Raw genomic sequence first — 122067 nt, forward strand, 5'->3', positions numbered from 1 at the left:
CGACACAGAAAAGATACAGTGTTTGTGCCAAAGCTGGGCAGCTACTGACAATGTTTTGGGCAGTCTCATTACATTCATTGCATAATCTACATTTCATATTTACATTTTGGTGCAAAATCACACACTGACGGTTTCGAGAGGGAAGTACTGAATAACAAACACAAAGCCTTCTGTTTCCCTTTTAAAACCAGTCGATCTCAAACAAGCGAATGACTCTGCAGGGTTCCTGTTCTTTTCAACACACTGCAATAAACTCAATGCAATGGTCGTTCAGATAGCCTCTCCGTGAAAAACTGAGTCTGGGCCGATTTGATAGTGCACTTTACTTGGTTGACACTCATTTCTGTACCGTCCAACATTGATTTTTGATGCGGTAAATATAAGCGACTGAGGGAAGAACGAGGGTGGTGAGATCTTATTTCTTTCATGATTCTTCGTGTAAGGATGTCAATACCCTGAATTTCTTGTGTCATCCAATCAACGACATCAACAGAATATAAAAGGACGGGTACGGCATAAGTATTTGTATTGTAGCTGTAACTTTATTGTGAGCGTTCACCTCTGAACTCAGATTTTTTTAGCCTACTGTAATGTAATAGACAAGGTCACCCATGTAAAGAAGGTGATGGGGATCTGTGCTGCTGAGGAGGTCCAGGATGATAACCTCCCCCTTTGCTTAGCAAAACGCTTGAAGGAATTAGTGCCGGACAGAAAAGCAAAGGACGAAAAGAATCGCCCTGAAATATTCATTTTCTCGTAGAAATGGGTTCCGAAGGCACCACTTATCCCTGCAAATACATCTCAAGTTGATTTGATCAGCAGTTAATTAAAGGCATGAGTATAACAATAAGTCGCTCTGTATATATATATATATATATATATATATATATATATATATATATATATATAGTTTTGACACACAGAAAAAGAACAACATCCCCCATATGTGTTCCATCAGTTGAACACCATACTCAAGATTCAATCTTGAAAGAACCAGTCCAACACCCTCCATACGCGTTCCATCAGTTTGCAATACTCTGTGTGCTATTTCGACAGAAACAGCCAAACATCAAACATCAAAGAAATCTGTTTAAAATAGACCATCACAGTCATATCCGCAAAAAGTGTTTCTTAAATTGTCTCAGTTCTTCAGGAAAGTAGAACCCCCTGTAAACCCAACTGATATTTGAAATGTAGAACGCCATATTCTATGACATGGTTAAATATAGAACAATCTTCTCTTTCCACTCCCACCCTGAAGTAAATAGTACAGTAACGTGTAAACCAAGCCCAAAGGCAATTACCTTTCACACAGACAGCTTTTCCAGATCGACCCTGCAAACATCTAGAACCGAGACTGCAAGACATGCCGGCGCAGGGACCAGGGGGTATCTTTCAACAGAAGCAAAACCTGAACATGTATGAAGCCAAATGTGAACGGCTATTTGCATGTCCGTGGATGTGCAGGGGCCAAGGAGTGTCTTTAAATAGAAGCCACATGTGAACGGGTATGTGTGTCCGTGGATGTGCAGGGGCCATGGAGTGTCTTTAAATAGAAGCCAAATGTGAACGGGTATGTGTGTCCGTGGATGTGCAGGGGCCATGGAGTGTCTTTAAATAGAAGCCACATGTGAACGGGTATGTGTGTCCGTGGATGTGCAGGGGCCATGGAGCGTCTTTAAATAGAAGCCACATGTGAACGGGTATGTGTGTCCGTGGATGTGCAGGGGCCATGGAGTGTCTTTAAATAGAAGCCACATGTGAACGGGTATGTGTGTCCGTGGATGTGCAGGGGCCATGGAGTGTCTTTAAATAGAAGCCAAATGTGAACGGGTATGTGTGTCCGTGGATGTGCAGGGGTCATGGAGTGTCTTTAACAAGAAGCCACATGTGAACGGGTATGTGTGTCCGTGGATGTGCAGGGGCCATGGAGTGTCTTTAAATAGAAGCCACATGTGAACGGGTATGTGTGTCCGTGGATGTGCAGGGGCCATGGAGTGTCTTTAAATAGAAGCCAAATGTGAACGGGTATGTGTGTCCGTGGATGTGCAGGGGTCATGTAGTGTCTTTAACAAGAAGCCACATGTGAACGGGTATGTGTGTCCGTGGATGTGCAGGGGCCATGGAGTGTCTTTAAATAGAAGCCAAATGTGAACGGGTATGTGTGTCCGTGGATGTGCAGGGGCCATGGAGTGTCTTTAACAAGAAGCCACATGTGAACGGGTATGTGTGTCCGTGGATGTGCAGGGGCCATGGTGTGTCTTTAAATAGAAGCCAAATGTGAACGGGTATGTGTGTCCGTGGATGTGCAGGGGCCATGGAGTGTCTTTAAATAGAAGCCACATGTGAACGGGTATGTGTGTCCGTGGATGTGCAGGGGCCATGGAATGTCTTTAAATAGAAGCCAAATGTGAACGGGTATGTGTGTCCGTGGATGTGCAGGGGCCATGGAATGTCTTTAAATAGAAGCCACATGTGAACGGGTATGTGTGTCCGTGGATGTGCAGGGGCCATGGAGTGTCTTTAAATAGAAGCCACATGTGAACGGGTATGTGTGCCCGTGGATGTGCAGGGGCCACGGAGTGTCTTTAACAAGAAGCAACATGTGAACATGTAAGTGGGCCCTTGGATGTGAAGGGACCATGGAATGCCTTTGAGCAGAAGCAAAATGTGAACATGTATGTGTGTGCCCATGGATGTGTATTGTGGAAGAATGAAAGAAAATGTCATCTGAGGTTTACTGAGAAAACAATATGTGAAATGCTGAACATGCTGCGTGAAGTTTGGGGATAAAACCCCCTCTCAGGCATATTATTGTGAATCCTCTCCGACCAGTCCTTGTTTTTGCACCTTAATGCAGAACGCCAGACAGGGTATAAAACAAATACTATCTTTTAACGTCTTTTACAAGACAAAATACGAACGGGTATGTGTGTGTAAGTGTATGTGCAGGGGACATGGTGTGCCTTTAAACAAAAGCGAAATACGAACGGGTATGTGTGTGTAAGTGTATGTGCAGGGGACATGGTGTGCCTTTAAACAAAAGCAAAATACGAACGGGTATGTGCCTGTCAGTGGATGTGCAGGGGACATGGTATGCCTTTAAACAGAAGCGAAATACGAACGGGTATGTGCGTGTCAGTGGATGTGCAGGGGACATGGTGTGCCTTTAAATAGAAGCGAAATACGAACGGGTATGTGCGTGTCAGTGGATGTGCAGGGGACATGGTGTGCCTTTAAACAGAGGAACAAATACGAACATGTATGTGCGTGTCAGTGGATGTGCAGGGGACATGGTGTGCCTTTAAACAGAAGCAAAATACGAACGGGTATGTGCGTGTCAGTGGATGTGCAGGGGACATGGTGTGCCTTTAAACAGAGGAACAAATACGAACGGGTATGTGCGTGTAAGTGGATGTGCAGGGGACATTGTGTGCCTTTAAACAGAGGAACAAATACGAACGGGTATGTGCGTGTCAGGGGATGTGCAGGGGACATGGTGTGCCTTTAAACAGACGCAAAATACGAATGGGTATGTGCGTGTCAGTGGATGTGCAGGGGACATGGTGTGCCTTTAAACAGAGGCGAAATACGAACGGGTATGTGCGTGTCAGCGGATGTGCAGGGGACATGGTGTGCCTTTAAACAGAGGCAAAATACGAACGGGTATGTGCGTGTCAGTGGATGTGCAGGGGACATGGTGTCCCTTTAAACAGAGGCAAAATACGAACGGGTATGTGCGTGTCAGTGGATGTGCAAGGGACATGGTGTGCCTTTAAACAGAGGCAAAATACGAACGGGTATGTGCGTGTCAGTGGATGTGCAGGGGACATGGTGTGCCTTTAAACAGAGGCGAAATACGAACGGGTATGTGCGTGTCAGCGGATGTGCAGGGGACATGGTATGCCTTTAAACAGAGGCAAAATACGAACGGGTATGTGCGTGTCAGTGGATGTGCAGGGGACATGGTGTCCCTTTAAACAGAGGCAAAATACGAACGGGTATGTGCGTGTCAGTGGATGTGCAAGGGACATGGTGTGCCTTTAAACAGAGGCAAAATACGAACGGGTATGTGCGTGTCAGTGGATGTGCAGGGGACATGGTGTCCCTTTAAACAGAGGCAAAATACGAACGGGTATGTGCGTGTCAGTGGATGTGCAGGGGACATGGTGTGCCTTTAAACAGAGGCAAAATACGAACGGGTATGTGCGTGTCAGTGGATTTGCAGGGGACATGGTGTGCCTTTAAACAGAGGCAAAATACGAACGGGTATGTGCGTGTCAGGGGATGTGCAGGGGACATGGTGTGCCTTTAAACAGAGGCAAAATACGAACGGGTATGTGCGTGTCAGTGGATGTGCAGGGGACATGGTGTGCCTTTAAACAGAGGCAAAATACGAACGGGTATGTGCGTGTCAGTGGATGTGCAGGGGACATGGTGTGCCTTTAAACAGACGCAAAATACGAATGATAAAATACAACCCACTCACTCTTTATATTCGACAGATGACATATACATGTAGGAATATAAAGTTAAAGACATAAGTAAATTGCACATCATTGTACCTAGTTCTAAATTCAGCTGGGTTAAAGGTGGAAACCAAATAATACAAATTGTATACACTATAACCATCTAAATGTTCTTGAATTGAATGAAACAAAATAAAAGCAACCGCTAATGATTTTGATAGGACAAACGTATGCACAGATATATTCAACTTACGTCTAAATGACTCTTTTGAAGTACAATGAATCCTTCAATCTCTTCAACTCGATTTGATTCACCAAGTGGTAGACGACAGGTTAACGTTTTGTAATTGTATACGAATCTCAAACAGCCGCCAGTTTCAATACATCTTGCTTGGCACAGACTGATGCCAATGTCCCTGATAGTGACGGAACTCTCCGTCTCTTTCTCTGTTTGTTGAACTCCAGATTGTTTCCGACCGACCGCGGAACATAAAAGCATTGAGTGAACAACTACTGATACAAGAAGCAGTTCCTGACAGATCCCTGAACACAGTGGTGTCATCTTCAAGTGTTCACAGAGGATCGCGGGATACACCAACCACATCCGAGTGCTGATCGTGTGTGGACTATGCCTTTTACAAGCTGTAATATAGACGTCATGTAACAGAACACGTAATTGCTCTACATGTTAAATGCGAGATCAATACAGCAAAGATCATTGTGGAACAATGAAAGAAAATGTCATTTGAAGTTTCCTGATAAAACAATATGTGAAAAGCTGAACTTCTTCATAATGGTCCAGTGTTGTCTTTCAGAGAAAGAAGCGATAGTCTGTCCTTTAGAGAGCGTCAGTTTCGTGACACAAGGGTCTTCAATACCACAACTAACCATGTCCCTTAAATAGCGACGTGCATACACGTGTGTGTGTGTGTATGGTTGCTTGTATTAGTCCGGGCTAATGCCGATTTTATAGTGCTAGCCCACTGCGACACCATGCCGCAGTTTAACATGGATACCCCACTCAGACACAGTCTAATGACTCCGAGCCGACCAGGCCTTGTTTTAGCTCCTTAATGCCGAGCGCCAGACATGGTAACAACAAATACCATCTTTTAACGTCTGTAACAAAAGACACAACATATGGCACCTATACTACCTTTAGTCCATGGGCCAAACCCCGCAAATAACGGTTGTCCGTACCACATGGAGGGACCAAACAATATTATGTTTTTATTGTAGCATGATATCATAAGTCTTGCTTGCAATATGACTGACATCTGTATTAGGCATTAGTATTAGGCAGCTTCTAAAAATGTAGTCGGAATATATAGGTACCCTAATTCTTCCCAAAGCTGGAATATTAACGCAAGCTGTATTCATTATATTCAAATTAAATATCTGAATATTACTATGCTTTGAACCACAGTGGAAAACAATGGATTACGACGTGGCCATACTTAAAATTCGGATTCGAATCCGATGAACACATTTCAATCAACGACAAAAGTCATCCTACGATCCTTCAACGAAATTGCCTGCTTATGGCTGCAACCCCTGAAGATCTGGTTAGAATTGGTCTTCAGCAGCCAATGCTTATCGTAAGAGGCGACTAACGGGATCGGATGGTCAGGCTCGGGAGTTGGTTGACGGATTGTCCGGTGCCGACTCAATTATGTTCTCGATTATGCAAATACTAGATTATTGCCGAGTGAGGATATAAACAAGAATCAAACTTATGCCTGAAAATGGATGTTTCCATTTGGTTGGCACTATGACGGTATTTCTTTATTCTTTCTATGCGACGTATTTCGATACAGGTTCCCGTAGATATATTACTTGCTTTACTTTGACTTGCTCAGTCTTCATTCCAATATATGAATACCATAAATTATGTTATTTGGAACCTTTACAATTTTCTGGGGTTAACCTGACCTACCTCATTTGAATAGGGTGTATTTGGACGTTCCTGTGTTTATTTATGTGACAACGCATAGTCATTTACCATCTTCGTCGGTTGAACTGACCCGCCTCATTTCAATATGATGTATTAGAACGTTGTTGTTTGGTTTCATGGAAGTTTAAATAGCATTTCAAAAGGAAGAAGTTAAGTTTGTGAGAAACAAAAACGTGGAAATTCAATCCTCATACTAGGTAATGTTTTTTTTATATTTAAAGTAATGATGTCGTTTGCTCATAAAGGAACTTTATGGCTATTTCGACATTGACGGTATAAACTCCTATATCCATTCACAATCAATGTCGCAATGACGATAATTGATAAAGGACAAACACTAACGCATTACCTCCAGCATAAACCGTCTACTTGCCATAATTATTCAGTCATTACGTAATACGTAGAGGTGGTGATTTAACACCACTGTTGGCAACAACATTAGTCATCCTATGATCCGTCAATAAAATGGTTTACAGGTTAGAATTGTTCTTGAGCAACCTATACTTGAGCATGAAATAGGACTATTCATAACAATACATAATTAATGCAGGTTATAGATCGGCAACAACTGAAGAGAGATCGCCATAATGAGGACAATATCGACTTATAGTACCTCTGCTACCTTCACGAGCCCCATGGGCGCAATCCACGGTAAATAGGCTGCCCAATTCGTTTGTCATTTGTGACCAGCAATGGGATACTTGGGACACATTCTACCCGGGTCCCCGCGGGTGCCTTCTTCAAAGACACAGACACGATTCTCTTCTTGTTGAGAAACATGGACTCTCCAACATGCACGGATACATATCCAAAGATAAAGATTCAGTTTACTTGCAAGTACAATGAATAAAATATGAAACAGCACCTCGTGAAGCAATCACGATTGCCAAGCAAGACGAAAATAGCTTCCCATTAATGATAAATACATGCAAATCGTTTTGGGGACAATAGAAACTGTTGAGTAGGACCTGAATAACCAGAAAATATAGCCCGATAGGTGTTTTATTGCCACAGTCGAAACGACGCAAAAAACACAATCGTTTTTTCCCTTTTTTTATAAATGAAGTTTGTATCAGTTTCCCGTGTTGTATGTTTAACAATGATGTTGTATTAGCACCATGTGGGGACGAGGGGTAGATTTTGACCCAAGCTCCCCACTGCTGGTCGTAGGAGGCTTTGGTAACTTTGGCAACCTGTTAACCATGGATGGAGCCATTGTGTCGATGGAAGATGGAGATCTGGACCAGGAATAGCGTTACTTCGCCCAATACACCACTACTACCCTTACGTCACACAGAAGAGTTATGTAACTTTCCCTGTTCTATTTATTGTCTGGCAATGCCAAGCCCCTTGTCAAGCCGTATTACTTCATGAATGACGCTCCCCTTGAGACAACTTTACGTGCTACGAGGGGTGTTCAATAAGTTTTGCAACTTCAATATAAGACCAAGTCGCAGAATATCTTTTGCACTTTTATTTTTCAATATAATCTCCATTCACCTCAGTACACTTATTCCATTTGTCCTTCAAGCTTTTAATACCACTTTTATAGAAATCCGTAGATTGGCCCTCCAACCACGCCTCTGTGGCAGCCTTTATGTCCTCGTCATCCTGGAAGCGTCTTCCACGTTGGGCAGATTTCATTTGCCGGAACAGGAAATAGTCACTGGGGGCTAAGTCTGGGCTGTAGGGTGGGTGATTTAACTCTACAGCCCAGACTTATTGAACGCTCCTCGTACATGGCTTCAGTTGGTACATTAACGCGGGTTGGGGATTTGCCTATCGCCAAGATCAGAGTACACAATCGTTTACTTGACTCTCCCACTTGTTTATATATTTGCTTTGTTTGACTTATCCGATCTGTATATTTTTTTATAGTTTTTATAAAGTGCAATATATGATATAGCTGGGGAAGTTTGTCAATCACCTCAATCTCACTCAACCATTAGCAAACAATAGCTCAAGTCAACAGGGACCTTCCTCGACATCTTCACATTCTGCGCCCGTTTAATGAGTAATTGTATCCTTTATGTGATTGTATAAAGGTAGATCCGTATGTCTTGGGGTTGTCCGGCCGCCTGTGTGTGAAAGAACGCGTGTAGGAGTGCAATTCAGAGGAAATGCCCAGTGGGGTGATCTGGACCCTACCTCGTGTATGTCTGACCTGGATCTCCGCTGACCTCATATGTATGTCTGAGCTGCGGCGATGCTATCTCATGTATGCCATAGCTGGTGCTGAACTGGAACTCTGCCTACCTCGCGAATGACTGAGCTGAAACTTCGCTCACCTCATGTACGTCTGAGTTAGATCTCCGCTAAATTCGTGAATGTCTGAGCTGGAGCTCCGCTATCTCACGTATACATCAGCAGGATTCCCTATCACCTCACAAATGTCTGAGCTGGATCTCTCTTACCTCGTGTATGTCTAGGCTGGATCTCCACTCACCTTGTTTATGTCTGGCCGGGATCTCCACTATCTCATGTACTTCTGAGCTGGATCTCTGCTCACCTCATGTATTTCTCCGCTCATCATGGTTATTGTGATGTGGAGCTGTTATTCTTCTCATTGTGACTTAATGTTTTTATTAAATGCCCTGGGGTGGTGGTTTAGCCTAGTGGGTAAAGCATCTGTTTGTTACACCGATGACCCGAGTTCGATTACCCACATGGGTACAATGTGGGAAGCCCAGTTCTGGTGTCAATCGCCGTTTTATTGCTGGAAAATTGCTAAAAGTGGCGGAAACAGTACTCACTCATTACGTCCTGGAAACGTGATGTCAATGTTCTTCTTCATTCCTCCTAAGAGCTAATGCCCTCGAGAGAGCAACCTGAATATCGTTCTAGCAAGAAATCTTGTGAACACTCCATTAACCGCCTGGATACCATTTGGACATATATATCTCAACACAAAACGTAGTTGCTGTGCGACCTCAATGGTGTCAATCCAACAGAGTATGACCACAACAGCGATGGAGACAAGTTTGTTTTAGTGACGAGGTACGTTTTACGCTACGTCATGTGGATGGTAGACGTCGTGTTTACAGGCGTCGCGGGAAACGTTATGCACGAAACTGCAAACAGGAAGTGGGCAGATTTAGTGGTGGTAGTGTGATGATGTGGGCGGCAATCTCCCCCACTGTTTGAAAAGCCTTAGTGCGTCTTCTGGGGCATTTAACAGCACAACGTCACGTGGATGAGATTCTTCGGCACACGTCCTTCCCATTATGCAAAAGGTGAACGTTTTTTCCCAATAAGACAACACCCGACCTCACACGTCAAGACAGACAACAGTCTTGTTTTCAGCAATCACAACATCTAGGTCCTATCATGGCCATCCAAGTCTCCAGATTTAAACCCACTCGAACATTTATCGCACCGGATCAACGACCGGATCAACGACCGGATCAACGACCGGACCAACGACCGGACCAACGACTGCGAGCACGTCAGCAACAACCATATATCCCCCGACAATTGGCACAAGCACTGCATGCAGATTTGGTGAGCATTCCCAGGGCCACAATTCGGGATCTGACAGCTTCCATAGGACGACGATGCCAGGTAGTTTTGGACTGACTAGTACCACACGATATTGAGATCAAACGACCTTTATCTGGAAAATCTACAGTTCCATGTGGGCCTTGTGGACCTGGGTCAATTACAATGATGTGTGCACATTTCTAACAATCAATTACCAACTGTTGATTATTTATATGATATATACTTTACACATCTAAAATCACTTCTGTGTTTCTTTTTAGAGAGTATACGTCACCATTCTGTGTGTTTAGTGAGATGTGACAAAGGCATATCTACAATGGTAAATATATTATTTATTGTTTATGTCAATACAATAACAAACTAAATGTGAATTATGAACGTGTAGGTCTAAATGTGAGTTAGAATTACAATAAACTTGTTTCCCATCATTTCGGATATGAATATATATTTTACTTCAGCCTAAAGGTGCTCGTGTGTGGCAAGCGAGTGCTATGGCAGACACAGTGATTATTTGCATATAAATCTACTGCAGAGTGTACATTTGACATGTATACTGGCTGTTTGTTTTGTAAAATATTCTCTGTTATTATTGCAGAAATAGGGTATAGTTTATTTCCATGAATAGAACTGGAGCTATTGTTATCGACACACAGTGTCTTCGATCGTCAACCGTTTTCACGTTGGCAAGATAGTGGTCGCATTGCGATTGTTCATATGGAACAAAATACCGTTACGTCACTAAGTGAGTGAGTTCGGTTAAACGCCGCTTTTAACAGTATTCCAGTATAACAGTATTTCATGGCGTGTAAGCGTAATGCGGGAGGAAAGCCCGAAGTAATGTAGGTCTCAGACGTTTACTACTTCGGTGACACCCACAAGCACGGGTATGGTGTGACAAACCTAGAAACATAATCGAGGCGAACCGTGATTCTAACCCAAAATCATAGGTTTTTGGCGTGCCCAAGGGACGCAACTCTGCACAGAGAATCGCGGCGCCTTAGACGTGTCATTGTGAGATGTCAGGTTAACTCCGCCAATAATCGCCAACACTTGAAGGGATGACGTAAATGAAATATGCCACCTCCCTTTGTTTGGGTTATTGCTAATTGGCCTATTAGATGACCTAATAGAGCATCCTAGTTAGCTAGGACTTCAGAATAGTTTAGTTTAAGACAAGCATAATCAACAAAGCCATCAAACTGAACAAAGTCACGGTTCTGTACAGATACGGTATCAATAATAATATAAGTGCATTTATAATGCGCCAGATTCCATTCACCAAGTGGATGCTCATAACGCTACACTTTTTCTTTCATGATACTTTCTAATCCCATTGACATGGCAAATCTGTGTCTTTTTATGATGGTGTTTGAAAAACATAGTCAGTATCTTTAGTCATAGACAGACGTTTCTGTCAATAACATATGGACCGTGGTAGCTAGCACGTTATGGTCGACCAGGACTGAACTTTCTCTCTTTAGACTTTTTCTCATAATGCACTTATATTTTGTCATGGGATTCCTTCAAGTTGCCCTTACCAACTTCATAAGCTTTTGAAAGGCTTAACCGATATGACGACATATACTCAACAAACTCTCTGCGATAATGCAATTGAGAGAGTGAGTGAGTTGGGTTTCATGCTGCTTTTAAAAGCCAGAGAAGATGCAGGTCTCATACGTTCACCATTTTGGTGAGACCCTCGAGCACAGGGATGGTGCTGACAAATCTAGAAACATAATTGGAGCGAACTGGGGCCTGAACTCACAATCATACGTTTCTGGCAAGCCCAAAGAAAGTGTTCAAATTGTAATCCGTTTGAAGTTACGTAAAATAATTGTTCCCCTGCGAGGATACGGAAGTTTCCAAATCATTCAAAGTAGTTTCCAGCCCCCATGGTTTTAATCGTAGTATACGTGTTGATTTTAACTATTTCGTTAAGCACATTCTACAAATCGCTAGTAGCCAGACAGATGGTGTAAATCCTGTAGGTGTGCAGAAGTCCTTTTAATCTTCATGGTCCCTAGTATGGTGGCCTAAATTTGGTTGTTGGTGATCTGTAGCTAATTTTATAATGTAGTGTTGTGAACAGTCATATTTCAATGGTTATATGCTAGTTTTAAATCTATATATGTGATAGTCCTGTTAGTGTACTGTTATTTGTCAACAGGTTTTATATAATCTAAATTTATGAATTATTAATGAATCCATTTCCCTCATCATGATGTAACTGAAATATTACCAACGTGAAGATAAATTTTAACTCACTTACTCACTCACTCACCCACTAGTGTACGTGCTGTATTGCCTCACGGTGAAATATTCGTTGATTGTTCAAGAAAGATAACTTTAAGATGTTTGGTGTGTGGTAAAAAAAGTTTAAATGTCGGTGTAATTACCTGGGTGTCCCACAACTTCTGCATTAAATCGCTGACCAGAGGGTTGATATATCTCCGTATGGATCAAGAAGTGGTGTCACAGATTTGTTGAGTGGTGCTTTAGCTGTAGCATCAGACATTGTGTTCCCACTGATTTCAACACGGCCTTGTAACCAACAAAAGACCATGTGGTATTGGCCAGTAGCAAGTTCATATGCAATTCAACAATATCATTTAAAAGTGGATGTTCATATGATATGTTAATAGCCTGGATACCTGAAAGAAAATTTGAAAATTGTGTAATCTGCTTGTTCTTTGACTGTTTACTGATATATTGTACAGCTGTTGAATGGCATTTGCTTCTGCTGAGAAAATGGGACTTACCAAGTAATCTGGAAGAGATAGTCCTGGATCCAAGGACGGTGGCACAGGCAACTGCATCACCATCCTTGGATCCATCTGTAAATATTGATTTGTAAGTATTAAACGTGTTTCTTAATTCAACTTATTCCTTTTGATAAGTTAATTGATTTGTATAGATCAGTTAATGTTAGGTCATCAACATGTCTGCCGCAACTGTCATGCTGGAGAAGACAAGAGCTGAGCTGGATCTATATTTTCAAGATTGATTTTATCAGCAGAAATGTCAGATGTATTCTTATTCCAAATGACGGAATACGAGACGATTCTTCAATGTATACTTCTTTATAAAGTGAGTGAGTATGGCTTTACTATTCCAGCAATATCACGGCGGGGGACATCAGAAATGGCCTTCACACAATGTACCCATGTCGGGAATCGAACCCGGGTCTTCGGCGTGACGAGCGAACACTTTAACCACCAGGTTACCAGACCATCCCCTTCTTTATAGAGATAGTGTTTATTGATAGTGATTCATAAACACATGCTCATGACATAGTCGGAATCGTAATATCGCCTCTGCTTTATGGTTCTATTTTCTGGTTCTTGGTCGGCCTGTGAAACTCACGTTGAGATACGTGGTCACGGGTTATCTGGCAACACGTTGAAACTAATAACTTTGTTAACAGGAGCAGAATTTGTTTGGGCAGCAGCAGTTTCGGATGGAGGCTGAACTAGTTTTTTTGCTTCTTGATAAGATATATTGTGTGTATATTTTATTTTGAGAATTAGGGATTCATAGGCATATACTGTGCAGACTTTTGAAGAGCATGGTCACCAACGCAGTTTGCACATTTAATGGCTTCATTCCTGCAGTCGGTACACTAGTGAGCTCCACAACAACAGACGCACACACTGCATAGTCACCAATGATAGGTTGACAGGAGTTCAGTGTCTTGTGCACCGAGACAACAACCTCGTTGTTAACGAACTGCTTCATAGGAAGTTAACATATTGTTGCCTCTGTGTATATTCAACCAGGAGTGAACCTTTTCAAAGGCGTGTCCATTATGTTGTTACAGTATTATCCTTCGTTTGTCTTGTCGGAAAAGGCGACTAACGGGATCGGGTGGTCAGGCTCGCTGACTTGGTTGATGCATGTCATCAATCCCAATTGCGTGGGTCGATGCTTATGATATCAATCACTGGATTGTCTAGTCCAGACTCGATTATTTACAGACCGCCATCATATAGCTGGAATATTGCAGAGTGCGGCGTTAAACAACCAACCAACCAACCTTCTGTTGTCATTACTTAACCTACTCATGTTGTCCCACCCGTGTATGTAATTGTTGTTACTGTAATCCTCTCCTGTTAATCCTCAACCTACTATATAGATTCTGTACGTTGTTCAGCATTCAGTGAGTGAGTGAGTGAGTGAGGTACTGCTTTACGTCACATCGGCAATATTTCAGCCATATCGTGACGAGAAATTAGACATGAAATACACAAATATTTAGACTTTATAAAAATCTGTCATCAAAGGACAGTATGAGAACTAGAATATCACAAATAAGATGTAAAACTAGTTGCAGAACAGTTAAAAGCATTAAGTAGTAAGGAACAACACAATATAAAAATGGGCTAGAGATCGTCAGTAACTAAAGGGAGATCACCACACCAGGGACCATGGGGACTTACAGTGCCTTTGCTTCCTGCATGGATCCCGGTAGGATTTACACCATCCCTCCAGTCGCTGGCGATTATATGCAAGTTTAGCCATTGAATAAAACTAACAAATATACTACGATTTAAAAGTTTGGTATGCATAAAAATACTACGAATGGTTGGGGACTTACATACCTCAGCATTCAGTCTTGCTTGACAACGGTATAAGGGAATCTATAGCGAAACGTTGCCTTCCCAGTCTTTATCGATATATTGTGTCTACGTTACCATGTTGTTACTTCTCCACAGACACTTTCAATGTCCTTGGAGATAACAAACGGGTTTAATTTCAATGAAATGCCATATGCAGATGCAGTAACAATAAACCGAGGCCCAAAACAATATTTGGAGGAGCTAAAATCACTCAGAAATGCAGTGTCTGTGTATACGTTTGTAATACTTACATGAACATGATAGAGTGTGTTGAGACATAGTGTAATAATAGAATTCAGGACCCTTGCTCCCCACCAGCTATCGAATGTCAACAAGGACGATGTTGGAGCGAAATCCTGACTGCAGCACCACGGCTACAGAGGTTCCACACAAACATGAACAGCCACGATACCTTAATGAATAAGTTCCAGGCTGGTTCGGTCCATGCCACATTTCTAGAGAACACACCCTTTAGAGGTTTATACAACCCGATTGGCCCACGAGCTACTGCCTTCTGGCTTAGGCAAAATGTATAATATCAAAATTGATATTTCATAAATAAAAGCAATTGTTATGATAATACTGTTTTGAAATTCAAATGTCGATGTACAGGGCATGGCTCGACCAGCTGATTGATAGAATCTGGCCATTCTACAACCCGTCTAGGTGAAGTAAGTGGTGTGTTGGGTAATAGGCACACCTGTAACTGGCTCCAGCGCCCTCAACCACGAGACTCCCATCCTCCACCGACACAGGTTCGCAACCCACGTTAAACAGATTGCCTAATTTACTCGCCTTTTACGGCAAGGAATGGGGTGTTGGTGACACATTCCACCGCATGTCCCCATGCGGTTTTTCCAGGTGATAAAGTTACTGGGGTATCTGCGGTTGTAGTAAGGCAAGGTGCCTGTTCCTCTAAATGTTCCTCTTCAGGCTGTTGCAAAACGTATAACATTGCATATTGTTCTTACATCGCATTCTCGTCGGCAGCCTGATCTTCAGGAACTGCATGATCAGTTCCCTATGCCATGTGTGTACACAATGCAAACAAGCTATGAGAGCAAAGGAAAAGACTGAACAGTATTCCCGACGCCATCCAATGGTACATAATCTAAATACATTGAAAATTGTCAATGATAAAGCCCAGCGTACATTTAAACAAAACAAATGCGTCTTGGCAAAACTATGTATCGAAAATACATCCACGTACGCCAACGTCGATGGCATGAAACAAATGGTATGACTCAGGAAATTAAGGGTAAGTGTTCGACATGTAGCACACACAACCTCACAAATAGGGATCAATTGTAACCTGATAAATCGAATATTGCAAATATACTTGGTGAAACTCTGGTTAAACATTCTTTTACATATGACTATTTATCTCAGTTATAAAAAATGCTCAAAACAGTAGGACCCCCCCCAAAAAAAACAAAAAACAAAAACAAACAACAACAACAACAAAAACAAACAAAAAACCCAAACAAACAACAACATAGATTGCTGAAGACTGTCACTTGCAGTCTGGGCGAGAATCGAGTGATACAATAGTTTGGATGTGCATTGCTTCATTTTCTTCACCAGGATGTGTCATAGCGAGGGTATTTGTGCACGTTCAAGCAGTCAAACTGACCTGCTTTTCTCAATGTATGCTAAAATGCATCGTTCAAGATAAAAGGGTCAAAATGCTCAGAAACTGCATGTGTGCAAAGGAATTCCCAGAGGTTTCCCCAGGAATATGTAAGTAGTTTGTCAGTGTTTACGTCATTTAAAGAATGCAGTCTTGTGAAAAACGCATGAACGTCAAAATGTGTCGTTACACACTTATAAACGTCAGTTTGTCGGTCATGTGTCGTCCAGTGGAAAAGTCGTATATTGTGTAAAACTTCACATTAAGAGGTTTTAATTAAAATCGCAGTACCACTAACCATTTAGGAGGAATGCCGTCATAAACAAGCACTGTGCAGTGTTTATCTTTTTCGATCTGGAGTGAGTGAGTGAGTATTGTTTTACGCCGCTTTTAGCAATATTCCAGCAATATCACGGCGGGGGACACAGGAAATGGGCTTCACACATTGTACCCATGTCGGGAATCGAACCCGGGTTTTCGGCATGACGAGCGAACGCTTTAACCACTAGGCTACCCGACCGCCCCTTCGATCTGGAAAAAGCATGTGACACTGCATGGAAGCTATATATTTCAAAAGATTTTCATGACTTTGGATTGCGAGGCCTTTTGGCTCAGTTTTTATCCATGGTTTTAACTGACAGGCACTTCAGGTCCGCATGGGTTCTACCCTGTTTGCTCATGATAATCAGGTCCACGATGTCAGCCAGAGCAGGGCTTGTAAAACCAATATGAAAAAAAGGCTTTGACTTGGAGCCTCCAGTTTTGAAGTGTGTATGGTCAGGCTGGTAAGTAGTCCCTTAAACAACATTGCGTTAAATTATCTTCGCAGTATGGATCACACGAGATCAATATTTCAAAATATCATCTGTTAATGATCATTTAGTTGTTTTTTTTAAAGAAAACAGATATTTTTGCAAAATTTTGATTAATATATTTTGTCATAAAATAGATGTAATAAAATTGCTAGATGAAATATGCAACTGAAATTGTCAGTGGATGTTTCCTCAAAAGGGGTAAATGCACTGTCAAGTTATTGTCCCCCTGAGAGAGAACCTAAGTTCCACATCGTTCAAAGAGAAATTTAGGCCTACCACATTTGTGATCATTGTATATTGATAATTTTATTTGATGGCCAAAATTGACAACAATCGCCGGCAGCTGATCAGGAAGGGATAGTGTGAATGCTGCTGCGAATCCGTGCAGGTTGCAGAGATCCTGTATGTCCCCTCGGTGCATAGTATTGTTGGTTGCTGGAGATTTCTAGCTCGTTTTTATTGTGTATTGTGACGTATACTGATTCATGTTTATGGTTTCATGCTAGTTTAAATGTGTCTGTGATACTCTAGTAATTGTACAGTCCTTTGTTCACAGGGGCGGTCGGGTAGCCCAGTGGTTAAAGCGTTCACTCGTCACGCTGAAACGCAGGTTCGATTTCCGACATGGGTACAATGTGTGAAACCCATTTCTGGTGTCCCCCGCCGTGATATTGCTGGAATATTACTAAAAGCGGCGTAAAACCATACTCACTCACTCACTCCTTTGTTCACAGGTTTCGTTGAAAGTCTAAACGTATTTCGTATTGTCTATCTTTTTCGTAGAACTACAAGTTTCAGATAAATATGACTTGAAATGAGGTTTAGTCATGTGTGCGGCCTGTTATCTGTATGACGTACGTGTTTTCGTACACTTGACCCGTGTCATTTGGCGACAAAGCTCCCACCAATGATACAGTTACTTTTATTAAATTGTGGCTTCGTTAATTTGGCGCTCCAACAAGAAACATTGGCGATATGATAGCACATATACTTATATTATATTAATATATAAATATCAATTGTTTCAATATATGACCTTCCCAATAGCTGGCTACGCAGCTGTGGTGCAATTAAAAGTCTGTTGCGCGTCGTGGAGTGAAACACAAGTGTCTCGTGACAGATAAAGCAAATGTGACTGATTCTGTAAAATTACACACGTAAATGTATGAACGCTCTGTCATTCCAGCATGAAGCTCAAAGAAAGGAATAAGCTGACCATCGTGGCTAAATTTCTTGGAGTTGTCTTTCTTGTGTCCTGCATTAGGAACATCGTGATGGAAATGCTGCACCCTTTCAAACTGGAACAGGCTCAAGTGATACACCGACAAATGTTACAGTTAGTCTCACACATGCAGAGAGCTGAACACAGAGTGCCGTCACACCTGCAGAACAGACCCAACAACTCCGGCCGTCCATGGGGATACCATGCAAGGGATGATGCTTTCCTGGCTGCGGTGAGGTACCTGACACACGCTCGCTACAACATGACCTTGTGGCGTGACCTTGACCTCATGAAACTGGTGTGTAGTAGTCTTCATATGAGTGTTACGTGAAATGTTCTTAAGATGAAACTTGAAACTTAGATGAGTCATTTGACATTAATCTAGTCTTTATTTGCAAAAGACATCACATATAACGTGTGTCATGATAAGTCAAGATGGCAACAATTCCCTGTACAAATCAACCAGTCACCTACTTCATTTAGTTCTATCTTACCTTAGAAACCTACTACCACTTGTTTATATTACTGCATATATCTTGCATCACTTCGGGCTTTCCTCCCACATTAAGCTGACACGCCGTGATATAACTGGAATACTGTTAAATGCGGCGTTAAACCCAACTCACTCACTCACTCACTCACTAACTGTAACCTTGTGAGACGCAATACTTGAGAGGCATGCTGAGAGTTGTACATTAGCATTGTATAAACATCCTTTAAATTTGCATCTAATATTTGTTTATGCCATGGATTTCCATGACGAGAATCGATCCTGCAACCTCACTGTTTTTACGCTGATCCACTGATCGTCTGCATGCTGCTAGGTCTTTCTCCCGCCCGCTGTCTTCGAATTAGGTCAGGTGAGGTGAAATGGGGTTTAACGTCGCGTCCAAGATTATTGCACTTATATAGCGACGTGCATGCACGTGTATGTGTGTGAGGCTACTTGTACTAGTCCGGACTGATGCCGATTTATAGTGCTAGCCCACTGAGATACCATGCCGCAGTTTAACATGAATACCCCACCCAGACACAGTATACTGACTCCGTCTTTTGGTATGACGCGGCCGGGGATAGAACCCCGGACCTTCCGCTCTCCGGGCGGACAATCTACCATTAGATCACGGAGGCGGTTCTTCGAATTTGGAGATGACCCTACTGTTTTTAGAAATTTGGAACCAAGCGCTTCACATGTCACGGAACCTGACCACCAGATCTGTTTGGTGGCTTCTCAGGACTAGCCAGGCTGCTAGAGAACTATTCTAACCTGGAATCCCAACAGGGAAAATCTGCAAAGAAACGCAATTGAAAAGTTTTCAATATCAAACAAGAAAGACAACCAGAAAGATCTACATTTTAAAACAAAAGCCAATTGTTATGAAAAAATGTATCCTTTCATATAAAGTAAACTATGGCCATATATAGCAACCATCATCGTTTACTTGGAACCGGGGGGCACGGGTGGCCCAGTCATCTAAGGCGCCGCGATTCGCTGTGCAGAGTTGGGGCCCCTCGGCACCCCAGAAACCTATGGTTGTGAGTTCGAATCCCGGTTCGCCCCGATTATGTTTCTAGGTTTGTCAGCACCATACCCGTGCTCGTGGGTTTCACCGAAGTGGTAAAACGTCTGAGACCTACATCACTTCGGGCTTTCCTCCCACATTTAGCTGACACGCCGCGATTTAACTGGTAAAAGCGATTTACTGTTAAAAGCGGCGTTAAACCCAACTCACTCACTTGGAACCGGCCTGAAAAAGAAGCACTGGTAGCGAATGGATCCATAAGTCACCACAAACGAATGTAACATAATTAAATGATAATCGATTCGCATTTGTCTCTCAGAGGTTTCAAATTACGATAACAAACCCAGATTAAAAAGTCAATTAACATGAGACAGATGTTGTCGCACTGTCGTATTTTAATAAATTATATATAAATTATCAATATTGTAGAACTTTGCCTACAATAATAATGATGAAATAGTATCTGTTTGATTCAAACTCAACACAAGTTCTCGGAGGGTCTAACATGACCACTGTCAATGTCACATTAGAAACACACGGTAATTATTGTTACTAACAAACTCGGCGATAAGCTGAAAATCGTAGACAACTGAACCTTTCAAAATAGCCGATACACATGTGTAGGTTCCCAGCAATCTATGCTTACCAGAGGCAACAAAACAGATCGTGTCAGTGGTGGTTGATTGGGATTTGTTTGTTTGTTTGTTGTGTAACGCCGCACTCAGCAATATTCCAGCTATATGACGGCGGTCCGTAAATAATCGAGTCTGGACCAGAAAGTCGAGTGATTGACATCCTGAGCATCTATCTACGTAATGGGGATACGATGACATGCACCAACCAATTAAGCGAGCCTGATCACCCGATCCCGTTAGTCGCGACAAGCAACGGTAGCTGAAGACCAATTCTAAACTGGAATCTTCAAGGGACCGTTGATTGGGATTTTCTTGGTCCAGACTCGATCAGTTACAGGTCGCCATCATATGGCTGGAATTCAGACGACTGCGGAGCTAAACAACATGCTCTCACTCACCCACTTCCGTGGTATTTCTCTTTTTCTATTCTTCTGGTTTAATGGTAATGTCGTTGGTCTCATCGTCATAACTTAGTTGTGTTGTGTTAAACTGTTAAAAAAAAGTCACCCTTACCTGGTAACGTTTGTTCCAATTTCTAAAAATATGCTTATTTCGTAAATTATGCAAATATATTTGGCCAAAGGGATCGTCGTTGACAGCGGACCCGTGAAGATCCGGGGTAGAATAGATCTTCAGCAACCCAATCTTGCCTTAAAAGGCGACTATGCTTGTCGTCAAAGGCGACTAGCGGTATCGGGTGGTCAGGCTCGCTGACTTGGTTGATACATGTCATCGATCCCAATTTAGTGGATCGATGCTCATGATATTAATCACTGGATTGTCTGGTCCAGACTCGATCATTACAGACCGCCATCATATAGCTGGAATATTGCTGAGTGCGGCGTTAAACAACCAACCAACCAATTAACCAACGTTGACAGCGATGTTGGTGAGTATGGACAACACAATGTTCCTGAGATCACGATGAGGGTTCTACCGTGTACAATGTGTGACGTTATTATCCACAGCAAGTACCACAGCCTCTGTCAGAGTTTACCAGCCCCTGTTGGTGGGTTCACAACGTCAGACAGAACCACTGCCCTTGGGGCATGGAACCAAGCAGGGCCCCCCTGGCGGAGTTAGCCAGCAGGAAGGGATCGGGGGAGACGAGGGTGCTGCGTTGCCTGCCCTACTTCTACATCATAGGGCAGGGCAAGAGTGGGACCACCGACCTGTTCAACAGACTGACAAAACATCCCGACGTTGCGCCCCACGCTATGAAGGAGACTCAGTGGGTGTGTCGAGCAAGACTAAGTATGTATACGTGTGTATTGACCGGAGGAGTTTGGCTGTGTTCCAGTCACATCACGGCTGGTTATGTCTAAATGTGTATTATCCAAAGCGAGTTTGACTGTGTTCCTTTCATATCACGACTAAGTATATCCATGTGTGTTAACCAGAGCGAGTTTGACTGTGTTCCCTTCATATCACGACTAGGTATATCCATGTGTGTTTTGACGAGAGCGAGGTGGGCTGTGTTCCCTTCATATGACGACTAGGTATATCCATGTGTGTTTTGACGAGAGCGAGGTGGGCTGTGTTCCCCTCATATCACGACTAGGTATATCCATGTGTGTTTTGACGAGTGCGGGGTGGGCTGTGTTCCCTTCATATCACGACTAGGTATATCCATGTGTGTTTTGACGAGAGCGAGATGGGCTGTGTTCCCCTCATATCACGACTAGGTATATCCATGTGTGTTTTGACGAGAGCGAGGTGGGCTGTGTTCCCCTCATATCACGACTAGGTATATCCATGTGTGTTTTGACGAGAGCGAGATGGGCTGTGTTCCCCTCATATCACGACTAGGTATATCCATGTGTGTTTTGACGAGAGCGAGGTGGGCTGTGTTCCCCTCATATCACGACTAGGTATATCCATGTGTGTTTTGACGAGAGCGAGGTGGGCTGTGTTCCCTTCATATTACGACTAGGTATATCCATGTGTGTTTTGACGAGAGCGAGGTGGGCTGTGTTCCCCTCATATCACGACTAGGTATGTCTATGGTTGTTTGGTTTATTGTTTAACGCCGCACTCACCAATATTCCAGCTATATGACGGCGGTCTGTAAATAATCGAGTCTGGACCAGACAATCTAGTTATCAATATCATGAGCATCGATCCACGCAATCGGGATCGATGACATGCATCAACCAAGTCAGCAAGCTTGACCATCCGAGTCCGTCAGTCGCCTCTTACGACAAGCGAAGTCGTCTTTTACGGCAAGCATGGGTTGCTGAAGACCTATTCTACCCTGGATCTTCACGGGTCGGGTATGTCTTGACTAGAGCTAGTTTGGCTATGTTCAAGGCTGTGTCAAGGCAGTGCATGGCTATGTGTGTCTTGACCATAGCGAGTTTGGCCCACTCATTCATTGTTTGGGGTAAAAAGATCGTCAGAAGGGATGTACCTACAGTAAACTTTTTAAATATGTTACTTTGAAATATTCAAATATTCAATGGTTGTGATTACAAACTAGATGTTCGTTTTTTGTGGTAGGTAATTGATGATTGTTATTCTTTTCATGTTTGTCGTAAATGTAGAATTCTATTATTGGCTTTAACTGTAACTGTCGTATAGGCCACGTAGATCTGTTGTCAATTCATGTCGTCTTTTATCTCAGGGGAATCATGTTCTTCCTTCGAGACGTATCTGAATCTGCTGCAGAAGAGCGCCAACTTCATACAGAAAAAGCACAAACACGACACTGTGAATCCTTATATCACAAGTGAGTTTGTTGCTTGTACCTTATATCTTGTATCGCGAGTGAAATACGTGGTTTTATGCGACTCACGTCAGATGTTATACCGCGGGGGCGGAGGGGTAGCCTAGTGGTAAAAGCGTTCGCTCGCCACGCCGATGACCTGGGTTCGATTCCCCACATTGGTACAATGTGTGAAGCCCATTTATGGGGATATTGCTGGAATATTGATAAAAAGCCGTGTAAAACCAGACTCCCTCACTCACTGTTTTATACAGCGACCGTTATTACAATTGGCAACATTCCCGTACGCAACATTCCCGCGGCGCGTAGACGTTGTCGTAGACGGCGCCGTACCACTGCATGAGCGTTATACAAAACTGATTTTGCATGAGCATTATAGTAACAAATGATAGATGTTTGTTGTTCATATTTAAAAAAAACACGTGTGTTATACAGCGAGCATGAATTATCTTGCTTATTCTCAAAAAAATATTGTTGTGGTTTATCATCGTCTATAACTATCGTTTCTTTATGATTGCAGTCAGTTTTGTATAGCCTGTATAAGTTACGGTCGTTATCCATGTCAACAAGCTAAGTGCAATTCTTAGAGTGGTACAAGGCAAGGTAACTGCTTTTGTAGCTAAACTGAGCAAAAGGGCAGCTATACATTGGTATATCGCCTATGCCCGTATATATACTAACGGAGTGAGTGAGTGAGTGGGGTGTTACGTCGCTTTTAGCAATATTCCAGCAATATCACGGCGGGGGACACCAGAAATGGGCTTCACACATTGTACCCATGTCGGGAATCTAACCCGGGTCTCCGGCGTGACGAGCGAACACTTTAACCACTAGACTACCCGACCGCCCCTATACTAACGGAAAAACATAACGGTGCTCCATCAGAGCTCTCCAGTTGATTCCTGGACTCATCTGTGAACAGCATCCTGTTCCGATCTTGTCTTCAGAACCTCAGATGCTGTCTACACTAGCTAGGCGTGCATGACGTTGACGTAGAAACAGATTTGGCGTATCGCCAGACTACGGTTCAGCGACTAATTAGTCTCAACCCAGGAATTGTCGATGTTTTGATTTACATCAAAATGTCTGGCAACAATCCAGTACGCAGCCTTCCCACGGCCCGTAGACGTTGCTTTAGAAGCCGTACCACTGCGAGCGTTATTACATTTATACAAAAATGTTTTTGTGACAGCATAATAGTTACAGATGTGAGCTGTTTCCTTTTCATATTCAAAAACCACGTGTGTCAGTGTCATGCTTCCAGCAAACACGCACACATCTCAACTGTTGTGTACAACTTTTGTACAATTATCGGGCCACTAAGACGTCACAATCGCATCACTCGTACGCCACTAATGCCCAGTGTATGCGCCAATAACTCGATACATCGTGCAATTTACGAGCCATTTTTACCGCATTTCTTTCGCTGTACTTTCACGGCCCTATCGCTAATGTATCGTCTCACTATAATGGCATTTAGTGTAGTTCACAACAATTCTTATATTGATAAATACATAGTTCACAAGAACTATTATATTGATAGATACATAGTTCACAACAACTCTTATATTGATAGATCCATCGTTCACAAGATCTCTTATAGTGATAGATACATAGTTCACAACAACTCTTATATTGATAGATCCATCGTTCACAAGATCTCTTATATTGATAGATCCATAGTTCACAACAACTCTTATATTGATAGATCCATAGTTCACAACAACTCTTATATTGATAGATCCATAGTTCACAACAACTCTTATATTGATAGATACATAGTTTATAACATATCATATCATATAAACAGTTCATTACAATTTATATATTGCTAGATACACAGGTTATTACAACTCTTATAGTGATAGATACACAGTTCGTTAGAACTGTCACACTGATATAGATTCAATATATATGTTGATAGATACATTGTAACCTTTCATTGCCGTTTACAACACTCAGTTTTAATAGAAATATTTTTGAAACTGTATACATATACATATGTTTGTACAGGTGATGCCACCCCGGGATATTTCTCCTACATTGACTTTTGGGATATGTTGCCTGGCAACGAAGGGTGTACCGAGCCTTGTGTGACCAATGCTGACATCATTCACCATTTGAACCCTCGGGCCAAGATCATCCTGTCACTCAGGAACCCTACAGACAGGTACGGTCTGGTAAAATATACACACACCAAGCAAGTCATGAGCCCTGCAGACAGGTACAGTCCAGTATATATACACACACCAGACAAGTCACGAACCCTGCAGACAGGTACAGTCCAGTATATACACACACCAGGCAAGTCACGAACCCTACAGACATGTACCGTCTGGTAAAATATACACACACCAAGCAAGTCACGAACCCTACAGACAGGTACCGTCTGGTAAAATATACACACACCAAGCAAGTCACGAACCCTACAGACAGGTACAGACTGGTAAAATATACACACACCAAGCAAGTCACGAACCCTACAGACAGGTACAGTCTGGTAAAATATACACACACCAAGCAAGTCACGAACCCTACAGACAGGTACCGTCTGGTAAAATATACACATACCAAGCAAGTCACGAACCCTACAGACAGGTACCGTCTGGTAAAATATACACACACCAAGCAAGTCACGAACCCTGCAGACAGGTACAGACTGGTAAAATATACACACACCAAGCAAGTCACGAACCCTACAGACAGGTACAGACTGGTAAAATATGCACACACCAAGCAAGTCACGAACCCTACAGACAGGTACCGTCTGGTAAAATATACACATACCAAGCAAGTCACGAGCCCTGCAGACAGGTACAGTCCAGTGTATACATACACCAAGCAAGTCACGAACCCTGTAGACATGTACCGTCTGGTAAAATATACACACACCAAGCAAGTCACGAATCCTACAGACATGTACCGTCTGGTAAAATATACACACACCAAGCAAGTCACGAATCCTACAGACAGGTACCGTCTGGGAAAATATACACATACCAAGCAAGTCACGAGCCCTGCAGACAGGTACAGTCCAGTGTATACATACACCAAGCAAGTCACGAACCCTGCAGACAGGTACAGTCCAGTGTATACATACACCAAGCAAGTCACGAGCCCTGCAGACAGGTACAGTCCAGTGTATACATACACCAGGCAAGTCACGAACCCTACAGACAGGTACAGTCCAGTATATACACACACCAGGCAAGTCACGAATCCTACAGACATGTACCGTCTGGTAAAATATACACACACCAAGCAAGTCACGAATCCTACAGACAGGTACCGTCTGGGAAAATATACACATACCAAGCAAGTCACGAGCCCTGCAGACAGGTACAGTCCAGTGTATACATACACCAAGCAAGTCACGAACCCTGCAGACAGGTACAGTCCAGTATATATACACACCAACAAGTCACGAACCCTGTAGACATGTACCGTCTGGTAAAATATACACACACCAAGCAAGTCACGAATCCTACAGACAGGTACCGTCTGGGAAAATATACACATACCAAGCAAGTCATGAGCCCTGCAGACAGGTACAGACCAGTAAAATATCCACACACACCAAGCAAGTCACGAACCCTGCAGACAGGTACAGTCTAGTAACATATCGACATACACCAGGCAAGTCACGAACCCTGCAGACACGTAGAATTCAGTAACAAGAGATAGTTCACACTGTAGACGATGAAACTCTGGGCGAGATACTGAAATACAATGCGAGTTTATGATAGACGATGATAGAAAGACTATGCAAGACAGAGAAAATATGAGTGAGAAACACCTAAAGACTATGCAAGACAATAAGCGACTCTGAGAGAAACACCTAGAGACTATGCAAAACCATAAGCGACTCTGAGAGAAACACGTAGAGACTATGCAAGACAATAAGCGACTCTGAGAGAAACACCCAAAGACTATGCAAGTCAATAAGCGACTCTGAGAGAAACACCTAAAGACTATGCAAGACCATAAGCGACTCCGAGAGAAAAACCTAGAGACTATGCAAGACAATAAGCGACTCTGAGAGAAACACCTAGAGACTATACAAGACAATAAGCGACTCTGAGAGAAACACCTAGATTATCTGCAAGACAATAAGCGACTCTGTGCGAAACACCTAGAGACTATGCAAGTCAATAAGCGACTCTGAGAGAAACACGTAGAGACTATGCAAGACAATAAGCGACTCTGAGAGAAACAACAAGAGACTACGAGAGAAAAAATGAGAGACTCTGAGAGAGACAATATGAACATCTGTGTTTCAGACTCTACTCCTACTACTTTTTTAAGTCGGCTATATTAGGAAGGATGGTGTCAAAACAAGACTTCCACGACCTGGTCAACAGAGAAATCGGTAAATTCAACAACTGTCTGGCGTCGCAGTCCCTCCGGGGATGTTGTTACAACTACACCATCGCTGATTCCCTGACGGAAGAGGTACGAGAGGGTGTTTAGACATTATCGTCCCATAAAACCAGTGGCAGTGGTACATAGGTAGTTGTAATACAATACTTATCAGAGGAGTACCTAGATAGTTGCAATACAAGACTTCTCAGAGGAGTACATAGGTAGTTGTAATACAATACTCATCAGAGGAGTACCTAGATAGTTGTAATACAAGACTTCTCAGAGGAGTACATAGGTAGTTGTAATACAAGACTTCTCAGTGGAGTACATAGGTAGCTGTAATACAATACTCATCAGAGGAGTACATAGGTAGTTGTAATACAATACTCATCAGAGGAGTACCTAGATAGTTGTAATACAAGACTTCTCAGAGGAGTACATAGGTAGTTGTAATACAAGACTTCTCAGAGGAGTACATAGATAGTTGTAATACAAGACTTCTCAGTGGAGTACATAGGTAGCAGTAATACAATACTCATCAGAGGAGTACATAGGTAGTTGTAATACAATGCTTCTCAGAGGAGTACATAGATAGTTGTAATACAACACTTCTCAGAGGAGTACATAGATAGTTGTAATACAGCTTTTCTCAGAGGAGTACATAGATAGCTGTAATACAACACTTCTCAGAGGAGTACATAGATAGTTGTAATACAAGACTTCTCAGAGGAGTACCTAGGTAGTTGTAATACAATACTCATCAGAGGAGTACGTAGATAGTTGCAATACAAGACTTCTCAGAGGAGTACATAGGTAGTTGTAATACAATACTTATCAGAGGAGTACCTAGATAGTTGCAATACAAGACTTCTCAGAGGAGTACATAGGTAGTTGTAATACAATACTCATCAGAGGAGTACATAGATAGTTGTAATACAAGACTTCTCAGAGGAGTACATAGGTAGTTGTAATACAATACTCAGCAGAGGAGTACATAGATAGTTGTAATACAAGACTTCTCAGAGGAGTACATAGGTAGTTGTAATACAATACTCATCAGAGGAGTACATAGATAGTTGTAATACAAGACTTCTCAGAGGAGTACATAGATAGTTGTAATACAACACTTCTCAGAGGAGTACATAGATAGTTGTAATACAAGACTTCTCAGAGGACTACATAGGTAGTTGTAATACAATACTCATCAGAGGAGTACCTAGATAGTTGCAATACAATACTTCTCAGATGATTACATAGATAGTTGTAATACAATACTTCTCAGAGGAGTACATAGATAGTTGTAATACAAGACTTCTCAGAGGAGTACATAGATAGTTGTAATACAGCTTTTCTCAGAGGAGTACATAGATAGCTGTAATACAAGACTTCTCAGAGGAGTACCTAGATAGTTGTAATACAATACTTCTCAGAGGAGTACATAGATAGCTGTAATACAAGACTTCTCAGAGGAGTACATAGATAGCTGTAATACAACACTTCTCAGAGGAGTACATAGATAGTTGTAATACAGCATTTCTCAGAGGAGTACATAGATAGCCGTAATACAACACTTTTCAGAGGAGTACATAGATAGTTGTAATACAATACTCATCAGAGGAGTACATAGACAGTTGTAATACAAGACTTCTCAGAGGAGTACATAGATAGTTGCAATACGAGACTTCTCAGAGGAGTACATAGATAGTTGTAATACAATACTTCTCAGAGGAGTACATAGATAGTTGTAATACAAGACTTCTCAGAGGGGTACATAGATAGCTGTAATACAACACTTCTCAGAGGAGTACATAGATAGTTGTAATACAGAATTTCTCAGAGGAATAGACAGATAGCTATAATACAGCATTTCTCAGAGGAATAGACAGATAGCTATAATACAACACTTTTCAGAGGAGTACATAAACAGTTGTAATACAAGACTTCTCAGAGGAAAACATAGACAGTTGTAATACAAGACTTCTCAGAGGAGTACAAAGATAGTTGAAATAGAAGACCAATCACAGTGGTACAGGGTTCATATATCGTGGTGGTCAAATTCGCTTTTGAGAATATCTGGTATATGTGAAGCAAACACCTGCCTCGCCCTGCTCATTAGAGGGTTCTGTGAAAGTGCGATCCCGCATTCTTTGAGACGTCTTTGCACGTCACCTGTTGTCAGATACGATGCGTGTTATGCTGCCTATGTATTTTTATTCGTTGTCAAACGTGACCCTTAATTCAAGTTACCATCAACCTGTGTACGCTGTGAAGAATACTCGATGCCCCATACAGTCAATCCGCACCCGTGTACACAACCAATCCCATCAGTCCACACAAACAAACATGTGTACAATGTGTACGATATGTACACTGTTTCCGTTAGTTTGATTATGTGACCACTCATCACAGGACGCGATGCACACGGATAGCCACAATCACTCTGTGACATATTTTTTCCACCAGTGCCAGTAATTTACCTTTGTTGTCTTGTCTGTAAACACGTGCACAGGCACGCATGCAGACACGCACGCGCAAGTAACATAAGACCGCCCACGTTTCCACCAATGTGTCGACTTTGTGTAAGCTGCAAATATGTTAAACTATGCTGAATGATTAAAACTGACTTTGTTTCGCCAGCTTGATCTACGGCGCGGGATCTACCTTGTGTTTCTGATGGATTGGATGAAAGTGTTCCCTAGCAACCAGATCCACGTTCAAACGTTCGAGGACTACACGAGTAATGAAACAAAACATCTAGCAGAAATCTTCAAATTTCTGAATCTCAGTGAGTATTTTGCTATCTACTTTCGTTGCAGGAATTAAATAGACACCCACATGCCTGTGGAACCTGTGGGGACCAATGATAGAATAGAACTGGATGGCCGACCCCGTGGAGACCCAGGATAGAATAAAATCTAAATCTATATCGCAACACTGATCTGATAGCTTGTGGACCCAGTGTGGACCTAGGTTAGAACAGGTCGCTATCTGACCGACCCAATGGGAACTCCGGTTAGAACGTGTCCCCAACATGCATTAACCTGTAACATGAGACGAAACTAGATGGATGGTCAGGCTATGTGAATTTCTTGTTTGCATGTCATTGTACCCCGAGTGGAAGGCACGTTGCTCATAGTGTCAACCAATGGTCCAATGGTCTAGTCCAGACTCGATTGTTACAAGCCGCAGTGAGTGAGTGAGTGTGGGTTTACGCCTCTTTTAGCAATATTCCAGCAATATCACGGCGGGGGACACCAGAAACGGGCTTCACACATTGTACCCATGTCGGGAGTCGAACCCGGGTCTCCGGCGTGACGAGCGAACGCTTTAACCACTAGGCTACCCGACAGCCCCTACAAGCCGCAGTGCTATAGATTAATTGTTTCGTACAGAATGATGCGGATGTCTATGACTTGAGTGAGTGACACGATAAAAACAATGGCCATAACCAGTACAAATGCCATTAGATGTAAATAGCCCCTAACATTACCTTAATCAACATTTATCTTTATCGGAGTCATAAAATACAGCGATCTGGTAGGCTGGTCAGTGTTCAGCATGGCGGGCGAACGCTTCATCCATAGAGCTACCGAACCGCTCCTTGTCATGATACCGATAATGCATATACTTTGTTATGCCTCCCTGTAACTATTTACTTCCAGAACCACCCGTCGGTCTTCGTCATGACTCGCTGTAACTATTTACTTCCAGAACCTCCTGTCAGCCTGCGTCATGACTCGCTGTAACTGTATGCTTGCAGATCCTCATGTCTGTATCATGACACGCTCTAAATATTTACTTCCAGAACCTCCTGTCGGTCTTCGTCATGACTTGCTGTAACTATACTGAACCGCAAAAGAAACGACACACCAAGTAACATTGCATGGAAAATTGTCATTGAAATATCATGGTAATTTTTGTCAAAGTTTCAATTACCCCAAATTGATGATAAAAAGACAAAGTAGATGACAATAAAACCGATGGCAACGGCCATGGTTACCCAATACACGTGAGTTCCGTGCAAACTGAAATGCACATGCGTTCCCCCATTTTCTGCCCTGTAAAAACCCACCCAGATTGGAAAACATTCATTCGTTATTGAATTGCTACCACAAGCCAAGATTGACAAGAAATTAACGACACCAAACCCTTAGACGATTGCACGCTGGACAAACCGCTCCAGCATAGGTGCCGGACCACCAACACTACAGATGACAGACCACGTAGTGGAATACCAAGGGTCACCACCCGACGTCAGGATCGTCAGATTGTGCGACACCATCTTCAAGATCGCTTTGTTACTGCTGCGGAAACTGCTCGACAGACCAAGGGGACACACCAGCGACACATTAGTGAAGAAACCGTGCGTCGACGATTGACGAGCAGACACCTCCACTGTCAACGGCCACACCGAGGACCCATTCTGACACCAAGTCATCGCCGGGACCGTCTTCACTGGGCAACACAGCACCAGCATTGGCTCCACCAGCAGTGGAAAGGGGTCCTCTTCTCAGACGACAGCAGATGGCAGAGAGAGAGAGAGAGAGAGTCTGGCGACGCCGTGGGGAATGTTATTCGAATGATTGTGTTCCTGAGAGAATCTCGTGGGGTGGTCCGAGCATCATGGTGTGGGGTGGAATTGGTCATGCACAGAGGGTCGGCCCTGTGGTCTTCCAGAACATCGGTCCAGGGAGAGGCAATGGTGTCACAGTAGCTCGGTACATTGATCAAGTCTTGAGACCACACGCCATACCTCATTTGGCAAGTCGCCGCAACCACGAGTTTCAGCATGATAACGCCCGTGCCCACACTGTGAGAGCAAAAAGAGATTTCCTCCAGCAGAATGACATCAGAACCATTCAGTGGCCTGCCCTCAGTCCCGATTTAAATCCCATTGAGCACCTGTCTGCTGAATGACGTCCGATCAAGGCCGACAACTGCAGCTGAACTGCGTCAGGCGTTCCTCAGAGTGTGGGCTCAAGTGCCTATGCCCTTCATCAACCGCCTCATCCATTCCATGTATCGACGTTGCACGGCTGTCATCAATGCACATGGCGGACACACGAGATAGTGACTTGTGATACCATTTTCTCAGACTAGTGTTGTGTTTCACTTTAAAATCATTTGACACTTTAATCTTAACCTTGATGATCAGTTTTGCCAAGTTTCATCTGTTGTATGTTTACAGTGTTTGGACAAATAAGGTTTCTCATATATCTATCCGCGGTGACGTTTCTTTTGCGGTTCAGTATATTCATTTCCAGACCCTCCTATCGGTCTTCGTCATGACTCGCTGTATTCTAGAACCTCATGAATGACAGGCTCTGTCATGACTCCCTGTAACTATGTACTTCCAGAATCTCTGCCTGATGCGGCTCTGAGCAAGATCACGACACTGAAAACAGCGGGTCCGAGGAAGTATGGACGGACAGTTGGGGACATGATGGCAGAGACACGTGTCACCCTGGACAGGTTCTATAAACCACATAACGAGGAACTTGCAACATTGATGGGCAAAGATTATTGGTGATTTGTAAAACGGCAATAGTTATACTGACGGACATGAAACGGTACACACTCGTACCTTGGATATATGACCCAATAATTCGCATGTGACAATGTTACTAGGATGAACACAGTCGCCGATATACTGCAAACATAAGGCCCAAAAGGCCCAAAAGGCCCAAAAGACAACTATGATACCAGTATAGCATCATCGAATCACATTTCTTCGTGTCATTATTAGCCTCCATCAAATATGGGTATATACTTCATATTGCCTAGCAGCGCAACGAAACGTCGGACTAATTGTAATAAAGAAGTTGTTCATCCATAGAACTCGTCTTACTTCATCACACCAACTTCTAAATGCCACTGAAAGAACCTCACTACTGCTAACATTAAATAGTACTACATTTCTGACAACTAATCATTGTCCAAATACAATGCAATGAACTTCTACTGAATCTCAACAGAAACGAATAATGCAGTTACAATCATTGTCTAACAATAAATCACACTGGCATACTGCACTTTCTAGATATCAGGCATGATGATAGTTGGTTTGTTGTCTAAACTTGCGCTTTCTTCTCACATGAAGCTGTCGCGACCTATTACAACTGCAACATGCTCAAAGCAGTGTAAAACACAACTCTCTGTAAAAGGTTCTCTTGACCAATGACTTATGCAAATCGATCACTACTCTCACACTCTTTGTATTACAAAAATACATCAGACCGCCTCCGTGGTCTAGAGGCAGAGCGTCAGCCCGGAGAGCGGAAGGTCCGGGGTTCGATCCCCAGCCGCGTCATACCAATTGCAACCTTTCGAGTTGAGTTATATTAATTGGTTCAACAGTGTCATATGGCCCTGTGACTCAGGGGTAGCAAAATGCAGATGGCTGTTACAATGAATGCTCGTTCCACCTGCGACGAACAGGTCTGTTTGTTGATGAACTATAGTGATAGCTAAATAGACAGATTTTTTATTCATGCACCGATTGTCTTTAAATATAATATCCAATTATGTATGACTGTTTGATAATCTCATACCAACTTTGACTGGAGTAGGTCCAATAGTTTTTCAGATATTGTAGTAAACGTCGGTACTTTAAATTAACGTCCAGATAGATATATGTGTGACATGCGCTTCATGTAACCCCAATGTAACTCTTCAGTTTTATTTGTTGTTGACACACATTTGCAGCTTTATCATTACTGTGTTTACATAATCGTGTTGGACCAGACACACCAATGTTTAATTGCATAAATAACATCTCAAGCTGTCTCGATTCATGTAAAATGACAGTCATCCAAATCACAAAACCTTACCATCAGATTCAGTTAGTTGCCTCTTATGATAACATCTGTGGCTTGGGACACATTCACACCAGGATTGTCTGATTGAGTTCACTCAAGCTGAAAGTACTGCAGTACTAATGTAGCGGCCATCATGCATTGTTTAGACAATATTATATTTTCGTAACCCTTTGAATCAAAGAGTGTAGTTCCAGACTAATAATGATAATCATCATCAACATCAATCCACGAAATCGGGATACGATGACATGCAATCAACGATGTAACCGAGCTTGTCCACCGATCCATTTTATCACCTCTTACGGGAAGTATAGCTTCCTTGGGCCGTTTGTTTTTACCCAGAATTCCCACAGATATGTTGAATGATACTTAGTAGCATTTTTGCATGGCTATATAAAAATGACATACAGATTGTCAACATAAAGAATAAAATCAGTCCTATATATGATAGGTCCTTTTTAGTTTGGGAATTGTGATTTTGTACAATTTGTCTCGTAACGGTCTATCAAGCTCGGTTTTCTATTTCAGGTTATTTCTTCAAGTTTAATCTGTGAAATGGGTTTTAACGTCGCTTTCAAGATTACTGCATAGCGACGTGCGTGCGTGCCTCCGTGCATGTCTCGTTGTGTGAGGGTTTGTGTGATTGCACAATCAGGCTGGTTTAGGCTCGACATCAGGTCAGTGCCCTCTACACGCAGCCCAGACAGGGCCTTCTCCAAGGAAGAGCTGCTCTGGCACCGAGAAATGGGAGTCGGACAAGTTGTTTCTTGGGATGACATTTCAGAATCAAGGTCTGCATATTTGCCTGTATTTCCTGATCCTTGTCAATCACATTGGTGTCAAAAGGGACAGAAAATACAATGACACAAATGCTTTCATTAGATTTATAAAAAAAAATAAGATCAGGTTTGTTGGCCTGAATAGGCCTGAAGCTGTGTACGAGCCTTTCGAAAAGAATTTTGTATTTATCATTTCCCATGACGCCCTCTACATATTCTGGGTCGTTACATGTGTCAAAACCACAATCATGGCGTAGACGGTATAAAGAATCAAGCCATTCAATCATGTCGCTTAAGAATCTGTGTTTGTGCCAAAGCTGAGCATCCACTGGACAGTAACGTTACATTGATTGCATAATCTACATATTACATTTCCATTTTGATGCAAAATCACATATTGTCGGTTTCGAGTGGGAAGTGACTGGTCCTGAGCAGCAAACAAAAAACCTTGAAGTTCTGTTTCACGTTTCAAGCCAGCCGACTTCATTTAATCAAAGGACTCTTCAGGGTTGCTGATCCTCTCAACACCCTGTACATATAGTCGATAGCATCTCCTTGACAAACCCAACTCTGCACAACTAACACAATCAGGCTGGTTAGGTTCGAACAACTGACTAATCTCCTAAATGCTGACCAACAACAGAAACGTTCCAAACCCCAACGGTTTACCTTGACGTCATGGGAACAATATTGGGTTGAATACAGACTTGCTAATCTAAATTGTAGATTTTTTTTATTAATATTGAAAGACTTTTGCCACTTTTACTTACATTTGATAAATATCTTTTTAATAACGTATTTAAAAACGCTTTTTAATTTCATACTTCCCAACCAATTTTCCCACCCATCAACAGAACCAACGACAGCCTTCAGATCAGTAAATGCACAGACTGCCTTAAACAGTGCTACGTATTTATTTCTTGGATATGACACGACCCCTCGGTTATGCTTGCGATTGTAAGACCTGGGAAAAAAGGCAAGGGAAAGTATGACTTAGGGTGACCCTTTCCCCTGGTCTCACAGTCCCAAGCATCCCCGAGGAGGAGCGATTTATCTGACTTAGATACCGCCAAACAAGGATAACAAATGTCAGAACAAATCAAGAATAAATTTTAAATATCGAGCAAAAGCAACAACAACAGTATTACATATTCTAAGGAAATATGTCTAATATTTGCAAAGGATGACATCAAAATGTTCGAGTCACTAACGAAGGGTTTGACTGACATTCTTGAATACGGTGAGTAAATCAGAAAACGTACAACTGTAAGGATAAGAACTATCAGGCTTATAACAACAACGTAACCCTTAATTCTTAATGTACATCTTGCCTCTTCCAAATATCACTGTGTTATTTGTTATCAAGTACCTGTTGTTGTTATTATTAATCTGCCGCTTATCACAACATTTCATGCATGTATACCTCTTATGACTTGGTTGTACTGGAGCTTGAGAAGGGTGTAAGAATATACATCAAAACGTCGCTAATGCAATGAAACATTAGTTGTTATCCAAAAGCTTGTACATTTTCCTACACACTAACGAAATGACACGCGGTATGTGGGTTCGAATCCAACGATCTGGAACTATATTAGGTAAAGTTTATCCAGGTATGACATGTTATGCCATGGAGGTACAATGCAGATGCTTTTAAGAGGTTATCAGAGAACAAATAGTTCACAAATTACGGTTATTACATTGTTTGTAAAGACATACTTCAGTGGAGGTACATGTTACTATTAAACCTATAATACCTATGTCAGCAGGGGTACAGATTGTTATGAAGCATATAATACCCATGTCAGTAGGGGTACAGGTTGTTATGAAGTGTATGATACCCATGTCAGTAGGGGCACAGGTTGTTATGAAGTATATAATGCTCATGTCAGTAGGGGCACAGATTGTTACGAAGTATATAATACCCATGTCAATAGGGGTCCAGGTTGTTATGAAGTATACAATGCCCATGTCAGTAGGGGCACAGGTTGTTACGAAGTATATAATACCCATGTCAGTAGGGGCACAGGTTGTTATGAAGTATATAACACCCATGTCAGTAGGGGTACAGGTTGTTATGAAGTATATAATACCCATGTCAGTAGGGGTACAAGTTGTTATGAAGTATATAATACCTATGTCTGTAGGGGTACAGGTTGTTATGAAGTATAAAATACCCATGTCAGTAGGGGCAAAAGTTGTTATGAAGTATATAACACCCATGTCAGTAGGGGCACAGGTTGTTATGAAGTATACAATACCCATGTCAGTAGGGGCACAGGTTGTTACGAAGTATATAATACCCATGTCAGTAGGGGCACAGGTTGTTATGAAGTACGGGCGGTCGGGTAGCCTAGTGGTTAAAGCGTTCGCTCGTCGCGCCGAAGACCTGGGTTCGATTCCCGACATGGGTAAAATGTGTGAAGCCCATTTCTGGTGTCCCCCGCCGTGATATTGCTGGAATATTGCTAAAAGCGGCGTAACACCATACTCACTCACTCACTCACTCACTGTTATGAAGTTTATAATACCCATGTCAGTAGGGGCACAGTTTGTAATGAAGTATATGATACCCATGTCAGTAGGGGTACAGGTTGTTATGAAGTATATAATACCCATGTCAGTAGGGGTACAGGTTGTTATGAAGTATATAATACCCATGTCAGTAGGGGTACAGGTTGTTATGAAGTATATAATACCCATGTCAGTAGGGGCACAGGTTGTTATGAAGGACATTATACCCATGTCAGTAGGGGTACAGATTGTTATGAAGTATATAATACCCATGTCAGTAGGGGTACAGGTTGTTATGAAGTATATAATACCCATGTCAGTAGGGGCACAGGTTGTTATGAAGGACATTATACCCATGTCAGTAGGGGCACAGATTGTTATGAAGTATATAATACCCATGTCAGTAGGGCTACAGATTGTTACGAGGTATATAATACCCATGTCAGTAGGGGCACAGATTGTTATGAAGTATATAATACCCATGTCAGTAGGGGTACAGGTTGTTATGAAGTATATAATACCCATGTCAGTAGGGGTACAAGTTGTTATGAAGTATATAATACCCATGTCAGTAGGGGCACAGGTTGTTATGAAGGACATTATACCCATGTCAGTAGGGGCACAGGTTGTTATGAAGGACATTATACCCATGTCAGCAGGGGCACAGGTTGTTATGAAGTATATAATGCCCATGTCAGTAGGGGGTACAGGTTGTTATGAAGTATGTAATACCCATGTCAGTAGGGGCACAGTTTATTATAAAGATTAAAAAAGAAAAATAAGTGCTGACGTGAACTTTATTCTGTCATTGAGCATTGAGTATTCAGTACAAAAGATTAGCAGAGTTCATTCAGGTCAATACCAATAACCCCCCAAAAACGAAAGAGGACGTCACAAAATTGGAGCATACAAATCTTTACTTTAAAATCCAGATCTGATTCCTGCTTGCTCCTGTTTAATCAATTGTTTTCTATGAGCACAAAGAGCACGATAGAAATCTCTGCATAAAGCAGAGTCAATTGTACGATTCCGACCATGTCATGAGCATGTGTTCATAAATCACTATCGAATAGTAACCTTTTTCACCCAAACTTGCTCCCACAGGAGATATCGCTTGGGTGATGCAGACCATTGCAGACCATTGTGACGTCATTGGTTAAATGACGTCACAATCAAATGACATCACTAATGGCTCTGCTACTGAAGATGTTAGCAGTACTTTTACACTTAAGACACTGCATATTGACCTTTTTCACTCTTCGCTACTTCCGGTTGGAAAGCGAGGCTTGGAGAGCAGAAGGTGAAGGCCAGATAGCACATGAAACACATGGAGATGTCAACAAGGCGCGCAATCCGGACAAACTGTAACAATTTCACCATCTCGGTACATTTATCGTAAGTATTGAACATTATTCTTATTCTTATCATTGACAAACTATTCTACTGTTATCTGGTCTCCTTACCGATATAAATTTGAGTCTGGACGTTTTGTTGTGATTTCAATTTAAAATATCCATGACCACCTGGTAACTCCCAGTGCAGTTTATGGTAGCTGAACAGACGGGAAGGGTGTGTAGAATATTTGAAGTAAAGTACAGTTTGATCTGCAATTTTGGTAACAATTAATATTTCTACCAAAATGATATTTACTTTACTGTACCAATTTAATCATGTCATGAAATGAACAAAAACCCAACTAATTTATGTCCAGTAAATGTTCAATCTACATGTGATCTTTATATAATTTACAGAAACAGATAACTCTTCAACAGTTTGTATTGAAATATTTCAAATGAATAAATTGATATTGACATTACTAAAAACTTAAAGTATAAACATAATTATTTTTAATTCCCATGCGTATTGCAATCATAACTTATTTATTCCCTTTGTTTAATTGTGAAACCCATCTGGTTTTATGTCCACAAACATGTTTTGACACTTTTAAAACAAAAAGATTTCTTTTGTGCAAGCAATTATCATGTATTATTGATTATTAATCATATCAATTTATATGTAAGAATACAGTTGTGCTTCCTGTGTCATTTTGCAATAATTATATTGTTATGATGTAATATTTTACTATTGATAACAATCTTTAGAACTTTAGTTTAGTCAAGTGGTGTGATCATTTTGATATTTTTTATAATTCAATCAAAACGAGAAAAATAAAAAAATATAAATACATAGATGAAATTTGTTTTCCATGTCAAATAACGATGATAGCATGAATTTATCTCATGCTCCGTGTATAGCATGCTCCTTGTGAAAATTCATTCCATTTCTTCTTCGAATGTACCTTATATGATGATTTTAGGGAGATATTACTGACAGCTATTGATAATCTTGGAGGACAAAAAACTCTACACAGTATTCTTTTTGGTGATCCAAACGTAGATGTTTTTCTGAATACAAAAATATTCTTGTCTGTACACAAATTTATAGAAACGACTAACAGATTCAGTAGCTAGCATATTATTGTTTCCAAACTGTTAATCATTAATATTGTTAAATATATATTCAACACTAAAATGTATAATATTAGGATATATATGAGATGCACACTGTCTTCACTTTCCATCACATTGTACATATCCTTCATATGAGCACTGTATATATATTGCGCACTATGTTTCCACAATGTGAAGCTTCAACTGTAAATTGTTTATTTACATAATGCAATATTATGTATAACTGTATATAGGGAGAAGGCGGTAATAAGTGCCCAATCCCTTTGTCTTTTTGGACAATATAATATCTCATCTTATGATCTGACAAAGTTAATATTTTCAAGTCAAGATATCAACTTAAGTAAACCACATGAAGAGATAAACATTGCATTTGACAAAATAAATTCAAGTCTTATATTTTCTTTGTCAACACAATGAAGTACTTGTATCCGGTGATGGATGTCTGGAGGACCTTTCTGGGTTGGTTACAATGTGCGTCCTGTCAAAGGACGAGGAAGCGGAAAGCCATATTCATTTAATCAACAAATGTGCTTCCTGTCACATTTTACTTAAATAGGACGAGGAAGTGAAAAGCCTTATTCACTCACAAAACAACATGGCCAATATTTATCAGACACTGAAAAAGCACATTGTACCATTTGTTAACAAGCAAGAAAATTATTTTCTCCTGGAATTTAATCAAGTGCTTTTGACTGACAAAGACACCCAGTCCATGTTAAGTTTTGAAAATTTTGTTTTGTTTTTCTTTGTTAAATATGAGAAATCCAGATTGTTCCATCAACATAATTTGTACCGATACATATATTTTATCTTGGCTTGATTACCAATTGAAGTTGATTCCTTTTAATCTTTTGTTATTTTATTTGTACTCGTATCTGATCAAGACATTTTCAAACTATTCAGGATAAATGTATTAGTAGCTTCCTTTTGATATACAATTACCTATCATCATACAGGATTAGGTGAGGGTGTTCAAGAAGTTGGTAGTTGTATCAATTCTTATATTTCTTCAATTTCATGCATTATTTACATATATCAATTTTTAGTTTCCTTTTAACTTATTTTAAACAGTTCACACATTATTACTTTTGTCGTGCACGGTGCAATCTCAATCGGCAATAATCAGTTAAGTAAGTGATGTTTGAAGAACAAGTAAAGTATCATCTGTCATTGTACACACTGAATAGAGTTATCGCCCCTTCTGAATATTTATTTTGACATACGAATTATTTTCATAATTAACATTGTAAAATTATATCAGAAAAAGTGTCTGCTGGACACATGGCAAAACGATAGTGCGTTGTGCAGCAAACACCACTATGAAACGTGAAATAAACATGATCTCGATCTTGATCTAGACTTCGCCAGGCCATGCATTGACTGAGCAATTTTGCAAAAGCACACTGACGTGTTTTATGTTATGCAGTTTATTTACGATACAAAACTTCTGTCATTGAATGTACTGTCAAATTGTACCTATATGCCGACGAGGTTATGATAAAACAATCTATTTCTGAAATACGTATCTCGAAATGCACCTTTCGATTCACTTCCGGAATCCTGACAGCAAAATGCTAATTCCAGTGTATTACAGGCATATTTTAGTTGGACCTCATGATTTAATGTGAAATATCTTCTGTATTAGATACAGAAGATACCATTTTTTGTTTGTTTGAAATGTCCATCGGTGAAATGCACAACATGCTGTCTGTTCCCTATGAGCTGATGCGACTCACACTGCATGGAGCTATGCTCTCCAAGCCTCGTTTTAGATCCAAGATGGCGAAAGTATGAAAAAGGTCAATTACTGTCTACAAACTGAAAAGGTTGGAAGAATGATGTTGGGTGATAAATATAATCTCACCCTCGTGTCTTTTGATATGAAATATATCAAAACTCGTTGATATATTTGATATCAAAAGACACTCGGGTGAGATTCTCCATATGCACGACATAAACCCTCAGTAAACACCGGAAGTTGCATGACAAAGGCCAGGATGGTGTATTATCTTCCTGAACGAACTGAAATGTATTCATTATCTGAATGCTACTAACTACATGCAGAGAAGTCATGCACTAATTCACCATAGGACATCCTGATTTTACTTGGCCCCGGTCATGTCACAGCCAACATGGCGAAGGGGATGTGGTCTCGTTTGGTGTGTCTGGCTGCACTCCTTGTCTGTGGTATGTTACGTTTGTTTTTATTCATCAGAACAAACTTAGTATCATGCTTTCGTAATAGACTTGCACTTTATAATGTGAGAAACAAATTCACATGACCTTGTCTTAAATATATATGTCTGTTGAGTCACACCTATTTACATATTACTTTTAGGCATGTGTGACATATAATATGATTGACCTATGTTTGTTGAGTCATCTTTCACAATTCGACGTGCTTCGGTCCAATTACTTAAAGTCTTGGTTGCTTGGGACATATTCTAACCCAGAATCCCACGGGGCTATTGAACACATTGTTTATCACACATCAGTGGTGTCAGTATTCCTACCAGATATAGTTAATCACATCAGCGGTATCAGGATACATACAATGCTTCGATAATCACACAGCAGTGGTGTCAGTATTCATACCATATATGGTTAATCACACATCAGCAGTATCAGTATTCGTGTCATATATTGTTATACACACATCAGGGATGTCAGTATTTATGCCATGTATTGTTTATCACACATCAGCTGTCTTAGTATTAACACCAGGCATGGTTCAGACATGTGTAGATGCAATGACAGTGTGCAATAACATTTTCCTTTTAAACCAGAATCGTTTAGCAAATGAGTATTAGGATCTCCAGATATGAAGGTTTGAATATTGCGTCTTATATTGAGAGTGACACAATCACATCCCATTACAGTGTATATCCTTGTGGACTACTTTAACTGGTTTAACTGTAGACGCCTCTACCAGGAAGTGTCAACAACAGCAGCATAATAACATGTACATCCCAAGTAGACATCCATAACGGCGAGTACTCAGTCGATATATACACACACTTCTCCAATAATGATGTATAACTGTTATCTACCCGAAAGCTCTCAGGTCAACCCTACGGATTATTAATGACGCCAGCTGTCATTGCTGTGCATGTTTCCTGTTTATGATGGGTGTTACTAAAAACTAAACATTTACTTAACAATACGGAATTTAGCCATCAATTAATATAACAAAGATACTGCGTGCAAAACTGTGGCATAAATAAAGGTACATTTAAGGATGTGCTCTTACATATCCTCTTATGGGGACAATAATTAAACAGTACTACAACCCCCTTTGAGGACACAGCCACTAACCATCAAAGTTACAAATTAAAGATTACCCATATTATAAAAAGAACTATCTACACATTTCAAAACTTATCAAGTTACTTAAGTTCAATATATTTATTAAAACAACGATAATTAAATGAGAACTTATTCCAACAAAAAGGTCATAATGATTTGAAATAAGTATCCCTTGTGATGGAAAAATCAACATGCTTGACTGTGATTCTCCAATCACAAGGGATGCAGAACGGAGGATCCTCACCTTTCAACAAATAATTATAAGTGTAACGAGAATGGCCAATACGACATCGACGTAAAATGACATCTTCAAATCTGGACTGATAACCCTAGTAGGTGTAACGAATATTTGGTTTAATGTAATGTAATTTATTAATACTTACTTGGATGTCCCACTTCTTTTGCATCAGATCTCGGATATGTGATCCAATATCGGGCTTGCAAGTGGTGTCACAGATTTGTTGAGTGCTGCTTTAGCTGCAGCATCAGCCATTATATTACCAATGATGCCAACATGGGCTTGGTAATCAGGAAAATAACGATGACCTATTGGCCAGTAGCAATTTCATTACATAATTCAAGAATTTTGATTAAAAGTGGATGCTTGTAAGACTGATTTGCAATTGCTTGAAGACATGAAAAAGCGTCGGAAGATATTGTTTATGCCTTGGTTGTTCTAGTGCTGTTAATATGGCTTCTTATTCGGCTGTAAAAATGGATCAGTTATCTGGTATTCTGGATGATATAGTCCTGGATCCAATGACAGTGTCGCTGGCAACTGCATCACCATCCTTGGATCCATCTGTAAAGATATATTTGTAGATAAGTAAAAAATGTAAAATCCACCTCTGGTTTTTAGAGAATGTCATATAGAGGCAAGTTAGCTTTAATAAAGTTCCATCGAGATGTTGGAGAAACATGAGATGGGGTAATGGGGTTTAGAATGGTTGAAAAGTTGTTACTTCCACAGAGGTCATCGTGGACGGACCACTTATATTCATTCAGCAGGTTGGAATTAGTAACAGACAAATCCAAAGAAGAGTATGTGCCTGTACCAGGATGTAAATATGTTTTTGAATCGTCATTAAAAAGGCATAAAGCATTGTTGGAAATAAAATCCTTTAGAATCTTGCCTTTACTGCTGGTATGATCACCAGCGATCACCAGTGGATAATGGCCATTTATATCGGCCATGCTGGTTCAGGGCTTAGGAAGCTGATCAAAGAGCTTGAAGATAGGTTTGCTGAACATATGAAGATGGAGGAATGCAAAGAGAGCACAGAGTACACACAATGTGCATGGTGAATACGAACTGCAATAGCTTGTAGAGGGGCATTGGCCCCTGGAGGTGAAAAAAATATGACAGGAATCATATTTTCTAATGTTGAGGAGATCTGTATTTCTAAAGTATGTTTCTTGTAAACAAGAGGCTGATGGCTTTAAATCATGTGTCGATACCTGCAAATCATTAGAATTGTTCTTTAGTCATCTGCAATTCCACTACATGATGAACTGGTCATGGTGGTTATATTCGGGATCTTGACCGGGAGGGAGGTCTTCTCCCATGTCTCAACCCAAGAGATGGTTGTTTGGCGTCCTACAGATACTTTGTCTGCTTTGACAACAGGAGTGACAGTTATTGCTGCTGCGTAATATTTAGCTGGGGTATCTGGAGATTGTGACTGAACTAATTGTTTACCTTCATGAAAAGACATGTGTGTTTGATGTCTAATATTTGTGATTGAAGAAGAAATGCTGGCCAAAGTTCAGTTGAGGCCAAGTGCTCCCCCTTGAAATTGGCATAATTTATGACATGTTATGGAGGGTGTGCGCTCAGTACTCTCATGTGACCCATTGCAGCGGACACAGATTGTACTGAAAGTGCAGATCTTAGCACCGTGTTTAAATTGTTGACATTTGTAGCATCAATGTAGGTTTGGTACATAAACCTCCATTTCGATGTGAAGATACCCAGCTGTGACAGATGTTGAATTGTTTTATAGGCATTACTTAGAAGTTGACGGATGACAAAGTAGACACAATTTATGAATAACAACTTCTTTAATACCGTAAAGGCGACGTTTCGGTATAGATCCTTATACCGTTGTCAAGCAAGACTGTCAGTCCATAAATTGTGTCTACTTTGGTTCATATTTTTTTAAAGGGAAAAGGTAACGAGATAAGTGTTAGTCTTGATGATATGGTCATCTTGTTTTCTTGTGAAACGCTTGACAGCTGTTACACCTTGTTTTGCCAGTTCAGTCACAATCTCGTCTTCACTAATGTCATACAGACATCAGGCTCTGTCTCTCACGATGCCTCGACACGAGTTCAGTGTTCTGTGTGCCGACCTCGACCTCCACATTTGCAAAGTGGCTGATTGATAACAAGTTTAGAGATTGCTGTCTCCTGCACACTCCACTAGTATGGAGCCATAAAGGAGGCGGGAGACATTTTCTCCTTTGCTACAACCATTGATGGCCCTTGGAATGGCAAACGGGTTTAATTTTAAGGGTTGGTGATCTGAAGGGCTTGTATCTTAGTATTTTCTTTTTGAACTAGAGTATTTCATAGACATAATGAGATAAAATGGAATCTGCACCTCTTCTCCCCACCCACAACCGAGTGTCTACAAGGATGGTGTTTTATTGCATTGGATATCCAAAATGCAAAACTCCAGGGCTACAGGGGTGTCATACTCCAGCAAATGTGACATGAATATTCGTCTACTAAATTTACTGCCAAGCTGGTTCTGCCCCTAACAATAATTTAGAGTCAGAACTAAGCGGTCAGCATTACCAGATTGGCCCATGAGCCGTCGCCTTGTGGCATAGGACTCTCGGCAATATAATATTTCAATAATTGTGTTATACATACTAAGCAATACATTTGTGAAAAGTAAAATACATGTATGTGCAAAAGTAAGAATTAGAATGGTAACGCACAGGGCTCAGTCTGATCATGACCAGCCGATTGATTGAAACCGGCCCATGCTTCCACCCTTTCGGTAAAGTTTGGGTCAAAGTAGTGTGTTTAACAAAGACACAGTTCCTGGAACCAGTGCCCTCAACAACCAGACTCCCCTCCTCCACCGACACAGGGCTCAACCCACGGCAAATGGGTTGCCCAATTTGGTCGCCTTTTACGACCAGCAATGGATCTTCACGGGGACACTTTTTTTTAAAATAGCGTCACTGTTTCGAAAGTTTTTTAAAAGTTCCCTATCACTGTATAAGTCAGCCATCTCGAAATATGGTAATTGTTCTAGTATTGATAATTTGTCCAGCATTACAAACATATGAACAGTTGTGATTGAAAATGCTAACATACCTTGAAACAATGTTTCTACTGTGCAGTAAAGTAACAACTACTATAAGTGCATGAATATGACAGTCAGTCTTACTAATAATTTCAGTAACAGTACTGGTGTTATTACATAAGTTCAGAAATGTATTTAAAAATGTTCTTATTAATACAAGGCGAATGAAAAGTATATTGAATCATTTAAGAACAACGAAGCATAGTTATTCGAGGAGCACCAAATCAAATATACATCATCAAAATACAGGTAGTTCATGGTGTATCCACTGTTCCCAGCCCAACACCCTCACTCACTCTGGTTCACACCTGGCTCTGTCGTTCTCGGTCTCTCTCAATTCGATCGATCTAATTTGGCCCAACAATGAACGATCTCACTTCGCAAATGGAAAATGCGCTTGTTCCGTCCACATGACCTAAGACTATTTTACATAACGTTTAAGTTTTCCTCAGAAACATACACAGGCGAGAAATAAGGGTACAATATAATAAGATTTTCAACAAGAAATTAAGATATAATGGAACTAGTTTACACTGTCACTTATGACATACATGTAGTAAATCCAGAAGACATAACCTTTAGTATTGATGAAGTACTCTTCGCGACTAATTCAAGTAAGGCTTATAATTCATGTCCTGTCTTTGTTTTCGTAGCTGTGGGCCTTAGTATCCGACTGGTATCGCCGCTGAATAACGGTGTTGGCAGACTTGAGGTGTACTATAACGGTTCATGGGGAACAGTTTGTGATGATGACTTTGGGCGACAGGACGCTATCGTGGCCTGCAGACAACTGGGACGATAGTAAGGCCTTTGCGATCGATATATGCAAAGATATTATTTTGTCTTTGTGCTGTGTAAACTTGATTGTGTGCTTGATATATGTTTTGCATCTTTTGTTGTGATACTATCAATCTATTACTTCCTTAACAAAGTAAGGTATGCATTAATTTTCTTTTCAAATGTTCCATGTAAAGTTTTACATGAGAGTTTAATTTTTGTTAAAAAAGAATATTTGTATTTTAAATGTTAAAGTAATCTTCAGTACAAGTATCTGTAAATCAAGCATAACATGTGTTGAAAGACCGCGTCATATATCCTTTTGGATGAAACCTACTTATTCATCAATAACAAGAAAGTGACAAAACCAATAGAAATCTCTGCAAGTCGATTGTACATTTCCGACTATATCATGGGCAAGAAAGGGATGGTACTCTCTGTTGTGTTTGCGGTTGCCAAAAAATAGTTTCATAATATACATGCGTTGTCTTTGGTGACAATAACTGTAACTGACTTTTTTCACGTACAGTAAACAGTATTCTCAATCATATGCTTAACCGTATCGTGTTTCCGTGGATACACGCAACATGATGAAAACAATTGCCAAAGAAATGAGACAAGTCAGTTTTAGTTTCTGCAGTCGTTTCAGTCTATTGTACTTGATAGTGACGGCTCAAAGTTAATAGGGTCAGTATAGCTAATATGTTATTCGATATGACTTTGAAATATATAACACATTCAGCGAAACCTTCCATTTCCATTGACAGTGAAACTGGAATGACACCGAAGTGGATTTCCAGCTTTGGATTTGGAAGTGGGAATATCCGGCTTGATAACCTGAACTGCAATGGTACTGAATCATCTCTGAATCATTGTTCACACAGGGGCTGGGGAACCCACGACTGTGAACACCATGAAGATGTTGGTATCATATGTGATGAAAGTGAGTTGGCATGAATACATTAAAGCTTCCCTAAAGTTCATTGTTCGATGTGTAGTCATTCAAAACTAAGGTACCTAACATTTGCAATCATCGTTTCCAAAGTTTGCTTTATACACTAATATGGACACGTGCGTTACGTTTCACAACTTTTGAGTCACGATCGAGATTCTCTCTAGAAAATTTCAAGTAGCGTCATGTGACGCTTGCTGAAAGGTTGCTTGATCAAAGTTACATCTTTCAAGGCCTCCTTAAAGCTTTCGAAACGTTTTATGATGGACAGGCGGAGGGCGCCTCAATGACAAATATAATGGACTTAGCTATTTTGATACCATATGCTCCCCGTGTCTTTCAGGTGAACAAATGACTTGTCATTGCATGTGTTTGTGACAGTTGCCACCAGTGGGGCAGCATACGCTTACATTTGTGTTTATAAATCACTATCAGGTTTTGATGATAAAAGGTGTTCGACTTGTTATAATCAAAATCTGATAGTGATTTATAAACACATGCTCATTATATCGTACATCAACTGGGCTTTCAGCAGAGATTTCCTGTGGCAAGGTGAAGGGTTTTGTTGCTTTTATTGAATCTTTCAATGACAGGTTATTTCCTTCTTATCTGGGGATGCAATTCATTATACTACTTAGGTAGTGTTATATGAGTGTACCTGGTTCAGATGCAGTGAGAAGGTAAACCGAATAATGGTGACACTGTTAAATACTATTGCTCTCTTGACTTTATCATTAGATATTGAAAAGTGGGAACGAAGCTTGGCGGGTAACTTTCCCAGAATAATACCTTTCAAACAAAACTTAACTTGTCTGCCCACTCAAATTTCATTTTGTGGATACATATGTCAGACGACGATTCCCTAATTACACCAATATCATTAAAATCAGACCTTAGTTCTCGCTACTGCTAAACAAAGATCTGAGGACATCCCATTACGAGTCACGTCAGACCGACCAATCGAATGACCAATCAGAAGGCAGCTTTCTCATGCTTTACTCCACTAATTTCAAATTGGCGATTACGCTTCGAAACATATTTTGACAAATTCTCGATTACAAATTTGAAACCTGAACAAAAACATTGTATGGATTCAGTCGTTAAACGCGAAACTATCGTTCGGAATACCCCATGTTAAAGTTTTCGAGGTTGCATGATTAGAAATCACATTCCGACTGTCACTTTCCTAATCTGGTAAGCGACGCTCTAATTGATCGGTTGAAAGGTCGTTCTGACGTGACCCCTAATTGGATGTCTTCAGATCTTTGTTTAGCGGTAGCGAGAACTTAGATCTGATTTTAATGAGATTGTAATTGTACTGAGTTGCCTGGCGATTAGAACGAAAGTATACATCAGACACAAGTACCTCTTTCAGTGCGTGCTAAATACAAACTGTTTGTCAAATCCTTACATATCTCGAATATCTTTTTCCTGTATTGTTGTACACATGTGAGTTATGTTGTTTAGTTCTGACAAAAAGTGTCACTTATATTATCCAGATCCAGAACTGATGGTCGTGTTATGTCTACATATTATTTGGATGAAAGCCGACCTAATTTGCACTTTAATTTCAAACGACTCAAATAGTGTAATTCAGACCTTCCTGTTCCTTGAAGCAATGTTCTATTCTTAATGGTCCCAGGTGAGGCTGCTGCAACAATACACTCTGCAGAGTTGCGCCTCTTTGGGCATGCCAGAATCTATGATTGTGAGTTCGAATACCTGTTCGCTCGCTTAGGTTAATAGGTTTGTTAGCACCACACCCTTGCTCATGGGTTTCACCAGAGTGGTAAACGTCTAAGACTTGCATCACTTTGGGCTTTCCTCTCACATCAAGCTGACATGATTATATAATTGGAATACAAAGCAGATTTTAACCTCAGTCACAAGCAACACACTAAAACATCTACATATGTTTTTTTTATATTAAAAGTGAGTAAGATTATACTCAACGTTGCACTGGTAATTTTTTTTTAAATACAATTATATGTAATGATAAATTATGAAACAATCGGCCTTGTTTTATCGCCATGTGAATCTTTTGTGAAGATATGAAAATGCCGACGTTTCACTGATAATGATAAATGTTTGTGAGTAAAAGTGAATATTACACTCTGTGTAGATGAGGTGACGGTAAAGTTGACACCAGCGTACCGAAAAGGACTTCTACAGGTGTACCACTCCGGTAGATGGGGCACGGTGTGTGATGACAGTTTCGGCCAAGTAGAAGCTTCAGTTGTGTGCAGGGCTCTGGGGTACCAGTAAGTTGTAGTTCAAAAGTTTCAACAGGCACAGACGCACGCACGCACGCACGCACGCACGCACATACAAAATAATAACATTCGCATCCTTTGACCTTAAGAAAACATATATATATGGAAAAGGAGAAGGCCTTCCATGAGGAGATTTTTCAAATATTATTAAATTATTCATCGCACTACACCATTATTAATATTAACATTTAGTTCATACACTTGTTTTCTGTAATACACAAGTCTTCTTGTGATGCTTCATTTACAGAGCTGGAAAGGTAATCGATACAAAAAGTTCCATATCAATGTGGTTGGATGACGTGAAGTGCACGATGCTGAATACAGATCTGAAAGACTGCGAGCACAGACCATGGGGGATTGATGACTGTGGTGATTCTGAAGCTGTTGGTGTCCAGTGTTTTTCATTTCCTGAAGGTATGCTTTGGATAATTGCTCATGATACTGATCGTTGGATTGGATTTTTAGTGATCCATCTATATACTTTACATCACTGTTTTGTCTTTTACGCCCAATGGTATCTCTCTCTACAGCTAGGTTGCGTTGACGTTTTGAATTGTAATCTCATGGTCTTTATTTACTGGTTCCATGTGATGGGGCCGGCACAACTGTAACCCCAGTGCAAGCTGTTGGTGTCGAATGTTTTTCATTTGCTGAGGGTATGTTTGCAACCAGAGATAATGATGACCCTTTTTAAACAGACAAAACGTCACAGGTAGCAGAAGTTACATGTCTAGAGCCAGACAGGGAAATGGACACCGGGCCATGGATCGTAGTCTCGGTTTAACGCCATCTTCTCATCAAATATAGATGTATAACAACTTACTGTATTTTGTTCTATGTGTCACTTACTTTATATTATTAACATTGCGTGCAATTAAAAAATAAGATTGTTAAGTCAGATATTGTGTAAGTTTGGTTTCGTATGATGACAGAGTCTACAGCGACAAGACTTGTCTCCACCAATAACACGGCAGGGGAGGGAGTGCTGGAGCTGTACTATGACGGGCAGTGGGGTAGAGTCTGCTCTACAGGGTTCGGAGTGGAAGAGGCAACAGTTGCCTGCAGAATGTTGGGACACAACACGTAATATGACTAACTTCCACATCACATATTGTATTGTATCTGGAGAAGACGTATGTGTAACGTGAAAAATGTTAACTTTTAGTTAATGGAGCTTTATTTTGTTATTCGCCCCAAATGGATCACTCACATTGTCCATACTTTTTATTTTATGCAAACATACACAAACAATTACAGGCATCAAGCTAGTGGTATTTAACTTAAATTTGCCACAGAAATGAAGATAAGATCGTTTGAATTAATGAAGTAATCAGAAGTGCATGTAAAGTCATAAGGTTGATGGGTGCATGCCAAGTTTCCCCCAATCTGACAAGAGGTGACAGAATTTTCAGTCGTTTTACCTTCCAATGTCGCTTGAAGGCACTCGTAGTATCACAACCGGTGTATACATGCAGTGCCATCAATGTAGTACAGTCTTGCTGAGCATGAGACAGAGCGAGTTCCCCGACATCAATCAACCTTTTCTTGTAACCAGTTCTGGTGTCAAAGAAATGTTCATGTTCTTAATCTACTGTGCACAATGGAGGATGATGAACAAAATGGCAGTATCTGGGCTCTTTACTCTGATATACTTGTAGTTCTGGTTCCTGGCGCATTCACAAGAAAAGATAGAATCTGTCTCTTCATGGGAGGATTTGAGGATTGGTCTTTCTGTATTCCGTGTTCTCAGAACATCATCAGAGGTGAGTATGTGTGCAAGGTTTCACATAGGACTGTCACTTGTTTACTTTGAAGTTTGTTGTCACAAGAATCTTGGCTCCAGAGTTGCTAAAGAAGAATGATCAGCTTGTTCATATCATTAGTTAGGAACTGTTTCCCATCAGAAGGTTTCTCCCTTGACAATGAAGTTTATCCCCACGACTTAACAACATAGTTGTCTGTGCTGAACACAACATCGCCGGTTTTCGACATTTTATCGAACACTTTCTGGCTAATGTGGCTGAAGTTACTGGGAATGTCATTCAAGTAGTAAAGTAAAATAAAACAGGTTATTGCCTTCATGGATCACAAGAGATGCATTGGCAAGAGGGACATTCGCATCCTTGAGATCCTTGGTCAGGTCTTTGACTCGTCTGTCTTTGCTGGGAAAACGTCTGCAGTCCCGATACTGTAAGGCACAGGAGTGAAAGGATATTTCAGCAGTTCCTTCAGATTCAGTTATATTCCTTGACCTTGGGATGTGTCACATGTCTGCTTTATGGTCCGAATCTTCATCAGGATATGTCAGCTGCTTAATCACTTTCTTTTGTTTTTGTTTGTTTGTTGTTTAACGCCGCATCAGCTATATGGCGGCGGTCTACACATAATCAAGCCTGGACCAGACAATCCAGTGATTGATGTCATGAGCATCGATCCAAGTAATAGGGATAAGATGACATGCATTGATCACTATCTGTGGGCTGCTACTCTGGGTGACATAGCAGTCTGGCAGATTATCAGCTTGATTATGGTTCATCGAACGTTGTTTGGTAGTATTATCCTTCGGAATTGAAGCGATGTTTACCCGGGTGCCACCATGATCTTCTGGTTTGTCTACTATATCCTGTAGCATGATACCATGGGCAGTATGAACTGAACTAATTCCAGTTAGATTGTTCAGCAATTGATCAAACTTATCAAATCCGAATTATGTGTGTTGACAATAGAGTTGATGTTTCCTGTGCCAACGCTGTTTCCAGTGAAAACGTGTAGTTCTCACAATGGCCCATTCGGTTGAGCATTGTGATCAATCGCTCACTTCTCAAAAGGTTGTGAAGTGTCATGCATATCAACACATGCTTTGGAAGTTTCTACTCTCCGTTTGTTACTGCATTACAGGTATCTTGTCCTATCGAATGTACGTGTCAATATGATTTAGATGTGTGAGTGGCTGTTCTATCTGTTATGATATACTTTATGAACTTCTCCAGCTGAGATTGACATCACTATTGGTTCAAAGATCCTCATCAGATGTTGGCTATTTCAATTCGTTTGATTGTGCGAAGGTGTCTTGTGCAGATAACTTCCAGCTTCTTTGGTCATATCTGAATAAGCGAGTTCATAACAACATTTCTGACGTCAATTTCGGAAGAGAACACAGTATAGGTTTGAAAGGTTCCACAGCTGTTCAACATACAGAAAGACAACCTGCCCTTGTATGTATAGTGTTTCTCAAGCTTTCCTTTGAGGTTCTCACCATGGACGTTTGGATTGTGGAACTCAGTTAGTTGCAAACTATCAATATATATCTTACACAGATCAGTCAGTTTCAACATCGTCTTCTGCTGTAAGATATCCATGTCAATTACTTTACTCAACTTTACATCAAAAGCTATATTACGGGCCTCTGTGATTTTCATTTGTCTCGATTTGTCCAGAAGTCGGTGTGTACTTCACTCTACACGACTCGTGGTACTTCGCTTCACAGGCGAACAAGTTTTGGCCTCGAATCCTTGTGAGAAGGTTTTCGTCACCACTTTTCTAGGCCGTCTCCAGTAGGGTTCTCCATCAATCATATTGAAACTGTCCATGTTCCCTTGACCCTGAGTTTCTTCCACCCTTCTGAATCGAAGCATATGTAGTCAGGAGTAAACAATACATGGTCTCCTGAACTTCTCCTGCTTGGTGTGGAACTTGATGGCCAGTAGGGATCAGAGTGTGACGAGAGGCGATTGAGATTCAAAGTCAATCGTTGGTAACACTCTCTGTGGTGTCCATGGTATTCTGCTGTAGCATCTAGTATAAGTTCAGATGTCTTTGTCCTTTGATGAACACAGCCTGGGGTTGAGATAGTAGTCTCTTCTCGCAAATCTCCTTCAATTCGGTCAGTCTGTTTTTAACATCCTTCATGGCAGATACTGGTTGGAATGTTCCATATTGCAATCTTGGGACGTGGACAATGCATACTGGCTTTGGATTCACCTCCTCTTCACCACTTTGGCCACCCTCCAAAGTTTGGGTGGTGGCCCAACTTCCTCACCCATCTCCAATGCGTCTCTCGTTTCAGACATCACTCACATCACATGACATCACACTAGTTGACATCAATCTAAATGATAAGAACAATATTTTACATTATCTAGGCATACAAATGTGTAATTGTATGAATATTCTTCATCCACTTATTAAATTTTGTCAAGGTTCAATCGAGACTGTAATATTAAACAAGATATGGTTGGTGATTACAGCTGAAGAATATAGTAATCTTAACTAACCTGTTGTGTTGAGTTGCGCTATGAAAAACAACACTTAAATAAAGAATATAGTGAATAGCTTGGACAATATGAAATCTGAAACATGCACAAGAATAGTAACGATTGGCTTTTTGATAAGCTTCTACCAATCAGCATGATTTCATGTAATATAAGCATACATAGAAACATACTTACAGATACATTTCTATTCTGAATGGGGATATTTGGGGGTGGGGTATTTGTGAGGAATTTGAATTCCGATTACTTCATTTATTCAAATGATATTATCTTAATTTTTGTTGCCAATTAAAGTTATTACCATTAGGTTGTTGCTTGTAATTGTTCGTGTTAATATCTCCCAGGTATATTTGCTTTAAATGAAATTGTCGTAACTTTTACTGATTCACGCGGAGCGAAGAAACACAACTATGCTATATTAACTAAACATTTAATAATCAATACAATTTCCATGCTATCCAAATGGAAATGGCATCAATACAACCAGAATAACTTCAACGGTCTTTTGCTTTGATACATATAAAGCCTTCTGTGGACCTGTTTTGCTTGGGTCCGAAAATGAAGCTCGACACGGATCGCGAAATCGCGACACGAGAGTACCTGATAAAAACAGGTAGTGCATCGAAACACGAAGTTACAGACCATGGTTCTATCTGTTTTTGAGCAGTCACCTGGGGTACTTGCGTGCATAAGAGAAACTGTGGCAATAAAGAAAACTGAGAAATGAGCTGTGATTAAGTATTTATGAAGGGTATGTCACCAAAGGAAATACACGAAGCTATGAAAAGCGAGCTTGTGTCTTCAAGCAACCATATGTTGACACCATATCAGCACCTGACCCGGCAGACAATATCCATGGATCTTTGTGATCAGTGTCAAAGAGGGTGTTGTCAGTTGACAACGTCACGGCTTCCTGTGACAGTAAGAGCACAATCTTGATTGACTCTCTGTGAAGAGAGTCAGGCTATTGATGAACAATAATATGGCAATACAATACTATACATCGGTTGTATCTTTAAAAGACACACATGCGTGTCCTCTGATATGTGAAACACATGTACTTATTATTAACGTGGCATCGCCTAATCCGTAATTTTTGTCATCAATGTGTGAGCTGCTTTTGATTTCCTAATTTACAATAAGAGAAATGAGATTCGAATCTTAAATATACCACAAGCAATTTCAATTTTTAGGAACGAAGTGTATATTTGCATATATGAACATTTTATCAATTGCCTATCTAATATTTGAAAATCTAATATTCAGTATTGAGGCGAGTTACATCGCCTACACAAAGACATCAACACCTCCAGTTATCTTAGACAAGGTTCACTGTCTTGGCACAGAACTCTCCTTCAATGAATGTCTGCATTATCCTTGGGTTAATGTAACCTGTTCTTCATCGACTGTAGCTGGAATACGTTGTCCCTCTGGTAGGTTTCAATATGATTTAATAATATCATAGCAATTAATTACTAAAACGTCATAACAAGGTGAGTGTGTTGTCTCAGGATTGTGACCTTCGTTCCATATTGTCACAATGTTTCGTGAAAGCTGTGACGTCTTTACACGGTGAGTGTTGCCTGCATTTTGGCCCAGTGTAAATTATCATTCAAAGATATGGAATAGTGTTGAATATTCCTTAACAGTAGTTTCAATAAGGTGTTCCTCTAGTAAGTCTAACATTGTTGCAAAATTGACAAAGGTAATGTTATGTGATATTTTTATAATGTTTGGTACATTATGTGTTCAAGCATATTCTCAAATACGCTTGAATTCGACAACTCGTGGACGTGGTCGGGTGGAAGTACTTCACAACAATGTCTGGGGAACAGTTTGTAGAGGGTCGTCGTTTTCCACACAGGAGGCACAAGTAGTGTGCAAAATGGCAAATTTGCCTTGGTAAGTAGGTTTTTTGACATCTCTCAGGGGGAAGATTTACCTAACCATTTTAGGAAAACATAAATTCTGCTTTTGAAACTTTACCAGGTGGTAAAGAAACCAAAATTGTAAACTGTCTGATTCACAGAAATACATCTATTTAGCTATTTGTGTTCAATGTTTTGTCTTTGTTTGCATTGTTAATGTCATCTGCATAAACTCAGTCCTTAGTATGACATTCTACACATATTTCGCTTAAGAAGTTTAGACAAAATAAATCTAAATATGACAAACACTATTCAAATGGGTATAGGAATCATCATGCAACCTGTAGAGTTTTTTTTATAGGACAAGCGCCGATGTGACAACATCTTACGGGCCAGGTGAAGGGCTTGTTTGGCTGAGTAACGTCAACTGTGCGGGGACCGAGACCTCCCTAGACGAGTGTTCCCACACTCGTTGGGGAACAGCGACAGGCTGTTCTCACAGTAGTGATGTTGGCGTGGTGTGTAGTGGAGGTGGGTTTGACACATTAGTGACGTGGGGTGGTATTTTGTGGAAGAAGTTTTAACACAATAGGAACGTTTGGTGATATGTCGTGGAGGTGGGTTTGACACATTAGTGATGTCGGGTGGTATTTTGTGGAAGAAGTTTTAACACAATAGGGACGTTTGGTGATATGTCGTATAGAAATGGGTTTGATACATTAGTAGTTAGGTGGTGGTGGTGGTATTCTATTGAGTTCTACATAACATAACTTTTTTCATGAGAAATATCTAAACTGACTAAAAGGAACATGATGTATTTGAATAAATAAGTAGACTCATAATTAGATTGTTTGCATGTTGTATATGTGGTCACATGTTTCAGCCACCCTGCAAATCCACCTGGAACCAACAGGAAGTGTCCTTAACGTCCTCCTTGGTCAGGTGATCAGTGTCGTGTGTGTGGTCGACTACTCCAACTCTCCGGTCATTTCGTTCAGATGGACACACAACGGACGTTCCTACAATGGACAAACCTTCAGTAAAACAGTAACATCCAAGTCGAACTCTGGCAGTTTAGAATGCAGTGTAGGGAATATGCTAGCCTCTACTCAAATCAACGTTCTGTGTAAGTCCTTTACGATTTTGAATCTACGAAAAGGGAATAACGAGGGTTGCAATTTATGCCAATACAAATGAAATCCCTTTGTAGTTCGTTTTATGACTTATGAAAGTATATTTCTGTGACAAATATAACAAAAGTGTCATATGAGTTTCGTGTTTTCTCTCCAGTACAATAATAATGTATGGACATTTAACAGATTCTTTATTGAATGATACGGGAGCATACACCTGCCCCGTGGGTATGTATATCGGTAGTCGTGAGGTACGGTAGTGTAGAATGTGTGAATGTCAGTTTTTAATCTTTATGAAATGAAACATTCTAGTTTATGTTATTGCACGGAATATGTCACTAATTTGTGGATTGATCATTGATTTCTTCAGACCCGCCAGTGGTACATCTGGAACCAGGCAATGACACACTAGATGTCGGTGTCGGTGAAGACCTCCGTGTAGACTGTGTAGTAGATGATGCCAACCCTACTGTCCACACATTCCGGTGGTCTCACAACGGACAAACAAGTACTGGTTCGACATTCCTCAAACGTAACATAACCCATTCTGACCAAGGGAAACTGACCTGTACTGCTGATAATGGACACATGATGACACCCGGACGAGCAGTTGCACATGTTAACGTTCGATGTGAGTTACGTCATTAACCTATTATAAGTTTTCTTTCTGTAAATAATGAGGGGCAATCTTATACCTTGCTACAAAAATCAGGCGTCCAGCCTAGAGGTCTTCATTGGTAAACATGGTGGAGACGTAACTGCTGTTTGTGTCGTGCACGACACCAACCACTCTGTCACCTCCTACACCATAACGACAATGTTAGTTATGGACAAGCGTTTACGAAGCATGATTTATCACGTCTAATGCCAGGAATATGTCCTGCTCTGCTACTAAAGGGAAGGGAACATAATTCGTGATGATAAAGATCATCGTCAGTGCATGTATGTACTTTGTATTTAGTGTTTTATTTAGTAGTGGGATAGCCCCATCTATCAGTGAGACCGATTGACTGTCATTAGATATTTGCAATACATATAGAACTAAATTTTAAAGGTACAATATTAAGAAAGGATGCAAGGAAAGATTTGTTGAATATAACCTAGCATTTTCCTGTATATTGCCAACTCCAGGTTTTTTAGCAATATGTTTTCTGTAAACAATAACAAAGGGAACTCTTAAGTCTAAAATGAAGGTGAGAACAAGTCTACTTTAAGGTTTGTGAGTGAGTGGAAAGTTATACATCTGGTTGTAATTATGGAAAAAATTATACTAGAAGTGTTGATTTGAATCAATATGCACACAATATCTATAAGGAAACGTTAAATCTACATAAGAATACGACTTTTAGTGTAACAGATATAGATGGCTTTCATTTCTGTTTTGGAAATGGTCGTTTCTCGGTAAAGTTAACAACCTAGAGATTGAAGATTGTCAATCTTATTGCAGTTCTATTTTAATATTTATGATGTATATAGGAGGCTGTTTTGACCATACAAAATATACACTAGACAGATTTGATCATGTTGGCAAACTGGAATTATCATAGCTGTACATGTTGTACAACATACATTCTGGGTAACTGGTTGATGGCATTCTAGAAGTTGTTAAATAGAAAACGTACAACTTTATGGATAACAATTTCTTGCTTTATTATCATCCAATCAGCTTGTCACAACTGTTTAATCCTTTTAACCCTTATCCTTAATGTACACCTGACTTCTTTACCCGTGTGCGTCATTACGTGTGTACTATTTGTTATTCTGACTGTTCATTTAGCATCATCCAATTATCTGTATGCTACCTGTTATGTAGTATCTGTCTTTTGTTGTCAATGTTATTCTGCTGCCTATCTAATGTCATGGATATGTGCCCCTATCAGATGGTTGTTGTCACTCGAGCTTGATAACAGTGTAAGATTCTACATAAACATGACGCTATATGCTGTAAACCAGAAGTTGTTATCCACAGAGTTTACGTTTTCTTACCTACATTCTGGATGATATCATTACTGACACAATAAAATACAATGTGGCATCGGCGAAGACGTGTCTAAATTTGTTATGGACCTTAGACCTACCAAGAGCTAATACCATATTTGTGAAATATACATAATTTATCCCGCGATATGCCAAGGAGAGGCACGGGCCACCGAGCCGTTGGTGCCCGTGCCTGTAATAAAACAGAAGATGAGATTGGGTTAAATGGCCGAGGGTGTGCAGGTACTAGTGGGCTACTTAGCTGCTAATTGTATATAACAAAAATGCTACCGTTGCCATGGCCACGCGCGTGGCCGACGGCGATTGCAGCTAGCGCTGCTGGCCTGAGACTGCTACCGCTGTCCGGCCCCCACGGTAGCATATTTAAACGCTACCATTGCTTGGCAACTCCCACGTTGCCAAAAGCAGCTCCACGCTGCTGGCCTGTCAGACTGCCGCTGCCCGGCCCCAGGTAGCCGGCCAAAGCAGATCCCACTGCCCGGCCCCATTTGCAAAACCATCGTGCGGCTCCCGCCGCGGACCCAACTGTCAGCTACCGCTTGACAAGACGACTTCCGCCGCCGGGCCCATATACGTGGCAACTGTTTGCCCCAACGTATGTTATTCTACGATTCCCCGGCTGAAAAGTCGGGAAAGACAAGGTTCCCACTGAGAAGCAGGTAACCCCGGAAAGGTTCCCGCTGAAAAGCAGGTAGCCTTAAGCACGAGTATTAATTTGGAAGCAAGTTAATTTGTTACTAGCAGTGTAGCCCACAAGAACCCCGCCACAAAGCACCAGAGTGCTACCCCACACCCACGGCCACGCGATACGCGGAGATAGCATTGTTGCCCGGCTTGCTTATGTACTGAAAGGAAACACTAACCTGTGGAGATAATATCCTTACTGGCGCAAAACGAGCGCCAGGGCATGCAATAAATTGTCCGTAAACACACACAGTCCTTTGTCACTGAGGTGGACGCCCTCCCAGGCGTACCATGTCTTGTCAGATGCCAGGATCTGGGGATGTGGCACTGTTGTACCGCCGAGCTCTTTGACTCGGTTGGTCAGTCGGCGGTTGATATTCTTCCGCATCCCCTCGATCTTTCGTGGATCCCTGGCATCGTGCCAGTAGCGCCTGGGCAGCATCGAGGATACGATGATCTTGGTGTCAGGAAGCTGGAGTTGTATCCGAAGGATTGATGCCACCATGTCAAGGTAGAGTTGGCTGCCTTTGACCGAGCACAGGTCGTTGGAGCCCAGGTGAATGATGAGGGCTCTGGGGCTGCGCCGTGTCGCCTTGACCTGTGTATCCAGAATGGTGTCCAGCTCCTTCCACCTCATCCCCCCTCGTGCCAGCCATAGCATCCTCGGTTGGTTCGGGCTGGTGCCCTTCAGGAGCAAGTACTGCCGTGCCCTGGCCATGTAGCTGGATCCCACCATCCAAACTGTAAACAATAAGAAGTGTAGTAAGTACCATGAAAGACTATTTGATTTAATTGTGCAACATTGAATTTGTTGGTAAGCGTATGTAAGCATTGTAGCAATCTGATTTCCACCTGCCGTATTGTTGTATGAGGTGTTCAGGCACCCCGTTCATGGCTGCTGATGTGGCTGCCCCAATGCGGAAGGAGTGCGAAGAATAGCAGGCCGTGTTTATGTTGCTGTGTGCTAAGGCCTTTTTTAGGAGTGCCTGGAATTGGTACCTTGTAACGGGGGAATGGTCAAAGTGGACGAATGCATGTTGTGGGCCGGAGGGGCGCGCCTCCAGGTAGTGCTTGATGGCGACTACCGGACATAGCGGATTACCTGGTATAGGTGACATTGTAACTGTTGTCCCCATCCTGTACTGATCAGACTTTGAGTGTGGTAAATGGATTGAAAGCTGCTGGGGGTTGCCCGAGAAGCTTAAATTCTGGATGGCGCAACCTGTTTTTGAGGGTCCAGTTTGGACGAGTTCCCTAACCCTAAAGAAACCGAAGAATGCTGTGCAGTAGACTGCCTTGAACAGCCTGGCTTCATATGCTGATGAGCATACGTGAGGCAGATTGTTGGTTACTACCTGCAGCAGATCTGCAGTGATCGGTTTTCTGGTGTCTGGTCGGCCCGCTGATTTGTGTAAGCCGGTTACAATCTTGCCTACCAGGAAATTTGTTTGTACAGTCGGTGAGCCCGTGGAATTTGTGGTGTGAAGACAGCGCTGCAATGTAAGTCTTGACTGTGTTAGGGGAGTGGTGAGTGACTGACAGATAAGCAATAAAGTTTACGACCTGATCCAGCGGGACTGGCCACCCCTCTTGTAGCTGGTGTGCGGACCGGAACTGGTGCAAGGCATTGATGCCTGTTTGGTAAGTGGCCCATGTATTAGTAGACAGAGATTGTTGTAGGAGTCTGCCGGCTTCCTGCCTCAGATCAGCCATATGTTGCACGGGATAGGTGTGGGGTTCTGGTCCGCGGCTGGTGCTGCCTCTCGGAAGCGTTTGAGCTGAAACCTCGAGAGAGCATCGGCAATAGTGTTAGCAGTGGAACATACATACTTTGCCTTAAACGTAATATTATATCGGAGACACTGCAGGATTAGGCGACGGAGTAGGCTCATCACTCTGGGGGCCTTGATTGACTGCTTGTTGATTATTGTTACGACGGCTTGGTTGTCGCAGTAAAAGAGGACCTTTTTGTTTGCGAGTTGCTTGCCCCAGATTTGGATGGCCAGTGTGATGGGGAACAGCTTCAGGAGCGTCAAGTCCCGTGTAGTTCCATCCGTCACCCACTGGGGTGGCCATGCGCCGTTAAACCATTTGCCCTGCATGTAGGCCCCAAAGCCGGCGCCACCTGCTGCGTCTGAAAACAGCTGGAGGAAATCGCTGTCCACCAATAGTTGGTCCTGAAACACTGAAATGCCGTTATAACTCGTAAGAAATGTTAACCACATTTGTAGGTCTTCCTTGACCCAGCTGGTAATCCTAATGTGGTGAAATGGTTGCTTACCTTTGCTAAGCAGATCGATTAGCCTGCGGCTGAATGCCCTTGCCATTGGTATAGCCCTGCACATAAAGTTAAGCTTGCCTATGAGGGACTGAAGGGCCCTTTTTGTGACCTTGATGTTACCTGTTGACAGGATGTCTTGGATTTCCCTTGTTGCCTCCTTGATCTTGGGCTCTGGGATTCTGATCTGCATTGCAATGGTGTCGATTTCCAGCCCTAGGAATGTCAGTTTGGTTGTGGGCCCCACCGTCTTGTCGTGCGCAATAGGAACCCCAAGCTGTTCAAGTGTATTCACGCATCCGTTGAGGTTTTTTGAGCAGTGGCTGGTGCCTGCTGTGCCCCCCGTTAGGAAGTCATCCAGGTAATGCATGACCGGACACGTTGGAAGATGCGATTACATGCACCATTGCAAGAAGGTACTAAACTTTTCAAATATGGCGCAAGATATGGAGCAGCCAAATGGTAAGCATTTATCGAAATAGAACTCACCTTCGAATCTGATGCCTAGCAGCTCGAAATCGGATGGGTGGACTGGTATAATTCTAAAGGCCGACTGAATGTCGAATTTTGCTAGTAATGCTCCCTTTCCCAGTTGTTGCACCATCTGGGTAGCTTCATCAAATCTGGCGTACACAACGGAGCAGGCCTCTGTGTCTATGAAGTCATTTATAGGTTTACCCCTGGGATAGGATAGATGGTGAATTAGACGGAATTCCTCCGCATGCTTACCCAGGTGCTGACCATATCCTGGCTGCTTCTTGGGCACCAGGCCTATTGGGGATACTTGGAGGTTGTCTAGGGGGGTGTCCTTGAAGGGGCCCGCCATCCTGCCAAGGTCGACTTCCTTTTGTAGTTTTTGTTTCACGTAGCCTGCCGTATCTTGGTGTGTGGCTGATCGCAAGTTTCGTGCCCGGCGACCCGTGCGGCTTCCCTGGAACTCGAGCTTAAAGCCAAAGCTAAAACCTACCCATAAATAATTTGCATCTCTGTAATTGACCCTAGCATATTGGCGTAACCAGGGTGCCATTTCATTGAGATCCACGGGGGAAGGGGCCACTGAATTTACCTGCCTTGCCGGCTGGTTTTCTGTTAGGAAAGGGCTGATTGGGCTTGTATGGGGTCGGTTGGACCCCATTCCCTCGAAAGCAGGTCCTAGAGCTATGGGAATGTTTGCCACACTTACCGCATTTGTGAGTGTACTTACAGTTGACCCTGCTACAGCCAAATTTATTGAAATCCCAGCATACCTGACTGGCGATGTCCCCCTGTACGCGTGTCATTGCGCCCCGTCCGCCTGATTCTGGTTGTAGTACCGGCTGTGTTACCATGTACTTCAGCCACAACTCCCCGTCGATGTTGTCCCAGCGTCGTAAGGGGTCCCTTGACATTCTGTGTCGGAATTGTTGGTCGTAGGTTGACCAGGCATCCCCCCCGAATCGAAGTGCCGCCGTTCTTATGGTTTCCATGTAGGACAGCAACCCCTGGGTTGTGCGGACCTCGGAGTGCCTACTAACGTAAGTACACATGAAAATGTGGAAAGCTAAAGTCCAGCTTGCCAGGGACAGGCGCTTTGGTTGCTGTTTTATTGGTTTAAAAATTACCTTACCTGAGGAGTCATACGCCATGGTAATCGTACCGTCCTCGTGACTTCCCTCGGTGTTTGGTAGTATTGTGCCGAGGTCGACATACTCGCCACGCCAGATTTTTTCCCTCACCTGTTGTTTGACGTGCGCGTCTATTCCGTCCGCACGGAAGGAAAGGGAATCCCCGTATCCGGCGATGTGATTGGCTGGGGCCGCGTCACCGTCGGCCTCGTTGTGCGCATCGGGGATTCTCCCTATGTTGGGCGAAATGGCGGGAGAACTAAAACCAAGCCTTACCTGTTGGTTTGCGCTAACCGAGCCGGGCGCTGAATGTTCCAGCAACTGGAGTATTTTTCCCAGTTGCTCGTTTACCTGGGTAGCCGAGTTGGCAACCTGCGCGGCATTTACAAGCTGCGCCTATTGTACGTTAATTCTGTTGCCACCTTCGATATTTCCGTAATTGGCAGACTCACCATCAGCTGTTGTCTCCTGTACAATGTGTACTCCCGGGGTTTGTCTTCTGGTTTGTCCTGGCCTGCTTGGCTCCCCTCACAAGCTTGTGGTTGACGGTTGCTCTTCTCTTGGGAGGCATCACGAAAAGTCGGGGTGGCGAGTTGGTATTCCACAAGCGTAAATTGTCCCGAGGGTGAAGTTCGGGAGTAGAGCGGAATAAATGCGATACGGCGAGTGCTGAAATAGATGGTATTCAAAGCGTAATCGGCGAAACGGTCGCGATTGTGTAAATGCGATACGGCGAGTGTTGGAATAGATTGTATTCAAAGCGTAATCGGCGAAACGTTCGCGACTGGGTACAAAGGAAACGTAAAATGGGAAAGCGATTAGATACAGTGACACACGTGTGTACTTGGGGAAGGGCTGCTCGCGAATGACGGACTAACAAAGGGCGGGATGATGCTTGCGCGGGATTATTCCCCGGGCACGGTGCCGAGTGGTGGCCCGGGGTGATTGAGTTACGAGGGGTGATTGGGTTACAGACGTAATTAGCCCATGGTTTGGATACGCGCGATAAAGTCATTTAGTAGTTAGTACTAAATGTAAATAATCTTTTTCATGAGAAATATCTAAACTGACTAAAAGGAACATGATGTATTTGAATAAATAAGTAGACTCATAATTAGATTGTTTGCATGTTGTATACGTTGTCACATGTTTCAGCCACCCTGCAAATCCACCTGGAACCAACAGGAAGTGTCCTTAACGTCCCCCTTGGTCAGGTGATCAGTGTCGTGTGTGTGGTCGACTACTCCAACTCTCCGGTCACTTCGTTCAGATGGACACACAACGGACGTTCCTACAATGGACAAACCTTCAGTAAAACAGTAACATCCAAGTCGGACTCTGGCAGTTTAGAATGCAGTGTAGTGAATGTGCTAGCCTCTACTCAAATCAACGTTCTGTGTAAGTCCTTTACGATTTTGAATCTACGAAAAGGGAATAACGAGGGTTGCAATTTATGCCAATACAAATGAAATCCCTTTGTAGTTCATTTTATGACTTATGAAAGTATAAACATAACAAAAGTGTCATATGAGTTTCGTGTTTTCTCTCCAGTACAATAATAATGTATGGACATTTAACAGATTCTTTATTGAATGATACGGGAGCATGCACCTGCCCCGTGGGTATGTATATCGGTAGTCGTGAGGTACGGTAGAGTAGAATGTGTGAATGTCAGTTTTTAATCTTTATGAAATGAAACATTCTAGTTTATGTTATTGCACGGAATATGTCACTAATTTGTGGATTGATCATTGATTTCTTCAGACCCGCCAGTGGTACATCTGGAACCAGGCAATGACACCCTGGGATGTCGGTGTCGGTGAAGACCTCCGTGTAGACTGTGTAGTAGATGATGCCAACCCTAGTGTCCACACATTCCGGTGGTCTCACAACGGACAAACAAGTACTGGTTCGACATTCCTCAAACGTAACATAACCCATTCTGACCAAGGGAAACTGACCTGTACTGCTGATAATGGACACATGATGACACCCGGACGAGCAGTTGCACATATTAACGTTCGATGTGAGTTACGTCATTAACCTATTATACGTTTTCTTTCTGTAAATAATGAGGGGCAATCTTATACCTTGCTACAAAAATCTGGCGTCCAGCCTAGAGGTCTTCATTGGTAAACATGGTGGAGACGTAACTGCTGTTTGTGTCGTGCACGACACCAACCACTCTGTCACCTCCTACACATGATACCATAACGACAATGTTAGTTATGGACAAGCGTTTACGAAGCATGATTTATCACGTCTAATGCCAGGCATATGTCCTGCTCTGCTACTAAAGGGAAGGGAACATAATTCGTGATGATAAAGATCATCGTCAGTGCATGTATGTACTTTGTATTTAGTGTTTTATTTAGTAGTGGGATAGCCCCATCTATCAGTGAGACCGATTGACTGTCATTAGATATTTGCAATACATATAGAACTAAATTTTAAAGGTACAATATTAAGAAAGGATGCAAGGAAAGATTTGTTGAATATAACCTAGCATTTTCCTGTATATTGCCAACTCCAGTTTTTTAGCAATATGTTTTCTGTAAACAATAACAAAGGGAACTCTTAAGTCTAAAATGAAGGTGAGAACAAGTCTACTTTAAGGTTTGTGAGTGAGTGGAAAGTTATACATCTGGTGGTAATTGTGGAAAAAAATATACTAGAAGTGTTAATTTCAATCAATATGCACACAATATGTATAAGGAAACGTTAAATCTACATAAGAATACGACTTTTAGTGTAACAGATATAGATGGCTTTCATTTCTGTTTTGGAAATGGTCGTTTCTGGATAAAGTGAACAGCCTAGAGATTGAAGATTGTCAATCTTATTGTAGTTCTATTTTAATATGTATGATGTATATAGGAGGCTGTTTTGACCATACAAAATATACACTAGACAGATTTGATCATGTTGGCAAACTGGAATTATCATAGCTGTACATGTTGTACAACATACATTCTGGGTAACTGGTTGATGGCATTCTAGAAGTTGTTAAGTAGAAAACGTACAACTTTATGGATAACAATTTCTTGCTTTATTATCATCCAATCAGCTTGTCACAACTGTTTAATCCTTTCAATCCTGATCCTTAATGTACACCTGACTTCTTTACCCGTGCGCGTCATTACGTCTGTACTATTTGTTATTCTGACTGTTCATTTAGCATCATCCAATTATCTGTATGCGAGTTGTTACTCATATCTGTCTGTTGTTAATATTAATCTGCTGCTTATCACATGTCATGGATATGTGCCTCTATCAGTTGGTTGTTGTCACTCGAGCCTGATAAGGGTGTAAGATTTTTCAACAACATGTCGCTATATTCTTATAAACCAGACGTTGTTATCCACAGAGTTGTCCGTTTTCTTACCTAAATTCAGGATGTTGTCGTCACTGACACAATAAAATACAGTCTGGCATCGGTGGAGTAGTGTCTAAATTTCTTATGGACCTTAGACCTACCAAGAAATACTTCCATATTTGTGTCGGTGTAGACGACGAATTACATAGATGAATGTCTGATCAAGATATAAGTTTAACACACTTTCGTTTATCTGGAAAGCACATATACATACTTTCATTTTGATAAACCTTTTGTCTCAGTACAAGTTCCGCCGTTGATTGGGAGTGATGACACTATGAGCAAGAATCAACTGATTGCCATTGTTACAGGATCTGTTGGCATTGTCACCATTATCATCCTCATCGCCGTCATTATACACCTGAAGAAGAGTCTGCATGCTGCAAAACGTACGTGCATCTGTGGTTCAACATAAGAACGTCAACGGCAGGTGCTATATACATTAATACACAACGTCTATAATGTTGTGCACATATATCGAATGCTTGTACTTATTTAGACTGAAAATAATGTTGGAACAGCTATGTTTTGAAACTGGTATGTTTTCTCATTTCCAGTTGAGGACAAACCAAACGAAGGACCAAACAGGTAGGTGTGATTTTTAATGCGGTTATCAAGCTAATCAATAACATTGTTTAATCATTCTAAAATGCTTCGATAATTTGGCGCATCTCTATTTTGTGAAACAAATTCTCTAATTAAACTTGAAGTTTAAAGTTGAATCTTATTACCTGTAAGGAAATATGGCAAAATCATATGAACCATCTCTCACGCTGCACGCTTAACCCAAACACGACAAGGCTGACTTTGTCCCTCCCAATCTGCAGAAACATCATGATGACCACCATGTAGAAACCAGTGAAGATCCGGGGTAGAATAGGTCTTCAGCAATCCATGCTTGCCGTAAAAGGCGTCTATACTTGTTGTAAGAAGCGACTGACGGGATCGGGTGGTCAGGCTCGCTGGGTTGGTTGATGCATGTCATCGATCCCAATTACGTGGATCCTCATGATATCAATCACTGGATTGATGTGCGGCGTTGAACAACAAGAGGGCACCAGAAATGAACTTCACACCAATGTGGGTCAATGTGGGCCATCACCAGGATCTCGAGTATAGACTACCCCACGAACCCCAGTTATAACGTGAACGTGTATACGTAAAGTATCTCACTGACTGAGACTAAAGGTCAATGTGAACATAGAGAGTTATTGTAACAACAGTAACATTATTCCAAGCTTGAGTAAGTTGGAGCTATTCAGTATTGCAGTCAGAATCTTCCAGCTGTCCGGTGCTCTGTGAATACCAAACCCAAACCATCATGTCTCTGAACCATGTCACCGAAAATGCAGAAAACTTAGTTCTCAGAAAGTTGCAAACATAAGCTTTTTGTCCCGTGTATTTCATTTTTGGACAAGTCACTGCCTTTTACTGAGTAAATTCAGACAAGCATGATGTATTTTCCAGGTGCTGAGAATACCTACTGCCATTTTCAGATGACACAAGTGAGAGGTAATAACATGGATCTGCAGTTACCATACTTCATGTTTAACATTGCATCTTTTGTTCATTAAATTTTGTTCATTAACGTTATGTCAGTTTCTTAATTCCTTGTTTAGATGTAACATAAATAGTCAACCGCCAGGCAAAGATTAAGCATTACAACAAGACCATGTCTCTTCAACCCCAACACGTTCTGTGTCTTTGTAATAATGGACGTTATTAGGTAAGGGTAAGGAACAAAACCTTTCTTCTTCAAAAGAAACAGGGGAATATGTTCCAAGGCATTTAAGTTGCCTCACTTCACTGTGCTGAGTTGTGTCACTTAGGAATACGAGAAACCTGTGATCGTTGTTTCGAATCCGAGGTTCGCCCTGGTTCTGCTGTTCAGTTTGTCAGCACAATACCTGCCCTCGTAGGTTCCGTCTAAGACCTGAATTATTTCGGGTTTGCTTTTAAAATCTACTTGCCATGACATGACTAAATATAAGAGAGAATACCCCTTCCATATCCATGAGTCGACTGTACGACTCCGACTCTATAATGAGCACGTGGTTATAAATCACTATATAACACTGCAAACACGAAAACGTCGTTTTTTTCCGTATATGGTCATTGGACGGAAAAACGACGTTATTTGGACGTTTTCAAACCATCGTTTTTCCGTCCAAATAACGTCGTTATTTGACATCGGAATTTACTGGGAGAGAACGATAGCGTTAAGCTCCTCCCTTTCTTGATTGACATTGTCAATCAAGCAACAGCGTCTACCGGTATTTCTACTTCTCAGTTTTCATTGGTCAGTCCCCGCGTGTTAGATTACAGGCCCGCGTTTGACGCTGCACTCGAAGGGCTTAGCGGAAGTACTGAAATCAATCGTTCTGCGCATGCGGATTACTTAATGCCTTGACCAAATTTTCCGTTCTGTGCATGCGCGATTTCGCGTATTGTTTCCTAGAATTAATGTCACCACTATTTTTACAATGGTTCATAAACACAGTCACGTGAAGGTTCGGAATCGTAACGAGTAACTCCATTTAAATTGAAGAGTATCCCCAGTGATATGGGAGATTCCAAGATGAAACTATTCTATGGCTATCTAGGCTGCCACCCAAACCGATCTAAACGGGACCCGATAGCTTATTGTATGCTATATAGTCATATGGACATTGTATTCCGGCCGATTGTTCTTGCATTTACTTATAAGTCAGGAAAATGGACTTAAAAGGGGAGTTGTTGAATGTAATTTTTTTAATTTTTAAATGTTGCCTGTACACTAATCTGGACGAACTTCTCATTGTTCTGTTTATGTCATCCTATATACTATTAGTATGTTACCGTTCTAAAGTCATCCTCTCACATAACATTATATTGTTCATAGTATCAAAGTTTAATCAACAATATCAAGAGCAGCGATTTAAACCACTGAAACACCCAAACACAAGGCTGTTATCAAGCGCTAGTGCAGACGTGATGCATCGTAAAACTGTATCGTGATGTCTTCAGAAATACAATTATACTACGAGATAGTAAGGCTAACGCGTGACTCACCGGTGGAACAAAGACAATATCGCTAATACAGATATAACGTATTTGAATGTTAATACTAAAGACAAACAATCATTATTTTTGCAGTGACGATATAACACGTATACACGTTTATTGTTAACTTTCATCAGTTTTGCTCTTCATTTTAATAACTTTGTTTTCACATATATATGTAGCAATACCCGACAAGCATGTCATACATAATTATGGGGCAGTTTTCAATCTTGCACTGACTTACTCTGGTGTTAATGAGCGAAGTTTATTGGCTTGTGTGTAAAACCCCGTTTTTCTGGTAATCCTATTATTACTTAGTTTATTTCTATCTAATGACACCCTGTACTCTGAATCATGGCTCCGTGACTACCCATAACAATTAAGATGAACATTCAGTTCAAGTAAATGAATGAGTTTGTTTTGACGCTACAGTCAGTCAAAAAACCAATGCTGTGAGGTTTGATAAAACACTTCCACCAGGTCGAACATCGTGGATCCTCATTTTCTGCCTAAAGAGAATCATAGTTCATATGCTAATCCATCTGCGAATACCCTCCCACTCAAGATGACCTTACTTGTTGCTGAATCTATCATCTATCCCCCCAATCTCACCCCCCCCCCCCCCGCACGCACGCACGCACGCACACACGCACACACGCACACGCACACGCACACACACACACACACACACACACAACTGACCTAAATAACCTGGACAGGAAATACTGCTGATAGCCTCTGGTCAACTCAGCCGCGCCACCGCAGAATGTCCGTCCAACTCTGCAGGGGGCATTCTCAGTGGCTTCAAACGCGCTGAAATGTTTTCGCCTTGCATCCACGATGGTGGACAAGTGAAATCGTATGAAATTTGGCTATTTTAGGTCTTATCTCTTTTTTGATTACCCAATAAAGTCAATTCATAGTTACACGGTTGTGAAGCTTACAACTTTATAAGACTTATTCATCTCATTCCAAAAAAGCTACTCGCGCTCACATAAAGTTGTAGTTATTATGTCACTGTTTTATTTCTTTAAAAATATATTACATGTTCAACAATAACAATTAAGATGAACATTCAATTTCCGATATTAGTAAATGAATAAGACATTAGTGTGTTTTACGCCACAATCAGTCAAAGACCAACGTTGTCCGGTCTGATGACACACAATCTACCAGGTAGCACATTGTGTACACCCTATCCCCATTGAAGTCTCCACTGTGGGTATTCCTGGGGACGAAAAGGTCCCATGTACCTAGGAATTTCATCAATACATTCATGCGCGGCATTCTCTGCCTAAAGAAGATCATATAGTTAACATGCTAATCCAACTCGAACTACCATCCCGCTCAAGATGAATGTTTTATGTAACATCCAACAGGCCCACATTTACGCACGCACGCACGCACGCGCACACACATATTTGGATTTACCAATCCCTGAATTGAGAAGACGTGCGTTACGAAGCTCCTCCAAGTCATCATCAATATCCGTATATGTCTGTGATATCATTACCCATCCAAAGCCGAATATACATTTATTGTGTTTTCTTGACAACAAATGTTATAATTGGGATAACACTTTCTGAGTTAAGTACAGATTCTCGTACTTTCTTTGGTTGAGTCCCGTCCGGGATTTGAACCCACACTGTGAGTGAGGCACCCAATCGCCAGAACACAATGTTGGCGATCTAACCCAGCCACCGAACCAAAAATGTTAGTCCAGATGACGTATACTTTGTGTACTCCTCTGACAAGAGAAAAATGGCACGGCTTCTATGACCGAAAGCTTTGAACCAACAATGCCTTTAAGAAAGTGGTCAACAGTAACACACATTATATTTGGATACCACTTTCTCAGTAAACTACATATGTTTAGGGTGGAGATAATCGACGTTGACGTTGACGTTAATCAATGGACAAATTAAAGCCAAAACTTAACTTATGAATGATTGGTAATGGGAAATGGACAATGGGCAAACGGGAGGCGGGGTAATCAGCGCCATGCCAGTTATCTGTTGGCTTCCCTTGTTGCGTTCCCATCTTTGATATCTTTTTACTTTTGTTGTTCTTACAGGTATAAATATATGTTATCTGCCTCATAGCATTTAATAATATGCGCCTGATGAAGGAGAAAGTATATATTCCGAAACGCAGTGTTCCTCCGTTGACATCCATAAATATTTTTCCTTGTGTGTATCAGTTCTTAATGCCCTTCAAAGACTCAATCTAGCTTTGTTTTTAAATGTGGTGATATTTGCGTAGAATATAATATGGTCATGCCTATATACATTTGGGTCTTTGTCTACATAAGCATTTAGACATACAATTTAAAGCTAAGGACATTGCTAATTCTGCAGGCATGAAGTACACGCCATAGCAAGCTGTGATCTTTATTCATACTTTAGATATTCGTAATGGAGATCTGTAACTGAAGTTTACCGTAATCTTCCGCAACTCTCACCTCCTGACCAGTTGAACGTCTTAGTGCATTCAGATGCCATTGTAAAATTCCAGGCTGCCCCTCTTTCTGTGATGTTTTGACGGATGAAATCTATTGCGTTAATCTCTGTTTGCTGATATATAATATGTACATGTTGTAAAATATTTACGATATTTTAAACGTGTAATTCGATGCATATGCAATGCAGTGTGAACATAAGTGCGGATGCACGAAGGCGGTTATAGTCATAGTTATACTGCGATGGATGTAGGGGAATGGTAGGGGGGTGTATGTATGTATGAAAGCACGAATACCGATACATGAGGGCGGATATAGTTATAGTTCGATGGATGTTGGGGAATGGTGGGAGGATGGATTATGTATGAAAGCATGCGCATGGATCCATGATGGCTGACGTAGACATAATGGTGGGTAAAGAAGAATGTGGTGTGTGTGTGTGTGTGTGTGTGTGTGTGTGTGTGTGTGTGTGTGTGTGTGTGTGTGTGTGTGTGTGTGTGTGTGTGTGTGTGTGTGTGTGTGTGTGTGTGTGTGTGTGTGTGTGTGTGTGTGTGTGTGTGTGTGCGTGTGTGCATGCGTTGTGATACGAGGGTTGGCGAACATGTTGTCAGATGATTGTGTGAGTAAGTTAAGTGGTTGAGGATGTGGCGGGTATGAGTATTCGTACATGCAGACTTGGGGTTGGGGGACTGGGTGTGCCTGTACTGAGGTCTTTTGTTTCACTCACTTATAGTGTTTTCTTTCACTCAAATACTGTTTTACGCATTTTAATGACTGAAACTGTAGTGACTCAAAGGTCATACTGGCCAGGCATTTAACATATCTACCCCAACTATATACGTAGCCATTTTTATGGTGTACAATTCTTCTTCTACCTCTCTCACACACACACACACACAAACACACACACACACACACACACACACACACACACACACACACACACGCATTAATTGTTTTATTAAATGTATCTTCGAGAGTCAGTAAGAAACTAGAAGTAACTGCCTTTGTTCTGTAAACCTCACCAAGTTTCAGCTTTCGCCTCTTCCTTTGTGGACTGAGGTTTCACATTTGTAAAATGATCTCTCTTATCTGTCTGTACCATCAACTTAACTGCCCTCACCCCCTGCAGTTTTCCCGTCCCATATTGCCAAGCAGGTGACCCACAAGGAGGAATACCGCCCTCCCTCAGTCCAGTGATACTGTTCCTAGCACAATATGTTGGGGATACGAAGCCTTGCTGTGGGCAAACATTTTGTAAAAATTTGGCAAACTTTGATATGTAAACAGCAAATATTATTCAGTTTTATTTCAACAAAAACGGAAAAAATCGGATCCTACTTATTTTGTGGATACCATAACAATAAATCAAGCCAATAGATCGTTTGAGCTGGCATGAATATAAAAAATAATTAGCAAGTCGATAGTCATAATTCCCTCTGTTGGTCCCACGTGAAATGTTCTTCACGAATAGAATAGATGGCTGATAGACGTTCGACCGAATAATATCATTTGCTAACTTCAACTGTTCATCTAATTTCCATGAATGTATGTTACATAGTTCATATGTTCATGGGCTTCTACACTGAATGTATAATGTGGAGGACTACTTCGCTTGAGGATAAGTAACATAAATAATGATGATAATTATGATAGTATTGCCATTATTATTCCTTCAGATTATTAAAAAAAAAGTTATTATGTTTTCATAGAGAGAAAGAGGTATGGAGATTGTGAGATTATTTTTAGCATCGGAATTGTTAACATAATTCTTAAAGATATTATGTTTTGTTTGTTTGTTGTTAAATGCTGCACTCAGCAACGTAAGGATATTAAAACATTACATTTAGGTTCAGTTGTATTTTTATATTTGTATCATTTTGCAAATGTTACAGAGACCTGATAAGGGATATATAATAATGTATAGTCGCTATTCTTAAAGTAAGAATATGTTAGATTTATCAACCAGAAATATTGCACACAAGAGGATAATCATATTTCATGACACTATTCAACGTCGAAGTCAACGATATTTGTGTATGTTATTGCTACATGACACGGATACGTCATGATAAAGCAATTAGAAATTGGCATTTGATGATATAAGATAGCTACGCGATAAATCACAAAGAACAAAGAAGGAAGCAATATTTATTTCACGATAAAACATTGTTCTATCATGACGTCATTTTTTGAGATTCGAACATGCACTCGCAACTTGAAAAGTAAAATTTGTAAATTTGACCTTATTTTTGAGAGGTATGTGTCTAGTGAGTTGTTCCCAATAAATGTTGCTGGAGAATCCGAAAGTGAGAGTGATATGACAATCGGTATTGGGAGAAAAGGTACAGATGATTGACGAGAAAATTGTGAGAATATGCGGGACCAAACTCAAATCCTAAAATGGATTTATCTAGCATGGCCGCTGTCGGATTCTATTCAAAGAATCATCATTATTTAAGTACGGGTAAATATTGTAAAGCGTGTATTTTTTCCTAATTTAACCCCCTAAAAGAGGCATACGTAATGTTGATATCTCATATAGAAATAAACGAGTCTCGGTCGTTGTTTATCGTACAATAAACAACTCCCACTCGTCGTTTGTTTCTTAATTACATGACCATATACACTAACTTTATATCTTTTCATGTTTATCGGTCAACAAAAGCGACATAAGCATTTCCATTATCATGAGAAACCCTTGCCAAAAGTAGCGCCAACTGCACCATTGCGACAACATCAGGAGCATGTTTCATGTTTCACCATAATAAATGATGACACTGGATGCTCGCAAAAACGCGAGCTCATTCCGATCCACTAGTGGCACCCGCCACAAACACATCCAAAGGCAAGCCAATTGTTCACCCGAAAAGGCAGAGAATTGCATCTGACATCATTTTTGTCATTGATACGTCAAACCTGGAAATGCCGTCTACACGTCCAACACAAAGCCCTAGCCAGGACCCAAATCCTTCAAACCGGGCCAAAGTTTAATTAATTACATACATTTCCCCCTAACCTTAAATAATCTCTACTAGTTCTGAAGTAAATCGTATTTACCCGTATGAATCGTCTTATGTAACAGTTATTTATTGCCGATAAACAGAATATGCACACTTTCTGAAAGTACTGTGTGATAAGTCACGCACCAAACCTATACTCTCGATATACATGCTGCTCTCACTTAAAAAAGAATAACAAGGGTTAACAGGATACGTATATTAAAGTACCATGCTTTCCTGATGTGCTCTCATTCTAATTTGAAATAATGGCATAAATAGTTACCACTCATCTTTCAATATTTTTCAAGGTTGGGTTAATCACGAACATATTTGAATATGTACAACATCTATACTTACTTATTTTTATACTTAAAGGCATCAGGTTTGTCTGTCATAAGACCCCGAAACAAATATGTCCAACACAGCCCAATATTTGGCTCTTGGCTCCTTGTTCTTATATTTTATAAGTATTGTTAAGTATTGTCCTTTTTCTGTAAAATATGTTCATTTCAGAAATTAGATGTTATTCTAGCATCAGGTCTGTGGTACGTTTACTGCATCAGCATTACATTAAAACGATATTACATTATATAAATTCATACAGAGGAAATGCTCAACATTTATCTTTTAGGGAAGAGTGCAGGACGACTTGCTTTATACATATAAATGTGGACATATATGTATGGACATTTGGATGATACAGATATACCTCCTTAAAGATAGTACAGTGTTCGTAGATGACTGTAGACAATGGAATAATTATGTGAGTAATCGGGTTAATACCACGTTCAGCAATATTTAGCCATATTGCGATATTGGTTTCCAACATACAAGACGGACCATGAAATTATGACTTGAATTTGGACCTGGCTTTCTGGTGTGATGTAACACCCCAGAATCTCCGGTAGAAAAAGGGCTCAAAGCACGAATTAAGATCACGAGATGATACTGATGTATGCATCTGGACACATATTTGCGTAGTATTACTACCTTAATTCATCAGTATATATGTATTTTGCATAAAAGGATATTATAGGATCGACGCTGACGCGCATATAACCTATTCACCAGTGCTGTAATATTTCATTTCTTCTGACACATATCGACACGAGAAATTATATTTAAATTTAAAAGGAGCCCAAGTGGGATAGAAATTTGAGTCTGAACCTGTTGAACAAGGCTTGTTTCATTTTGGGCTATAGCATTGCCGCAAGGCCTGGGCGGAAGGGAACACCTGTTTGCACCCATCAGATACCAATCACAACTTCTCTCTCCAAACGAAAACAAAATACGAAAAATGTCGGAAGTGTATCCTTCTAATTTTCTATTTAGATACATGTTTTAACTTTAAAGTAATTATATGTATCTCATGTATTATTGGTATCTGTGATGCTGGTACCGTTTTGTTGCCATTGTGTAGCTTTTGTGGAGTTATTATGAATATCAAATACATGCCTTGAAATATGGACTTCCATGACGAAAGAATACAGAGTATACATAACTCGCAATTCTATATATTCAGCAAACAGCCCAAAACCGAAACTCCACAACATATCTGATTACACTGATTAAGGCTGTCCCAGTTCTCAATGCGATACTGACGCCTGTTCGTCTCCAAGACCATACAGAATAAATTTAAAAGGAATCCAGCTCAAGTCTAGAACGATTTGGCAAGCCTAGATTGCCTTAATTCTATCCATGAAAGTAAGCATTAATAAAAAAATATTGTTCTTGTCTGCTTCAGATTATATTTTGTAGATACTTATTTTAACTAGGAAAATTGTACTGACACCGGCGCTGTCCCTATTGAAGCTATCCATAAGAATTTCGAATTGCCGTCCATTGTTCGATGTCAATACATCGATGACAAGTGAGAATATCATAAAGTAATCGTTGATGCCGCGCTACACTTTGATAAAAATTATAATCAAGTTGACTGGTGTGTACATTACTACAGTGAACATGTACATGATCATGCCCTAATAATCAAATGCCGTAATGTCAAATACTAATTTATTATTGTGTGATGAATTTAACTGGATCAGTGGTAACATGTGATATTAATATTCCATCAATTTCTTTCCTGGTTGGTCCATCCATGTCTACAAAATGAAAATAATACAATTAAAATGGAGCATAGAACAATCCTTAATTTCAGGCTAGAGCTGTGGAAATCTAGACTTTCCCAATCATTATAGACTTGAGTTGGTCTCATGTTTTACATTATTCTCTTGGGTCAACGTCACAGCTCATACCATACACTAACAAAACCAGCTTGCCCCCGCCGGAGCTCCCGGATTTTGGTTATATCATCTAACATGGCCAACTCTGCTCTTAAGTAAACAAGAACCTAATCAGCGAGGGGTCCTTTATCATCCCTATGTGGCTGCTTATGAAAATCTGATATCTTTTCCCAAAGACCTGGTTAATAATATATTTTCTGCTGAATATTCGAAACAAATAGAGTGAGTTGGTATGTACATATGTATACGGTTCTATTTTAAATGACTGCAGCGCTCCATTATGAAAACAATTTGTTTTAACGCCGCTCCCAGCAGTATTCCAGTGATATATGACGGTGGTCTATTGTATATGAAATATATGCAAATTGAATCTTGAATCTTGAAAGTTGTAACATTTCCGCAAATAAGTATCACATGCAGTATACAGTATATCAACTGCAATATACTGTATACATCAGTATACAGTGTGTCGCGAGCTCTGCGCTGGGCTGGAGCACACATTTCCTACACCTCTCCCTTCGGCAAACACCTCATGAGGGTTGCAACGAGGTCACAGGTCAGGCGTGCACTCGTCAGTTGTCTAATACGGTCAAGAGTAAGATCTTCCGGAAGACCACTGGAGGTATGTGGATTATTGAGGAGGTACTACGTGTTTGGAACTGGGAGTTGAACACTAAGCACTTTTAGAGAAGAGCTCATAATAAAACGTTATGGACTCGCGGACGGACTTGTGTTTTCATTTCAAGACGTACATTTATCAGGTTGAACTTCCTAACTGTAACAATAACTGAACTTTACGCCTTTTATACACATTTGTGATGGGGCGACAATGCGACAACGAGACATATTTTGACCTTGAAAATGTCGCGTTACGGCATCGTCGCCCTTTTGTAAAATAAAGAAAAGGATTATCAAAGAGCGACAATGCGAACACGCGACAATGCGACAAATGGCCAATTGTCGCGCTTTTGTTAATTTTGACAGGTTTTGCTTGTTGTTGTAAAGGCGTCAGTGCGACAATGCGACAACGAGACAATGTCCCTTCCATAGTAATCCGTGCACATAAAACTGAGTAATGAAATAGAAGTCTGACATGCCAGTTAAAAGATAGAGTGTTGCAGCTTCTGATTTCATAGATCTTCAAGAAGGGGTTATCAATAATGGGATGGGTGATGAGTTCAACTGCATACTCTGTGATTAACAATAATGCTCCGAGTCAATACATTTTGTCAAATGTATGACATGTATTACGTGAATGAACATATTGTTTATACTCGTCCATGTTTTTGACGGACAAAATAATTTACATGCTCGGTAAAACTGAGGACGGGCATCATTGTGTGTTTCCGTGCTTTGTTCAGGTGAACAATTGACTTGTCCTTGCATGTGTTTGTGACGGGTGCCATTTGTGTGGCAGGATACGCTCACCTTTTCCCGAACACCCATTTGATGACCTGAACCACTTCGGATTTTTATCCCACAGCAGTCTGATACACCATGATATAACTGAAATACTGAAATACTGTACAGTTGAAAATGATGTTTAATGCGATTAACGTAGTGTGTTACTGCAACTGTTCATATTTTGTGCAGTGATGTTATGTAATATGTAAAAGAAAGCATATTCAATTATCCAATTGATTTGAATAGAATATACTTGCGTCAGTGTATTTTATCAACGCCCCAAATCGTAATTTAAACACATAAAATAACAGATCACGCATGGTGCCTTGACTTACTACTAGATTTAATGGGCCACCCCGGAATAAAATAGTTCCCCCCAAAGCGAGGAACATATGTTTTAGTATGTTTACAAGAAATATATTCCAAACAATATCCTCATAAGATGAGAAGATCTTTTGCAGAATTACCTCAGTAAGTCAATTACAATGACAGCGTCGTAATACATTTACATCAAGTACAATACGTCAAAATGGCCGACACGATAAACGTGACGGGAGATATTTTCGAAGTTGTTAATTAACCTGTGGCTATTTCAAGCCTTTGGCATCACTGATCAATTGGCCGATCATTGAAATGTGATTGTGAAGATGTGTCAAATAGATACTAAGGTAAATTCATAGATTTCTGTAAATTGTCACTGCGACAGTTTGGATTTTTTTTCGTGTTTTTTTTCTCTCTGGGATGGGTTGTAGCGAGGGTATCCTTAAATGGGCTTGCAACCACGCTTCTGTATGAATTCGTACCAGGGAATTCCAAGGGTTTTCCCCAGGAATGTGGAAGTAGTCAGTGTTTACGGCTTTTCAAGAATACAGTCACGTGAAGAACGTCATGTGACCGACCTCGCGTCCAAGTCGTATATCTTGTAAACTTCACATTAAAAAATTAGTTATTGTTATAACCAAATGAAACACAACCCATTATCCGATAGGGGTAACTGTACATAGCCGTTACCACAATAAACTTAGTAACATTGTTTGGTTTGACTTCTTGGCGCGTGTCTGAATTCCATTAACATGTAACATATCCTAAAACTAGCTTATCAGCAAATCTCGCTGCACTGCGCGCGAGAGATACTAGAGCAAGGCATGCCAGAAATACGAAACCTAAAGCTTCCGAAAGGAAGCCTTGGACATCACGTGCGTCGGGGGAGCAGCGCCATCTGATTGGCCGTTAACAGTTGTACAAGGCGGAGCAAAAAGCATCGTTTTTCCGTCCATTTTACGCTTGAAAAACTCGACCCTTTTCTGGACACTTTCTAGACGCTGACCAATTAATCAATTTTAATGAATTTTTAGTCGTTTTTCCGTCCAATGACCATATACGGAAAAAAACGACGTTTTCGTGTTTGCAGTGTAATACAGTAAACTACGGTTATAACGAACTCAAAGGGACCACAAATTCTAGTTCGTTATAACCGTAATTCGTTATAAGCATATATACATCAGAGATACAGCGAATGGCAGGGACCTAAAAAACAGTTCGTTATATCCACCAGTTCGTTATAAGCGTGTTCGTTATAACCGTAGTTTACTGTAGTGATGATACCAGTTGTTCCTTGTGGCGGTACTCACTCACTCCCCAGACATAACACAACGTTCATATGTTCCAGATGACGACCCTGACCATACATACAGCAACCTGGAATTTGCAGAAGAAGAAAACTTAAAGGAAACAAGCGGTATTATGTCGTCGTTTGAAGCATTAGGACTAACATAATTTGAGTTAAGCAATGGCCCTCGTTATAATGTGGTGCATTATTAGGAGTATTTGGCCCTTTTCTGTCAGTGAATGTAAACATGTAGCTCTTCCTACACAAGAATGGGTTACCATGTGTCTATTAGATACACAAAGCAGCCACAATATAGATCAACTGTCTAAGAATACGCAGATCGTACATGGTATATATACTCTGCAAAAATAGAAACGCAAAAGTAGAAAAATTGTAACTATCTTACAAGGTGTCGCCGATATCCATACAAAATTAATACACAAAACTGAATTCTTATTTTCTGAATGTATTGGCATTTAATTGATAAAATGAGGTACTGCATACATTTGGTGAAAAGATGGAAAAATGGCAAAACACACAACCACGGGAGAGCCTTGCACCGAAACGCACCGCCATGAAATGCACGTGTAGCATCACTTGTCGGGTTATAAAAACGTTGGGTTTTCATTTGCATGCCATTACAATATGACAACAAGGGAACAGCGAAAACATGACACGACTGACGGAAGCCCAACGCAACAATGCCATCGGTCGACTAGATACCAGGCGATTCATCTTCGTAGCACCAAGCACCATTACAAGACTGTGGAACCGTTATAAGACATACGGGACAACACGTGACCTTCCCAGATCCGATCGACCACGTATGACTACAAGAGCACTGGGATGATTCATACGGCTACGTCACTTACGTGAAAGAACCACCCTGGTCACCTCTACTGCAACGGCAATACCAGGATTGCGCAGGCTATCAGCTCAGACTGGTAGGAACCATTTACGCACTGAAGGTATTTGCGGTAGACGACCAGTTCGAGGGGCCATTCTGACGGACCTGCATTATCGGGTGCGACGTCAACGGTGTCAAGGCCGCAAAACCGATGGAAACAAATTTGGTTCAGTCATGTGCCACGCTTTATGCTTCCCTTTTGCGTTTCTTTTTTTTGCAGAGTGTAACTCGAAGTATAAAACAATTATGCGTAACAATATGAATCTATTTATCATCTTTTAGAGACTAGCATATCTAGAGTGTCTTTTTAATATCATAGTGTTGAGACATTAGCCCCTGTTGGTATTTTACATGTTGGTTGGTTGGTTGGTTGGTTTGTTGTTTAACGCTGCACTCAGCAATATTACAGTTATATGACGGCGGTCTGTAAATAATCGAGTCTGGACCAGACAATCAAGTGATTAATACCATGGCCAAGAGCATCGATCCACGCAATTGGGATCGATGACATGCATCAACCAAGTCAGCGAGCCTGACCACCCGATCCCGTTAGTCGCCTTTTACGACAAGCATAGTCACCTTTTACGACAAGCATGGGTTGCTGCAGACCTATTCTACCCCGGAATCTTCCCGGGGCTCTTTTACATGTAATACATATACCTGTGTATATAGCACTCTCTCTGTGTTGCCAGGAACTGTCGCGGATGCTTACTACGGCAATATCCAGCTTGAACTGAGCGAAAACATTCGTCAACAGAGAGGTAAGTAGACGCTGATTGAGAACAAACGTCAAATGAATAGTGCATCCATATCCATTCACGTTTATATATGCTTTGGCTATAGATGATTCCTAACTATAATTCATTTTAGGCGGATCACACTAAACTGTCAAGGCAGAATAATGTCAAATTATTATCACTAGGGCTTATGTTCTTGATATCAATGTTGACCCAGTAATCTAAACAATCGCAACATCTGCGGGGTCGTGAATTCCAGTTTCCCCCATCAATGGTTCTTGGTCCATAGCATACATAACTAAAGGAGAGGTCGGGTAGCCTAGTGGTTAAAGCGTTCGCTCGCCACGCCAAAGACCCGGTTACGATTCCCGACATGGGTACAATGTGTGAAGCTCATTTCTGGTGTCCCCCGCCGTGATATTGCTGGAATATTGCTAAAAGCGGCGTAAAACCATACTCACTCACTCACATAACTAAAACGGTCTGTGCAGCTATGTCCCGCGACCCTTCGATTGGACCTCGGGTTCCAGATATGTCCCAGTGATCATTAGTTTTACTGACGTAAGCGTCCATCTCGATCAGTCAACCCACATTCATCTGACGCAGCATGAAAGAACTGAAATACATTGAGGTATTGTGCCCCATACTCGCTCACTCTATACCAATGACAATGTATTGTAGCAGGAGGCGAAAGTCTGCCAGACTTTCATTTGGTGTTTTAGCTGACAGTCAATCGAGTATCCATGTAACATGCATGGCTGGTTACACTTCCACCTAAATTGTTTGATAGGCATTACTTAGAAGTTGACGGATGACAAGATAGACACAATTCTATTGGATAACAACTTCTTTAATACAAGGAAAAGCGACATTTCGGTACAGATCCTTATACCGTTATCAACCAAGACTAGATCTATACAGAAACGTCGCTTTTCCCAGTATTCAAGAAGTTGTTATCCATACAGAATGTGTCTATCTTGTACAATTTGACCGTCGGACATTGATCTAGCTTTCGACATCACTCAAACATATAGCTCGCTCTAACACATCACCAGCTTTTTCTTTCATATTTCAGGAAAAGAAAGGGAAATGAGAAACGCAGAAGGTCAGGCGTATGATGAACAATTAGGTAGGTCGAACAATGAGACCTGAGGTTTGAGCTTAACTAGCATGATGAATGAAATAACAACACAATGTTCTAGATTTCACATATGATAATTTTAAAACAGAAGAACATCAATATACATTGGTTTTAGCGAACTCATCTCTGGCGCTACATTTCAACTCACTCTCTAGTCCACCAACTTTCTGTTGTAACAAAAAGACAATTGTTGACCTACTACAGGCAACGTTGTTGCAGTCACAAGAATAATGACGACAATAACGAGAAAGAGCGTATTAGATGTGGGGAATCGAACCCGGGCCCTCGGCGTGACAAGTGAACTCACTCAGCATTATATTTAGGCTACCTCACGTTCCTATGGCCTCGTTGAGTGACTGAGTGAGTGAGTAAGTGAGTGAGTATGGTTTTACGCCGCTTTTAGCAATATTCCAGCAATATCACGGTGGGGGACAACAGAAATGGGCTTCGTACATTGTACCAATGTTGGGAATCGAACCCGGTTCTTCGGCGTGACGAGTGAACGCTTTAACCACTAAACTACCCGACCGAGACGCAGTTCTACTAAAAATAATACATTTTACTATGTTGTCTTCCTCACAGAGCCAGTCTATCAAAACACCAGCGGCAGCAACCAGGTGGTCATGTAACTATTGGTACTGATGTTATGAACTGGGTACCTACCTACCTGCGATTATTTTTTTAATTATACATTAATGTTGTCCATGGTAGTTATTAATAATGTTTCGTGTATATATTTCGTAAAATAGTTCTGAATTACAAACATCACAAAGTGATGTATGATATGCCAATCCTCATATATTCTTGTCATCCTCAGCGAGCAATCGGTTATGATACACCTACAATAGCTTGAAGCTCCCGTATAATACATAACACACGCTAGTTTCATGTTTTCGAGCATTAAGTGTAGTTTAACACCATCGTTTCACTTTGACTGCGAAGAACATTTGTTTGTGATGTGGTAACACCCTAATTTGTGTATTTCCTGGTTATTCACATATTCAAAGACGTAGCAGAGGGCCCATACACTCAATATTTCTGAAATACAGTAATTCTCATATATTTACATCCCAAACGTTCGGTCATAATAGTTTTATGTAGCCTCAGTGTTCTGTGTTGATAATTCAGAGGCCTTTGCTACATTGTCTGTTGTGTAATTCATTCATAACTTCCCACTGTCTTACACATAATATATACTCACCGCCAAAAGAAACATGTTGATCACTATATGAAGACTTACCCATATTTAAGAGATTGGTTTGATCCACAAACGAACATACTAGTATATTGGTTGATACGATGCTCATGAACGCATCACATGTAAAGTCATAGATCCATTACTCGAGATGCAGAGTTAGCGTGTAAAATTTGGAAATAATGTACAGCATATCGTTGTAAAAATAAAGACACTCTGTGGTTACATTTGACTGAGTGTTAGTTTTGTCATTAACTGGTACACATTGTAAACATATGTTCTTAACGTACATACGAGGGCTGGTGAAAAATGTCTAAGCCTAACAAAGAAATCCAACAATTGTAAAAGTGTCCTAAATTATATTCTTCACCACAACCTCTCTTCTTTACAATACACTTCTCAGTGAGGATGTTCAATTCCAGTCAGGAAGAAGTTTTGTGAAGCCACCTTGAAAAACCCATTCCCGGCAGCTTTGAGATCATCGTTGTCGTCATAGCGCTTTCAACGAAGGTGTTCTTTCACTCCAGGAAATGGTTGCAATCACTTGGTGCCAGGTCTGGGATGGATGTATGGAGAGGTTTATGTTGTTTAACGCCGCACTCAGCAATATTACAGTTATATGACGGCGGTCTGTAAATAATCGAGTCTGGACCAGACAATCCAGTGATTAATATCATGAGCATCAATCCACGCATTTGGGATTGATGACATGCATCAACCAAGTCAGCGAGCCTGACCACCCGATCCCGTTAGTCGCCTTTTACGACAAGCATATTCGCCTTTTACGGCAAGCATGGGTTGCTGAAGACTTATTCTACCCCGAAATCTTCACAGTTCGGTTCCCGGAGGAGAGGCAACGCGTCTTCAAAAATAATGATATCATTTAGCCTTTCTTATAAACATTGATGCGTCGACGTCTTTGTGATGCCAGAAACAGACACAATACATTGATGTTGGCAGTTCGTTGGTCAGAATTACGTTCAGCGTCATTACATTTGTCTCTACATCCATTCTTGTTGATGCCCGATCTCTGCTGGCTGACACAAGACGTACACGTTAATTCAGAATACAGGACAAGTTTCGAAATGTGTTTTGTAATACACTGTGTCATAAGGAAATACTACATGAAGATGTATTTGAAAGAAATATGTCCTCCAACTTTACAGAACTTTTGTTGATTATGTTTGTATTTGTTTGTCTGTATGTTGTTTAACGCCGCATTCTACAATATTTCTCCTATATGACGGCGGTCTGTAAATAATCAAGTCTTGACAAGAAAATCCAGTGAATGACATCATGAACATCGACTCACGCAATTGGGAAACACTGACATCATCAACCAAGTCACTGAGCCTGACCACCCGGTCTCGTTCGTCTCCTCTTACGACAAGCATAGCCTCTTTTACGGCATGGGTTTTCATATTTTTTACTGTTTTTCAATGGAAGTGATCATTTGGTTTATAAAAACTGCTTCCACTGATATGTACGTGTGACCACTAATCAATCTAAGAAAATCAATAACTCCTGAACATCAGCTGAAATATCTTTACCTTCAGTTATCGAATCTAGTAAAGAGCTTGTCGTTTTAGAAGTAGGTTCATATATCAAATTGCGTCAACATTTCCTGTGTCAGCGAAACGCTTTCATTCATATCTCCGACAATCACTAACTTACATGTAATATCGAGCGCATAGTCAATACTTTCCTCCAGGCAATTTTAGGAATTGTACTCTTGTAATACTCGGGTTGTTCACGACACTATACAAATAATTCCTCTTGACGATATCCAATATCGCCACACTGAACACTTGAACGAACATAAGACATTGTGCCAAAAACACAAGTTACAAACCATTGCGAATAAGCATGTTAAGAATATTATTTTTGGAATCGCCTGGAGGACAGTATTGATTATGCGCTCCATACTACAGGTAAGTTAGTGATTGTCGGAGATATTGATGAAACTCTTTTCTCTGAGAATTGGAAATTGCTGGTATGGAATGGTTAATATCGGATGTTTTAGTATTCTCTTGGGGCGATAATACCATTCTGAATTATTATTCAACACTATTATAGAAACGTCTTTCTTTCTTAAAAGATGGGAAACGCGATGTTATTGTTCCTCTTCCTAAAAAAAGGATATATCAGTGGCTTGAATAATTACATAGATATCACATTTTCGAGTAAATGTAACAACATATTTTTTTCAATTATTGATATTGATATTTTAGATATCTTTGTATAAAATTGTCGCAAAGCAAGCTGGCTTAAGAAATGGGTACTCATGCATTGGTAATATGTTTATACTAGAGAATATTACAATAATAAAGAAGATAAAAACATAACCAATGTGATATTTTGGACAACACTTTCTTAGTAAAGTACAGACTCTCTGGGACTCGAACCCACACTGCCGGATTGAAGCACCTAATCACCAACATATACAGTCAGCGATCTAACCCACTCAGACCCCAAGACTTCCACAAAATAAAAGCCCGACAACTGGTAGTCTAGATCACGTACTTCGGGTACCCCTCTGACAAGTGTAAATTGGAACGGCTCGTATGGCCGAAAGCTATGATCCCACAATGTCATTTAAAAAGTGTCCAAATGTAACAAATGTTATATTTGGGATGACACTTTCTTAGTAAAGTTCAGTTTCTCGTACTGTTTGGGGTTGAGTCCCGTCCGGGACTGGAACCCACACTGCCAGACTGAGGCACCTAATCGCCACTACACAAATGCATGCTCAAAACTTTCTTCCATGGCCAGGCGGTTCCACAAATTATATTCTGATCATACTCGGGTCTGTACACAACACACATGATTAATGATTTTTCTTGCAGAGATATATGTATCTTTATGCCCAGTAACGTTTCGGTAAAAAGTTTGTAATTTGTGTTAGGCCCAATCCAATTTTGAAGTGTACATGCCTTATTGTGTCCGACATTTAAGTATTACGAAATTGTCAAATATAGTTTGCATGTTGTAGTTAGATAGATAATTTATTCATACAAAACTGTGAGGCCACGGTTGTATTTACATACACTAATTTCTTATCTACATGTCATGATAAATTTGGCATAACATAAATGTTATCTGATGATATAAGTGAGACAAATATGTGGATATTTTGATTTACATAAAACTGTCTTTTTAAGTATATACTTCTAAGATCATCATATTTATATCATATTAACAGCTATATGATTGTATGTCTTCCCAATTCAGTCATATGTGGGAACTACCTCAAAACTGTTCAAATCCTATATTCTGGTTGTATTCAGTTGTATGCATTCTAAAATCAGTTCTTATTGCATTTAGACGTATTTGCTCGGAAATAACTTCAAAATGACAAAATTGTAAGAAATATTATTTTGTAGACGGTACTATCGGGGCAACATATACTGACATCCTTTGTTTTCCCGTTTGCAAGGCGTATGAGTTGACCGTACACGAATCGTCAATGTTCGCCTCCAGCAGGTATTGTACTAATGAACGAATACATTACAATCGGGAGTGAAGTATGGTAGCAGATGTTATGACCTCCAACGATCTTGAGTGAGTGAGTGAGTTAATATTTAACGTCACATCGGCAGTATTTCAGCCATATCGTGACGAGAAGTACATTAATAATACACATAATTATACGAAAAATAAAAACCTGTCGACGAAGGACAGTAAAATAACTAGATTTATCACAGATCATGTCTAAAACTAGTAGTTAGCAATAAAAATATAACAACATACGAAACAATACAAGATAAAAATGAGCTATAGATCGCCAGCCACTGAAGAGAGATCACCATGCCAGGGTCCATGGGGACTTACAGTACTTTTGCTACCTGCATGGACCCTAGCCGGATTTACATCATCCCTTCAGCTGTTGGCGATTATTGACAAATTTAGCAAACATTAAAATAACACATATGCTACGATTAAAACCGTGGTACAAATAAATATACTGTGAAAGACGTGGTCTTACATACCCTCTAAGGGGGACAATAATTTTACACTACTTCAACCCCCTTCGAGGATATAGCCACTAACGATCTCAGTTATTAATTTTATTCGACCAATTATAAAAAAACTGATTATGTACAGAAAATAACATTCAAAATTTATGCAATAATTCAATTTCCTTTAAAAAAGCAATAATTAAATGAGAACTAATAGTATTAAAAAGATCCTTCATAGATGTAACCTTGAAATAGTTATCCCTTGTGATGGAAAAATCAATGCAGTCAAGCAGGACATGCTTGACCGTGATTCTTTCATCACAAGGAACACAGAATGGAGGATCCTCACCTTTTAAAATATATTCATGAGTATAACGTGAATGGCCAATACGACATCGTCTTAAAATGACCTCTTCAAATCTGGACTGACAACCCAAGTAGGTATAACCGATATTCGCTTTTATTGCATGTAATTTATTTAGACCCACTTGGGTGTCCCACTTCTTCTGCATTAGATCTCTGATGTAAGATCTAATGACAGGTTTATAATCACTGTATGGTAAAAGAAGTGGTGTCACAGATTTGTTGAGTGCTGCTTTTGCGGCAGCATCAGCCAGTGTGTTACCAACAATCCCAACATGGCTTGGTAACCAACAAAAAACGATGTCATATTGGCCAGTCGCAAGATCATTAAATAACTCAAGAATTTCAATTAAAAATGGATGTTTACATGACATATTTTTAATAGCCTGAAGGCACGAAAGTGAATCTGAAAAAATAATGAAGTCTTTAGATTTTGATTTCTTCTTGATATATTGTAGTGCTGTTAAAATTGCGTGCGCTTCTGCTGTGAATATGGAACTATTATCGGGTAAACGTGAAGATACTGTTCCGGATCCAATGATGGTGGCACTAGCAACTGCGCCACCATCCTTGGATCCATCTGTAAATATAGATTTATATGTGTCATAAGTGTTTCTTAATTGATTGTATTCTTGTTTATAAATAAGTGGATTTGTATCAGACTTCTTAAGTTTAGTTAATGTGAGGTCTACAGTTGGTCTTACCATCTGCCAAGGAGGCGATGAAAATAGTTGTGTGGGAGCTATATCCTGAAAGTTAATGTTCGCAGCAGAAACGACTGATTTAATTCTTATTCCAAGGGGTGGAACAAGAGATGTTTTCTTATTGTAAATATCTTCGTACAGAGGATTAAATACGCAATTAAAGGCTGGATTTGACTGATTGGAATATAATTTAGTGATGTACTGTAAAGATAGTTTCAGACGGCGTTGTTTAAGAGAAGGCTCATCCGCCTCAACAGACAGACTTGGAATAGGAGAAGTGCGAAAGGCTCCAAGGCAAAGCCTCAGTCCTTGGTGATGGATAGTATCAAGTTTTTTTAAATTACTTTTACAGGCTCCACCATAGACGATGGAGCCATAATCAAGTTTGGAACGGATCAGTGACCTGTATAAGTGTAGGAGGGTAGTCTGATCCCCTCCCCACTTGGAATTAGAAACAACTTTCAACAAATCGAGTGCTTTCAGTTATTTAGCTTTAAGAGATTTAATGTGTGGTAAGAAAGTTAAATGGCTATCAAAGATGAGTCCCAAGAATTTGGCCTCTTTAACAACTTTGATAGGGGTGCCATTCAAAAATAATTCAGGGTCTTTATGCGGCTTATATTTTCTGCAGAAGTGTATACAGTTAGTTTTAGACATAGAAAATTTGAACCCGTTTTCGAGAGACCATTTATGAATTTTATTGAGACAGATTTGTAACTGCCTCTCTATGGTATGCATATTTTTACCACAACAAGATGCATTAAAATCATCCACGAACAGTGATCCATCCACTGAATTACTTAAAACCTTGGACAGACTATTAATTTTAATACTAAACAAGGTGACAGACAAGATACTGCCTTGTGGGACACCCTGATCCTGATTATAATGATCAGACAGGGTTGTACCCACTCGGACTTGAAATTGCCTGTCTGTTAAAAACTGAGATATAAAATGAGGTAAACGACCTCTCAAGCCAAAATCATGTAAATCCGTCAGAATGCCATGCTTCCAGGTAGTATCGTATGCCTTCTCAAGATCAAAGAAAATGGATACTACGTGTTGTTTATTAACAATAGCATTTTTAACAAAGGATTCTAACCGTACTAAATGATCAATAGTACTTCTATTTTTCCGGAAACCACACTGAATATTTGTGAGAAGGTTATTGGTTTCCAGATACCAAACTAATCTATTATTCACCATTCGCTCCATGGTTTTGCAAACACAACTGGTTAACGATATAGGGCGATAATTTGAGGGATCTGTATGATCCCGGCCAGGTTTTGGGATGGGGACCACAATGGCATTATGCCACGAAGGAGGAAAATGCCCTGAAGTCCATATTTGGTCAAAGATATTTAAAAGTGTCTCAAGACATGATTCAGGCAAATGCTTCAATAACTGATAATGGATATTATCAGCACCCGCTGCAGTATCATGAGCTTGCTCAAGAGCGGTATGTAGCTCATGCAATGAAAATACTTCATTGTAATCTTCACCATTAGTAGAATCAAAATTAACTTTTTTCTTTTCCTGTTGTTTCTGATATTTCTGAAACTCAGGGACATAATTTGTTGATGAAGAATTTTTGGCAAGAGTTTCGCCAAGTTTATTTGCAATATCTAATTTATCAGTTATTAATCTGTCACCTTCTTTTAGATGATGTACAGAAGATTTTGAACCTTTGCCTTTTATTCTTTGAACCATGTTCCACACCTTGGAAATGGGTGTACGTGAATTAAGTTTTGAGACGTAGTTCCTCCAAGATTGACGCTTATTTTGTTTATAAGCACGTCGTGCCTTGGCATTAGTAATTTTAACAGTATTCAAGTTGTGAACTGTAGGATGTCGGCGAAAATATTTTTCCGCTTTCTTCCTACACTTTCTTGCTTGTTTGCAATCATGGGTAAACCATGGTTTACGAAGATGAGGAGTTGCAGAGGACTTAGGGATTGTTTTGTCAGCAATATCAATGAGTTGATTCGAAAATAACTGGATGGGATCAGGTACATGTATGAAGTTGTCAGGTTGTAATATATCAACACATAAACTTTCATACAAGGACCAGTTGGCCTTGCTAAAATTCCATCGTGATGAAGTCAGGTCATCATCTGATGTTACAGTTTTTAAGACAGTAGGGAAGTGATCACTTCCACATAGGTCGTCATGCACAGACCATTCAAATTCATTGTAAATGTTTGAATCTGTGAGGGACAGATCAAGGGCAGAATAGGTTCCAGTAGCAGGATGTAAGTAGGTGTTTGAATCATCATTAAAGAGACATAAACCATTATCAGAAACAAAATCTTCAATAACTCTCCCCTTGTTGTTTGTACTTGCACTTCCCCACAGAGGGTTATGCCCGTTTAAATCGCCCATGATGATGCAGGGCCTAGGGAGCTGATCATATAGATTCTGTAGATCAGACTGTTGAAGAGCAGATGAAGGTGGGATATACAAAGAGCACAAAGTAAATGCAATGTGCAAAGTAATACGGATAGCTACAGCTTGAAGATTAGTATTTAAATGTACAGGACTGTGAATGACGTTCTGTCTGACTAAAATAGTAGAGCCTCCGGTCGCTTTATCACCTGGAGGAGAAAATGAATGATGACAGTTGTACTGCCTGAGATCAAACGTATCAGTGTGCTTAAGATATGTCTCTTGGAGACATAATGCTGACGGGTTATAATCTTGAACCAACAATTGTAAGTCATTAAAATTTTTTCTTAGTCCTCTGCAATTCCATTGAAGTATATTAGGCGAATGAATCATGGTGGTTCAATAGGGGATCTCTCACGCGAACGTGAGGAGGAAGAACTCCTACCAGAATTCTCAGACGATGGTGTTACTTCCATGTCCAGAGCACTATAGGAGTTTTGAAGAGGTACCACTGAAGGAGAGGGATTCCTTGGTAATTGTTTTTTACCTAACTTTTTTCTTTCCCGATTAGACCGCTTGACACTTGCAGTTGTTGTTGGTTCAGGTGGAGTCTGACTCGCTGCCTGAGAAGTTGAAGGTGGTGCTGTTATTTTTGCATCAGATTTGTCATGCTCGATGGCAGGAGCAGTCGCCAGGGGTCGATCAGATTTGACCCATGTCAACTCTGTCTGACACGAGACAGATGAAGATTGGACTGGCTTTGAGACAGCAGCAGAGTAATTTAGTGTCGACTGAGGTGGTGATTGAGACTTAAACAGTTGTCTTGCTTCTCCAAAAGTAATGTTTTTTTCACACTTTATCTTTAGTATTTTTGATTCATTTTGCCAAATAGGGCATAATTTGGAGGAAGCCATATGTTTGCCATCACAGTTCGCACATTTGAGGGCTTGTTGGCAATCAGTACTCTCATGGTTGTCGCCACAGCGTTGACAAACCACAGAACGATTACAGGACTTAGAGCCATGGCCAAAATGTTGACATCTAAAGCATCGGAGTGGATTGGGGACATACACCTCCACTCCGATGTTGACGTATCCAGCTTTAATCGATTGTGGGATAGAAGATCTGGCAAACGTAAACAAGTATGTATTTGTTGGTTCAAAAGTTGAATCGTCCTTCTTGCGGGAGAAACGTTTAACAGCAGATACTCCTTGAGTTTGAAGCTCATCAGCAATTTCTTGTTCAGACATGTCCGACAAAGAACGAGTCCTGTCACGGACAATGCCTCGGCAGGAGTTGAGTGTCCTGTGTTCAGAAACAACAACCTCAATATTGGCAAATTGACTGATTGATAACAGATTGAGTGATTGTTGTTTCCTTACACATTCAACAAGAAGGGAGCCAGAGCGAAGTCGTGTCACGTTTTTAACCTCTCCACAATATCCTTGAATGGCTTTAGAAATGGCAAAGGGGTTCAGTTTGATGGGTTCATGATCTTTAGCCTCGATCACAAGGAAACGAGCCCAAGAATCAATATTTGCAACAGTCTCATCAGATGAGCCTAATTCTATATGTCTACGCTTTGAACCAGGATGATTAGAAGCCATGGTGAAAGAAAAGTATTCAGCAACCCTGCTCCCCACCCACCATGGAGTGTCAACAAGGACAGTGTTACATTGCACCGGATATCCAGAATGCAAACACCAGGGATACAGGGTTGTTATACTCCAGCGAATAAGACACGAATAGCTATATTTATCTACCAATTCAATGTCAGACTGGTTCTGCCCTAGACAAGAAATTGGAGACATACATTACTCGGAGGTCAACATCACCAGATTGGCCCATGAGCCACCGCCTTCTGGCATAAGACTCTAGGCAATTAATTCCATCACAAATTGTGAGTACATACAAGTTTAACATGACCAAGACCAAAATATATATTAAAATATATCACAGGTGTGCAGATACAATATTACGCACAGGGCCTGGCATGACCAGCCGATTGATAAGACCGGGCCCATCTTACCACCCGTCTAGGCGAAGTAAGGGTCGAAGTAGTGTGTTGGGCAAAGGAACACAGTTCCAGGAACCAGTGCCCTCAACTACCAGACTCCCGTCCTCCGCCGACACAGGGACGCAACCCACGGCAAACGGGCTGCCCACTTTGGTCGCCTCTTACGACCAGCAATGGGGTGCTGTGGAAATATTCTACCCCGGTTCCACACGGGGGAAGAGCTATTAGCGTTACCCAGCACTCACCACGAGGAGGTTGCTCTTCACGAGTGCCCCAACGATCTTGAAGGACAATAGGGACGAAAATGGGAATTTTCAAAGTTTACGTTTATTAATCATTAGCACGTAACAGCGCTAAACTTTGTCAAATATTTATTGGCCACCAACGATCTTGAAGGACGTTATGGACGAAAGTGGGAATTTTCAAAGTTTAGGTTTATTAATCATTAGTACGTAACAGCGCCAAACTTTGTCAAATATTTATTGACTCGGCGACGTGTACTACGTTTCTGTCTCCCAATGGTGTCTTTTCCCACTTCTCCTGTAGCGCCTGGCCAAGTTCAGTCCACTTGGTCTGCGACCTTTGACGCTGACTCAGATGGAGGAAAGGTCTGTTCTCATTGCTGACCATGGCATTCTATGGTAGTTGTGCTGCTGGAGGTGAGCATTGACATTTCGTGCAAGGTGAGCACGGGCGTTGTGCTGAAAAACAAAACGTCGAACCACATGCAAACGGGACCATGAAGTGTGTCAGTATGTTGTCCTTCTAGTCTAGTCTGGTAGACTTGCAGTCATAATGATGTCACCCACATCATACCAGATTCACTGCCAAATATGTCATGAGGTCTCCGGTTGACACTGGCTTGACGTTCATTTCTATATTGCAGACAGGACCGCGCCTATCAAGGAAGTGCAGAGTGCTTCGGGACTCATCTGAAAACGTGACACCTGACCAGCGACGATTACCCCGCTTCCGTCTGCCGTCTTGGCCGATGAGCTCTGCTTGTAGATGATTTCAAATCATTTGACCCGTAACTCGTACTCCCGTAGCCTTCTGAAAGGTTTGCGACAATTTGATTCGCCGTTTGAGCTCGATTTCGTAGAGTCTGGTTCCTGGTCAACTGATCTTGTACTCTACTTGTTGACCTTGTAAGTCCTGAACGGTGTCGATCGTCTAGCTTTTAGGTTTGTTTGTATCTGTTCCCTAGTCTGCTAATCACAGACTGTCAAACGTTGAGTGCACGCTGACTTCAGCCAATTTCCAGCATGCAAATAACCCATAGACGCAACTCGCATCGCAGACTAGTTCATACACAAACAATGAACTTTCTCGTCAACACTTATATTTGTTCTAATACTTGGTCATTATCATAATCCCCTACTTTCGTAAGAGTAATCGTAAGGGTCAACACGGAGAGTTTGCTTACACGCGTGTGGCTCCTGCCACCATTTTCTTGTGCATATTTTCATAAACATATACAACTCTTATATTAAACACAGACAGAAAAGCAGACATAAAAATAAATATTGTGATATATATTTAGTATATTTATTTATCAAAACTTCTAAAAATCAATCGTTCGGTTCAGCTGTTTAGCTTGTAGAGACGATGTGTTTGAAGATCCCAACAACAATCTTCTACGCTGACGTCACATAGCATTGTTCACGGGTGTATGTATCTACCACATTTTCCGAATTGAGTCGGAGGTTATTGTGGCAAGCTTCGTGGCACTAAATGTAGGATGCTATCTGTTTGGTTGGTACTACCGGATTATCCAGGGTCGATATAAAATACATGTACGAGGGAACATGCAAGGTGTGTTTTGGTTGGTTTATAATTAAATCAGAACCTGCTTTAAATGTGTCAAGTCAATATTAGTAAGATGGGTATTTGACAAAGCAGAAAATAAGTATTCAATTACAAACATAACTTCCTATGAGAGGTCAGCTATCTTATCAGATGACGTGAAAATCCATATTTTCTGAAATTTGTAATTCACTATGTGTCTTTCATTCCATTGCCGTGTGCGTTACATATAAATCACTTCTTGAGGTCGATACTACTTCATTATGTCAATAATATAAGAAACATTGTCAGGGGCTGCTCATATTTCGTGCATTCTTTAATTAGACTGTCGCAGCTGCCATAATTGGTTTTCTCAATGATACACTTTTGACAGAAGTTGGAGGCTGCATACATGTTATATCTCCTCTATGGGGGATATTTCGGATATATGACTGAATGATACAAAGGTCTAGTTGAATCAGTATGAACTAATGGGCCAAAAGGGGAAAACAATAGTTTTGGCTAAACTTATATTTGATTGGTTTAATTTCAGTGTTGAGGTAAGGATTAATGCTAGTGGTAACGATAGGGTTAATGCTCAAGTTCGAGGGTGAGGATTTTATATAGGATTCTCATAATGCTTGGTACTTATGTTATGTAATAGTAGTTTGTGTCACAAAGTCAAAAGTATGATACTAGACTAGTGAGGGTGAATATTTTACGGTTAGGGTTAGGGTTAGGGTTCGGGTTAAGGTGACCTTATGCAGGTGTAATGTAGTCAGGGTTAGGGTTAGGGTTAGGGTTAGGGTTAGGGTTAGGGTGACCTTATGCAGGTGTAATGTAGTCAGGGTTAGGGTTAGGGTAAGGGTTAGGGTTAAGGTGACCTTATGCATGTGTAATGTAGTCAGGGTTAGGGTTAGGGTTAGGGTTAGGGTTAAGGTGACCTTATGCAGGTGTAATGTAGTCGGGGTTAGGGTTAGGGTTAGGGTTAGGGTTAGGGTTAGGGTTAGGGTTAAGGTGACCTTATGCAGGTGTAATGTAGTCAGGGTTAGGGTTAGGGTTAGGGTTAGGGTTAGGGTTAGGGTTAGGGTGACCTTATGCAGGTATAATGTAGTTAGGGTTAGGGTTGGGGTTAGGGTTAGGGTTAAGGTGACCTTATGCATGTGTAATGTAGTCAGGGTTAGGGTTAGGGTTAGGGTTAGGGTTAAGGTGACCTTATGCAGGTGTAATGTAGTCGGGGTTAGGGTTAGGGTTAGGGTTAAGGTGACCTTATGCAGGTGTAATGTAGTAGTAGCAATTTCTCCAAGTCGAAGATAATGGTATGATACTTTAAATAACTTGTGGCATTGCTGGAAATTTTGGTGTAGGGTCTGCTTCTGTTTTACAAGCGCAAAATAATTTCTAGTTAGTTACGTGTTTAATATCAGTCAAGCCATTTAGTTCTTTTCATTACAAAAAGTATCAATAATTTCAATGCTGACAGCAATGGCTGGTTTTGTTGGTAGTTTTAGCTGCTGGCTAAACATTCGGGAACCATGCTATGAACCTTGGTTGTATCCCCATTTATTTGTTAGACAAGAAGGTAGATAGGATGGGAGAGACAGACAGTGTAGGTTACCTGAAGATAGTATGGTGATGTGGTAGACAAGAAGGTAGATAGTATAGATATAGGTTGTATCCCCATATCTGTGTTATGTATCCATGGTGGAAGGTTAATCAATGCAAATATATTCCACCAGTTGAAGGTTTTGCGAGGCAGTAGTTTATGTCTACAAATTAAAACCAGCTATAGATACAGGTAAGACATACATTTTTCCTGCATAAGAAATCGATGGTACTCCATCCACATGATTCTCCAGGTAAACAATGCAATGTTGGAGCTAGTAAAAAATATATAATCAATTCAAAACAGCCTCGTCGCGATATCACGTCAAGCAGGCATTAGTGGTATATCTCTGCACATGTGAAAATGAATGCTGTATGCATGACGTCAGTATTGGCATCGCTTTCTGTGGTGTTGTCATTGCAAGGACCTTTCGACAAAATCACACACATGTGCTATGGAGGCTTCTACACAGTCAAACATACACATACTTACATCAGTTGTGTGAATTTCTGCTGGTTCTCCAGACGATGTAAGGCTGTCAATTGGGTCAGGAAATCCAGAGAATGTCGCCTCCATGACTCGGCACTCACAGCCCCATCTCAGACCACGACAGACCCCCGATGTATCAGTACAGAGGTACACACATCAAATATGGTAGGTAGTTTGGTGTTGTTATGGAAAGGTACATGAAGGTCGAATGATATGTATAACTTGTAGAGGAAGGCAGAGATGCCGACATTGTAGATTAATTGGAGATTGTAAGGTGATATGGTAGACAAGAAGGTAGATAGGATGGTAGAGATAGACATTGTAGGGTACCTGGAGATTGTAAGGTGATGTGGTAGACAAGAAGGTTGATAGGATGGGAGAGATAGACATTGTAGGGTACCTGAAGATTGTAAGGTGATAAGGTAGACAAGAAGGTAGATAGGTATGGAGAGACAGACATTGTAGGGTACCCGGAGATTGTTAGGTGATATGGTAGACAAGAAAGTAGATAGGATGGGAGAGATAGACATTGTAGGTTACCTGGAGATTGTAAGGTGATATGGTAGACAAGAAGGTAGGTAGGATGGGAGAGATAGACATTGTAGATTACCTGGAGATTGTAATGTGATATGGTAGACATGAAGGTAGATAGGATGGGAGAGATAGACATTGTAGGGTACCTGAAGATTGTAAGGTGATATGGTAGACAAGAAGGTAGATAGGATGGGAGATATAGACATTGTAGGTTACCTGGAGATTGTAAGGTGATATGGTAGACAAGAAGATAGATAAGATGGGAGAGATAGACATTGTAGGGTACCTGAAGATTGTAAGGTGATGTGGTAGACAAGAAGGTAGGTAGGATGGGAGAGACAGACATTGTAGGGTACCTGAAGATAGTATGGTGGTATGGTAGATAAGAGGGCAGATAGGATAGGGAGAAAGACACATCAAGCATGAGGGAAAGTATGGTATTAAGGTAGATGAGAACGTAAGTGTGGTGCGCTGTGTAGTGTTACCTTTAAAAGATGGATAAGACGAAGTGAGATGAGGTTTAACGTAAGTCAGTGTGCATTTGATTCACTCGAAAGTGAGTGAGTGAGTGAGTTGTATTTTACGCCGCTTTAAGCAATATTCTAGCAATATCACGGCGGGGGCTGCACTCCAAAGGTGAGCATGATACACTAACCCGACTTCTGAGCCTGATTCCTCACACGGGCTGTCAGCCTTGTACGCAGAATGACCTCGAAGGGTAGTCATCGAACGATGCCTACACCTTGTAAGGTCTGTAAGTATCACGTGGTGTCACAGTGGATATCCCACTACTACATCAACTTGATTTAACGCATCTCTAACATGTTGAATCTATGATATATTTTAGCCTCGTTTTGGCATAAAGTAGCGTTCTAAATGAGCGCTCGATTGTTAAATAGAGCTGAGAAAGAGCTGCGTAGTACTAGTATTCTTCGTAGCCGGTAGGTAGCATGGCTGTTTGTGTTGGTAGTATTCTAAAATCGCTTCCTCAAAAATACAATTAAGTTGAACCCCCCAGTAAGTATGCCGTAGGTTTGTTTGTTTGTTGTTTAACGCGCACCCAGCAATATTCCAGCTATTTGACGGCGGTCTGTAAAGAATGAAATCTGGACGAGACAATCCAGTGATTGTCATCATGAGCATCTATCCACGCAATTGGGATCGATGACATGCATCAACCAAATCAGCGAGCCTGACCACTCGATCCCGTTAGTCGCCTCTTACGACAAGCATGGGTCGCTTAAGACCTATTCTACCCCGGATCTTCACGGGTATGAGACGTATGTAGATTTGTTGGAAGTAATGGTGCAGTCAGGTGATCCTATCACATTCTGTCTGCTCACACGTACATTTTTTAATGTATATTAGCTTTCTGATAATTCCCAAATACACAAATCATGTACACACAATTTGCTACCAGGATCAATACAACCGTATGCTGACCCCTTAACTATATTTATCTCTCCATTAAGGGTCTAATCAACCAAACCTTTTTCTCGTAGTTTTACGTTCAATGATTTAAATAAACGACAACGCATCATTTGGGGCATATGATATGATCCTGATACATACTTCTTCGTTAGGGTCCGATTATATTTTGTTTGGTTTGTTGTTTTACGCCGCACACAGCAATATTCCAGCTATATGACGGCGATCTGTAAATTATCAAGTCTGGACCAGACAATCAAGTGATTAATATCATGAACACCGATGTACGCAATTGGGATCGATGGCATGCATCTACATGTCGGAGATGGTTGATTAATATAAGGAGGAAGTGTGCGCGCAGCAGGGGTGCTAAAACACGCAACAAACCAAATTCATTAGCCTGACCACACGTTCGAACTATAGTTCCCTCTTCTGACAAGCAATCGAGTGTTGGGCGCCCATTCATCCATCCTGTCCATGCTGAACATGGTTGGTACATGTATATGGGGTGGGCGAACTTTGGAGTATTCTTTGTAGCAAAACCGCTTCCTTCAAAATATAATGGACTTGAACCTAATTTATAACACAAGCCTGGTAAGGTAGCATGTGTCGATTCATCATTTTGGGCATAGAATATGATTCTAATGCGTTTCTATATACTTCTCTCTTAGGGCCCGAGAAACCCGTGTTCAGGACGCCCTTGTCCTGACACCCATGTCTGTGCTCCAGCTGAAGGAGCTTCCAGCCATGTCTGCCTCCCTCTAGCAGGTAACAATCACAACTGTCCTTTACTTCTATTTCAACTATATATAACCACATTATATATGATATGGGAGTGTGCTAAGCAAAAACATCGAATGGTAACTTATTTATTCAAAGTAGACTTTGATCATCTGGTATTGCATTAAAAATGAAGTCTTCACGAAGTGCGGAGGACAAAGGACTTAGCAGGCCCGTCCAATGTCCGTAGTCCTTCCCGTCGGTGACGACCTGGGCACTCTAGAAGGTAATCATAACAATCAGGCCACCCTTTACTCTTATTTCAAATACCTGTAACCAAACTATATATCACAGAGGTGTGTGGTACACAAAAACTTAATAGTAACTTATTTATTCAAACGTTAATTTGGGCATCTGATAATGTATTAAGAAAGAAGTTATCACGTTTGGTCATTTGTTTGTTTGTTTGTTACTTAACGCCGCCCTCAGAAATATTCCAGCTTAAGACGGCGGTCTGTAAATAATCGAGTCTGGTCCAGTGACATCATGAGCATCGATGTACGCATTTGGGATACGATGACATGCATCAACCAAGTCAGCGAGTCTGACCACCCGATCCCGTTAGTCGCCTCTTACAAGAAGCATAGTCACCTTTTACGGCAAGCATGGGTTGCTGAAGATTTATTCTATCCCGGATCTTCACGGGTCCTATGTGCAGGTAGGATACAGTGGAAATCCCAATTACATATTCAGATTTAGATAAAAATAAACAGTTAAACACGAATCTGTCATCCGTAGCGGAAGGCCAGGTTGCCATATCACACTGAAAATAGACAAATATGATACAAGTGAAATAATAAATACGAAAAAATCTCCCTTGGAATGCAGCGTCGGGCCCATATCACACACATTTTAAAGTAAGTCGCCTCTTACGACGAGCATAGTCGCCTGTTACGGCAGGCATGGGTTGCTGAAGACCTATTATACACCGGATCGTCACGGGTCAGAGGCGCTTTATGTACAGTTCATTTGAATTACCACAATAACAGTAATAGATAACAGTAATCAATAAATGTAATAAATAACAGTGATCAATAAATGTAATCAATAAATGTAATCAATAAAACAAAGAACAAAGCTTGTTTATGGCGATTGTTACATCCATATTGACGCTATATTGATTTTATGAATTTTATGTTAGATTGTTGGAAACATTTACGTGCAAATGCAAAGGTTAGTGTCATGGTTTCGCAACCTCCACTAAAGTAAAACCTCACCCACGAGGAAGATGACTCATAATTGTCCTTATAAACCTTTGATGACGTCACTCCATTGTTCAGACAGTCTTCTTTGTGGAGGTAAACTCCGATATCGTTCCCACAAGTCTTACCGGCTGAATCCCCGGGTCTTACCGGCAGAATGCCCGGGTCTTACCAGCAGAATGCGCCGCTGGTAAGACCCGGGCATTCTGCTGGCAAGATCTGGCTTCAGATGAGCAAAGCGAGTTTAGTGCTAATGTTTGAGTTTCCCCAAGTTAAATAGTTTAAAATAGTTTTAGCATTAAAATCGCATTGTGCAGATAGGCCTAGGGACAAACCTCGTTTCCCAAATGCCTCAAAGTGCAAATTAATGAAAGCAACACTTATGAAGTAGGTTTAATGAAAAGTGAAATTGAGTACAAAACGAGGACCAATGTCAATTTCATCTTTTTCGGAGGAAGGCTCGGGCTTAGACGTTTCAGTTACAATCGGCGTCGACTCAGAGCTAACATCCTGCTTCCTCTTTTTGACAATGATGTCCGACAGGTTCCTCCTTTGCTCGTCTGAAGTACGTTTATACGTACATGTACGTACGGCATCACTTCTATGCCCTGAAACATATGTTCAAACAGTGATATAACACATATTCATCGGACCCGCTTGCTAGAGTATATAAGATAAGAGGCTTTAGGAAAATTCTATGAACATTGCAAAAACATACAACATTTTGTTGTCATATCGCGGTTATCAGATTTATTTAAACGGTTTTCAGCAAATCTTCAGTCATCAGGGTCACTCGATTTATAGCAGGTGAAAGGTCTCCATCACCACTGTGATACCTTACGAACAGTTGATAAAACAAATTGATTTTTCGTCTTCCTGTATTGTTCCAATGATCATTTCGTGCAATTTCAAGTATCCCAAATAATAGAATACCATGTAGACTGATTTATCCGTAAAATGTCCGAGATATGTGTTTTCTACTTAATATATATATTTTTTTTAAATTTACACCTACAAGTTATTTCGCAGATAATTTGCTCATCAACTTCACCACGGTATAATCTTGTTGTATGGCACATTTGTCTTCTATCTCCCGCTCACACAATGGCTCTCCAAAGCGAAACGCAAAATCGTCTACATCATCTTTATCAGCATCACGAGCATTACCTTCGGAAATTCACTGATAAATGTGGACTTTGTAATAAAAAAGTCTTCCCCTTCCCCGGCCATTTTTCCAACACAAGTGAATGAAACCACGTGTACTTGACCGAGATATAACCTGCTCGTGCAGGAAATGCACGTGCGTTGCGTTTGTGCGATTGATTACCGCCGCGTAAACAGCATTCATGAAAGCGAGACACACCAGTCATACGAGAATCATTGATATTCATGGGGGTTCGGTCTTGACAGCCGTCGAGTTCGGACGTCTTTTGCTTCTCAGCAACTTGTCTAGTGTTCTACACCACACTTGACTGTTTATGTTCCTTCCTCTTTGGTTCTTTTGGTTTTGATTTCTCCTGTTGGACTGCATTCACACTTTTCATTTTTATTTGGTGTTTGCTGTTTGTTACAGTCAGTTGTTGGGGATTGTCCTCGGCAATGGCTGACAACAGAATGGAATGTGAGGACGGATTTAAAGTGGTGGCTTCAGGGAGGAAGCGAATTGGTCGTATTCCAGATGGTACTTCTAAAAAGGCCTGTGTTGCCAAGCCCCCTACTACTGTACCTCCTACTGCTTGGTCTGATCTTACTTTTGTATTTGATGATCCAGCGCAGGTCAAATCAACCACTGTCATCTTTAAAGCCGATGTAGATGAATATGATGATGGTTCAACGACCCTCTGTCAACTTATGACACAGCGTGCTTTGGCTCGAGCCTTGACTAAGGTCACTACAGAAATAGTCAGTGTTAAGCGGATGGCCAGGGGTGATGTTAGTGTCACAGCCAAAACTGTTGAGGCTGCCAAAAAACTTTTGCAGATCACCGAACCTGATGAACATTTTGTCACCGTACATGAACCTGATTCATTAATGAGAACACGTGGAGTCATCTATGGTATTGATCTGGATATTGAGATGAATGAACTTGAGGATGAGTTAAAGCCTGTGTTACCATTATTGTGCTCTGCTGTGCGTCTGACTCGTGGGCCTGATAAAGTTCCCACCAAATCTGTCCTACTTACGTTTACTGGCCAATCTTTACCAGATCATGTTGTTATATTCTTCCAGAGATTTCCTATTCGGATGTATGTTCCTCCTGCTCTGCGATGCTTCAAGTGTCAGTCTTTTGGGCATGTCTCTGCTAAGTGTAGGAGCACTCATCATGTGTGCACTAAATGTGGAGGGAAGCACAAATACGAGGAGTGCAATGAACGTTCCCTTAAATGTAAGAACTGTGGTGGTGCCCACTCTGCGGCTTACAAAGGTTGCATTAAATACCAGGAAGCAGTCCAGATTCAGAAAGTCCGAGTGGAGGGTAAGTTGTCTTATTCTCAGGCTGTTCGACAGGTGCGTGGAGATTTAAATGTCGCTCAGGTTCCAGCAGTCCCTAAACCACCTTCTGCAGCTAAACCACCTTCTGCAGCTAAACCACTTTCTGCAGCTACACCACTGTCTCAGGTTGTTACAATTTCTGATGTTGTGTCTTCTCCAGTCATGGTGACTGCTAGTACTCAGACTGAGTCTCTGGAAGTTGAATGTCAGACTGATCCTGTTGTTGACATCTTGCCTGAATCGTGTTGCACACCTCTCTTAAACAATGTATCTCCTGTTGATTTTCTCAACTTTGTTATTTGTATAGTTGCCAATCTTGGCACTACTCGTGCATTCAAGACTGATGGTCTTCAGATGATAGCGTCAGCTGCCCAGTCCCTCTTGGGGTTACATTTGTCCCCGGATGATTTGACGAGCATGGTTCAGGGTCAACAATGGCAGTCTTAATCCTTCTTATGGCTCTCTTGATCCTTCAGTGGAATGCTCGATCAGTAAATGCTAATGGTCCGGGATTCAAGGTTTTTATTAACAGTCTTGATCCTATGCCTGATGTTATTTGTCTTCAGGAGACGTTCCTGAATCCTAAACAGCAATTCCGTTGGGAAGGTTATGTCTGCCTACGTAAAGATCGTCAGGTTGGTTTAAGAGGTGGTTGTGCTATACTCATAAAGGACACTTTGTCATTTAATGAACTTACGTTGCCACCATCCCAATTAGAAGCGAATGCAGTCACCATTCATTTGAAGGACAAAAGATCCGTCTCCATTTTTAATGTCTATAATAATGCTCTTGCTACCTATAATGACTATATTTCTGTTTTGACCGTGTCAGCCAATCTTACAGTTGTGTGTGGTGATTTTAATAGTCATAGTCCTTTGTGGGGAGCTAGTAAGTTAGATGCTGGAGGTAAAGCCATTGAGACACTACTTGATGAAAAGAATCTTTTCCTTCTTAATGATGGTTCTATGACTCGGTATGACTTGGCTTCTGCTTCTTTTTCGGCCCTGGATTTGACCATTGTCAGTCCACAACTGGCTCCACATTGTGATTGGGAAGTATATTTGCAGGATTCATTTGGTAGTGATCATTATCCTGTGTTTACCAGCCTTCAACTTGACCCAATCGCTGATCTGAGTGGTACCCCTCGGCGGTGGCTTTTCTCTAAAGCTGACTGGTCTGCGTTTACTGCTTTGTGCTCTGACACAATCACGCCTGCTCTAAACTCAATTGATATGGAGCAGTTTTCCAAATGCTTTGTCTCTAACATTATTGATGCTGCCAATAGATTTATAGGCAGAAGTTCTGGTACACGTCCGCTTAAACCGCCTGTTTGTTGGTGGACTGATAAATGTCAATCAGCACATGATGCCAGGAAGAGGGCAAAGAAAATTGTTGAAAGATCGGCTTTGCCTTGTGATTTAATTGAGTATAGGCACACTTCCGCATTACTGAAAAGAACTGTTATTGAAGCAAAACGTTTGTCATGGTCCAATTACACCAGTTCTATAAATAACAATACACCTCTATCCCAAGTATGGAGGAAAGTGAAAAAGATTTCTGGTAGTTCAAGTTCACATCGTGCTCTTCCGTCTATTGGTAAAGTCACGCCTGCAACATCAAATATAGACAAGAGTAATGCACTGGCTAAGTCATTTCAAAAAGTATCGAGTACAGATAACTTTAACTCCGATTTTCTCCGCTATAAAGAAACACTTGAATCTGAATTCTCGGACATCTTACATTGCCCAACATTTCATATTGCTGATTACAACTCCTTATTTAGTTTCCAGGAATTAAAGAATGCTATTTCTGGACGGAAAAATACTTCTCCAGGAGATGATTCATTATGCTATGATATGTTTAAACATCTTCCCCGTATCAGCCTTGACACCATGCTTTTACTGTTTAATAATATTTGGTTTGAAGGCAAACTTCCCTCTTCTTGGAAAAAAGCAATTGTAGTTCCAATTCCAAAGCCTGGTAAAGATCCTACTGAAGCCACATCCTACAGACCTATTGCTCTTACCTCTAACATGTGTAAAATAATGGAAAGAATGGTAAATAACCGGCTGGTGTACTTCATGGAAAAGAACCATCTGTTTTCAGAAGTTCAATCAGGATTTAGAAAAAATAGATCTTGTGCTGATCATTTAGTCCGACTTGAAACTGACATTAAAAAGGCATTAGGTAGCACTGAATATTTAATGGCTGTTTTCATGGACATTGAAAAAGCATATGACATGTTGTGGAGGGAAGGTTTGGTAATTAAACTGTATAACCTTGGAGTTTGTGGACGTATGCTTGATTGGATAAAAGCTTTCTTAACGGGTAGAACTATACAAGTTCGCATTGGAACGTCACTGTCAGATATTTATATTTTAGAGAATGGAACTCCTCAAGGAAGTGTGATCAGCCCAACATTATTTAACGTCATGATAAATGATTTGTTTGAGAATATTAATATCCTGGTTGAAACATCACAGTTTGCCGATGATGGAGCTTTGTGGAAAAGGTCCGGTAATTTTGACACTGTATTCAAAGTCGTTCAACAATCTCTCTATCTTGTACAGAATTGGTGTGTTCATTGGGGTTTTAAGATTTCAGCTTCTAAATCTTCTGCTATCATTTTTACTCGTAAAAAGATTCCTCACGATTCCAAATTAGTCTTGTGCGGTTCTGAATTGGAGTTTGTCGACAAAGTCAAGTTTTTAGGTCTCTGGTTTGATAAGAGGCTCACCTGGAAACCACATATTGACTATCTGATTCAGAAATGCAATAAAGTCCTGAACCTTCTGAGAAGCATTTCCAGTACCAAATGGGGTGCAGACAGGAAGTGTATGTTAATGTTATATAGAGCCCTCATTAGATCTCGACTTGATTTCGGTTGCCAGGGCTATGGATCTGCATGTGCTACACAAAAAGCAAGACTTGATGTTGTTCAGTCGAAAGCCCTAAGATTATGTCTTGGTGCGTTCCGGACCACATCTGTTGAGGCTTTACAGGTTGAATCTGGTGAAATGCCTTTAGATCTCAGGCGTGAAATGTTAGACGTTAGATATATGTTAAAATTGAAATCTTTTGGGAAAAAACACTCAACGTCAACTGTGTTGAATGATTGTATAGAATATTTTCATGACACTTGGAAAAATGGTATGGGGCCTTATGGGATGCGATCTCAGAGAACGGCTTTCAATCATTCTGTGCGTGATGTTCCAATAGATGACCCTACTGTTCTGCCTGAAAAGCCTCCATGGCTGCTTGGACTACCATCAGTATATTTTGATGTCCTGGAGCAGGTAAATAAATGTGAGCCAGCTCCTCGAGTTAAAGCTATAGCTGAGGAACATATCCGAAGTCTACAATGGTTGAATGCTATGCAGATTTACACTGATGGCTCTAAGTGCCCAGTGTCTGGTCGTGTTGGTGCTGGTATATTCATTGTTAATGAAAAGAGAGAACTTTCTGTCCGATTGGCTGATCACTTATCAGTATTTTCTGCTGAACTAGGAGCAATCATTGAAGCATTGCGTTGGATTACTTTTTTAAGGCCTGTTTCAGCGGTAATTTTCAGTGACTCTGTCAGTGCATTACAAGCAATTCGGCTAGGTTCTTCCTCAGCAAGGCAGGACTTGGTCAACATTATTCTCGTCCTTTATAATGACTTAAGTAAAGATCTGTTAGATGTTGAATTTTCATGGATCCCCGCTCATATTGGATTATTTGGAAATGAGAAAGCTGATAAATTGGCTAAAGCTGCACTAGACTTTGATGACTCCGAACTGGATGACGCAATTTTACCTTCTCCTGCAGAGTTAGGCACCGTCAGTATGGCCCATGCTAAAACAAAATGGCAGCAGAGATGGGCATCATCCTTAAAAGGACGGCATCTCTTTGGCATCGATCCTGTTATCACTAAATTACACATATCTAGAAATAATCGGAGAGAGGAGGTTCTCTTAACCAGACTTCGTCTTGGGCATTGTGGTCTTGGAGCCTATCTAAATGTTATTAATAAAGACGTTTCTGCACATTGTACAGTGTGTAATCAGCTTGACAATGTAGCTCATTTTTTATTGCATTGCCAAAAGTATGTTAATCAGCGTAAGGTCATGGTGGAGGCACTAACAGTTTTCAATATTGACTTCTCATTGTCTGGTATTTTCTGTTCTAGGAATATTGTTCACCATGATGTTCAGAATGTCATTCTCGCTTATATTAAAGCGTGTGGCAGTTTTGATACTTTATAAAATATCCAGGTACTTCGCAAACCTTTATTATGGGCAAGGTGTAAATGGGCCTAGTTGCCCGAACACCTATAAAATATTTTTACTAATCAATCAATCATACGAGAATCATTGATATTCATGGGGGTTCGGTCTTGACAGCCGTCGAGTTCGGACGTCTTTTGCTTCTCAGCAACTTGTCTAGTGTTCTACACCACACTTGACTGTTTATGTTCCTTCCTCTTTGGTTCTTTTGGTTTTGATTTCTCCTGTTGGACTGCATTCACACTTTTCATTTTTATTTGGTGTTTGCTGTTTGTTACAGTCAGTTGTTGGGGATTGTCCTCGGCAATGGCTGACAACAGAATGGAATGTGAGGACGGATTTAAAGTGGTGGCTTCAGGGAGGAAGCGAATTGGTCGTATTCCAGATGGTACTTCTAAAAAGGCCTGTGTTGCCAAGCCCCCTACTACTGTACCTCCTACTGCTTGGTCTGATCTTACTTTTGTATTTGATGATCCAGCGCAGGTCAAATCAACCACTGTCATCTTTAAAGCCGATGTAGATGAATATGATGATGGTTCAACGACCCTCTGTCAACTTATGACACAGCGTGCTTTGGCTCGAGCCTTGACTAAGGTCACTACAGAAATAGTCAGTGTTAAGCGGATGGCCAGGGGTGATGTTAGTGTCACAGCCAAAACTGTTGAGGCTGCCAAAAAACTTTTGCAGATCACCGAACCTGATGAACATTTTGTCACCGTACATGAACCTGATTCATTAATGAGAACACGTGGAGTCATCTATGGTATTGATCTGGATATTGAGATGAATGAACTTGAGGATGAGTTAAAGCCTGTGTTACCATTATTGTGCTCTGCTGTGCGTCTGACTCGTGGGCCTGATAAAGTTCCCACCAAATCTGTCCTACTTACGTTTACTGGCCAATCTTTACCAGATCATGTTGTTATATTCTTCCAGAGATTTCCTATTCGGATGTATGTTCCTCCTGCTCTGCGATGCTTCAAGTGTCAGTCTTTTGGGCATGTCTCTGCTAAGTGTAGGAGCACTCATCATGTGTGCACTAAATGTGGAGGGAAGCACAAATACGAGGAGTGCAATGAACGTTCCCTTAAATGTAAGAACTGTGGTGGTGCCCACTCTGCGGCTTACAAAGGTTGCATTAAATACCAGGAAGCAGTCCAGATTCAGAAAGTCCGAGTGGAGGGTAAGTTGTCTTATTCTCAGGCTGTTCGACAGGTGCGTGGAGATTTAAATGTCGCTCAGGTTCCAGCAGTCCCTAAACCACCTTCTGCAGCTAAACCACCTTCTGCAGCTAAACCACTTTCTGCAGCTACACCACTGTCTCAGGTTGTTACAATTTCTGATGTTGTGTCTTCTCCAGTCATGGTGACTGCTAGTACTCAGACTGAGTCTCTGGAAGTTGAATGTCAGACTGATCCTGTTGTTGACATCTTGCCTGAATCGTGTTGCACACCTCTCTTAAACAATGTATCTCCTGTTGATTTTCTCAACTTTGTTATTTGTATAGTTGCCAATCTTGGCACTACTCGTGCATTCAAGACTGATGGTCTTCAGATGATAGCGTCAGCTGCCCAGTCCCTCTTGGGGTTACATTTGTCCCCGGATGATTTGACGAGCATGGTTCAGGGTCAACAATGGCAGTCTTAATCCTTCTTATGGCTCTCTTGATCCTTCAGTGGAATGCTCGATCAGTAAATGCTAATGGTCCGGGATTCAAGGTTTTTATTAACAGTCTTGATCCTATGCCTGATGTTATTTGTCTTCAGGAGACGTTCCTGAATCCTAAACAGCAATTCCGTTGGGAAGGTTATGTCTGCCTACGTAAAGATCGTCAGGTTGGTTTAAGAGGTGGTTGTGCTATACTCATAAAGGACACTTTGTCATTTAATGAACTTACGTTGCCACCATCCCAATTAGAAGCGAATGCAGTCACCATTCATTTGAAGGACAAAAGATCCGTCTCCATTTTTAATGTCTATAATAATGCTCTTGCTACCTATAATGACTATATTTCTGTTTTGACCGTGTCAGCCAATCTTACAGTTGTGTGTGGTGATTTTAATAGTCATAGTCCTTTGTGGGGAGCTAGTAAGTTAGATGCTGGAGGTAAAGCCATTGAGACACTACTTGATGAAAAGAATCTTTTCCTTCTTAATGATGGTTCTATGACTCGGTATGACTTGGCTTCTGCTTCTTTTTCGGCCCTGGATTTGACCATTGTCAGTCCACAACTGGCTCCACATTGTGATTGGGAAGTATATTTGCAGGATTCATTTGGTAGTGATCATTATCCTGTGTTTACCAGCCTTCAACTTGACCCAATCGCTGATCTGAGTGGTACCCCTCGGCGGTGGCTTTTCTCTAAAGCTGACTGGTCTGCGTTTACTGCTTTGTGCTCTGACACAATCACGCCTGCTCTAAACTCAATTGATATGGAGCAGTTTTCCAAATGCTTTGTCTCTAACATTATTGATGCTGCCAATAGATTTATAGGCAGAAGTTCTGGTACACGTCCGCTTAAACCGCCTGTTTGTTGGTGGACTGATAAATGTCAATCAGCACATGATGCCAGGAAGAGGGCAAAGAAAATTGTTGAAAGATCGGCTTTGCCTTGTGATTTAATTGAGTATAGGCACACTTCCGCATTACTGAAAAGAACTGTTATTGAAGCAAAACGTTTGTCATGGTCCAATTACACCAGTTCTATAAATAACAATACACCTCTATCCCAAGTATGGAGGAAAGTGAAAAAGATTTCTGGTAGTTCAAGTTCACATCGTGCTCTTCCGTCTATTGGTAAAGTCACGCCTGCAACATCAAATATAGACAAGAGTAATGCACTGGCTAAGTCATTTCAAAAAGTATCGAGTACAGATAACTTTAACTCCGATTTTCTCCGCTATAAAGAAACACTTGAATCTGAATTCTCGGACATCTTACATTGCCCAACATTTCATATTGCTGATTACAACTCCTTATTTAGTTTCCAGGAATTAAAGAATGCTATTTCTGGACGGAAAAATACTTCTCCAGGAGATGATTCATTATGCTATGATATGTTTAAACATCTTCCCCGTATCAGCCTTGACACCATGCTTTTACTGTTTAATAATATTTGGTTTGAAGGCAAACTTCCCTCTTCTTGGAAAAAAGCAATTGTAGTTCCAATTCCAAAGCCTGGTAAAGATCCTACTGAAGCCACATCCTACAGACCTATTGCTCTTACCTCTAACATGTGTAAAATAATGGAAAGAATGGTAAATAACCGGCTGGTGTACTTCATGGAAAAGAACCATCTGTTTTCAGAAGTTCAATCAGGATTTAGAAAAAATAGATCTTGTGCTGATCATTTAGTCCGACTTGAAACTGACATTAAAAAGGCATTAGGTAGCACTGAATATTTAATGGCTGTTTTCATGGACATTGAAAAAGCATATGACATGTTGTGGAGGGAAGGTTTGGTAATTAAACTGTATAACCTTGGAGTTTGTGGACGTATGCTTGATTGGATAAAAGCTTTCTTAACGGGTAGAACTATACAAGTTCGCATTGGAACGTCACTGTCAGATATTTATATTTTAGAGAATGGAACTCCTCAAGGAAGTGTGATCAGCCCAACATTATTTAACGTCATGATAAATGATTTGTTTGAGAATATTAATATCCTGGTTGAAACATCACAGTTTGCCGATGATGGAGCTTTGTGGAAAAGGTCCGGTAATTTTGACACTGTATTCAAAGTCGTTCAACAATCTCTCTATCTTGTACAGAATTGGTGTGTTCATTGGGGTTTTAAGATTTCAGCTTCTAAATCTTCTGCTATCATTTTTACTCGTAAAAAGATTCCTCACGATTCCAAATTAGTCTTGTGCGGTTCTGAATTGGAGTTTGTCGACAAAGTCAAGTTTTTAGGTCTCTGGTTTGATAAGAGGCTCACCTGGAAACCACATATTGACTATCTGATTCAGAAATGCAATAAAGTCCTGAACCTTCTGAGAAGCATTTCCAGTACCAAATGGGGTGCAGACAGGAAGTGTATGTTAATGTTATATAGAGCCCTCATTAGATCTCGACTTGATTTCGGTTGCCAGGGCTATGGATCTGCATGTGCTACACAAAAAGCAAGACTTGATGTTGTTCAGTCGAAAGCCCTAAGATTATGTCTTGGTGCGTTCCGGACCACATCTGTTGAGGCTTTACAGGTTGAATCTGGTGAAATGCCTTTAGATCTCAGGCGTGAAATGTTAGACGTTAGATATATGTTAAAATTGAAATCTTTTGGGAAAAAACACTCAACGTCAACTGTGTTGAATGATTGTATAGAATATTTTCATGACACTTGGAAAAATGGTATGGGGCCTTATGGGATGCGATCTCAGAGAACGGCTTTCAATCATTCTGTGCGTGATGTTCCAATAGATGACCCTACTGTTCTGCCTGAAAAGCCTCCATGGCTGCTTGGACTACCATCAGTATATTTTGATGTCCTGGAGCAGGTAAATAAATGTGAGCCAGCTCCTCGAGTTAAAGCTATAGCTGAGGAACATATCCGAAGTCTACAATGGTTGAATGCTATGCAGATTTACACTGATGGCTCTAAGTGCCCAGTGTCTGGTCGTGTTGGTGCTGGTATATTCATTGTTAATGAAAAGAGAGAACTTTCTGTCCGATTGGCTGATCACTTATCAGTATTTTCTGCTGAACTAGGAGCAATCATTGAAGCATTGCGTTGGATTACTTTTTTAAGGCCTGTTTCAGCGGTAATTTTCAGTGACTCTGTCAGTGCATTACAAGCAATTCGGCTAGGTTCTTCCTCAGCAAGGCAGGACTTGGTCAACATTATTCTCGTCCTTTATAATGACTTAAGTAAAGATCTGTTAGATGTTGAATTTTCATGGATCCCCGCTCATATTGGATTATTTGGAAATGAGAAAGCTGATAAATTGGCTAAAGCTGCACTAGACTTTGATGACTCCGAACTGGATGACGCAATTTTACCTTCTCCTGCAGAGTTAGGCACCGTCAGTATGGCCCATGCTAAAACAAAATGGCAGCAGAGATGGGCATCATCCTTAAAAGGACGGCATCTCTTTGGCATCGATCCTGTTATCACTAAATTACACATATCTAGAAATAATCGGAGAGAGGAGGTTCTCTTAACCAGACTTCGTCTTGGGCATTGTGGTCTTGGAGCCTATCTAAATGTTATTAATAAAGACGTTTCTGCACATTGTACAGTGTGTAATCAGCTTGACAATGTAGCTCATTTTTTATTGCATTGCCAAAAGTATGTTAATCAGCGTAAGGTCATGGTGGAGGCACTAACAGTTTTCAATATTGACTTCTCATTGTCTGGTATTTTCTGTTCTAGGAATATTGTTCACCATGATGTTCAGAATGTCATTCTCGCTTATATTAAAGCGTGTGGCAGTTTTGATACTTTATAAAATATCCAGGTACTTCGCAAACCTTTATTATGGGCAAGGTGTAAATGGGCCTAGTTGCCCGAACACCTATAAAATATTTTTACTAATCAATCAATCAATCATTGATATTCATTATAATACGGTTCTAAGTTAATTTGACGGTTCGCCCTCCCTAATTTCCCTTCTCCCAGGGCTTACATTTCCCGTCAAGACCTCCAAGTCGGTTTTGATCCTTAACAAATAGCGTATGCACAAGTACAAACTCGTGAAAAGTCAAATAACCAAACATACCGATTACATTAAGGCGCATTGATCAAGAGAAACCAAACTGAAGTTTGAGGTTTTTTAACACCAAGATAAGAAAAACAATCGAAAACATTAAGCATTAATAGTAAATATACTATTGACCTAGTCAGTACTAAATATGCCTCATCCCTGATCTAAATACGCAGAAGGTATTATATCTCACAGATGTATCAATCGCCACAAAGCCGAAATCGGTTTTGCGGACATCGGCCCAAACCACCTCTTACATAACCAGTTTCTGTCTTCACGTCTGACAGCGACTCAGGCCTTTCATCTCGCGTCGCGACCGACAGGAGGACAACATGGTCTTCAGCTTGGGAGAATATCCCGGAGTATATTTAATTTTAACAGTAGGGGGAAATGAGTTTGCTTTTTAAGAACATGTATTTAATTTCCGCCTAAAAGGTCAAATACCCAAATGAATTGAACATTTAACATACATGGACCATACTAATACATTTGGGTGGTGTATGACTTGTTTTACGTCTGATACCATATTTAAGTAAGAATGAAATCTTAATGAAGGGAGGAGGACCAACGTAATGAAATCAATCAAACACCAAATGAAGCATATTTATTGAGATTTGTGACATTCGTGTGTCTGAGATACCGATTTTATCAAGTGATACACAAACATAATTGTAATATATCTAGTATCGACACAGAAACAGTGTCAACATAAGAACAGCGATGACAGATAGAAATATTATCAACAATGTTGAAAATCCGTGTTAATGTTCCATGCGTGGATCACAAACGCTCTCTTGAACCCTATGTAAATATAACATACATGTAAGCGTAGATTTCACATATATGTCAGTTGCTTCTACCACTACAACTGTGGATGCCAACACTACCACAACTGCAGCTTCTGCAACAGCAGGGATGATTACTTCTGCTGCTATCTGTGGCGACTACAGCCATGGGTGTCATGGCTGCTGTAGACTAACATCTTGTCTCTGAAATGAACATATCGTACAGTAAAAAAACCAGTTGTTCAATTATCTTAGTAAAAATATAATAAAAGGGAGCCCAGAAACTCTGTTCAGATTTGGGGGCAGTCAGGTAGCTTAATGGTTAAAGCATTCGCTCGTCACGCCGAAGACCCGGGTCCGATTCCCAACATGGGCACAATGTGTGAAGCCCATTTCTGGTGTCCCCCGCCGTGATATTGCTGGAATATTGCTAAAAGCGGCGTAAAACTACCCACACTCACTCACTCTTCAGATTTGCCAAACATTATGGACTTGCATGGGCTGTATTTGATATATTTGTATCAGGGTCTGTAACACAGACTACGACTGCTGCCATCACTGATACGGCTGTGACGACTACAGACCTGGATGCAACCACAACGACAACTGCAGCTCCTGCTACTACCACACATGCAGCTTCCGCAGTGATGACTGTTACCACAACATCTGAAACTACAACAGACACATCGTATGGGCATGGTAGGTACCCCAACGCCACATCTTGGTAGTTAATGATTGTTGCTGTTCACTCCAATGATCTGACAGGGATTTACTCCTGCTCGTGCACATAGCCCGGCCCAGTGTATTAGACTATGTTATCTGTGTCTTGTCATCTTCTGTTTGGTGCTCCACAACACTTTAGACATTTCTGTTTGGATGTATTCATTGAAACATAGAGAATATAACAATACAGTACACAAAAGACACATATCAACCATTGAGACGTGTGTATACTATACAGTACGTGTATTTCATTCCAATTTACATCGTGCAGATTTCGAGGAAGACGAAGAGGACATGGATGTCAGGCTTTGCGCCTTGGCTTATTGCCTGCCTTGGGTTGTCAGGCTTTGTGTCGTTGCTCATTGGCTGTCTAGGGTTGTAAGGCTTTGCGTCTTGGCTTATTGGGGGCGGTCGGGTAGCCTTGTGGTTAAAGCGTTCGCTCGTCACACCGAAGACCCGGGTTCTATTCCCGACATGGGTACAATGTGTGAAGCCGTGATATTGCTTGAATATTGTTTAAAGCGGCGTAAAACCGTACTCACTCACTCACTCACTCTTGGCTTATTGCCTGTCTGGTGTTGTCAGGATTTGCATCTTGGCTTATTGCCTGTCTGGGTTTGTCAGCAACCTGCTGAACGCAACCGAAACTAAGGCATGCGTTCTTCAAAAGCTGAGCCGAATGACAGGCTCGCAGACATGATTGATGCATGTGACCATAACACCCCCCCCCCCCCCCCCCAGCTAATCCATGTTTCGCTAAGAAGACCTAAACTACATTGGATGTTGATCTGGTTTCAGGTTGTGTGTATACGGGATGCTTCGAGGATGACAGGGACAGAATGATCAACGACTTACGTGAGACGAACGACTCCATGACACATGAATGGTGCTTGACTCGCTGCAGACAGGGCAACTATCTTCTTGCTGGACTTGAGGTAAGGAAATCACCAGAGTGAAATTCAATGGCTAAATGGTTGAAATAGAACTAAACAACATCGCAAATATCATCAGAAAGATCATATTTGACATGGCACTGTCAGCGGAAGTATCTTCAGTGCTTCATTGGTTTGTATAACCTGCATTCCTTCATAACCCAGGAATATACACAACCGCTTTGCAGTGCAGTCCCTATCTTTAACCAATGAAACAGGACAACCCTGTTCAAGCAATTGAGACGCGTAGAACAGCCGGGGTAGAACAGGTCTTCAGCATCCCATGCTTGCCCTAAAAGGCGACTATGCTTGTCGTAAGAGGCGAATAACGGGATCGGGTGGTCAGACTCAGTTATTTGGTTGATGCATGTCATCGTATATTAATTGCGTGGGTCGATGCTCATGATGTCAATGACTGGATTGTCTGGTTCAGACTCGATTTTTTACCGACCGCCGTCAATAGCTGGAATATTGCTGTGTGCGGCGTTAAACGACAAAGAGATATAAAAATCAAGCGATCGTGAAATGAGCGAGTGCTCAGGCCAATCACTACACAGGTTAAATCCCACAAACAGCAATATTTCTAGTGCATCTTGAATTACCCATTGCTTAAACGGGCAGTTTCAATGTTACAAAGTCAATGCACGGAGTCGGTCTTATTTGACGTCTGCGAGTTATGAACGGACTCATTTCATTTGTTGACTTATAACAGACAGACGTCACTCCTTCACCGAAAATCACTCGTATGTGAGGTGAGGTGAGGTGAGGTGAGGTGAAATGGGGTTTAACGTAGCGTCCAAGATTACTGCACTTATATAGCGACGTGAATGCACGTTTGTGTGTGTTAGTGGCTGCTTGTACTTGTCCAGACTGATGCCGATGTATAGTGCTAGCTCACTGAGATACCATGCCACAGTTTAACATGAATACCCCACTCAGTATACCGACTCCGAGCCGACCAGTCCTTGTTTTAGCCCCTTAATACCGAGCGCCAGACAGGGTAACAACAAGTACCATCTTTTAAAGTCTTTTGGTATGACGCGGCCGGGGATCGAACTCCGGACCTTCCGCTCTCCGGCCGGACGCTCTACCACTAGACCACGGAGGCGGTCCACTCGTATATATACACTGGGGATGAAGGCATGCAGCATTGTCAACCCAGTAACGTATTGACGATGTAGAGGAAGTTAGGCGCTAAGAATCTCATCGACAAGAATAAAGTAACTTACATTATACGAGAACGCACATTTTCTTTCAGAATCATAATCAATGCTTCTGTGGAAACTCCTATGACAACGTGAAGTATACTGTCAAGAGCGAAGGGGACTGCGACGCTGCATGTAAGGGCAACAGCAGCCAGATGTGTGGTGGACGCTTCAGACTCTCACTATTTCAGTGCACTTGACCCTCGTTGGGAACAATGATTCATCTCGTTGTTTTTAGGTATATTTGTTCTGTTGTTATGCCGAATGTTGTTCTTACTTAAATCTTACATGGTTCCTAGTTGACTCGGGAGAATCATGGCTGTTTCGGGATGTTTTCGGGTTGAGGAAAGAAATGTTGGGTGCCACGAATCGCTAAGAATAGCCAATAATGCAAAAGAATCGATTACGAAGCTGTTACGAAACATTGGAATTAATTACGAATCGATTACGATACAGCCACGAAATTGTAATTCGGGGACACTTCCACGAAAGTTTTTGACAAACAAAATTCGACGAACTCCCGCGAACTGTACGAATGTTTCGGAATCAAATAAGATTAATTTAAGAACTTCAAGAAATGATTGAGATTTATCTACGGCAATAAAATAAATTCCTATTCAGGGTGATTCGGGATATTCGTGGTCGTATTAAAATGGGGGCATTACTGTCTGTCAATCACTTACCTACAAATAAATTCAGTTTTCCTTTAATTCCACTTTCATTAAATGGAATCAGTATCATGGTAACGCTAAACTGGTTTCACACAGGCGTGCATGGAATGATACGTTTATGATCATGATCACAGGAGGATTTATATGGATAAAACAGTTAATGTGTCCTTGCAGTGTGGTGCACCAAGTCAATACTTTTATCCTGATCACGGATATGTAAACAAGGAAATGTGATCTTTCGCAGACATTGAAACTTCTGTGCAGGACAAAAAGATGCGTGACACGTTGTAATCCGGGTAATATCTGGGTAATTTTTGTCAAAGTTTCTTAAATTTAACATTACCTTGTCCGGCGTGTGAAAAATGAAATTTGATGATAAAAAGCCAAAGAAGATGACTATAAAACCGATCGCCAAAACGCATCACGGCAACGGCCATGGTAACCCGATGCACGTGAGTTCCGTGCAAATTGAAATGCGTTCCCCATTTCTTGCCCCATAAAAATCCACCCGGATCGGATAACATTCATTCGTTATTGAATTGCTACCACATGCCAAGATTTACAAGAAATCAGCGACACCAAGCCCTTGCACGATTGCAAGCTGGACAAACCGCCCGGCAAGTAGCCAATGCATGTCAAGTCCACGTAAGGACCATATACAGGCTCCAGCAACGGTACCAGACCACCAACACTACAGATGACGGATCACGTAGTGGGAGACCAAGGGTCACCACCCGACGTCAGGATCGTCATATTGTGCGAAAGCATCTTGAAGATCGCTTTGTTACTGCTGTGGAAACTGCTCGACAGACCATGGAGACACACCAGCAACACATTAGTGCGGACACCGTGCGTCGACGATTGACGAGCAGACACCTCCACTGTCACAGTCCTGACTGAGGACTAATTCTGACACCACGTCATCGCCGGGACACACCACCAGCATTGGCGCCACCAGCAGTGGATAAAAGTCCTCTTCTCAGACGAGAAGCGTTACTGTATCTCAACAGCAGAGAGAGAGAGAGAGAGAGAGAGAGAGAGAGAGAGAGAGTCTGGCGACGCCGTGGGGAACGTTATTCGGATGCTTGTGATGTTGAGAGAGACTCGTGGGGTGGTCCGAGCATCGTGGTGTGGGGTGGAATTGGTGTTGCGCAGAGGGTTGACCCCGTGGTCTTACGGAACATCGGTCCAGGGAGAGGCAATGGCGTCACAGCAACTCAGTACATTGATCAAGTCTTGAGACCACACGCCATACCTCATTTGAGACGTCCCCGCAACCACGAGTTTCAGCATGACAACGCCCGTGCTCACACTGCGAGAGCAATAAAATACTCCCTCCAGCAGAATGACATCAGAACCATGCAGTTGCCTGCCCTCAGTCCCGATTTAAATCCCATTGAGCACCTGTGGGGCGAGATTTAAAGACGGCTGAATGGCGTCCGACCAAGGCCGACAACTGCAGTTAAACTGCGTCAGGCGTTCCTCAGAGTGTCGACTAAAGTGCCTATGGCCTTCATCAACCGCCTCATCCATTCTATGTATCGAGGTTGCACGGCAGTCATCACTGCACATGGCGGACACACGGGACACTGACTTATGATGCCATTTTCTCAGAAACTTGTGGTGTGTTTCACTTTAATAACATTTGACCTTGTTGATCAGCTTTGCCAAGTTTCATCTTGTTGATATGTCTCAAAGTTTGTTTACAGTGTTTGGACAAATAAGGTTTCTCATATATCAATCCACGGTGACGTTTCTTTTGCGGTTCAATATATTTTTGTTTGTTTGTGTATCTGTTCAATACATTAATACGGTCGATAATGTTACATCACACTACCTATCATCCATTGCTTTAACGTCGGCATGACCATTGATTTGCAATAAAACGTATATAATCGTTACTCAACTTTTATATTCATATTTGTCTGGAAATGGAGGGTTACATAACACAGTAAAGATACCTCGAGCATCATCTGACTGCCTGACGTCAACGAAAGATGACGGTATCGAGCTCAATTCATGTTGAGCCATAATGCATCTACACTGTAGATCACAAACATATTTCTAACATCCTATTATATCCTATCATATGTCTCATATGTCACGACGGCTACCAGCCCTCAGCTTACTTATACAAACCCCGGCGCACAAATATCCAAATATCTCAAGCACGTCTATATCCGGAAGGGATCCGGATCCGGATCCGGATCCGGAACCCGGAAACTGCATTTGTTTGCTGTGCTGGATTTCTAGATTTCTTTACTCATGAACACACACAATCAGATATCAAAAGAGAATTAACCTTCTTATATTTTAATGTATTCATTTCAGATACTATATGTCTATTTGATATTGTTTTGCTAATAATTGGGATCTATTCGTACAAGTGACATTTTGAAATGAATGTACGACACTATGTCATATTGTA

At 41.0% G+C, this 122067-nt stretch overlaps 2 protein-coding genes and 1 pseudogene across 2 annotated transcripts; 2 read left to right on the plus strand and 1 right to left on the minus strand.

Moving 5' to 3' along the window:
• The first annotated feature begins 18172 nt into the window (after nucleotides 1-18172).
• On the plus strand, nucleotides 18173-32982 carry LOC139457856 (carbohydrate sulfotransferase 15-like). The gene is made up of 7 exons (XM_071239205.1): nucleotides 18173-18505; nucleotides 21334-21619; nucleotides 22989-23093; nucleotides 25104-25260; nucleotides 27371-27542; nucleotides 30090-30237; nucleotides 32810-32982. Exons 1-7 carry the CDS (start codon nucleotides 18173-18175, stop codon nucleotides 32980-32982), a joined length of 1374 nt encoding a protein of 457 aa, XP_071095306.1.
• Nucleotides 32983-42163: 9181 nt separating this feature from the next.
• LOC139457356 (uncharacterized) lies at nucleotides 42164-85042 on the plus strand (annotated as a pseudogene).
• LOC139458402 (uncharacterized) lies at nucleotides 60523-62448 on the minus strand. The gene is made up of 2 exons (XM_071239826.1): nucleotides 62176-62448; nucleotides 60523-61353 (listed from the first exon to the last, which is right to left on the minus strand). Exons 1-2 carry the CDS (start codon nucleotides 62264-62266, stop codon nucleotides 60809-60811), a joined length of 636 nt encoding a protein of 211 aa, XP_071095927.1. The 5' UTR covers nucleotides 62267-62448; the 3' UTR covers nucleotides 60523-60808.
• Nucleotides 85043-122067: the final 37025 nt, after the last annotated feature.

Source organism: Haliotis cracherodii, unplaced genomic scaffold (assembly GCF_022045235.1).
Source record: "Haliotis cracherodii isolate W230 unplaced genomic scaffold, xgHalCrac1.p SCAF_12, whole genome shotgun sequence".
Lineage (NCBI taxonomy): Eukaryota > Metazoa > Mollusca > Gastropoda > Lepetellida > Haliotidae > Haliotis > Haliotis cracherodii.

Bases quoted from the DNA above. Each gene is read 5' to 3' on its own strand.
- LOC139457856 (XM_071239205.1), top strand. From the start codon at position 18,173: ATGAAGCTCAAAGAAAGGAATAAGCTGACCATCGTGGCTAAATTTCTT. The intron at 23,094-25,103 runs GTGAGTTTGTTG...ATGTTTGTACAG, and splicing joins TGTGAATCCTTATATCACAA to GTGATGCCACCCCGGGATAT. The intron at 25,261-27,370 runs GTACGGTCTGGT...TCTGTGTTTCAG, and splicing joins CTCAGGAACCCTACAGACAG to ACTCTACTCCTACTACTTTT.
- LOC139458402 (XM_071239826.1), bottom strand. From the start codon at position 62,266: ATGGGCCACTTACCAAACAGGCATCAATGCCTTGCACCAGTTCCGGTC. The intron at 61,354-62,175 runs GTCGTAAACTTT...TATTGTTTACAG, and splicing joins GGCCAGTCCCGCTGGATCAG to TTTGGATGGTGGGATCCAGC.